General features: G+C 36.2%; 3 protein-coding genes across 4 annotated transcripts in view; all 3 read right to left on the bottom strand.

Moving 5' to 3' along the window:
* bcl2b (BCL2 apoptosis regulator b) overlaps window positions 1-22844 on the bottom strand; it is an 80372-nt gene extending 57528 nt beyond the window's left edge. The window contains exon 1 of the mRNA XM_073849686.1: window positions 21891-22844. Within this exon, the coding sequence (XP_073705787.1) occupies window positions 21891-22385 (495 nt within the window). The 5' untranslated portion in view covers window positions 22386-22844. The remainder of the gene's footprint in view (window positions 1-21890) is intronic.
* Window positions 22845-33833: 10989 nt separating this feature from the next.
* Window positions 33834-54382, bottom strand: kdsr (3-ketodihydrosphingosine reductase). The gene is made up of 10 exons (XM_073849587.1): window positions 53954-54382; window positions 53102-53191; window positions 50373-50429; window positions 48561-48626; window positions 48333-48428; window positions 45028-45219; window positions 44856-44939; window positions 44286-44369; window positions 42122-42223; window positions 33834-37836 (listed from the first exon to the last, which is right to left on the bottom strand). The coding sequence occupies exons 1-10, from the start codon at window positions 54140-54142 to the stop codon at window positions 37717-37719; spliced, it is 1080 nt and encodes a 359-aa protein (XP_073705688.1). The 5' UTR covers window positions 54143-54382; the 3' UTR covers window positions 33834-37716.
* A 3588-nt stretch (window positions 54383-57970) lies between these two features.
* Window positions 57971-86740, bottom strand: vps4b (vacuolar protein sorting 4 homolog B). Of its 2 annotated transcripts, XM_073848749.1 has the most exons (13): window positions 86656-86740; window positions 82651-82762; window positions 82434-82534; window positions 72711-72822; window positions 72057-72204; window positions 71401-71462; window positions 71159-71278; window positions 69105-69261; window positions 67885-68033; window positions 67337-67418; window positions 65804-66023; window positions 63940-64080; window positions 57971-59187 (listed from the first exon to the last, which is right to left on the bottom strand). In XM_073848749.1, the coding sequence occupies exons 1-13, from the start codon at window positions 86674-86676 to the stop codon at window positions 59086-59088; spliced, it is 1527 nt and encodes a 508-aa protein (XP_073704850.1). In that variant the 5' UTR covers window positions 86677-86740; the 3' UTR covers window positions 57971-59085. The 2 variants fall into 2 exon arrangements, with proteins under 2 accessions (XP_073704850.1, XP_073704851.1); XM_073848750.1 differs by lacking the exons at window positions 82434-82534; window positions 82651-82762; window positions 86656-86740 and adding an exon at window positions 73469-73685.
* Between the last annotated feature and the right edge of the window lie 29937 nt (window positions 86741-116677).

Below are 116677 nucleotides of genomic sequence, written 5' to 3'. Positions count from 1 at the left end.
ATACAATTAATATATATAAAATAATATTATTTTGTCATATTCATAATTCCTGAATTTATCTATAAAAACTTCGTTTTGAATTGCATTCATTATGTTTGTATAAGAAAATTCGTTAACCTAGCCTATTAAGTTGATTTAATATTCTTGATAATTTTTAAAAGAAGTTAAAAGTTAAGAAAAAAAGGAATAAGCTTGTAGTCTCTCTCTCTCTCTCTCTCTCTCTCTCTCTCTCTCTCTCTCTATATATATATATATATATATATATATATATATATATATATATATATATATATATATATATATAATTTATGGCTATTGGCTAATCTTTTTCTAAACTCTTATTACACTGTAGATCGAAATAAAATAATTCTTGATCATATTTAATCGCGTAGAATCACTAGCTATGTTTCCATCCAAAAATGCGAATTTAACTTATGCGCAAAACTGGAACATCGCATAAAACATTTGCTCATAAAGCACCGTTTCCATCCAACAAGACAAAGAGAACAAAATCGCCCCTTCCTGATAAACTTGCAGTAAATTAAAAAAAAAAAAAAAAACTAGGAGAAGTCATGAAAATAATAATTTTCAGATTTCCCCAGCGGTTAATTGACATGTGACAACACGGGCAGTACCGGTATCACCGAGGGAAAGGTTGAGGGATAGTTTTCTCTCGTTTCCACGCTTTTATGCGCTTTTAAAAGCTTGTAAATGTCCGTAAGCATTTTACTTTCACTTTCGATTTAGCGGCAGTTCGGCGTCAATTAATTGAATGGACAACAACAAAACAGTACGACAAACTCACTTAGTCTATTTTAAACATAGAATTATTAATTTATTAACAAAAACAAATAAACATCTGTTAAATAACTTCCACAAAGTTTAATGAAAAATAGGCCTACTGAAAATTGGCAAACACGGTGAAAAATAAATAAATAAGAAACGAATGTTCTTCCAATGAGCTTCCAAAATCACCTTAGATAAACGAAAATAGTCAACAGGCCTTTTTACAATCCAAAATACTTTTAAAACTAAATCTTTCGGCAACGTCTTGCCTTTCTCACCTTACTCCTAATGTGATAAATGAAATCGGACTCATGCAGCGGATGTGACTGTTGAGCAGCCGCGTTCAGTTTTTAATTGTACTGTTTGTTCTCTAACTGAACTAAATTTTATTTCTATAAAATAATCAAAACGACCGCAGGGCCGGTGCCGTGGTGGGCAAGTGACGAAACCGCTGAAGGAAACATTTCAGAATGACCAAAACAACATTTCTGATGCTGTGCAACAACATGGGTCCGCTGGTTAGTCAAGTTATCCCGTTCCAGCGTGCAAAGTCACATGACTTTTTTAATGCTCATGGATGAATTTATTCGGTAAAGTGTTTCCATCGTAGTTTATGCGCATTTTTCCTTATCGGATAAAAATTTTATCCTACTCAGTTGTGCGCATAAGTTTTTTATGCGCATTTTCGCGTTTCCATTCAGAGATTTTTATGCGCATATTCCAAAATGCGCATAAAAATAGGTGGATGGAAACACAGCTACTGACATAATTTAGAGTACTTCAAAAACGAAACTATTTAAATCTGTATAAAGGAAAGACAAAATAAATCACAACAAGAACAATCTGTATTTTTCTTGGAATCAAGAACATTTATTTTGACAAAATTACCTAATTAATGCCAAATGATGTTTGACAGTGAACGCATCTCCACCGCATATCCTATAATCGCTGGTGTCAGTCGCAAATATTAGACAGGAAGCGGGTCGGGTACAATAGTTTCTTTCTTTCTTTTTTTTTTCTTTTTTTTTGCGGTCCGAGTTGCGTTAGTTGAAAACGTCGGTCGGATTAGGGTTGTTTATACATTGACCTGCGCATCACTGATTTACATTAGTTAACAACATTTATTGTGATCTTAAAATTATATTTAAAGGACAATTAAATTTCACTCCTCAGGGGCCCTCCCCCCACTTGGGGCCCTGGTAATTTAGTCCCCCTTTTCACCCAACTACGACGCCCCTGACTACGAAATAGAAATAATGACAGATTTCTTTCACAATATGGCAGAAAAATCTTTGTTTTTGTGACGTCCATCTAGGTCAGGGGTGCCCAACCCAGTTTAGCTTCAACTAGGGCTGGGCGATAAATCGTTTTTTATCGATTAACTCGAATGTGTAGTTTACATCGATTTGTTTGAATGAAAATTGGTTTTCTCTTTAATATCCGCCGATGCTCCTCTCTGGGCTCCAGCAGTTCTGAATGGTCTCAGCCTTCCCCCCGCGCATTTACCATATTAGAAATACACTAATATATATATATTTGTATTCAGAAAGGCACGGAAAACAAATAACGCGAGCCACTAAAAACACTGTACGTGTTTTTGCAACGTAGAGTAATGTATCACAGACATATCGTATGAATCCTTTCATAAACAAAGTGCAGAGAGAGTGTAAATAAGAGATTGATTGTACAGTATAGCGAGTGTCGTTGATTATAATAGAGCTTTGTGATATTGCGATCCAAGATGAGTAACAGCTTTTATTAATTTTAAGGGAGTTTATAAATGAGGTATTGATTTAATACAGCAGTTAAATAAAGAAGAAGTTATTATTAAGTGACTTGCATTTTCTGACTATAACACTATTGCCTGATTTTGCTCTATTTCAACAAGTCACATCTGAGCCGCTGCGCATCTCCACTCAAACACAGCGGTGTTTCGTTTATGAATGAACTTGCGTTTTTTTAAACGAATCTAGTGAAATGATTAAATTTCCCATTCATAAAGACAGTCACTTGCTTTATTCCTCAATGAACTAGCCGTTCGAACGAATCAAATTAATGATATGATTCAGTAAATAAATCAGTAATTAAAAGTGTCTTGCCGTCACCTGCTGGCAGATCGTTTCAGTTATTTAAATCATTTAATATTTCTGTATCCAAAATTTAATATTTTTATATACGATATAACTGCAAGAGAAAAGCATGAATATATATATATATTCATATTTATTTGCCTTACAAACACTTACAAACATTTACTGTGTGCGGTATGATAAGAATGGGGCCTGGTGGAAAGCGATCACTGATTCAGTTGCAATATATATTGCAAAATATATGGTGCCCATATATATTGTGGAAAAGCTGGGGTTTCTTTACATGCTGAAAGTAGTAGGGGGTAAAAAAAAACTATTCTATTAAAAAATCTGAGATTTTATTTTTTGGCCATATCGCCCAGCCCTAGCTCCAACTCTGAACAAACACACCTGAACCAGCTAATTAACCTCTTAAGTAGCACTTGATAATTACAGACAGCTGTGTTGGAGCAGGGCTGGAACAAAAGTCTGCAGGTAGGTAGATCTCCAGGAACAGGGTTGAGCAGCCCTGATCTAGGTGGACCCTTAGATTGTGATGATGTGTTTCCACAGTTATTAACATCATAAATCTAGCTTTTTTATTTTATTTTCATTTTTTAATTATGTACATCTATAAGACTATACTTTTTTATTACTTTGTTTCTTATTTACATTTCACTTTTTTTGGAAAGTCAAAAATGCTATGGTTGGGTTTTATCTTTTGCTTTTGGATCAGATGTGAATGCAAAAAATATAGTTTTTATATGACGACTTACACTTCTGAGAACCCTGGAATTGAGAAAAAAGTCTATGGTTCATTGAAAAAGAACAAAATGTAGGGTGGGACTTAGTTTTGCGCACCGGTTGTTGATTGGATGGAGGCAGATCTGAATATGCAAGCTTGCAATTGATTGTAAGAAAGAGGCAGGGGTGAAACAGATTAAATGACTGGAGAAGCCTGGCATACATCACCAGAGAGAAGTTTTGACATTTTGATTAAAATTATAAGGTCAATTTTTTTTTTTACATTTACATGGATGAATTGTTCACAATATAACATTCTTTAGACAAAATCGTGAATTTTCATTTCATGCCAACTTTAAACTTATTTTAATGAGATTAAATGCTTAAATCTCGTTTCTCAGATTTCTTTCATGAGTAAAAGGTTCGGAAGAGACATAATGTCTCAACCTTCAAGCTGTGCTCAGTTTTTCACAAATACAGTCAAAAGAGATTTCAAACTGACACTTTACATCAGGAACCAACTTGGACATAAGATATTTAAAAATCAGTGAGGCCAATGACTTCTTTTGTGTTCCACAGAAAAAACAAGGTCATACAGAGTTGAAACAACAAAAAAGTGAGTTTACATTTTTGCGTGAACTATCCCTTTAAATTAAACATAATTCTCCTAGAGTTACAAAAGACAACCACCTGAGCAATTCAAGTGTAACCAAACGTTATCAATGTGATGCCAAATGCTCATTTTCCACATAACTTCCAGTTATTCTTAAATGCAGTCCATTTATGGTTCATATTTCAGTGTGTGGAAGGACATGACGTGAAGCATGTGACGTGAAAGGCAGCCCAAGGACTTCTTCCACTCTTAACTTTCATTAGTGGCTCTCCACTTCCTGCACATGGCTCTTGTTCCACTCTCATATCCCCTAAGCAAATAAATCAGAATGATAATCTTTTACAGAGGCATCTGAAATGAGAACTACAGGACGTTCTTGTCAGTAATAGTTCTGATTGTTCTATTGATAGTAAAGAGCCATAATGATGAGACGGAGTGAAACTTGAAACCACACAATGGAATAAATGGTAAGTTTCAGGAATAGATATGGGTATCCGTCAGCATGCCCATTCATCTCAACGCCAGCTGCTGACGTATGCCACCTGCATACTGATAACTTTTGGCACTAGTCATACAGTAAATGCCATGTGACTGAATACTCTAGAGCCTCAGGACAATGACATCATGACAACGCTGACAAGCTGATGCCACCACAAGAACACAGATAGTCTTAAGCCCTTCACTAGCAACTGTGCTGTCATACTGTACAAGTGGCCATTGGTGCCATGCTGGCGTGAAACTTGTTTCAGTTGCGTCAACATTTTTCCATTGATTCATACGCTCTCTGCTACTGACATATGCTGATGCATCAAATGGGTTGTGAACGTCATGTTAAGTTTAACCCTCTTATTGCATTAAAAAACTGTATCCTATCTTATTCCTCAGGGCACTGCAGTGCAACCATTTTATTCGGATCCACGTGCGACTATGAAAAAATATTTAGGAGCACCATGTGCGACTGACCCGATCAGCGTATTTGTGTTTGCGCTCAGGGGAGCTTCAAAGGTTTCTACGTGTTTTTGCAACATTAAGTAATGTGTCACGGACATATCTCACAAATCTTTTATAAACAAAGTGTAGAGGGTATAAATAAGAGATTGATTGTGCAGTGTAGAGAGCTTTGTTGGCTGTAATGGAACTTTGTGAGATTGTGTTGAACTAAAATGAGTGACAGCTTTTATTGATTTTTAGGGGAGTTTGTAAATGAGATATTGATTTAATACTAGTGTTGGGTCGAGTCCACGTAAGTCGAGTCCGAGTCGAGTCCGAGTCTTTAACCAGTCGAGTCCGAGTCAAGTCCGAGTCCAAAATGGGGCGAGTCGGACTCAAGTCCGAGTCCAAATGGGTCGAGTCCGAGTCGAGTCCGACCGAGTCCAACTAAAAACTACTGTTTGTCAGTATCTTAACCTTGTTTTAATTTGTACAACTACAATAAGGCAATGACAATTTAAATGTAACAAAAGGAAACCTCTGTTGCATATTGCCATTTTGATTTTTTTATTTCACACCATCTCATTAGTGTCCTGCTCAGCAAACTTAAAGTCATGTAACAGAAGTTATGACTGACTTGATATTATGACATATTTCAGAGTGAAACAGCTTTTAGAATGTGGGAAGGACAATGTGGGAATTATAAGGGAAGGACAGGACTGTACCTACGAGTAAAAGAATGAATCTGTGATAAAGGGAGGGGTAGGTGAAGAGATGGACAGCTAGTGACATATTTTTCTTAGATGAAAATGAGGCTGTGAGGGTTAATGACATGGAAGTCATGGAATAAAAGAATAAAATTCTGACTTTATTTTCTCAATTTCGAGATTATATCTCACAATTCTGATAAGAAAATACATTCTCCCTTTTCCTCTCAGCTAAAGTCATGAGTTTATTTTTTCCCTCAGAACTGACAAACTTGCTATTGCTGCGTTAAATTGAGTTCTAAAGTCTTAAATACAACATATAAACGACATAAAAAAATTCTGAATTATGAGATAAAATAGGTAAATGTAAAATGTTATAGGTTTAAATAGTATTTTTTTACTGACATAACTGTAACGTCTACTCCAAATTGGTCTATTGACAACGGGCCATTGAATTATTAGAAAATAATGCACACCCAAGTAAGTAAAACATTCTCAAGCTTACTGAAGGAAAATAAACAGTCTAATAATTAATTACAAGCAAAAGCATAAATAAATATAATAATCAAAATACAAATGAAATAGTTTTATAAGTTTTTCAGATTGATCTATATAGTAAAGTAGTGTACTACAAACATTTAATGAAGTAATAAATGTAAAAATAAAACTCTCTACAATCTTCACCGTATATAATAAATATAGATGATTCTTATTAAAATTGCTAAACTGCTTCAATCAAGAGCAGTGAGTGATTTTCTCTTTTTATTTTGTTGTTTGATTATGACGCAGTCTGTGGCAGGTTTACACTGCTGTCGCTTTAAGACCGGACGCACAGATCATATATTTTGACACATCTGTATTTCTAACTCAACACAAAACCGATAGCATTTACATGAATGCTCTCCAAGACGATGCATTTTGACATTACCTTTCGTGTAAGTGTGTAGCAATAGAGAAAGAGTTTAATTCAGCATTGTGCGCTGACTGAGAGGCAGGCTTTCAAGTAGCCTACCGGCAAGACTTTAAAACACATGCCAATAATACTGAATGTCACTTTCGTAATAATGCATCGAGTCAGTAAAATTTCCATCAACTGTCCCTGGACTCGGCTGGACTCGGCAATAATTCCCGAGTCCGAAAAGCTCGAGTCCGAGTCAAGTCCGAGTCAAAATGCATCCGAGTCCGTGACAAGTCCGAGTCCGCTAAAAATTGTACTCGAGACCGGACTCGAGTCCGAGTACAAGTCCGAGTACCCCAACTCTATTTAATACAACAGTTAAATAATCAATAAGTTAATATTAAGTGACTTACATTGTCTGACTATAACACTATTGCCTGATTTTACTCTATTTTGTCGTCAAAAACAAGTCACAAGTGAGTTGCTGCGCATCTCCATTCAAACACAGCGGTGTTTCATTTATGAATGAAAGTGCATTTTTAAACGAATCTAATGATTCAATGATTCAGTTCCCCATTCTTAAAGACACTTGATTTATTCCTGAATGAATCAACCATTTTAACTAATCAAATTAATTCGTTATTCAGTATTTAAATCAGTGACTTACTGCCACCTGCTGGTAGTTTTAGTTTCATTTTTAAAGTATCTTTTCAGTTATTTAAATCATTTAATATTTCTATATTCAGAATTTTATATTTAAAACATTATTTCATGTTTCACATATTATACATCTCATCATGAATTTATGAATTTTATTGCCACCTCTGAGCCTTATTAAACATAAAAATACACCTACACGGTTCTGTTTTCGATTTGCTCTGACTCCGGCCACTGCCAAATTAACCAATAGTATTTTGACACCCTGGGTTGCCAGAGATCGCAGATTCAACCCGACCTAAAAATGCTCAGCATCTATTTTAAAGCTCTATGAGCAGAGGAATTTTAAAACCTGGATATATCAACTTATAAACTTATGGTGCCTCTTAATTGCACTCGTTCTTGTTGTATCTCTTAAATCTGGCAACCCGTGTGAATGTTGAGTCTGAGGGTTTTTTATTTTTCAAAATTTTATTTTAGTATTTTATTGTAAAAAAAAAATATATATATATAAACTACAACTAGAATTTAATTAAATGCCTTTGAACTTATAACTCATGCTTAAAAAACAGTCCAAAGTTATGAAACTACATATTCTTTTTCTAACAATTCAACGTCAAAACAACTTAAATATTACTCTGGATTGTTTTCAAACTAAATGTATTCATTTGCTTGAATAAACTTTAACTTTCCACTTTCAAACTTTCTTTCCTTTATCAAATTTTTATTATTAAATTTAGTTGATTCGTTATGTCAGTTACATCTTTTGTCTATGTTATCTTTGTGTGTACATTTTCAAATTTACCAAGAAAATCCAGTTCTAAAAGTATATGTAAGACACAGGAAAGAGTCTAATTGTATTTATCAGACAAATTCATCTAACAGATGTAAAAATGACAGAAAATTCACCATAATTTCAGATGTAATCCAAAAACTAAAGTTCAAAACTGACCCGAACATGAAAGGTATAAACATTTTGTGTAAATGGATAACAACTTCGTTCGAAATGTTCTTCTAAAAATTATTTTTAAAAATCTGAAGAAATTATTGTGTATTTTGGTAGTCTTAATCCATATTCAAATGTTTTGTTTTTTTAATGATGGGTTGAAAATAACCCAATGCTTTGTCCCAACCTTCTGGGTAATTTTATTTAAGTATGAACTATGAACTATTGCTTAAAAAAATATTATATTTCTTGCTTAAAATGAACCCAAAATATGTTGGAAATTAGCATTTATTAATATGTGGCCCTGGACCACAAAACCAGTCATAAGTGTCACTTTTTTTAAAGCAATAAAAATAAATAAGTTTTCCATTCAATTGGCTTATGAATAAATGTTCACCTTTTGATTATTGCTGATGCCTCTAGTAATTATGTTTCTGATTTTTAATTGCATTTTTGATTTTGGGTTCATTTTAAGCCAGCCATATAGTAATTTTTAAACAATAGCTGAGTTAAATAAAACTATCCAGAAGGATGGGTTAAATTTTTGTGGATCAAAACAACCCAATCGCTGGGTTTGTCCATATTTTGCCCAGCGCTAGGTTGTTTTTAACCAAGCATTTTTTTGTGTGTACCGCTCCCAGGTCAAAACTGACCCGAATGCGATAGCAGTGTTAAAAAGTAAAACTGATCCTGAGACATTTCAGCCTTGACAGACTGTAGAGAACATACAATGGGCCGTGTGTGAAGATTATCAAACCACTTCTCTCTTAGTGCTCCATCACCTGTCCAGGTGTGCCCACCCCAACTGCTAGCAAATAGAGGAATATTTTGTAAAGGCCAGTCCTGAAATCCCCCTTTTAAAGACACACAAGTAAATGTCTCGCTAAATGTCAGGGATCTTTTGTAAAGTCCCATTATCAGCAGACAGCATATCTACGGCTCGTGAGTGGCCCGATGGCACGCGAACCTCCTTCTACAGCCCTGGGCTGAACCTGGATCAGCAGGCTGAAGTGTATAATTTAAGAGCCCAGCAGCTGCCAACACAACACGTCATGCAGCATTTACTGTCACGTCGCACAAATAAACACAGGTGCTGCTCACGTGGGCTACAGGCACATTACCTCCTCAGTCTGCAGGAGGCACGTCTAGCCCATTTGGCACAGAGTTCACAGAAGTGCAATGGGGAGGGGTGTCCAACATGAATTTAGAGGAGAATAGGGTAGTTAAACCCAGGATCAAAGGTTTGGGCTGTTTAAGCTGGCTGAACCTACTGTTTGACCAAACATTTTGTTTGTAGCTTGCTAAAGTGACCATTGAAAATGCCACTTTTATATGTATATATATATAAATATGTGACCCTGGACCAAAAAAACAGTCATAAGGGTCAATTTTCTGAAATTGAGATTTATACATGCTCTGAAAGCTGAATAAATAAACTGTTCATTGATGTATGGATTGTTAGGATAGGACAATTTGGGGCTGAGATACAACTATTTAAAAATCTTGAGGGTGCAAAAAAATCGAAATATTAAGATAAAATCGCCTTTAAAGTTGTCCACAGGCACATGTTCTTAGCAATGCATATTACTAATCAAAAATTAAGTTTTGATATATTTACGGTAGGAAATTTACTAAATATCTTCATTGGACATGATCTTTCCTTAATATCCTAATGATTTTTGGCATAAAAGAAGTCGATAATTTTGACCCATATATATATATACACATACATACAAACAAGCACTACTATTCAAGTCTTTTCTGCTCACCAAGGTACCATTTACTTAATCAAAAATACAGTAAAAACACTGAAATTGTGAAATATTATTGCGATTTAAAACATTTGTTTTCTACTGTAATATATTTTAAATTGTAATTTATTAGTGTGATGCAAAGCTGAATTTTCAGCATCATTACAGTCTTCAGTGTCCTACACTCTGAAAAAAAAAATGCCTTAGAAGAACCTTTTTTGTTTAAATGGTTCCATAAAGAACCTTTAACATCTGAAGAACCTTTCTGTTACACAAAAGGTTCTTTGTGGCGATTATAAAAGGTGAGAAAGAGATGGTTATTTAAAGAAACCTTTAACCAAAAATGGTTATCTATGGCATCGCTGTGAAGAACCTTTTAGAGCACCTTTATTTTTAAGAGTGCATGATCCTTCAGAAATCATTCTAATATGCTGATCTTTTGAAATTAAAACATATAGCTACTTTTTTATTGGGATCCTTCACAAATAGATTGTAATACTTTGTTGTCAGACACCGGTTAGCATTCCATTAAATCCAGAAGATTTTACAGTGCCAAAAAGTCTGCTGATTTCTTCTGGACGTAGATGAGAGCAATCACTCTGCATGGGACGACTGAAACCCACCAGGCCAATGTATAATTGAAACGGACTGAAAAATATATAGAATATGACTCAAGGTGTTATTTTCTGAATACAGGCTTATACTGTCTATGAGAACACGGTGAATTACAGGACAGAATACAGACAGTACCTTGTTGTTGAGCTCCAGACGGGGAGTTAAACAAACACACAGTGATTTGTGATGCAGCTCGATGAAAATTTTAAGTGTACGGGGCAAGAGAGCAGACTCAACAACACAAACCCACAAGCGACACCTATTTTTAAGTCGCGTGTTAAACAGGAAACAGAAGGTAGGATGATTTGAGAGCGCACGCGGCTCTCGCTTGTCCAAATGTCATCATTAAGGTTAATGAGCCTTCCGCCTCCGTCACTGTTTTTAGTGCAGGGCGGAAAATATAAACCCTGGCGGGATTTATAGTATCTAGTTGCCCACGTCAGATCGAGTAAACTTGATTCTTTTTATAGAAAACCCACAATAGACACTGTGATCTCAATCTCTCTGTTCCTACGAATAATTACAGAACAGCATGTTTACAGTGCATGATAACCTTTAATATAACATGCAGCTAGCTTGTCATATATTAGCTTACAAATAAGCAATCATTTTGTGGATTTTCACTGTGACTCTTTAAACTGTAAATATCAATTTGTTATATATTGCTTATTGCTGGAGGAAAATCTGGAGTTAGGCATATTCAAGTTTTCATAAATTGGCTTCTGAGTAAACTTAAATATATGTAGTGAACTTAAAGTGATAGTTCAGCCAAAAATGAAAATTACCCTATGATTTACTCACCCTCAAGTCATCACAGGTGTATATGACTTTCTTCTTTCAGATGAATACAATTGGGGTTATATTTAAAAATGCCCACCCAGTGAATGGGTGTTGAGATTTTGAAGTACAAAAAAGTGCATTCATCCATCATAAAAAGTGCTTCACATGGCTCCAGGGGGATAATAAAGTCTAGAGATTACGGTTTATAAAGTATTAAATATGGATATTTTTCTTACACAAACTTAGCAATTCACTTCAGAAGGCCTTTATTAACCCCTGGAGCTGAGTGGAGTACTTTTTATGATGGATGGATGCACTTTATTGGATTTTAAAATCTCAACACCCATTCACTTCCATTTTAAAGCTTGGAAGAGCCAGGACATTTTTTTAATATAACTCAGATTGTATTCATCTGAAAGAAGAAAGTCATATACATGGCCAGATAGTTTCAAGCAATGTTAACATACCAAAATTTACAGTGTAGTTAATAGATAATCTTTACTTTCTAGCCAAGTTAACGGCCACACATTCGCCTCTTAAGAATAAAGGTTATTTATTGGCATCAATGGTTCAATGAAGAACCTTAAACATCAGTGGAACCTTTCAAATGCAGAAAAGGTTCTTTACAGTGGATAAAGGTTTTTTAGATTTTTAACATGTTCTTCAAAATGGTTCTTCTATGGCATCACTGCAAAAACACCTCTTTGGAGCCTTTATTTTTAAGAGTGTTTGACCATGTCAGTCGTAATGAATATGGGCAATAGGATATGATATCACACTTTAGAACTTCTGTTTTCATGAATAATAAATCATGAATTTTGGTTTAATGTTTATAGTGTCTAAAAAACAGGTTGGCAGATGACTGATACCATGCTGAAATATAAATAATTTAATGACAGTACATTAAATGGTGCTTATTTCACTTAAAAATGAGTTTATGCTATGCTTACATCCTACGTCATCCACTGGAACACCACTCTCTCATATACACACATATGACAGTTAGCGGAAGCTAGAAATTACAGTTTATAGAGTTTTAAATATGGATATTTTTACACAAACACATTGATATGCTTCACAATGCCTGTATTACCCTTTGAGATCCATATGAAGCACTTTTTATGATGGATGGATGCACTTATTTTCCTTCAAAATCTCAACACCCATTCACTACCATTATAAAGCTTGGAAGAGCCAGGACAGTTTCTAATATAACTCTGATCATCTGAAAGAAGAAAGTCATGTACACCTAGGATGGCTTGAGGGTGAGTAAATCATGGGGTAATTTTCATTTTTGGCTGAACTATCCCAAAAAAACTATCCCATTTTTGGCTGAACTATATGTAGTTAATAGATAGTTAATCTTTACTTTCTAGCCAAGTTAGTGGTCACACATTCACTCTTCAAAGGTTCTTTATTGGCATCAATGGTTCAATGAAGAACCTTGAACTTTCATGGAACCTTTCAAATGCAGAAAAGGTTTTTTATAGTTGAAAAAGCTTCTTTAGATTTTTAACATCATCTTCAAAATGGTTCACTGAAAGGTTTTTTGGGGAACCAAAAATGGTTCTTATATGGGATCACCGCAAAAACACCTCTTTGGAGCCTTTATTTTTAAGAGCGTTTGGCATTGTCAAATGAATATGAATATGGGCAACAGGATATGATATCACACTCTAGAACTTCTATTTTCATGAATAATAAATTATGAATTTTGGGTTAATGTTCATAGTGTCTAAAAGAGGGTGGCAGGTGACTGATAAATTGCTGAAATTTAAATAATTTAATGACAGTACATTAAATGGTACGTATTTCACTCAAAAAAATAGCCTATGCTACGCCACTCTCTTGTGAACATGCATACGACCAGTTAGCGGATGCTAGAAATTATAAAGTTTTAAATAGATATTTTTCTTCCAAAAACGCATCGATTCACTTCAGAAAGCTTTATTATTAACCCAAGTGTGGAGCACTTTTTATGATAGATGGATGCACTTTTTTGTGCTCAACACCCATTTACTGCCATTATAAAGCTTGTAAGAGCCAGGACATTTTTTAATATAACTCTGATTGTATTCGTCTGAAAGAAGAAAGTAATATACATCTAGGTTAGCTTGAGGGTGAGTAATTTGCATTTTTGGGTTTTATAAATGATAAATTATGAATTTTGGGTTAATATTGTCTTCTTGTGTGATTTCTAAAGAGCAGAGTGGCAGATGACGGTACAATGCTGAAATATAAAGAATTTAATGTTAGCACATTAAATGATACTTATTTTACAAAAAAGTAGTACTCTAATATTTAATCTTTTTTTCATTTTTGAAAATGTTTTTAAGTATTAAGAATAATCCACAGAGTTGGGGAACTAAGATGTCTTTTGATTAGCCAAGTAGACAAAGTTAAAATTAAATTCTAAAATGCCCAAATAGTAATCATCCTGATGCTACATTGGATTAGGAATAATAATAAATTACAACTGATAATAGATTTAAAATGTTCCTACAACATCTTCTCTACTTTTTACACTATCTGCTCCACTTCATTTATTTTTTATTTATTTATTTTGCATTGTGCCACTAAAACTTAAGATCTGCACCTTTTCAGCACTGCGCTTTTGTATTTCCACAGCGTGAAGGTGCGGTTGTGCAAATTTATGAATGAACTGCTCGTTTTATAATCCTCCAGGTCTACTGACATTTGTTATGACATCCGCCTCGAACATTACAATGCTCATGATAACTTTTGTTAAGCATACAATAAGTAAATCAAACACAGATTTTTAAAGGGGTCATCGGATGCCCTTTTTCCACAAGTTCAAATGATTCTTTAGGGTCTTATACATATTATATATTTATATATATAATATAATTTGGTTAAAAATTCTCAATAGTAATGTAAAAAAACTGCCTTTTACCTTGTCAAAATTTAATTAAATGCCACCGAGCTCTGCTCGCGCCGCCCCTCTCTGGGATTATGAGACGTAATGTTTACGTAATGCCGCGTTTAGCTGCATTTAGTGGTGAAACTTGCCAACAAGCAGATTATTAAGAAAGGCCATTCACAAAGATGCATAAAAAAACCTTTATACTCACTTCTGCTGTGGGTGAAGCTGTATCAGGAACGATTCGCACGAACATAGACCATATGTCGATCGGGATCGGCGCTTTCCTTTTAAAAACGAAAGTAACGTTTTCCTCTGCATCTTCAGTAAATGACGACTGCTGTGTTCATTATTACAGTACATCCAACGACAGAACACCTCAATCGCTCAATCGGAGACATTTGCTGCGTCCCAATTCGCCTACTTATACTATGCATTAAAAGTATGTACTCTTTTTGTGAAGAAAAAGTACATACTTTTGAGTATGTAGCAGAATAGCAGGCAAGCTTTGGGACGTACTACTTCGTCATAACTGCTTCTTTAACGGACGCTCTGTTGCTTAGTTACCTGAATCCTGTCACTGTTTAAACTGCCCTGTCAATCATCACAGTTAATATTTATATGTATTTGTTTAATTTAATTTCCTACCGTATTAGAGAGAAATTTCTTTCACGAGTCTTTCATGCCGAGAACTCTGCTCTTGTGTTTGCATAATTATGCATTTAAACGTTAATGACCAACCCTATCATTATAAAAGTTCATAATGTTGCTGCACATGAAATATAACACGGATAACATTAAAAAAATATTTTTTATCAGGTTACACATTGATTATTTATCACTCAAACCCCTTTCTCTACCTGTCCATTGGTCACGCATATCCGCCATATTTGTAGTTTTTTAACACTTTTTATTCGTGTTTGTAGTTCTAATCGAATCCTCGTTCGCCGCGCAATGTGTTGTGGGCAATATTAGCCGTTGGAGTGTGCACTGATCCGCACTTCGAATTCTGAAGTTAAGTAGTAGACCATCCGGGAATCTTTGGAATACTTTTTCAAACATACTACGATTTGGGACATACTTATTCTGTTTTCGAATACTATTTAGGACGGATAGTATGCGAATTGGGACGCAGCAATTCTTGTCTGCACCTGAGCCACACAATGGCGATCAGAGTCGGACTGTTTCAGCTCGGTGAGGGCGGGTCTAAGGTAAGGCGCTCATGTCAATCAACTGTGTGCCATCACACCGACAAGAAGCTGAGAATGACCTGATTTTAAAAAGGGATATTACTTTTAAAAGATTAAAAAAATACTACTGGGTGGATTTTTATCATTTATCACAAACTGCCAACACACATTAATGTTTAAACAACATGTAAAAGTGAGTTTTGCATCCGATGACCCCTTTAACGATTCTCTGCCACATAAGGTCTACTGGTCAATTATCTTCTGCAAGTTAGAAATGTGAACTTTTGTATGCAGCAAAACACATTATGCTTGCATTCCTGTTTTACTCACGTGTTTGAATGGAGGTGAATGAAACACTTAATCTACTGTAACAGCTCAATGTTTAGAGGACATGACATTTCATATACACCTTTGACATGGAACAGACACAGGACTTTTACGGTCACTTATAAGCATCTCTGGTCACTTCTGCACTGAGAAATGTCAAATGCTAAATGATATTTAGGAAATGGGATCCACTGGTCGAGTGAGTGAAACAGGATCTCTTTAAAATGTCAACTGTCAATGGTAATAAAGTTTAACCGACAGCATCAATCAAACATAAAACATGCCTAGCATGAAGATGCTGCACTGAAACTAAATTTTTTTTCATCTATTTTATCATTTGTCAACAGAAAACCATGTGTGATGTCTGATTGCTTAAGTCCAAGTTATTTCAATAGCTAGCAGGGTTTCTTTTATTTGCAGTATTTCTATTGTTTGATAAGACAGGCACTTGTCAGAGTGACTCAGGCATGTTAAGCTGCTCTGAAGCGTTCTGGTCTATTTCAGAGCTGTGAATGGAAATAAATGTGTAAATAGAGGGACCCTTTCCTGATGTTCAGGTCAGCGAAGGTGTACTACTTTGATATGTGTCAGTAGTTTCCACTTTCAAAAGGTCAGGACTCGCGAGGCATGTTAAACTTTTCTTCCTTAAAGATGAAATACAGCTTTTGAATTATTGATGAATACCCTGTGGACACAGTGCTTTGAATTATGCACAGCCACATTAAGTCTTTGTTCTAACACACTAACTAGGACTATAATAATGTTGCGGTCTGCAGTAGTAGAACAGAGATGTGAATGAATGAGGGGAAGTTCTGGATGAACGTACCAAGCTAATGTTGCGTCCTGCACAAAACCACAAGTTCTCGCTCAGTTATGTTTGTCACCTTTCAGTTCGAAAGAGTTCATTATTGAAAGGTCATATTCTCAGTGGGCATTCAAAAAAAGCAGCATGTTTCTTGAGTTCCTCCTCAAAAGTGGAAAGCCTGAAACTGAATGGCATGCCAGGTTATGGCTTCTTAAAATAGATACTTACTACATTGTGAAATCAACTTATTAGTTGCATGTTTAATTGTAATTATCAACAATAAAGGGGAAGGGTGTCTTTTTTTTCATTAAATAGAAAAAAGAAAGGTTAAATACCCATATGCCCAGATGTTTTATAGTGGCCTCTAGCCACATAAAGGCCATACCACTGAAGTCAAATGTTTACACCTTGCAGAATCTGCAAAATGTTAATTATTTTACCAAAATAAGAGGGATCATACAAAACGCATGTAATTTTTTAGCACTGACCTGAATAAGATATTTCACATAAAAGACGTTTACATATACCGGTAGTCTACAAGAGAAAATAATAGTTGAATTTATCAAAATTACCCTGTTCAAAGGTTTACATACACTTGATTCTTAATACTTGTTGTTACCTGAATGATCCACAGCTGTGTTTTTTGTTGTTGTTGTTGTTCAGTGATAGTTGTTCATGAGTCCCTCGTTTGTCCTGAACAGTTAAACTGCCTGCTGTTCTTCAGAAAAATCTTTCAGGTCCCACAAATTCTTTTCAGCATTTCTGTGTATTTGAACCCTTTCCAACAATGACTGTATGATTTTGAGATCCATCTTTTCACACTGAGGACAACTGAGAGACTCGTATGCAACTATTACAGAAGGTTCAAACGCTTACTGATGCTTCAGAAGGAAAAATGATGCATTAAGAGCCTTTATTTTGTTCACAAGTTTACACCCCTGGCTCTTAATGCATAATTGTTTCCTCTCAATGAGCATTTGAACCTTCTGTAATAGTTGCATATGAGTCCCTCAGTTGTCCTCAGTGTGAAAAGATGGATCTCAAAATCATACAGTCATTGCTGGAGAGGGTTCAAATAAACAAAAAATGCTGAAAAACCAAAGAATTTGTGGGACCTGAAGGATTTTTCTGAAGAACAGCAGGCAGTTTAACTGTTACAGACAAACAAGGGACTCATGAACAACTATCACTGAACAAAAAAACACAGCTGTGGATCATTCAGGTAGCAACACAATATTAATAATCAAGTGTATGTAAACTTTTGAACTGGGTCATTTTTATAAAATGTAAAATGTATTTTATGTGAAATATCTCATTCAGGTCAGTAATAAATAAAAGAAAAACATGCATTTTGCATGAACCTTTTTTATTTTGATAAAACAAATAACATTTTGCAGATTCTGCTAGGTGTATGTACATTTTTGATCTCAACTGTATGTGCTGCGTTTAACCTATTGGGACCAGACATCCCAGAAAATATCCTTGCTTATGTCTTACGTAGCTAGAAAAGACCAACTTCAATTTGCTGCAGTATCTTTAAGTCATGTTATCATTCTCCTCCTCTGCTAATAACAATTTTGAGTTGTGTGAATTGTACACAAGACAAATTTAGAAAATAGATCAATTGCATGCCAACTAGGGATGGCGAAAACTAAAAAATTTCTTGACCGACCACCGAGCCTCATTAGCCGGTTGAAACCGGTTAACCGATTAGTTTAAAATATGGTACGCTATTTGAAATAACAGCCATTTCGAGCCGCGCCTGCAATTTCGCAACTCTGTAGCATCTCTCTGCCGCTCTGCCTCCCTCACACACACACACACACACACACACACACACACACACACACACACACACACACACTGCCACTCACGTCACTTTTTAAAAATCCCCTAGGATATTATTTTTGTTGAAATTAAACAAACGAGTAAATTACTATTTAAAAAATTGGTTGTTAGTAGTACTGGACCAGAATATTCAAATCGAATATTCGTTCGGTGGGTTGGCATTCGATTTTAAATTTTGAGATTCAATATTCCTTGTTTTTTTTCATACACCTTGCATCCCCCGCAAAACGGTTCTCATTTGCGCTTAAATATGAATGAAGAAGATCAGACTGCTGCGCCACTAACACAGAAACAGCAAAAAAAAAAAAAAAAAAAAAAAAAAGAGAGAGAGAGAAAGAGAAATTGAGTAATATTTGAGAGACACTATAAAGTACAGTCGGGCCCACTTAAATGGTTTAAGCAAAACTAGGGCTAAAGCTGACCGCAAAGCCCCAGCAAAAATAATTACCATGAATGTGTCGGGGAAAAAGTAGGGAGATATTTGAGTTATTTATTAAAAAACTAGTATTTGACACAAAGATGAAGTTGACGACCCTGATGCCATTTGCTCATTGACGCGGCTTTAATACCTAAATGCATATGCATTAGGCCTATAGCTATTGGAAGAGTTTTGTTTTCGATTTGAATTATTTAAATTATTTTTTTTACAGTTTCGGATGATATATTAGTCTTACCTTTATGAGCAAAAATGAAGTTTCACATAGCGCTGGCTGGCGCTTCCATGTTCTGCAAAGCGTGCTTATATCTATGGGTTTTAATTGAAATCGTGATGACTTGGTCGTTACTTTAAAAAACAAAAACTTAAATTTAACAAATAAAAAGTGTTCCAAATATATGTCTAAATTAACTTTATAACCTAAATAAACGAAAGTAAATGTAATCACTTTGCTATTAAAAACAGCAGCTGTGCAATGGGGAAGAGAAAGAGAAAACAGACCGGTTCCAGTCGGACTTGGGCCAGTAATTCTGATGAGCTGTCGGAGAAGGTCCGGGCGAGGTTTTAGTAATGTTTGCAACGAATGTTTCTTAAATAGCCGATTTAACATTCTTATTTAGGCTAGATTCATATTTAAATGTATTATTTATTTGATTTATTTTAGCGTTTTGTAGGCTGATTGTTCACTGACGGAAGTGCTCAAATAAACACGCACGTTTGTTAATAATGTTTGGGCCTCATTTATTTTGGGTTTCAACATAATATACATAGGCTGTGTATTTTATATAGGCTTATATACACAAACATTATATATAATGTATATATATATTTATTTATAAATAATTTAGATATGAATAATTTATTTATATATAAACACCGCGCCATTTTTTTCGTTCTTCTTTTATTTAAATAGCCTACCCTTCACGGTGCCAGTAATTACTGTGCTAATTTCTGATTTGGGAGTGATTTGTTTGTTAAAATTTTTTAGGCTACCTTATTAAAAGTGTGTTTTGTATCACTAGCGCGGTGTCCGTTCATGAAGCGTATAAGCTCTGCCTGCGTGAGGCGCGTCGCATCCAGCAATGTTCTATTACAATTTATTAATTCTGAACGTGTGGTGTGTCCATATTGCACCAAAATGCAACACTGCACTCCCTCGGGTCCACAGCAAAAATCGTTTGGATGAACTGTTCTCGACATAATAAAAATGCAAACAGAAAGACATACAGAGATTCCTGCCTTTATTAGAGAGAAGAATATGTTCAGCCCCACCCACCGAAGCTTCGAAGCTCAAAAAATGGTATTCGGACCAGCCCTAGTTGTTAGACCGTTGTGTTCTTTTGTGTTGACATGCAGATGTTTGGATAGGCCTATTGGCCCATGTGCGCCGTTGCGCGCAAAGTTTGTATATTTTAAACACTTCCGAGGATAGTGGGGGTCACGAGTCACTGGCACGGTTATTTTGGGGGTCGTGAGCTGAAAAGTTTGGGAATCCCTGGCCTAATAGACTGCAACATGATAAAACCAATGGATAAAACAGGCACCTTCAGAATGCGTAAAAGACGCACCGGCACTTTTTTTTTTTTTTAACCGACTACCGACAACTTTGACCGGTTAACGTTGATACGGTCAACCACCGGTCAAACGGTCATCGGTTAACATCCCTAATGCCAACTTTATAAGGCTTCCTGCTTGTTTTTACAAGTCTTCATTTTAAATATTACTAAAAAGGCTAATTATAAATAAATAACAAACAAAAAAAATCATATAAACCTTTTATCTTCTATTTTGTTGCATACCCAGCCATGCTGTGTTGAAGTTGGCTGGCATGATTGCAAAAGTCAAATTTTAGGAAATATTGTGTAAGACTTGATTTTTTTACCCAATAACTTAATCTTTGCATCTTCTTGGGTTATGTTACTGTCTGTTTCACCAGAAATACTCTTAAGAACACTTAAAATGAAAGCCAACCCTTCACACGCTGCAAAAAAATGCAATGCTTTTCTTACTCAGATTTTTTGTCTTGTTTCCAGCTAAAATATCTAAAAATTCTTAAATCAAGAAGGATTTTCTAGATGAGTAAAAGTTAAGTTAAAATTAAAGTTACAATTAAGTGTGTTTTTGCTTGAAACGAGCTAAATAATATGCCAATGGGGTAAGAATTTAAATTTAAAATAAGATTTTGTTGCTTACCCCATTGGCAGATTATTTTGCTTGCTCTACGCAAAAGCTCACTTAATTTTGACTTTTTTTTTTTTTTTTTTTTGAAAACAAGAAAATAATTTTACTTGTCTTGAAAATCCTCCTTGATTTAAGAATTTGTAGATATTTTGGTTAGAAAGTAAGAAAAGCTAATTTTGCTGTGCAGAACTGCTAAATTTCTGTGCTTAACTAGTTTTCATTTCAAATTCTGGTAGTGCTAATCTAGTACCTGTATTCCAGGTACACCTGAGCAGAAAACTAATGAAGTTCAGTTTGAACAATATCACACGCGTCTCATCACGAGCCGAGCCATTGCACTCAGGACAGGAATAGCCCGGAGTAAATTAAACACTTGGTTTGGTGAGTAAATATCAGCGCTCATATAACTGGTTGCTGTATAAGACTAAACATCCTCCTGTTTGCATGAATCAACAGCAGTTCCTGAAAGTTGTGCACAGGAGAACCACACCTTCAGCTCTGCAGACAGCAGCTGTCATTGACGGCTTCACGTACCAGCCTCACCGCGGAGGCGTGAGAGGGGTGTGACAAATTGCCGCCGCTTATTGGCTAGCGCATTTTAACGGACAGCGCTGTTGGCCAATCGGAGGACGCGCAACGCGCTTTAAACGCATGACGTAGGAGCAAAGGCGGAGTGAGCGACTCTGCGTATTCGGACGTGAGGTATATATTGAGTTAATTACATACCCAGCCGCCGTTCTCCTGGATCCAGCCGTGCAGCGGCCCGTTTAGGTACTCGGTCATCCATCCCGCTATGTTATCCACCTGCGCTGTCATCTCCTTATTAACGCATTCAACACAAACGGTCCCTCCGAACTCGAAAAAAGCGATGATTCTGCCCCAGTTCACGCCGTCCCTGAACAGCTCGTCTATGACTGCGGTGAAGCGCTGGTGCGCCGTGATGGACGTGAGATGCAGCTGTTTGGACATCTCCGCAAAGTCCGACTGATATAAGCGCTCCAGCTCGTCCCCGGCCTCCCGTAGCACCTTATGGAGAGCGCTGTACGGGTCGTGACGGGAGCTGGGAGAGACGCCGCTGTCCTCCTGCCTCCCCATCATCAGTCCATTAGAGACACTGTCATCGTGTCCGTTCACTTCCCAAACGTATCCCTTCTTCCAGAGCTTATGGTGGATGTACTTAACCACGATACTGCGGTTATCATACACATTCTCCTGTGCCATAGCTTCCTCGATATATCGCTAAATAACCTCAGAATCAATGCAATCTTATGAATCCAGGCGCATCTTCATCATATCAATGCAAAACAGCAACTATTCTATGAACCTTTAGATAAGTGCAAACCGTTCAAACGCTGAACTTACTGCATGTTGCCTCACTTGCAAGTTGCAGCACTCGCATGAATCCTCGGTGTGGAAAAACGCCCACTTTCTGTTCCCAGCAGAAAATTCCAGGCATGTAAGAGAGGGTTTAAGCATCTTCCTCCATCTCAGAATAAACAAACACGCCGTGTAAGCACGGGCGAGAAAGTCTCTGGTGTTTTGAGTGGGAACCGCGCACGGTAAGTCATCGTTTATCCGTGTAGAAGAGTCCAGAGCTGCGGGAGACGGAAGAGGCTGGTCGCCGAATGTTCACACGCACTTGTGAGTTTCTTCTTTGGCGGAGCGGCTAGTGTGAGGAAAGACTTTGACGCTGGCGTCCGCTGTCGAATTTAGCCTTTGCGCGAAGGGTGAATGTTTGACAGTTGTGTTTGTGTATAAGTTGAGTGTTTCGAGGCGTCTGCTCTGCGCAGTCGCTCCATATGCAGTCAGACTGCAGCCTGCCCCCTTCATAGCATAGAGGTGTTTCCTGTGCTACGTCACTCATTCACACTCGCGTGTGTGCTCCTCCTGCACAGTGAATAGCTAATAACTTGCGCATTTATTCTACTGAGACCGAGTAATTACATCGTTATCGGCTTTTGTGCATAAGCATAGTTCTTTTTTTTTTTTTTTAAAGGAACACTCCACTTTTTTTTGGAAATAGGCTCATTCTCCAACTCCCCCCGAGTTAATAAATTGAGCTTTACTGTTTTGAAATCCATTTAGCCGTTTTCCTATTTTGGCAATATCACTTTTAGCATAGCTTAGCATAGATCATTGACTCCTATGAGACCAATAGCATCACGTTCAAAAATGGCATTGCGTTTAGGGCAGTTTGCTGCCGTAATATGGCCAAAGCAGGCGGAGTAATATCACACAGCGCCTGAAATTAGTTCCCAGCTAGGTTAGTATTTGCACATGTGCTGCGTGATATTACTGCGCCCTCTTCGGCCATGTTACGGCAGCAAACTGCCTTGACTATTACGCCGGAATGGGAGTGTAGTTCCTAATCTTATCGGCCTAGAAAATCGCAGCTTTGCATTTCTGCTGGTTTTAGTACACAATATAACTACAGAAGAGTCAAGTTTTAAATAGGACAAATATGGAAACTCGTTGGTAATTTTTGAACGCGATGCTATTGGTCTAATAGGATTCAATGATCTATGCTAAGCTATGCTAAAAGTGATATCGCCTGAACAAGAGAACGGCTGAATGGATTTCAAAACGGTAAAACTCAACTTATTAACTCGGGAGGAGTTGGAGAATGAACCTATTTCCAAAAAAGTGGAGTGTTCGTTTAAATAATATCGTTATTAAAAAACATTAAAATGAATATTCTACCAAATTTGTCCGAAGTCAGAGTTGGAAACGTCTTGAAAAAAATTAATTTTTCCAAAAAAAAATGTATGTATGCAAACTGTATAATATCCAAGGTACACATTTCTAGTAATTGTGCAGTTAATTCTCATATATTTGTCAGTTCCGAAACAGAAATAATAATTTAATTAGAAGGAATATATTGACCTATTAAGATTTTGCTTACATCTATATTGTAAATATAATTTTTTGCTATTTTATTTTAAAAAATGTTAAAGTTAAATGTATAACAATTACATTTTTTACAATATTTCAAGTGTGATTTATTAGGTTAGTTGTATTTTAAATGCAATTGTTCTTTGTAAAAGGCATGAAGTTAATCATGCTGATTTCAAAGTTAAGGACTCATTAGTCTGAATATACATTGAACCAAAAACTATCATAACATCTTTGTTAATGATACTTTATTTTTGACAAAACATCCTATGTTTTGGTCGTAAAAGCACATTTTCAGTAGTGACAGTAATTCTTTGGTATCGACCACATCACATTACAAAATTTTTAACTCTCATACTAAAAATACTAAAATACAAAAAAATGCGTTTATTTACCCGAAATATGAGGATTACGTGTTTCCTTTTGTCACTACTGAAACAATGATGACATGTTTTGGTCGTGACTGTTACGGTAGTGACTGTTTTATGGGATAACACCCAAAAAACTGATGAAAAGATGTCATTACCGACACTTTACCAGATATTTTGGTTGTGAATGTTTTGGTAGTGACAATTTTATGGCTGATTTCTAATCAGCACATGGTTAGCACAGTCCTAAACAGTTGTACACTTATAAAAACGAAATGTTATGGAATAACTTTGCTTAATTATAAAATGGTGTTCGGTAGTGAAGTTCTTTAAAGTTACACACATTTACCTCAAAATGATGAGGCCTATCTACTCACACCTTGTAGCTATAAGAGAGGGGGACACAAGAATATTTCCTGATCATAAATATATGTGACCCTGGACCACAAAACCAGTCATAAGGTTAAATTTTACAAAACTGAGATGTATATAGAATATGAAAGCTCAGTAAATAAGCTTTCTATTGATGTATGGTTTGTTAGGATAGGACAATATTTGGCCGAGATACATCTATTTGAAAATCTGGAATCTGAGGGTGCAAAAATATCAAAATCCTGAGAAAATCACCTTTAAAGTTGTCCAAATTAGGTTCTTAACAATGCATATTACTAATCAAAAATTACATTTTGATACATTTACAGTAGGAATTTTACAAAAAATCTTCATGGAACATGATCTTTACTTAATTTCCTAATGATTTTTGGCATAAAAGAAAAATCAATAATTTTGACCCACGCAATGTATTTTTGGCTATTGCTACAAACATACCACCGCGACTTAAGACTGGTTTTGTGGTCCAGGGTCACATATGGGTTTAGCTAAAATCACTCTCGGCCAATAGACCAAAACATACACTGTTACGGTAGTGACATGAAAAGGGCAAGACACATTTTTTACATAAAGTTTCACAATTTACATTTTACAAAGAAAATATAAAATAAATATTTCTTGAACTTCACTTTTTAAAAGAATCAAAAAGATACTTTTAAAAGCAACAATGAAAAAAAAAATACCCAAATTATTTCAATATCATTTTCATAAGTTGAAATTTAGGGGTTAGGGTTTGGGACAGCCACCTCCCAATTTAAAGTACTCAATAAATGTTGAGTTTATATATATTAAGCTTACTGATATATTTTAAATATTATTGTGGGTTTCAATAGATAACACATGCATTATTAAACATCTAATATTTGAATACTTAAAATCTTTTACATTTTTTTGGTTGTGGGACAGCAGTTTGCAGCAATTCTGTAGAAAGGCCCAAATGTAAAAAAAAAAAAAAAAAAAAAATATATATATATATATATATATATATATATATATATATATATATTTATCATTTAATCGTTAGTTTTTTATATTCATATCTGTCCTCATATATCAATATGTAATAATATAATGAGTACAGGATTCTATACTTCTTTGTTTTAGAATCAAATAAGCAAATTTGCAACACTGATCATGTGAACGGCTTTGTACTGAGGCAGTCAGATGCTCCAGATCATTTTAAAATCATGCTGCAGAACATGATCATTGGAAATTCCTGCAGAGATCATGAGGGTTTGAGTGCTAAAGCTAAAAGGGACATAGCAAACAATCACTAAAACTTTTGGTAGGCTAAATTTTCAGTCATTATTGGGGTCATTCCTGGGATTCGGTGCCTTTTGTGTCCCCAGTAAAGATCATGATGTTATCTCCTTAGAATTTTCAACAACATCAGTTTTAAAGTTGTCTTTGACATGAATAACACCTTTTGAACTTTAAGCATATTTAAATTTTTTGTTGTTGTTGTTTTTTTATAATTCTTAACATTTTACAGCATTTTAAACCACCAAATATCTCCATTCCATGTCCACCCTGTTAAGGAGAATGGGTCATTCCCAGTATTCAGTGCCTTTTAGACAACATAACACTTAAAAAAGAAAAATGATAGGGAGATGTAAAACAACAAAATAATTTTGGTCAATCTTAGGTATATAAATATTTAAGGTGAGACACTGCAGGTGAATAGGGTAAAAAAAAATAACGAATAGTTATCATCTTACTACTCAGTTGATTGATTACTTTGATAATTGCAAACATTTTTTGTATTACAAGTTTTCTAAAATGTTAGGTTTAAATATACAAATGAGCCATTATTTAATGAAATATGTGCTAATTTGCATTTCTAGTACAAAAATCTAAACACTGGATGAAGTCAGTTTTAAAATTCTTGTTTTTTTTTACATTTTAGTCAAATGTTTTTTACAAAAGAAATTCTTCTTTTGTCATAAGAATATAAAATGTAAGTGGAGATTTATGGCTCAGTGTAGGAGAAAAAACTCATTTTGAGAAAACGTGTGTGTAATTGAAATGCATTGACACAAATAGATAAAGTGCTATAAATGAAACACTTAACAGTGTCTTTTGGGTGTTTTCTTTCCACTAGTCTGAAAAAAACACTTTATGAAACACCAAAAAGCCAAAATATCAAACTTGTGCATGAAAAAACTGTGTTTTTGCCTGCAGTGTCTCCATTTACTAAATGTGTCCACCCTGTTAGGTTTTCTGATTTAACAGGGTGGACGCTAACTAACAGAGTGGACATTTTGACCTAAAATCAGCCATTACACTAAGTCTGAGCAAAAAAAAAAAAAAAAAAGCTAAGACAGAAGGTCTGTCGAATAAAGAATTTAATGTTTTAAATGATACTTTTACAAATAAGAATTTCTATTTACTGTTTTCATATTGGACACGTTGAAGCTGACCACATTTTTTTTTTTTTAAATGAATACTTGGAAAACATATATACATTAGAGAAAACTATTACTGATAAACCAAACAATGTGAAAAAACCTTTGAAAAATCGCTCATATAAAGGAGTAGTTCATTTTTTCAGAACAAAAATGTACAGATAATGTACTCACCCCCTTGTCATCCAAGATGTTCATGTCTTTCGTTCTTCAGTTGTAAAGAAATTATGTTTTTTTAAAGGAAAACATTTCAGGATTTCTCTCCATATAATGGACTTCTATGGTGCCTCTGAGTTTGAGCTTCCAAAATGCAGTTTAAATGCAGCTTCAAAGGGCTCTAAATGATCCCAGCTGAGGAAGAAGGGTCTTAATCTTGTGAAACGGTTATTTTCTAAAAACATTTACAATTTATATACTTTTTAATCTCTACAGAGAGTACACACAGAGCTAGACAAGATGAGTATTTGAGGTTAAATAGTATATAATTTTTTTTTTTTTTTTTAAATAACCGATCGTTTCGCTAGATATGACCCTTCTTTCCTCAGCTGGGATCATTTAGAGCCCTTTGAAGCTGCATTTAAACTGCATTTTGGAAGTTCAAACTCAGAGGCACCATAGAAGTCCACTATATGGAGAGAAATCCTGAAATGTTTTCCTTTAAAAAGCATAATTTCTTTACAACTGAAGAAAGAAAGAAAGACATGAACATCTTGGATGACAAGGGGGTGAGTACATTATCTGTGCATTTTTGTTCTGAAAGTGAACTACTCCTTTAAGTGTTGTTTTCATCATTAAAATGGCAGACACAGGCTTGGCGACATGGAAACATTGTGATATTTGGTGGTTTAAAATGCTGCAAAATGTTTAGAATTGTTTAAAAAAAATATATGCTTAAAGGTCAAAAGGTGTTATGTCAAACTTTAGTTTGTTATGGTTAAAAATGTTAAGACAATAATATCATGATCTTTACTGGGGACACAAAAGGCACCGAATCCCAGGAATTGGCCCCTTTCACACATACAGTCTTTTCTTTAAATCAGTGTTAAGAGATCAGGTGTGAACAGCACCTTTTCAAAAAAAGCGGTAATTTGGTTCTGGCAAATTACCGGTATGAGAAGTTGTAACATTAGCAGAAAATTACCGGTAATGTACATAGTTTTAAAACAGAATGAGATTACCAATATAAGCTACAACGAGTTCAGAACGCAATGACGTAAGATGCAGCCACTGAGAATGTTGTTGTAAATTTGTGAATTTACTGGTTTTACTGTGTGAACTGGGCTACTGTTTCATATACATAAACAGGCAGAGTAATTTATATAAACAGTCAAACCAAAAATTATTCAGACTCCAGATAGAATTTTAGATATTTTTTACTAGTGGGTGCAGGACACTATAGTTTATTTATAAGAGAGGATCGCAAAATAAAGTAAACTGTGACATATTATACCCAAACATTCTTCCAGTGTTCCCACATCTTGGTTAACTTCAAATTTAAGGAGCTTTCAAGGACTTACCAGGTCCAATACCCTCAAATTCAAGGACTTCATGTGGGGACACATTTCAAGTGAGAGCAAGGTTACATTGTAAGATACATTGTTACAGTTTTCATGTGTCAAACATAACTATGATGTTCTTTTGCAGTCATTTTTGGCCACATGACAGAGATGCGATATTCTAATTGTCTTAAATGTATGGAACAAACGTAAATCAAACAAGCTAGTATGCACAGGCCATGTAGTTCCAGAAAACTTCTTGCACAAAACATATTCAAGCACACTTAAGGAACTGTATATATGTGTGTTCATTTTCAAAAAGCTTTCAGGGCCTTGACATTTTTTGTTCAGGTTCACAAACTTTCAAGGACCCGTGGGAACCCTGTTCTTCATGCAGTGGACTACTAGTAAAATTAATAATTAATAATTGCTTTGACCAGACCATGTTTTGTTACATACCTTTCTATCAAAGTTATCTGACATTATTCAAGATGAATTTATTCTGACACAATTGAACTCTTTGAGTTCTTGTCATATTTTATTACCATTTTCTAAACTAAAGCGAATAATTGATAATGTGAGAATTGCTGAGTGTCCAAAATAAATTTTGGTTTGACTGTAAATATATGCTCACCAAGCCTGCATTTATTTGACTCAAAGTACAGCAAAAAGTGTTACATTTAAAAATATTTTTACTATTTACCATAACTGTTTTCTATTTATATATATTTTTAAATGTAATTTATTCCTGTGATTACAAAACTGAATTTTAGCATTATTACTCCAGTCTTCAGTGTCACATGACTCTTCAGAAATCATCCTAACATTCTGATTTGCTGCTCAGAAAACGTTTATTATTATGTTGAAAACAGCTGAGAATTTTTTTTTTAGGGTTGATGAATAGAAAGTTCAAAAGAACAGCATTTACCTTAAATAGTCCATTTTGATGCTAAATAAAACGTATTAATTTCTATAATTTCTTCCCCCCCCCCCCCCAAAAAAAATAAATAAATAAATTATACTGACTCCTTTTGAATGGTATATAGTGTATAATGTTACTGAAAAAATGTACTCAACTGTTTTAAATATTGATAATAATAAATGTTTCTTGAACAGTAAATCAGCATATTAGAATGATTTATGCAGGATTATGTGACAATGAAGACTGGAATAATGATGCTGAAAATATAACTTTGATCACATGAACACATTACATTTTAAAATATATTCAAATAAAAAGCTAATCTTTTACATAGTAAAAATAGTTCACAATATTACTGCGTTTGCTGTATTTTGGATCAAATGAATGCAGGCTTGGTGAGCAGAAGAGACTTCTTCAAAAAAAAACATTAAAAATCTTACTGTCCAATAGTGCTGGGCGATATGACGATATATATCGTGGGGACGATAGAAAAGTGTCTATCGTCCTATTTCTCTTCTATCGTTTCTATCGTCTCTAACCTAATTTTATCAATTACTAAAGAAAATATTGCATTAAATAGGCTATGACAAATGTATTATAGTGTCTTGTTGCTGTGCAATGCATACTCTACCCTATAAGTGATAATCAAGAATAAAAACGAACTTTTTCACAAAGAAACTCCGTCTTGTGCGACATGCTTTAACTCGTGAGTGACTAAAGATGGAGACGCAAGAGATTGAAGATGAATGCCCGGATCGAGTCGCAACAAACTGAAACTGCTACGCAGGCAGCAGACAAGAAGTACTTTTACCGACACGTGGGGGTACGTCAGTGATTTTGTTGCATTTTGGCTTCAAGAGCTCCGACACGGAGCAGAAGACAGTCATGTGCAAACTCTGCCAAAAGAGTGTTTCCGCGCCCGACGCTGACGCCTGTTTCACGCCTGTCAAATCGTCTGCAGTGCGTATGCGTTGCGTATTTTTTTCCGCACCCATGTTAACGGATCAGATCGTTCACACTGCACGCGGTTGCTGTCCGGTAGTGCGTTCCAGAAGCGGTGCGTTTGTAGCAGTGGAGCGATCCTTTCGGGACAGAGTCTGTTTTTGCTGCGCTGCATGCGCTGAATTAAAGTGACAGCGCATTGTTCGCTGTAAAAATGAACATGGATTGACACGGAAATGTACCATAAATGCATATAAATGCAGTCTACTGTGTTTCACAGTCAACACGTGGCTTTTTGGCTAGGTTTAAAATAGTGCAGTTTTAAATAAACAAGGCAACATAATAGATGCACTTGTCCAGGTAGAAAAGTTCTTTAAAATATGGTTTTTAATAAAGATTTAATACGAAAGAAAGGCACAGAGAGCCGACTGCTTGTCTGTGGTAAGTTTTAATTTAAAATATTTGTGATAGCCCAATTTCAATATGAAAAGGAAGCTATAGCCTACCTATGCTGTGTTTAAATGTGTTGCAACTTGCTTGAGCAACTTAATATACAAATCTAGAAGTCAAGTGCATTGAATAATAGCCTACGTTGTTTATAATACGTTGAGTTTAAACGTGAATATGTCTAGTATTATTGTATTAGTGTACTGTGATAAAAGAGTATCCCAATGCTGAAAAAGCACGTTTGGATTTGAAATTAAAATAACGGATAAATGGTGTGTTTGTGGTAAACACCCGCGTATCAGGAACGGACTGCAAACGCGTTCTGTGTGGAAGCAAAACGAGTTCGTGCTGCCTCTGCACCGCATACGTAACGCACACGGACTGTATACGCACTGCAGACGGAGTATGTGTGAAACAGGCGTGATACTTTATTTTGGTTTGCAAACTTTGCACTACAAGGTTGAAAAATGTTTTGTTTATTTTTTATAATTGAGTGCTTTTCTGCTCAGAAACTTGAAATGGCTGTGCACTTTAATAAAAAAATAGTTTATTTTGATAATACTATTTAACTATGATGTGGATAAAAAATGTGAAGGCTACTGTAGCTCTACCTCCACCACATCTGTTGTCATTTCATACATTTATATTGCTGCACTAAAATGTATTTTTCTCATTTGTGACAGTTCAGTTAAATGTCACTTCAAATAACGAATAAAAATAAAGTTGCAAAAAAATTATGCAATGATATTTTTGTCAAACTTTTCAGAGAATAACTGAAAACGTACTTTATTTTGGTATATCGTGATATATATCGTTATCGTGATATAAAATAATCCATATCGTGATACATGATTTTTCCATATCACCCAGCACTACTGTCCAAAAACTTTTGACTGGTAGTGTGAATACGGGTCAAGTATTTTTTTGTTTAACAATTTTCTTTCAAATCAAATACATGAGTAATTTAATCTTTACTTGTCTGTGACTGTGAAAAGGTTGAGCTGAAATGTAAATCAGCATCTGTTCAGGCAGAGCAGAATTTGGTCCTCAGCCTCGCCTCGAAATTAGCATTGGAACTTCTTTGAACAGTGCAAGGCTTTTGATCTTTCAGCACCCTGCGCCGTCGACCCTGCTTTGAATAAAGGTGAACCAACTCGAGCCGTAGCCTATGAATTATTGCAGAACAAAATGACTACATCATACATATGACCCCTGCTGGCAGTCCCGGCTTCAGAGACAGAACATTGTGTCTGCAGCATTGTGTTGCAATGGAAGGCTTGCTTTCTCCCTCTGTCAGTCCTTACTGGGTTATTCAGGGCTAAGTTAGGCATCTGGAGCTGGCTATTTCAGACGGGCGATGGCGGTCAGTAAAGTGTTTCAAAGTAAGAATGCAAAGTAAAGGATCAGGTTTAGTATGCAATGTGTTCTACTTTCAGCAAGAGTGAACCAGTTTACCTGCAGTTCTGTCTTGTTAAAAAAAAAGTAAATCATTAGAAGTTAAATAGGAAAAAGTTTGATATTATATACAGTTGAAGTCAAAAGTTTACATACAGCCCACAAAAGAAAATAAGTTGAATTTATAAAAATGACCCTGTTCAAAAATGTACATACGCTTGATTCTTAATACTGTTTTGTTACCCAAATGATCCACAGCTGTGTTTTTTTGTTTAGTGATAGTTGTTCATGAGTTAAACCGCCAGCTGTTCTGCAGAAAAACCCTTCAGGTCCCACAAATTCTTTGGTTTTTCAGCATTTTTGTGTATTTGAACTAGGGCTGGGCGATTTGGCCTAAAATCAAAATCTCGATTAATTGAACATTTTAACTCGATTACGATTAATGAATGATTATTTTATTTATTAATAAAATTGTGTTTAATTATATTTATATAATATTTATTTTTTTGCCCTCATAGTTCACTGATGAGTTTTGTACAGTAAATATGCTCTCATATTACAAGTGAGAGATTTTTGGATGAAGGGTGCATTACTTGATTTTAAAATAATTGAAGGAAACACACACTATCTACTATCTATGATTATTTATTGAATATCAGTGTTGAACATCTGAAATTAAAGCACACATTGCTTAAAACGAAAAGTCACATTTTTCTTAAATCAGTGAAAATAAATAACTTGCACTTTTGGAAACAAAATAAACTATTTTTAATGTTTTTCATATTAAAAGTAGAAAATAAGCAGTATCTCTTCTAAATAAAATTACTCTTGTATATCCTGTAAATACTTTTTACTGTATAAATACTGTTTAAGCTCTCCATCGACATGTCTGCGGAATAACGTAACGTCACGCGGAAGTGTTTTTAAAGGGAAAGTAATCGAAATAATTGACCTGGAAAAATTTGATCGATTATAGGTTCTGAATGTCGATTTCGAATACTTTTCGATTAATCGCCCAGCCCTAATTTGAACCCTTTCCAGCAACGACTGTATGATTTTGAGATCCATCTTTTCACACTGAGGACAACTGAGGGACTCATATGCAACTATTACAGAAGGTTCAAAAGCTCACTGATGCTTTAGAAGGAAAGCCGATGCATTAAGAACCGGGGGTAAAAACTTTTGAACAAAATGAAGATGTGTACATTTTTCTTATTTGACTTAAATATCATATTATTTTCATTTAGCACTGCCCTTCAGAAGATACTTACATGTTTGCCAGAAGACAAAATAAGTAAATATTTACCCTTATCTTCTAATTCCAAAAGTTTTCACCCCCGGCTCGTAATCCATTGTTTCCATCTGAAGCATCGGTAACACATTACCCTACAATAAAAGAATCCGACACTGAATTACCTTTCAAAAGTTATTTATTTCATTATGTAAGAAAATAAGACAAAGCAACAACATCCTCTTTTTCTCCCATGGCACACAAGGTGAGATTTATGCAAGTTTGGCAACAAATGAACAAGGAAAACAGAAACTTATAAAACACATAAGCAGAACGCATCCACATTGGTCTTGGTCTTTCTTTTTTAAAAGTTACTCAAACTATATATCTTATTCTCAGAAATATCTCAACTTCAGTCAATAAAACAGTGAACGATAGCAGAAAACGATAAACGAACAAAAATGCAAGTGTCCTCTTGTGTGTGTTTTTGAATGAAGTGTGAGCACAGGCTTGATTTGCATAGCTTTAAGGAGTTCAAAACAATTTCTCTACTGTTAGCTTCTTAAACGACTAAACAAATAACTACATCTATGTGTTATGGAAGAGGGCACGACCGAATATGTAAGTCCGACACATATCGGCACCTAACTTATAGCTACTGTGTGCTGGACGACGTGCCTCGAGCCAATATCAAATGAGAACATCGTCATTCGACTCATGCATTCTCATTTTCATATTTTGGGTCTTTACGTAAAAAACTAAATCCAGAGCAAATAATGTACAAACAAGCAAAAACATTGTCTTTTTCCATACTAAAACAAATATACGTAAACCATACACAATCTATGCCATAGTTGGATGTGGAGGTATCCACCCTTATAGCTTTTATAGTGGTCTGTGTTTGGATCTCTTAAGGCTTGGAAATAGGCCTCCATGACTGTAGTGCCTGATTGCGTTGGTCAAGGGTTTCTAGCATACCTGCAAACTCTGGATAAAAGGGGGGATTTTTCTTCTAAAATGTATTGAAATTTGCAGTTGAAATCATTTAGGGAAATTCTGACCTGAATTAGACCATAACTACGTTGTTTAGGCAGAAACATCAATGGTGTACAGTAACCCTAAACTCTAAAATGACTGTAAAACACTGTTTTAAACATGTTACAGTCCAATTATTAAAGTTTTGGCAAAAATAAAATGACTAACCTCACATTACAGGCTAGTAATCACTATTAGGTCTCATATGGAGGTAAGATTTAAAAAAAGAAAAAAAAAAAAAGAAAGAAAGGTAATGAGTTTGCAGGTGCACTACCAGTCAAAAGTTTTTGACCAGTAAGATTTTTGTCTTTTAAAGAAAGGCTTACCAAGCCTGCATTTATTTAATCTAAAGTACAGCAAAAACAGTAAAATTTTTGAATATTTTTACCATTTAAAATAACCGTTTTCTATTTGAATATATTCTAAAATGTAATTTATTCCTGTGATCGAAGCTGAATTTTCAGAATCATTTTTCCAGTCTTCAGTGTCACATGATCCTTCAGAAATCATTCTAATATGCTGATTTGCTGTTTAAATGTTTTATTATTCATATTACCTAGTTATTGTATAGAAATGATAGAAATTAATTTTATTTAGCAAGGATGCTTTAAATTGATCAAAAGTGATGCCAAAGACATTTATATATAAAAAACATTATTTCAGATAAATGCTGTTCTTGTAAAAATATTCAGAGGTTTTCAACATAATAAAAGTAATAATAATAAAAAATGTTTTTTAAGCAGCAAATCGGAATATAAGAATGATTTCTGAAGGACTGAGTGACTGGAGTAATGATGCCAAAAATTCAGCTTTGAAGTCAAAGGAATAAATAACATTTTAAAATATATTTAAATAGAATACAGTTATTTTAAATAGTACAAATATTGCAACATTTTACTGTTTTCACTGTATTTTGGATCAAATAAATCTAGGCTTGGTGAGCAAAAGAGACTTCTTTAAAAAAACATAAAAAAAAAATCTTGCTGTTCAAAAACTTTTGATTGGTAGTGTATGTTCTAGGGAAAAAACACAACAGCATTAAAAAGTTGTACTGAGTAATAGTGTTACTTCAACCAAAAAAAAAAAAAAAAAAATCTGTCATTATTTATTCACACGTATGTGGTTTTAAAACTGTAGGACTTTCTTTTTTCTTTGAAACCAAAAAGAGCAAATTAGCCAAATGTTTACGCTGCTCTTTTCCATAAAATGAAAAACCACCATAAAAATAATTCATACGACTCATGCACACAATATTTCAAGTCCTGAAGCCAAAAACTCAAAACTCACAGGAAACTCTCAAAGTAACTTTCAAATCTCATGAATAGTATATTCAAGATCTTTAATTCAAGGGACTTACATTTTTGTTTCTCACACATATCAATCATGCTTCTTCAGAAGAATTCAAAATATTGCATCTCATTTCCTTTTTTGTTCTTTTTTGCAGATTTGAAGCCCTCACTCACCACTTACTCAAAGGAAAGGGGCAGCATGAACATTCCACTAAAGTTCTCCTTTTGTGTTCTACTGAAAACAGAAAGTCCTACAGGTTTGGTCAAACATGAGGGTAAGTAAACAATGACAGAAAGTTAATTTTGGTGTGAACTATCCTTTTGAATTGATCCTTTTGTGTGCGTTCAGGCATTCAAGAGATGGACTCCTCATAAACATCCGCTCATATAGCTGTAGGGTGTGATCACATGTGACCACTTGTGACAGTGAGGAAGGCAAATATTACAACAGCATGAGTAAGTGTCATTTTCTCTCTAGCTATTGTGTTGTCAGTAAGGTACGACTTGCAACAAGGACAAGGGGGCGAGTTTGGAAGGCCTAAATCAGAAAACACTGTTTATATGCCAGTTTATAATGGAACCATCCATTTGACGTTACGACAGAGCAGAGCACGAGGAAACTCACTTCACTTGTGGAAGCCATATTGCTTGTTTTGGTGTACAAATCTGATCAAGCTTCACAACATCTACAGTTTTTGAAATGCCTGCGTGAACACTCACATTTCTGTACTCGCATTAATAATACTACAGAGTACTGGGGTTGTGTACGTCAAACCATCCGACTAGGACTGATTCTAGATCAGCTCTTTTGCTCTGCTTGCACCTGATCCGTTTGGATCTCCAGCTCCACCTGCTGGCAGAGAGGTGCAGTGACTCGAGCCAGCGAGCCTTTCCCACTGCAATGGCTTCTCCTGACCCATCCTTCAGTTCAGTGAACTCTTATAAGCCCCTGAGGTCACCTAAACGCATGCGTACAAGCAGACAAATATACATACACACACGCACGCACATTTATAAGGTAAACATTTCCTTCAGAAACCCCCACACAGAGCAAAGAAGATAAGGCAGAGTGGCAGACTCAGGCTGTTTCATCCGAAAACACAGATGTCCTGTGTCCGTACCTTAAAACTATGAAATCTAAAAGCAGGAAGATACAGTGCTTGACTACGAACATCACAGACCAGTCAGAAGAACATAGGAGAGTTCTTCATCTCATTGTAACGTAAGGAAGTGAAGTTGTTGTTCTTCACCTATACAGATTTTCTTTTTTTTTCTTCTTTTTTTACCTATACGCCATATGGTAACATCTCAATATAAATAAACGCTGACTGAAATTAATTCTAGTGTTGAAATAACAGGCTAGAACAAGAACTAGTAGTGTGTGTGTGTGTGTGTGGTTTTGAGCACGATCACAAACCTTTTTGAAACAATGTACTAGAGGCAGTGAGAGCCAAAGAGTAAATCATTTAGATGCAAATAAAGTTGTTGTTTTTTTTTTAAGAGCTTGGAATATTGATGCAGCATGCACTGGAATGATTGGGCTCCCGAAAGACACATCATGAAAGATTGGACACCTATTACAGGTCTGCTGAAAACAATAATAGCAGAAATGGTGTTTTGTTATCGTAGACCTGTTGTACGCATTTGAAGATGTCTGGCGGGGCGGGGCGCTGCGTGCTGTGAGGTGTGTGTGGGAATGTAGTGGTGCTGATGGAGGTGGATGTGGTGAGAATGCTGGTGCTACTCCCTCTTGTCCGCCGCTTTGGACTGTTCTCTCTGGATCATGCAGCGGCGGACGATGCTGTCAAAGCTGCCCAGGTAGAAGAGAGCGATGGTACGGAACAGACCCATCGTCACGATCTGGACAGAGTGAGATAAGATGAACATTTTAACACACAGAAAATCACTTCATAACCCATCTATCTATGAAACTACAAATATATCTATAAATATCTATCTATCTACAGTATCTATCCATCTATACCTGTATATTCCATCTATGTACAGTCGTGGCCAAAAGTTTTGAGAATGACACAAATATTAGTTTTCACAAAGTTTGCTGCTAAACTGCTTTTAGATCTTTGTTTCAGTTGTTTCTGTGATGTACTGAAATATAATTACAAGCACTTCATACGTTTCAAAGGCTTTTATCGACAATTACATGACATTTATGCAAAGAGTCAGTATTTGCAGTGTTGGCCCTTCTTTTTCAGGACCTCTGCAATTCGACTGGGCATGCTCTCAATCAACTTCTGGGCCAAATTCTGACTGATAGCAACCCATTCTTTCATAATCACTTCTTGGAGTTTGTCAGAATTAGTGGGTTTTTGTTTGTCCACCCGCCTCTTGAGGATTGACCACAAGTTCTCAATGGGATTAAGATCTGGGGAGTTTCCAGGCCATGGACCCAAAATTTCAACGTTTTGGTCCCCGAGCCACTTAGTTATCACTTTTGCCTTATGGCACAGTGCTCCATCGTGCTGGAAAATGCATTGTTCTTCACCAAACTGTTGTTGGATTGTTGGAAGAAATTGCTGTTGGAGGGTGTTTTGGTACCATTCTTTATTCATGGCTGTGTTTTTGGGCAAAATTGTGAGTGCCTGTGAAGCCATTTTTATGCAACGCGATGATGGCTGCACGCGTTTCTTTGCAGGTCACCATGGTTAACAATGGAAGAACAATGATTTCAAGCATCACCCTCCTTTTAACATGTCAAGTCTGCCATTCAAACCCAATCAGCCTGACATAATGGTCTCCAGCCTTGTGCTCGTCAACATTCTCACCTGAGTTAACAAGACGATTACTGAAATGATCTCAGCAGGTCCTTTAATGACAGCAATGAAATGAAGTGGAAAGTTTTTTTTCGGGATTAAGTTAATTTTCATGGCAAAGAAGGACTATGCAATTCTTCTGATCACTCTTCATAACATTATTAACTATATCTGTATATTCCAACTATCTATCATCTACACCTATATATTCTATCTATCCATCTATATCTGTATATTTCACCTAACCCTGTATATTCCATCTATCATCTACACCTATATATTCTATCCACCTATCTATCTATATCTGTATATTCCAACTATCATCTATCTATACATACAGTCAAGCCCAAATTATTCATACCCCTGGCAAATTCTGACTTAAAGTTACTTTTATTCAACCAGCAAGTTATAAAAATATTCATACCCTTCTTAATAATCAATAGAAAAGTATTTATTGGCTATTACAGCAATCAAACGCTCCCTATAATTGCTGACCAGCTTTTTGCATGTCTCCACTGGTATTTTTGTCTATTCATCTTTCAGGTTGGAGGGTCTCCTTGCCATCACCCTGATCTTTAGCTCCCTCCACAGATTCTCAATTGGATTTAAGTAGGGTTGTGTACCGGTATCACCGTGGGGGTGGGGGTTTTCTCTTTTTTTCTGCTTTTAAATAGCTTATAAATGCGTGCGTATTATACTTTCACTTTTGCGGGAATTTGCAATTCGGCGTCAATTGTTTGAATGGACGACAACGAAACTACAAAAAAAAAATCACTGTAATTAAACAGAACTTTTATTAACGAAAAAAAACACAACAATGCTACAGGCTGAAAAAACTGTGGAAGTTGGAACCAAACAAATAACAACCATAGAACGTTTATTACGTAGCCTATGTTAGAATGTTTTTAAAACGAACAAGAAAATAAAACAGTAAGATAAATAAATAAATTGCACAATGTTTAAATAAGATTAAACGAATGAACAAGAAACAAATATAAAAGAAAAACTTTCAAAATGACATTAGGCTACAAAAATGACAAGTCAGCAGTCGGGGCGCGCTTGAAGGTTCGTGTATAAATTAGTTGTGTTTCCTCCAGATGCTGCCACCTTTGTCAGGCAAAGTTTGCAGATTGCCTCATTAACGTTTTCAGGTTCCCTTTTTGCATTTGGTTTGAACCCAAAATATTGCCAAACAGGCGCTTTTGCATTGCGTTTTGACACTAATTCGTCCGCCATTCTCTTTCTGTAAATTCGACTCCTCTCGTTCTCCTCACATGATAAATGAAATATGACGCATTGTAGCTATGTTCAGTTTTTAATTATAGTGCATGCTCTCATCTTAAGTAAATTATTTAGAATTATATTTTCCATTTAATTCAAATAAATATTTAATAAAAAAAAACGAATACTTAAAAAAAAAAAAAAAAATGTGGGGACGGTGCCACGGTGGAAAAGTGATGTCACCGGTGTTGCGTCTTAAAACCGGTAACACCATCAACATCGTATATCGTGGCAAGCCTAGATTTAAGTCACGACTGTTGTTGTCGTGCTGAAATGTCCACTGGTGCCCCAGGCCAAGTTTGTCTGCAGACTGCCTGATGTTGTTGTTGAGAATTTTGATGTATTGCTCCTGTTTCATGATGCTGTTTACTGTGATTAGGTTCCCTGGTCCAAAACCCAAAACATTAGGTTCCCACCACCATGTTTGACAGTGGGGATGGTGTTCTTAGGGTTGAAGGCTTCTCCTTTTTTACGCCAAATGAAGGCTACATCACTTTTGGCTTCCAACCACATCCTCTGAGATTTTTCACAGTGCGGAACGTCTTGTATTTTTTAATAATACTTTGCACTGTAGCCACTGGAACTTCTAAACATTAAGATATGGTCTTATAGCTCTTTCCTGACTTGTAAGTAGCCACAATGCACAGCTGCAGGTCCTCAGTGAGCTCCTTTGTCTTAGCCATGACTGTCCACAAACCAACAGCAGAGAGCTTCTGTTTTTCACCTGTTGAGTTGATTAAAACAGCTGTTCCCAATGAATCACGGTAATTAGGATGCTTTAGAACAGCTTGGACTATTTTGAATGGTATAGAACTTATTAGGATTTTCCCATAGACTGTGACAGTTTGCAAAGGGTATGAATAATTTTGGACATGCCACTTTTTGTTCAAATGTAAATAAAAGCAGATAAATATTTTTTTCCACAATGATGCCAACTGTACATCGTCTTATTATCTTTTGGGAGAAGCCTGTGTCATTTCCGGTCAACGTAAAACTTGCTGGTTGAATAAAAGTAACTTTAAGTCAGAATTTGCCAGGAGTATGAATAATTTCGGGCTTGACTGTATATTCCATCCATCTATCCATCTGCACCTATATATTCCATCTATCAGTCTACACCTGTATATTCTATCCATCTATCCATCCATCCATCTATATCTGTATATTTCAATTATCTTTCATTTATCTACATCTATATTCTATCCATCTACACCTGTATATTTTATCTATCGATCTTTTCTAATCACCTACTCACTTCCACTAGCTTTCTATCTTTCTACCTACCTATCCATCAATCCATCCATCTATACATCCATCCAACCCACCAATCTATCCATCTATCTCGGCTATTTTTAAAAAATATATTTTGTTCATTACTTATTAGAACTGATTACACAGAATCCAGACTGTGGGTAGTTGCCATGACATCGAACAGCTGGACTGATTTAGAAGCTACATAATTTTGTCAACAAGACAAGGAATAGGAATAGAAGTAATAAAAGCTTTAACACTGTGACTTTCTTCAAATATTTGTGGGGAAAATATGCTGAACATCACAGAATGGATTTAAAAATGATACTATACTGTTACTGGCAGGTAAAGCATAATCATGTAACAATGTTGAGTTTTGTAGATATCAGCGCACACAGATTCCTTCTCCACATGCTGATGGCATCTGATTCTGTTTTTGTTTAAAATCTGCTGTGACTACATCTTCTATTCATCAAAGGAATTCATAAAAAAGAAGCAAAAAAAAAGCCATCTGGCTGATCTTACAGGTTTATTCCTCAGATTTTAGAGAGTTTTGAGTCAGGGAAGAGCTGGGCAAAAGTCAAAAGGCTCATTAAAATCTTCAAAGGGAATATCTAAGACCGTGAGTGACTCAAATAGCCCTACGAAAGCTGAATGCAAACATGATGTTACTAAGATACAAAGGCCAAGCAGGATGATGAAAGGCACATGATGCAGAAATAATTACACAGAAAGGGAGGAGTCATCCATTTCCATCTCCTAAGGTATTGTCAGTGTTTTAAATATGATGACACTGTTGCACTAGATTCAGACTTTTCGTGTATTGTGATAATGGGCTATACCTGCTGCAGCCCCTCAGTGATGGAGGTAACAGGCGACATCCCACAGGTCAGCGCTGACAGCATGTAGCCATCGGGTCCAAATGAGCTGGTGAAATTTCCCTGCTGTGAGTGAACAGAAACAAGATATTTGAGATAACAATAGCTCTTACAGTATTACATTATATGAAATTATACATATGAAATAGTTTGACTTAATTTCAAACCCTGAATTTAAAAAAAATCAAATATGGTGTTAAGTCAGTTATTTCTATCTTTTGCTGTAGTGTGCCAGTAGGAAATATCAATTCACATTTCCAAACATTCATTTTGCCATTATTTGTAATAATCCAGTGAGATTTTTGTTTGCACAAGGAGTCTGACAACAGCCTGTGCTCCACACAGAGATCTGATCTCATCATCATCCAGTACAGAAACAGAACAAACTGAGACAGACTAAATCCAGAAAAACTGTGGCAACATCTCCAAGATGTTTTAAGAGACCTTCCTGCAAAGCTATAGAACTGTTAAAGGTCTAAGGCACTTAAATTAACTTCTATTACAGAAGTCATATGATGTTGCTAAAAAAAAGCATTATTTTGTGTATTTGTTGTAATGCAATGTGTTAATGCAGTTTGAGGTTCAAAAACATTATTTTCGCTCCTCTCTGTCCGTCCTTTCTGAAACGCTTCGATTTTTACAAAGCTCATCGTTGATGGAAACCGAGGTGTTCTCTGATTGGCCAGCTATACAGTGCATTACGATTGGCCAGATACCTCAAGTGTGTGACGGAAATGTTACACCCCTTACCATGTTGTGCTGCCGTTTCTCGGGGCGACGAGACAGAAACAATAAATCCCTATTATAAACGAGGCATTTGTTGCATCCAGTGGGGACATAACTGCTGATTGTAATAACTCATACTGTCTTTTCACGTGTTTACTGAATTCTTTAAATATGAAAACGTACTTACAGGGCATCAGTCAGAAGCGTAGACTGTCCTTGCAACACTGGAATTGCCCCACTTTATAGCCTTAACTCTGTGTGTATAGCTGGCATTGTAAGCTGCTCTCCCAGGTTCAGGAAACAGTCCTCCATGAAATGCGCAGCATACACTTGAATATTTGTGTTGTACTGTTCCAGAACAGTATTGTAACTTAACCACTGATTTCTATTTGTGTCCTCATTTGGAAGGCTAAACGAAAGGCGCAATGAAACACACTGCATCTCCACAACATGGCGGCTAAACACTACTCCAGCCGGTAAAAGTTAGGCCTTCTTTCTTTCCATATACATATGGGCAGTCTTATGCAAATCTACCCACGCCTTGACGTGAACAAGTGGGGCGTGTTTAAACGAGTTGTTTTAGGGAGGTGTGGCTAAATCTTAACTTTTATAATAAATATCTCTTTGGTTTTGAGACTTTATGCTTTGGAACTTTACAGATCTTATCTATGCACAAACAGCTTGCAATACTCCAAAGACAAAGGAAAACAAGAAACCACATCATATGACTCCTTTAACTAAATTAAATCAACATTTGGTGTAACCATCCTTTGCGTTTAAAGCAGATTTTGCCCTAGGTACACAACTGCATAGCTTTTCAGGTAGCTTTGCAGGTAGGTCTATTCAAACATCTTGGAAACATTGCCACAGTTCTTCTGGATTTAGTCTGCCTCAGTTTGTTCTGTTTCTTCATGTCATTCTAGACAGACTGGATGATGATGAGATCATATCTCTGTATGGAGCACTGGCTGTTTTCAGACTCCTTGTGCAAACAAAAACCTCACTGGATTATTACAAATAATGGCAATGTTTGGAAATGTAAACTGATACTTCCTACTGACCCACTACAGCCAAAGTTAGAAATAACTGACTTAAAGCCATTTTTTTTTTTAGATGAAAATACTAATAATGTGTTCTAATAATTTTGGCCACCACTGTAGACATTTTTAAAACTGTTTAAGTATAGTTTACCCAAAAATAAGGTATTTTGAAGACTATTGATAAGAAACTCAAATATTTCTCAGAATATCTTCTTTTGTGTTCCACATGCAGAAGAGTCTGGACCGACATGGGGGTAAGGAAATGATCAGAATTTATATTCTGGCTGAACTATCCATTTAAATGACATTCTTATGGTTAAAAAAAAGCTAGACAGGGGTCTCAAGGCACGTTCTCTACTTACCACAGCATCCTTCACCACAACTTTTGCTACCTGCTCAGGCTGACAGACTCCAGACGTTTCTGAAATTAACTTAGTCTCCAGAGGCTGCCAAAAAGAAAGTCAAAATCAGAAGAATAAAACGCACAGACAGGACAAAAAAAAAATGTTGGTTACACTTTAGTTTAGGGACCAATTGTCATTATTCACTATTAACTATGACTTTTGCCTCAATAAACTCCTAATTATCTGCTTATTAAGTTAAGTTTAGGTGTGTGCAGAATAAGGCATTAATATGTGCTTTGTAAGTACTAATAAACAGCCAATATGCTAGTAATATCTTATTTAATAACCAAATAGTTAATAGTGAGATTTGGTCCTTAAAATAAAGTGTTACCAAAATGTTTTACCTAGTATTGCTTTTTGCAGGGACAAAAAACCACCTAATATTAGCACTTCACAGAGCACGGCCTGCATTATTAGAAATCCCTCACTTTTAAATATTCTATTAATATTAATGTTCTATTCTAATATTTCAGGTATTTAATATTCAGAGACTAATTCTATTAAGGGAAAAGGCATCTATTATCTCACCTTAGTCTTATTCTCTTCTGCAAAACCTGGAGTGTCAGTGTCCGGAGGATACGCCACAGTTACATAGATATTATAGGGCTTCATCTAAGAAAGATCAGAGACTAAATTAAAATCAGTGTTTCAACAAACTGCCATGTGGCAGATACTGAGCAAGCATCATGAGTGTACACACCTCCATCTGCAAGGCCTCAGCCAGACCACGCAGAGCAAATTTGGACGGTGAGTAGGCCGTGTAGCCAAAGAGGCCGATCTGCCCCGCCTGTGACGACACAAACATGATGCGGCCCATACGCCTTTCCTTCATAGTGGTGATCACTGCCCGGGTGGGGTAAACGCTGCCCAGATAGTTCACCTCCATCATTTTCTGTCAAAAGAGAGAACACACTTCACTTCAGGAACAGATGTCTTGCCATCGTAGTGCTAGAGGATTGAAGGAGATATTTTGAGTGGGTTTATTTAAATTATTCGGCCGAAAATAGCAAAAAAAAAAAAAAAAAAAAAAAAACTCTTTTGTTGTTAAAAGCGGAAAGGCAGAATAAATTATACCGAACAATGACGTGATGCAATCAAATAGAGGCGTGCACTAATGCAGCAAACATGTCGGCAGTGTGGAATCATTTAAAACTAAAATAAAAAAAAAAGACAGCACAAGACTGTTTAGTATCACATCGCATGTGTTCCATGAGAAGAGAAAGGGGTGGTTGTAGTGTTGCTTTCGTCAACGAAAATTATGACTAAATATCGTCGTCAACGAACCTTTATCGAGTGACGAAAACGAGACGAAACTTTAAGGTTGTATCAGCGATTTCTAGCCTGAAACATAAAGTGTCAAATTCAGCTGACCTTTCATCACGATCCGCTCGCTGCCTGCCCCATAAATTGTCTGTGAAAAAAACACGTCTCTCTGGTCAGCCTAGGGTCCGAGATATGCCAAAAAAAACAATCGACGCTGTTAACTATTCCACAGATAAACAAACAGTGTTCCAACCAATCAGCGTCAGGGGTTTGGTGTTGTGGACTTTCGCTCCGCTGATGAAAGGTGAGCTGAAATTGACACTTTATGTTTTAGGCTAGAAATCGCTGATACAACCTTTAAATGCTGGTCATGTGACGATGACTATAATTAAATGTAAAATGCAATATCGTTGCCGAATAAAAACGAGGCTAAATGTGGTTTGCAAAATAAAATCTATGCTAAAATGTCTCTTTATTTTCGCTGACGAAAAAGAGACGAAACAAAATTTTATAACGTTAGATTGATGTGCGCATGCCCAGTAGCCACAGCTGTATCGCTTCTAGCCTAAACCGTGCAGACGCAGGCGACGTCACTTCCTCAAGCCCCACTCGCGGCATTACAAACAAAGTTAAGTCTGACACAGATGAAGGGACCGATGTCCAGCCAGCTGGGTTTCATCTTTGGGAGAAAGAGAGGAAACGACACACATTTTATTTTTTTGTAGTGATGGGAAAATGAAGCTTTTCGAAGCACCGAGGCTTTCCCCTCAACTGTATCGTAAAAAGGTACATTACTCAAAGCTTTTCAACACGTTGCACACTAATGACATCTTGTGGTCAAAGGTGGAAAAAGTTGCTTTTGCATCTTAGATGTCCAAGTGATTTTTGGACAGTTTCATAAAATAAATCACCTTGTACTACGAAAACCATAAAAAATAAAAATAAAAATAAAAAGTTTTTTTACTTATGCAAGGTATAAATGAATTAATCTGTAAGTAAACTTATATAAAAAAGAAAAAAAAGAGACTAAAATACAATTTTTATTTACTAAAACTAGACAAAATGTCATCAGTTTTCGTCGACTAAAACTAGAAGAAAATAGTCATGGATAATTCTGACTAAAATAAGACCAAAATGCCCAGACTTTTAGTTGACTAAAACTTGACTAGACTAAAAATGTAGTATGAACGTGACTAAAACTAATAAAAATTAAAACGACAGTTTCACACAAAGACTAGACTAAAACTAAAATTAAAACCGGCCACCAAAAACAACACTAGGTGGTTGTTGCTGGTTACTGTGATGACTGAAATCGAAATGGCCTTAAACCATTAGTACATAAACTACAGAACGTTATGTTGTCTAATACACGCAAAAATTGTATTTATTCTAGGGGTTCACAGTCTAAAGCGCAAGGAAAATCTGCATGATGAGAATTATTCATAAATCTGCTGCTGTCAGCAAAAAGTAGTACTGAGGTCTTCTTGTGGGTTTCCGCCAAAATAAAAGTCAATGTTTCATTCTATTCTATACTACTAATAGAATGGACAGTTAACGCAGTCACAGCTGCATGAATTACTTTTATTGAACACATTAAATCCGGTTTGCACTATCCAGCTTGAACTACAGTAAACAACTCGTGTCACCTACAATTCAGTTCGTGCTGCAACAATAACCATCCCAACAGTCAACATTCATAAATTTTATTGTAGTTTTACTGTTGTTCTGTAAAATAAAATAAAAAAAGTAACAAATAATGATAACAATCATTACAACAGCTCTATTAATACATGTATTATAACATTCTCCTTTGCTCAGCAAGGCTGCATTTATTTGTACATTAAAAACACATGCCTGATTTAAGGTAGTCTTTAAAAAAGGCCAAAGAATATTATTTTACTAACTTATTAATTTTAAGTTAAATTGTGCTTTGTTGGTAGGCTATGATGTCTACTAGAATGCTAAAAATGTTCAGTGTTAAATATTTTTAAATTGTTGTTTTGTAATTGATTTTTTCATTGAAAAGCAAGACAAAACTGTAAAAAGCAAATATTGGCTATTTAATTCATGCAATGGTGAAAAAACTGGCAAAATACATGGGGGAAAACATGAAAAATCATGTTAGGTAATCGTCCTTCTGCCCAGTGTGTAATTTTGTTAGGCTTCGTCCAAGAATTTTCATTTCAGTGCATCCCTACTTTGGATATTAGACAACTTCACTGACTAGTTGTTCTTTTACCATAAAAAAAAATTTATATTTTCTAACAGGATCTGCCATCCGGGACTGGATCTGATATTTCTGGCGTGGAGGCATGATCTAACAATGATGAAATAAATGTTAAAAATAAAAAGAGCACTGCAATCTGAATCTTTCATTCAAACTCAATCGTTTCCAATCTCTAGAGAACTCCCTTCCAGCTTGTCAGGATTTTAGGAAATAGTGCTTCAGCACTGTGCATGGGATGTGCACTCAAAATCAGACTGCATTGTGGGTATAAACAAGTGAACGAATGTAGGGAATTAAGTTACTCACTCAGATTTGGCCGACACCTGATATTGTGCACCATATAGGGAAAAATGGAGCCGTTTCGGACACTTAAAGGAATAATTAGCTTGTTCTGGGGTGTTCTGTTTGATTAGGGTTGGAGCAAAACTGACAGTTGAGAACCTTCATTCTAGGATGTTGCAAGGTCCAGTCCAAAAGTATCCAACCAATTGTCGATAATATGCTTTAATTCTTACCTTGAATCGGTCCACTTCGACTTCATCAAACTTCCCAGATATAGCTGTCCCGGCACAATTCACCAGCATGTCCACAGGACCCAGCTTCTCTTGAGCCTGTATAGCAAACACAAGCACACAACACTCAGGAACCGCATCACAAACCATCTGAAGAAATCTTTAATAACAGTTAACGTTTCAAAACAATGACCAGAACAAATGCTGACATACGATTCAGAATAAACATACTTGTTTTATGACACTTTCCACCTGGTTGTAGTCTTTCGACACATCAACAGAAATGCAAAGCACCACCTAGAGGTGATAATAATAATCATCAGAAACAGCATGGGCATGAGTTGATTTCAGTGCAATGACCAAAAAAAAAAAAAAAAGATTTACAAACATACAGCTGCACTCGAAATTATTCAACTCTCCCCCCAGAGACTGCAGTACCTTACAAATACAAGCTTTTTTTTTTTAATCAAAAATTGCATCTATAACAGATTACTGGCATATTAAAAGTGATAATCAATATATAATGTAATATTTTTGAGCTCTACACAGCTGTGTCATAATTATTCAACCCCTATTCAATACTGCTGATTTTAGTCACTTATTTGTATGGTGGGGAACAAAATTGTCTTAAAACACAATTAAATCTTTAGAAACTCTATTAGAAAACAGAATTTGGTTGAGCTGTTACATATACATACAGTTAGCCCATGCATGTGCTGAAGTTTGAGTAGCTAATATGACAAGAGCTCTCACAAAATCTACAGAGAAGAAATAATTGTATTACTTTAAAAAGTCTAAGACTATATGAAGGTTTTTTTTTTAAAACAATTAAAGTTCCTAGAGACACAGCTGGCAGCTTTATTACTTAAAACTATATTTTTTAAATATAGTAAAACTATGTTTTACTATATATATAGTATATAGTAAAACTATGTTTTCTGGTACTTTATTACTTCTGTTGTACCAGAAAACCTTTGAGGGCATTGAAGAAAAAGCACAATATCATTTAATATTTGATTCAAACAGCTGAGGAAAAACCTGCAATGTACAGCCAAAGACTTTCAAGATGACCCAATGAAAGAAGGAAAAACATTTCAATGCAGAGTAGAAGATGAACACTAGACAAGCATGGCTTTAATGCTGGGACATCTTGGCGAATACCACTCTTGACCATGAAAAACAGATTTGAACATGCTAAAATTAATTTGGATAGACCTGTGAAGTTCTGGAAAAATGTTTTATGGAGTGATGTGACCAAACTGGAACTTTTTGGACCTATGGATCAGCGGTATGTCTGGTGCAAAAAAAGCTTATTAGCAGAAGAACACCATCTCCACAGTCAAACATTGAGGTGGATCAGTCCTGTTAGGGGGTGTTTTACTGTTGCATGACTGTATGAAGGACATCATGGATTCTTTGAAGTATCTTTGATTCGTTAAAGGCCATGTTGACAAGAATTGTCATGCCTTTGGTGCAAAGACAGAGGCTGATGATCAACTGACTTTCCTGCAGGACAATCATCCCAAAGTATACATCCAAATCTACTTAAGCTTGGTTCAGGGATCAGTCATAGAATGCTCGAGTGGCCTGTTCAGTCTCCAGATTTAATTCTCATTGAAAATATTTGGTTGAATTTGAAGAAAGCAGTGGCAAAGTGAAAACCAAAGATTATCAGTGATCTGAATGCTTTTCAGGCGAGGAATGGACCAAGACTAGTAGAGAGCTGACAAGACGCCTGTAAGCACTTTCAAGCAGCATTTATTGGTGGTTTTACAGAATAAAATATTCTGCACCAAATTTTGACTTTTGGGGGTTGAATAATTGTGTCAATTTGATTTTTTTTTTCATTATTCATCAACTTACATTCTCAGAATTGCATTGTATTAATAAACTCTCTCTAATAGTGTACTGACGCCTTTGTTGAATTTTTTCACAAAATTTTGTGAAATGTCTTGCAGATCAAGGGGGTTAAATAATTTTGATTGCAAATGTAGATTTAAAAAAAAACATAAATGCATACATACACACAAAAGTAATACATACTTGCTTATCATTTATGGCACATTTCTCCACTTCTTTCTTGGCTTGAACCAGCTTGTGCTATAGAGAAATATGCACACCAACAAATATTTAACAACATTCATTGACAGCAATAACTGTCAAAATTCACTATCGATCAAAAGTTTGAAGTCACTATGTTTTTTTTTTCTAAAAGAAATTAATACTTTTATTTACTTTTATTAAGTATGCATTAAATTAAAAAAAGTGACATTTATAATGTTACAAAAGGTTTTTATTTCTAATAAATTGTTATTTTACTTTCTTTTTGTCCGAAAATCCTGAAACAATTATCACAGTTTCCACAAAAATATTAAGCAGCACAACTGTTTTCAACACTTTTAATAATAATAATAATAAATATAGCTGCAAGCAGCAATTACGGGGCCAAGCATTCAAAGGGCAAAATGAGGAGCTAAGGATGGCAGGAACAGCAAACCAACTGCAACAATATGTAAAAGGAAGCAATTTTAAGATGATTTTAGTCAAAATTACATAAAAATGATGTAGAACGCCTACTGATGTGACTTAATGGCTTAAAACGTTTGACCAAGAGGTGGCGCTGTTATCAGATCGATGTGGTGTGTTTAGTGTGAGGTGACAAACGTTTTCCAAAGATAAAGCCTCAGAGTCATTTTCACATCAAGCCTAAAATTTATAGAGGCGCTGTACGAAAACGGTTTCATCTATCAACATGAAATCCATAACTTTTTGTCAGCGCAGTCTGAAGATGATCTGACTCGATTTTGGTGAAAATCGGACAAACGGTCTAGGACTAGTTCGAAAAAGTAGGTTTTCAACATAAATCAAAATGGCGGACAGGGAGTTTGGCCAACTGTGGCCTAATTGGTATCTATGTTGTCGGCATGACCCAAGGAATATTTTGAGACCAGTTTCATTACAATAGGCTAATGCTATCTACAGTTATTAGCATTTTTGATCATTTTAAAACTAATGGTTAATGAATGGTTCATTACTCTTGACCAATAGGTGGCGCTGTTACCAAATTGATGTGGTGTGATCAGTGTGAGGTGCTAATGCCTCATACCAAATTTGTTGCAAATATCTCAAAGCTTTGCAGAGATACAGCTCCCGATGCGCTTTGGCATCTTTCCAGCAAATTCGTTGATGCGTTAAATGAAAACGGTTTCGAATATCGACACAAAATCCATAACTTTTTGTCAGCATGGTCTGAAGATGATCCGAGTCAAATTTGGTGAAAATCCGACTAACGGTCTAGGAGGAGTTCGAAAAAGTAGGTTTTCTACATTAATCAAAATGGCGAACAGGAAGTTAGGCCAATTTTGGCATAATTGGTATCAATGTTCTCGGCCCGACTCAAGGAATATTTTGAGATCACTTTTATTACAATGAGCCATTTTTTACAGAAGTTATTAGCATTTTTCGAAATTTCGTTATAACTTTTGACCACAAGGTGGCGCTGGCCCCAAAATTTGTATGTACATTCAGGGCATGGTGCCGAACATTTTTGTAATTATTGTCGAAACGATACGGTAATCCATTCTCAAGATACAGCATTTTAAAACTAAATTCAAAATGGCCGACACCCAAAATGGCTGACATGGGAAAATTGGATATGGTTCGACTCGGTATGCTCCTCCAAATCTAACGGGATGAGTTTCAGATTTTTGGCCAAAGCACTAAGAAGTTATGAGCAAAAATAGCCAATTTTCATATCTCCTGACCACTAGGTGGCACTGTGATGAACCACTGCAGGCAGACTCAGGTCATGCTTGTTATAACACACACCAAGTTTGGTCTCAATACGACAAACCGTTGCGGAGATATGGCCTCACTTCCATTTTTGCACGCTTTTTGTAGAATTAATTAGCGTGTTATTCGAGAACGGTTTGTCCAATCAACTTGAATTCCATAACTTTTTGCCTGCATGGTCTGAAGATGATCTGAGCCAATTTTGGTAAAAATCAAACAAACCGTCTAGGACGAGTTCGAAAAAGTAGGTTTTACAAACAATTAATTATAGAAAAAAAACTAAACCTTACGATTTTTGAAATTTGGTGTTCATTCGACTCGGCATGACCCAAGGATTCAGAGAAAATTGGAATTTTGACTTTATGGCTAACGGTTCAAAAGTAATTAGCAAAAAGAAAGTGAAACTTTGGACAAGTGGTGGCGCTAGAGAGTTTGAGTTAGAGACTCCAAACTTGCTATTGTTAAAGTTGAGATTGTCCTCTATCAGTGTGCCAAATTATACAACTTTCCCGCAAGCGGTTCTATGGGCTGCCATAGACTTCAAGAGCGGAAGAATAATAATAAGAAACAGAACGGATACACCTTCGGTGCTTGGCCCCTAATAAGTATTTCTTAAGCACCAACTCATAGTAGAATGATTTCATAAGTATAATGTGACACTGAAGACTTGGGAAATTTTGCTAAAAAAAATTCAGCTTTGCATCACAGGAATAACTGACATTAGCAAAATATACAGTTGAATCAAAAGTTTACATACACCTTGCAGAATCTGCAAAATGTTAATTATTTTAGCAAAATAAGATGGATCGTACAAAATGCATGAATGATTCACAGCTGTTTTTTAATTAAGATTCTGCAAAGTGTACGTAAAATTTTGACTTTAACTGTATTACAGCAGAAAATATTCATTTTAAAGAGATTCTTGATCTCAAACTTTTAAACACTAGTGTATGATATCCAGTGACATGCATATGACAAACCTCATCTCGTGCCACCAGAGTGATGAAGGCACCATGTTTGTAGCATTCCATTGCAATACACTTCCCGATCCCACTGCTGCCTCCAGTCACCTGACGATGGACACGGCATTCAGAACACATTTATTACAAACCAATCAAGTCATGGTGCATATCTTTTATTAAAATATGCAAATGAAATTGAGAGAGAGCGCCAACAAATTCACCAGGTGGAAGCACCAGACAAGCCAACAAATGAAAATAAGCAATTATCTACACTGCATGTGCCACTGAAAGTGCATCTGTTTGCACGTAAATGTTACAAGGTACAACAGTCAGGTCGCAGATATAAAAATTCTGTTTATATTTCCAACAGAGAAATAGATTTTTGTAAAATATCCTATGAAAACACTGCCTATTTGTAGATAGTTCAACATGTTGTTCATTTACAACTAGATAAGTCTTGATAAACTATGAACCCTAGCAAATGCAAAAGCATGCACTGCCCGCTTGAAATGGTCCACTGTCCTGGAACAGATAGTTGCATAACTAGTACAATTACACTTATTTGGCCTCCAGTAAAATATGACCTTTAACATAAATTGGATGTGCATTTACAATCTAAAATAATAACAAATCGTTTCAGCAGCTGATCAAGTCAAATGCACATCTGCATTGGAGCATAATGACTGACATGTGACATTCATTAGGTTTAAGATTCTCTAATAACAGTAATAAGCAGCAACAATGACAGTTCAATGCTATTTTCGATAGATGCACAACATGACCTACTGACAACCACCTGATAACATTCGTTTATTAGCTTAGTTGTTTCTGATGATAAAACAGATTTAAATGACAGTCACACGAACTTACCACCACATGGGCCCCGTTCAGTTTGAGAGGTTTGGGGCTTATTAACGGGGATATCATGTACAGCAGCAGCACGAAAGCCACGATGAAAGCAGCCACTACCAGGAGCATAATGAAAGGCAGAAGCAGCCACCAGGAGTTAAAAGAGAGCCAGTGTGAGAGCGCGGAGCCGAGAGCCTCCACAGAGGACATGGGTCAACCTGATGCTGCTGACGTTAGCTTACAAGCTAAATGTCCAATTCCAGGCACACCCCCGTCTCACGGACAGAAGATAACAGGCCTTCGGGCGAGCCGTTTATGCTCTTTTATTATCTAGGGATGTGTTAGAGGCTGGTGCGGTAGTTTAAATACTAAATTCAAGTCGTGAGACTGCAAAAGCTAACTCTTTCCGTTCACTACATGAACCAAAACACAGATTCGAAGCACTTTGAACGGGATGCTGGCTGCGTTTGAGCGGTGGATTTATGGGAGTTGTAGTTTTTTAAACCTTGTTAGAATGCGATTGGGGCGGGAAATGAACTACAAGTTCCAAAGTTCAACATTCTCTCCAGAGCAGGAAGACTGTCAATAACTGTCACTTTGTTAATTGATGTTAAAGAGCATTGAAATGGTGCTTTTAGACGTGCTGTAAACGTTTTAAACTGTTTTGCCATCTTAGCCACTGATTTTGATTCAAACATAAACCCTTTATCCAAAACCCCGCCCACAATGGCATGTCAGTCAACCCGCTATGAAATAATATATATTCAAAACATAAATATGTGACCCTGGACCACAAAATGGTCATAAGGGTACTTTTTCTTTTTATTGAGATGTGTACATCATCTATAAGCAGAATAAACAAGCTTTCCATTGAAGTATGGCTTGTTAAGATAGAACAATATTTGGTTGTCAAAATTTGGATACAACTATTTGAAAGTCTGGAATCTGAGGAGTGCAAAAAAATGTAAATATTGTGAAAATCGTCTTTAAAGTTGTGCAAATGAAGTTCTTAGCAATGCACGTTACTAACCAAAAATTAAATTTTGATATATTTATAGTGGGAAATTTACAAAATATCTTAATGGCACACGATCTTACCTAATGATTTTCGGCTAAAAGAAAAATCGATAAATTTTGCCCATACAATGTGTTGTTGACAAATATACTCATGCTAGTTTTGGCTGGTTTTGTGGTCCAGGATCACATATAGCTGCAAGCAGCGATTACCAGGGTTCAAGCGGCATTTAAGCACATAAGAAAAAAGACATTATTTAGCAAGCCTGTACCCACCTAAATCATTGATTACATTTTTTTGGCAAATCCAGGTAATTTACCATAAAAATATGTTTGTTTTTTATGTTTATGACTCTTATAGTGCCAGCTGTGGTCCAATCCCCTTAAAACTTTACACGCTTGTTTAGAATCACCTGTCGTTCACCAGGTTTCGTGAAGTTTTGAGTTTTTCTTTAGGCTTTATAGGATTTTGGGTAAATTTGATCAGGCCCCTATTCTAAACGATTCTATTATAGCTTCCCAAAGGGTAAATTTCAACCTTATTTTGATAATTATTGACCTAGAGAGTAAAGAAAAACAAGTTTTTTCCAGATTGAGCAAAAACCTAGGACTAGTTCGCAAAAATAGATTTTTTACATCTTCTCAGTCATTTAACAAATGATTTGAATGACAGCTGTGGCTCTAGAGTCAAAGCTATCTGGAATGAGGAGTTCTACCGTATGATATAAATATTGTGTGTGTGCGAAAAACTGCGCAATGTAAAATGGTTTACACCAGGGGTCACCAAACTTGATCCTGGAGGGCCGGTGTCCTGCAGAGTTTAGCTCCAACTTGCCTCAATACACCTGCCTGGAAGTTTTAAGTATACATATTAAGACCTTGTTTAGCTGGTTCAGGTTTGTTTGATTAGAAATAGAGCTAAACTCTGTAGAATACCGGCCCTCCAGGACCGAGTGTGGTGACCCCTGGTTTACACCCTTGAAAAATGCGATGTTGCCCCCACCAGTGGCCAATTTATTTAAAATTTCTCACAGACCTTTGGGGCTGTAAATCAAACATGCCCACCAAGTTTCGTTCTGACCGGCCTCCGTTAGCCTTGTCTAACTGGTGCTCAACCTTCATCTGCCAATGGCGACCATGTTTCTTTTTTGAGATACAAAAATGTCCTTATAGACACTTGTGGCACTTTGGACCAAGACCGTGCTCACCGATTGTCATGTTGATAGGACGAATGGTTGTGTAGGCATTTTTCCCCCTCTTATAGCACCACCAAGTGGCTAAACTCTGCGATTTTTGTCCTGTGATCGCAGACTGAGACTACATGCGGTTTTTTTTTTGAGTTTGGCAAAGATATATCATTCCATTCAGGAGTTATAGGCAGTTTACTAAACGTGGCCCTGCGCCTTTCGAATGAGTCAAAATGGCATTTTTTTTGATAATTATTGGTATATTATTGGTATTTTTGCTTATTAATACAGGCAATTACATAAAACACTTGAGCCTGCGACTGATGGTTTATGAGTTAGGAGTGTTTTCGTACTTTTGATCGCAGTAGCGCCCCCTTCAGGCCGATTAGGGCGAGCTTTGGTGACGTTGTCGGCAAAGTCCCTTTAAGGCAAGTCATGTCACTCGGCGGCCATCTTTGAAACACTACTCGGGCAGGCAAGTGCAGCTCCTATCTCTTTGAATGGGGAAACATCAAATTCTCCAAAACTGTTCACCAAGCTTACGATTAAATTTCATATTTTAAATCTTCAAAGAATACCAACAAGAACTGCCTCATACATATGGTTCCTTGTGCTCCAATAGCATTAAAAAAACGCTAATTTTACCGGCTAAATGATCCAGTGCGCATGCGCACTACTGAGCGCACGTCGTGCGTTCACACCGGACGCGACTTGCGCGGAAAAAACGCGCTATTCGCGCGTAGTTGAACGCTTGAACATTTGAGTTTACTCGCGCCATTCGCGCGGTAAAATTCGCGTCATTCGCGCGTGACATTTTCTTCACAACAGACGCGAATTCGCGTGAAGGGAGGGGCTTCTGCCACTCGTCAGCGGGAAAGTAGTTGTAAAATAGGTGAATGAGCTCAATTTGCCAGCTTTAGCTTGCTTGTAGTCTCAATATGTATGTATATGTAGGTTAAATTGAGTAAAGAGCGTTTTTTAAAACTAACCAGATTGTCCGACCTCTTCACTCACTTTATTCTTAGCAAGATCCCTTTTATTCCTGTTTCTACAAAAGTCCAAAGATGTATCGTACAGCTCCGAGGAACCACAGACAGCAACGGTGATTTTGTCCGCCATTGTTGTTTCGGATTTCTGCCTCCGTCACTACTAGAGCAAGCTCCTGATTGGTTACCGCGGCGCGGAATTCCGCCGAAGTTCAGATTTTTGAACTCGCGCGATTCGCGCGAATGGCGCGGCAATCGCTTGAACGCTCAATGCGCGCCGCGCCATTCGCGCTATTCGCGCGTTTCGCGCCGCCTCATTCGCGCGTTTCGCGCCGCAGGATGGCTATTCGCGTCTTTGCATTGACTTAACATGTAAATCACTCGCGCTTGCCGCTTCATTCGCGTCCGGTGTGAACGCACCTGTACTAGAGCGTCGATTGTTTCTATAGCAACCGGGACTTCTAACTGCAGCTGCAGTGACGCGCTGACTTTACTAATCAACGATTGGTTCTTTCACAAGAAGACGGGGCTTCGCGGCCATAATGAGCGTTGCATTTTTCCCCTTTCAAAACTATACGAGTGACATGTCTTGGGTATTCTATAGTCTTTGGTTGTCGGTGGTGTGAGTACTACCATCCCTCCAAGTTTCATGTCTCTAAGATTTATGGTTTGGTCTACACAATCAGTTTTTTTTTTTGTGGAGATTGCAAATCCTTGGCCATTCTAACAATTACAATAGGGTTTCAGCACTATGTGCTTGAATTCCTAAAAATAAAACAGACAAATTGGCATGCAAGGAGCGGTTGTGTTTATGCAATATGAAACATCCGCATAAAAGAAATAACTCGAAGTTATGTTCATTTCAACCTTTATTTACACGTGAATATTAAAATGAATGAGATAAACCACTTGTCTGGAAACTATTCAACAAGACTTATCCTTAAAATAAACCAAACATTTCTTTTCTATATTGTTATTCTAATAGTACAACGTCTTATAGGTTTATAAATGGCAAACCAAACACCCTATAAGTGCATAGGAGCTGTATACAGATTGATATATATGTTTGTAAAGTTTTAAATGAAATGTGCAAATATCATCCAATCATTCCCAAAACTTTCTGCCTATAAAAACAGTTATATAGCCATCAGTAAGCATCAGTATTTGTGCATCTATGTGTATGCAGATTGAGAGAGACAAATCAGAAAGAAGGAAAATGCGAAGAAGGCACATTGTGCGCTGAGCCTCAGCAAGTGAATTTACACCGAATGTCCAACATTGCCCCTGAACATATAATGTAACTCATATCTCAGTAAAGGAATACCATGTTTTACAGTAATATACTGAAAGTAACGATGTACATGGAATCAAAACCATATGTAGTATATGTAAAGTGTGCTTGAATTGTTAAATGCGGATCTCTAAGTGTTATATCAAATGCCAGTGCACAGATTCAAAGCATGACTTTCTCAAACTTTGGAACGACAGCTTTGAAACAAAAGCATTTTAAAACCAAGCTGTCGTTGGAGCTTAACTATCGTCCATTAGATTTATGTGACTGTAAACAAAACTGACAATAGTATTACTTCAAAATGTTTAGTCACTGCATAAAGGAACAAATTATAATTTCTAATTGTTTCATCTGTTATACATCCTTCTGACTGTGTTATTCGTAGAAAGCACTGATGATTGAGACCGCTTATTAATGATCAAAGATGCATGATGGTACTGATGGCAGCCTTGCAGGCAGAGCAGCTATTAACATGTGAGGAAGAAAAACTGAGGTGGGCTTAAAGAGATACTTTTTTTTTTTTTAGATTACATCTAGCCTTTAGCCTGAGCTGAGAGGGCTCGTTGGTCAGAGGAAGAGCGTGGGTACGAAAGGAAGAGAGGGGCGTGTGAAGGGCAAGAGAGAAGACTTTACAATCACAATCTGTTTGCTTTGGTTGCGGGAGACTGGCTCTCTTCAGCCCTCCTGTCCAAAGTCCTCAGTGAACTTTTTCAGCTTCTCCAGATCCTGCTCGTTGACGGTGGGCTTCGTGCTGGTGAGAGACCGCAGCATGTCCGACTGTGGGTATAAACAGGGTATAATGAGGAACTGACAACATAACAGTCTTTTAAAGGTGCAGTGTATAAAATTTAAGGATGATCTATTGACAGAAACACAATATAAAATATACAACTATGTTTTCAGAAGTCTATAAAGACCTTGAATAAAAATAAAATAATGTATAAATTATCCGCCCCTACTCTCTCTCTCTCCAACTTCTCTTCCTGTCACCTAACTGTACTGTCAAAAAAAATAAAAAAAATAAATAAAAATTAATAATAATAATAATTATATATTATATTCAGAATCTTGCAGTAAGTTTTAAGAGTTTGTTTTGGTCCATCTCTGCAAGACAGACATTTCAGGATAGGAGATGAACTAAAACTGAAGTCCCAAAACTTACTGCCAGATTCTGGAAAATATATTTTTGAAAGAGTGCTGTAAGAGGATGATATGCTGGTCCTTCAAGAGCCACTCTCAACTCATCTGTCTATAAAGCCTATTAAAAAACAGTCTCCATGTATTTCACAACACTTCAGAACGTTATTTTTATTAACTTGGGGTCATTTTGTAGGATTTTTTGCCCAAGCAAAGTCTGTGAGAACCTGACACAGTGCACTTCTGGAGACTGAAGGTAGGTTGCAGTTCTGATTTTTTTTGCACCCTCAGATTCCAGACCTTCAAATAGTTGTATCCAAATGTTGACAACCAAATGTTGTTCTATCCTAACAAGCCATACTTCAATGGAAAGCTTGTTTATTCAGCTTTCAGCTGATGTATACATCTCAGTTTTGTAAAATTTAACTTTATGACTGGTTTTGTGGTGCAGGGTCACATATATCACTTATAAATAATTAAATACAAAATGAATAGTAGTTATTAAGATTGATGTGGTTTGGAATTGGTCAAATGTGCTTGGAAAAAAAATATGACCACAATATCAATGTGCCTAATAACTATGCACACAGTGCATACACACACAGACACACTACTACTACTACTACTACTACTACTACTACTAATAATAATAATAATAATAATAATAATAATAATAATAATAACTTTTCTAAATGTTAATTTATCTTTTATTCATTTTGACTTTTTTTAAATAACTATTAAGACTATTAATATTTATTTTAAAATACTAAAAAAAAATTATAACTTCTTTTGTTATTCTGTTCAGTTGAACTATTCAAAGAGGCTGCATTTATTTGATCAAAATACAGTATAAAAATTGTAAATAGTATAACAATTAAAAAAACATTCTATTTAAATATATATATACACACACATACATACATACATACATACTAGTGATGCGCGGGTCGTCTCATAACCCGCGGGCCCCGCGGGTAACCCGCGGGTCGGGTTGGGGCGGGTAAAGAAACTGTCACTTTATTTGCGGGTCGGGTTGGGGCGGGTCATTAAAAACAAAATTAAATAAAAAAAATCAATATGCTGCGTGCAATTCCCTATAGCCTATATTACATATTTGGGAATATCTATTTTCATATTTTATTAAGTTCTTTAATAAGGTTATCAACACGTCACGTCACGAAAGCGCCAAGCAGCTCCCGCTGCCAGCCACAAGCGCATCAAGCGAACGCACATTCAGCTCTGCAGGCCTGGTGCTATGCATATTTAAATCTCCTGTGATGCGCATTATCCTGCATTAGCCAAAATCATGACAGTCAACCACATCCAGTCATATGTGAATGAATGTAAATATTCGCTAAAAACACACAATAAAGACAGCAATGATGTAGTCAGGACTGTGGCGCCGGCTTGCTTTGAAATGTATTTGGTGATTGCGCCCGCTGCGTCTCCTGCACCCTAGTCATTTTAAACAGTACATAATAATGAAAACAATATCTTACAAATAAAAAGAAGCAGATTTTCATGATCAGAACTTCCTTAAACCAGTGAACTTTTAAACCTTTCAGTCCAAGGATCCAGTAAACGAATGCGTTCAAATAGAAAGTTCAAAACGATATTCATAAATGAAGCATATATACCCAAATTTCTTCCGGCACCACTAACGTTACACCACTGATTATCTTGTTATTAATATGATTTGATTTATGGTTCATATTCATAATCGTACAGTATTGTTGCCAGTTTAAAGGGCGAAAAGCACTTTCGGTTTTCATTTGCATTATGCAGTATGTCTATTTAATTGTCTCGGGTGCGGGGCGGGGCGGGTTGTAAAAATAGACACAGTACTGCGGGGCGGGCTGGGGCGGGCCAAATAATTTCATAATTGCGGGACCCGCGGGTTGAAAAAAACCCCGACCCGCGCATCACTAATACATACATATATATATTAAAATTTAATTTATTCCTGTGATCAAAGCTGAATTTTCAGCATCAATACTCCAGGCATAAGTGTCACATGATCCTTCAGAAATTATTGTTTTATTCCTTCAGGACAATAGTTTTTGGGGAAACAGTGGGTATTTTTTTCGGGATTCTTTGATCAATTTTTTTTTTTGATCAAACATTTTTTACAGTCACTATCAATTTAATGCATCCTTGCTGAATGAAAGTACTAATCTCAGCTTTTGCATTCATAAAAACAATAATAGCTTGACACCGGGACACAGCATAATTGTTTTCTTATGAACAATAATCACCTACTGTATGAAAGGAGTAGTTCACTTCCAAAACAAAAATTTATAGATAATGTACTCATCCCCATGTCATCCAAGATGTTCAAGTCTTTCTTTCTTCAGTCGTAAAGAAATTATGTTTTTTTTTTTTGAGGAAAACATTTTAGGATTTATCTCCATATCTCCATTAGGACTATATAGAAATAAAATTCCAAAATTTAAATGTAGCTTCAAAGAGCTCTAAATGATCCTAGCCGAGGAAGAAGGGTCTTATCTAGAGAAACGAAGCTCTGGGTGAACTCTGTGTATATCAATTATTGACAGTTAGTATTAGGGTTGGGTCGATAAACGATGCCATCGTTCATCGCCGATTGCCAACAGACATCACCCTTGCCGCAGCAGCAACCCGCTCGCGAAAAACACACACTTAATCACACTATATAGCCAAATGAAATGCATGCTTTCAATTTCCTCATCTTTACTTATTTTATTATTATTATTATGAGGAAATAATAACAAGGAAGTTGTTAGCGATCACAAATTACAGTGAACTCCAAACGAATTACACAAACTAGTTCGTTTACATTAATAAATTAGGCATACAAAAACAGCTGAAAAAAAATCTAAATAATCTTAATTAAATTAGATTAAATAAACTCCACCAAATATGTCTTTTTCATGGTTTTACAATAACGAACAGAGCTTGGAACAAAAAACAAGAGAATATATTTTTTCTATCGAAATACGAACGTACAGTACAAAGCCTAGCATACATTATAAATAACAGTTTATCATTCAAATACATTGGGAATATGGAAACACTTGGATTTGTGCCAAATTACAGAGGTACGTGAGCCTAACGCCTGGTATTTTTAGTTTCGCTTTGTTTTGGCTTCTTAACTTTATATATTTTGTTTCATTCCTGTTCTGTTCTGAATACCGTTACATTTAAATGATTCGTTTTGGAGTCAGGTTAACTAACTTTTAGCTATGTTTATAGTGTTTATAATGTTAATACATAATATTTCGCTTGATGTGGTATTATTTCTGATATTACACTTTCTCTCTAAACATTCCGCTGCTCATTAAATGCGTTTGAAGAGAGTGGGTTAAGCAGTAAGCAATCAATGAGAGCGATTTTGAAATTAAAAAAAGCTGACTGGTCGAAAATATGTTAAGGACCAACACACATCCACCAAATACATGTATATAAACCCGCGCTTGCTCTGTCACGATGTAATGCACTTGTTAATGCCGGATCTTTAAAAATCCGGCTCAAATTAAGCACTGGTAAAAACGGTAGGCTACAATTAATTAATTCATTATGAATTAATTATTTAACAACAACCATCCCTCACCCCCACCCCCCGCCGACAATGCCATCGTCCATCGCGATGTTTCACATTGGACATCGTACGATGCCAAATTGGTCGACATCGCCCAACCCTAGTTAGTATACATCAAAAAAAAAAAAAAAAAAAAAACATTTTCTCCCCTAACTTCAAAATCATCCTACATTGCTGCAGAAGCACCAACCCAGTGTTTACAAAGTGAACATGCAAAGAAGGTCAAACGCCCTTTACAAAAAAAGGCAAAACAGTGATGTAGGACGATTTTCAAGTTTTTCAACATACCCTAACCAAACATGTCATGAACCAAACAATTACAAAACAACCGATTGTTTTGCTAGATAAGACCCTTGTTTCTTGGCTGTGATCGTTTAGAGCCTTTTGAAGCTGCATTTAAACTGCATTTTGGAAGTTTAAACTTGTGGGCACCATAGAAGTCCACTATATGAAGAGAAATCCTGAAATGTTTTCCTCAAAAAACTATTTCTTTACGACTGAAGAAAGACATGAGTAAATTGGGGTGAGGAAATTATCTGTAAATTTTTGTTCTGGACGTGAAATACTCCTTTAAGCACAATTAGTTTATACTGATGGTGTAAACCAGGGGTGCCCAATCCTATTCCTGGAGATCTACCATCCTACAAAGTTCAGCTCCAACCCTAATCAAACACACCTGAACCAGCTAATTAATCTCTTAAGTAGCACTTGATAATTACAGACAGCTGTGTTGGAGCAGGACTGGAACTAAAGTCTGCAGGTAGGTAGATCTCCAGGAACAGAGTTGGGCATATGAGAACTAAAAACATGCTCACCATGGAAACAATTGGCTCCAAAAGTTTCTCTCCAGGGACGTCCATCCATGTCATTTCTTGAGCCTGTGGATCACCCGGGGAGCAAGGGGTTAAGAGGTCATCGACTATGACATTCGGGTCATCCCTTGATGGTCCTCGTACCTAATAATCAAAAAGATAATGGTTACAATTAGAATTGGGAAGTAATTAATGTAAAACTCATTTGACAAGTTCACACTTACTGAATTTCAGTTTCTTAAAGGGCATTAAGACTTTAATGGTATTAAAGGATTAGTTCACTTCCAGATCAAAAATGTACAGAAAATGTCCTCTCCCTCTTGTCATCCAAGATGTTCATGTCTTTCTTTCTTCAGTCGGAAAGAAATTGTGTTTTTTTGAGAAAAACATTTCCGGAATTATCTCCATATAGTGGACTTCTATGGTGCCCCAGAATTTGAACTTCCAAAATACAGCTTAAATGCGGCTTCAAAGAGCTCTAAACAATCCCAGCTGATGAAGAAGGGTCTTATCTAGCAAAGCGATCTTTTTTTTTTTTTTTTTTTAAAGTTTACAATTTAAATACTTCTTAACCTCGAACACTCGTCTTGTCTTGCTCTGCCTGAACTGTTTTTCCCCGGTTCAAGACAATTAGGGTATGTCGAAAAACTCCCATCTTATTTTCTCCCTCAAAATCAATACTCATTTCAAAATCATCCTACATTGCTCCAGAAGTACCAACCCAGTGTTTGCAAAGTGAACATGCAAAGATGATGAAACACCTTTAACAAAAAAAAATGGTAAAATAGCGATGTAGGATGATTTTGAATTTGAGGGAGAAAATGAGATGGGAGTTTTTACATAGACATACCCTAACTGTCTTGAACAGCTAAAAACAGAGTTCAGGCAGAGGAAGACAAGACGAGCATTTGAGGTTTAAAAGTATATAAATTGTAATAGTAATTAAACGGAAAAAAAAAGTAACCGAACGTTTCACTAGATAAGACCCTTCTTCGTTTGAAGTTGCGTTGAAACTGCATTTTACAAGTTCAAACTCAGGGCACCATAGAAGTCCACTTTATGTAAAAAAAAAAAAAAGAAATCCTGAAATGTTTTCCTTAAAAAAAAAATATTTATTAACAACTAAGAAAGAAAAACATGAATCTTGTATGAAAAGGGGGTGAGTACATTATCTGTACATTTTTTTTTCTGGAAGTGAACTTATTTAATATAACATACGGTAAATGATGTCTCTTACTGAAATATTTAGTAGAAAATCTATGAATGATCCACATAATTTTATACATATTTTGGATTATGGGGGGTGTAATTATTTTGATTGGTAAAACACAGTGAGCGACTGGCAATGGCATCTGTTGCAATTTTCACCACAACAATTCAGAATAAGCAACTTGGAAAATAAAATACTGATACAATAGCATATTGTGCAGCTTTTGGTTGTACTTTTCAGTCAAAGGGCAACAAGAGAAGCGATGTAAGTCTTCACTGCTTTTCCTAATGATAAGAAGAGGAGAAAAGAATGGGAAGATGCCTGTGGACAAAAAAAACTTCCTGAAGACCCACATCTTTGCTCTCTCCACTTTCGCCCTGATGCCTTTGAGGCTTTTAGCTGACCACAGCTACTAAAAGAGCTTACAAACAATGTAAACATGCCGATGCTTGTCATGACGCCGCAGCTAGTGAAGGAGCTTTTCAGCTAGGATTTCACGCAATATCTAGAGGTGTTTTTTAGACTCTCTGTGGAGAAAATGAAGGCATGGCATTTGGATTTTAAAAAAAACCTAATATTTCATGGGTTTTCTACTACATATTTCAGAAAGAAACATTGTTTACATTGTTGATGTAATCCGTGTCATTGAGGACTCACCCGTTTGAAGTGAGTGGCAGACTGCACCTTCCTGACGGGCTGCATGAGGGCGTCTCTGACGATGACGCTGATGTCAGCACCAGAGTAACCGTCCGTCTTCTTGCCCAGAGTCATAAAGTCTGATTCAGCGAGACTGTTAGGTGTGCTTCCCAGATTTAGTTTGAACATGAATCCACGAGCGTGCTCTTCCGGCAGAGGAATGTAGATACGTTTCTCAAATCTAAACACAACACAGAAGATAAACAATGAATATACCATTATTCACATTAAAACAACAGTCAGACAATATAGTCAAAATTGATAAAATAGCACCAAGGGAGGCATGGAAATCATGTTATATGTGAGATTCTTTTAGTCACCACCCTTTTTTAAGTCTAGGTTAAATACTACTGCTTCAAGGAGAAGTTCACTTTCAGAACAAAAATCCCCTTGTCATCCAAGATGTTTATCTCTTTCTTTATTCAGCCGTAAAGAAATTGTTTCTTGAGGAGGATCAGGATTTCAATAGTGCCTGTGAGTTTGAATGTACTAAATGCAGTTTAAATGCAGCTTCAAAGGGCTCTAAACAATCCCAGCCAAGGAAGAAGGGTCTTATTTTGAGAAACGATTGGTAAAATGTACAATTTATATACTTCTTAACCTCAAAGGCTTGCCTTGTTTTCTATTTGAACATATTTCAAAATCTAATTTATTCCTGTGATCAAAGCTAAATTTGCAGTATCATTACTCCAGTCTTTAGTGATCCTTCAGAAATCATTCTAATATGTGACCCTGGACCACAAAACCAGTCATAAGGTTAAATTTTACAAAACTGAGGTGTATACATCATATGGAAGCTCAATAAATAAGCTTTCTATTGATGTATGGTTTGTTAGGATAGGACAATATTTGGCCGAGATACATCTATTTGAAAATCTGGAATCTGAGGGTGCAAAAAAAATCTAAATACTGAGAAAATCACCTTTAAAGTTGTCCAAATTAAGTTCTTAGCAATGCATATTACTAATCAAAAATTACATTTTGATATATTTACAGTAGGAATTTTACAAAAAATCTTCATGGAACATGATCTTTACTTAATTTCCTAATGATTTTTGGCATAAAAGAAAAATCAATAAATTTGACCCATACAGTGTATTTTTGGCTATTGCTACAAATATACCCCAGCGACTTAAGACTGGTTTTGTGGTCCAGGGTCACATATGCTGATTTGATGCTCAACAAACATTTCTGATTAGTATTAATGTTGAAAACTGTTTTTCTGAATAATCTTTTTGTGGAATCACAAAAAAAAAAAGTATTTTATTTGATCTTTCTTAATTGCATTTCACGTGATTCATAGTGATTCATACTCTCCGGCTCACACAAGAGTTGAATAACCTGTTCTAGCTGATGTCATTCAGTGATGTCATTCAATCATAATGCATCACACTAACACAGAGACTACCGAGATAAGCTTTAACTGATAGACACTGACTGTTCTCTTTCAGTTTTGCCATTGTAATTCAGTCACTCATGAAAACAAATTATTACCGTCTTCTGATGGCAGAATCCAACGTCCAGGGGATATTTGTGGCTCCCAGCACCAGGATCCCTTCATTGTCATTACCAACACCTAGAATGAATTTTTATTAGATAATGTAATTAGATATTAATAATTAGATATTAATGGTTTAGGAAAAAAAACTATAACAAATACTAACATGATGCATGTGGATTTACAATTTAAAATAATCATTTTTCAAAATCACAATATCACATAATATGATTTTTGCATTGCAGTAATGAGAATTTAGGGATGGAAATGTGCTCAGTTGTCAAGAAAATAATCTCAGCTCATTCATTAATTCCAAAAAGATTCAACCAATACAATTCTATCTAAAAATAGCATGCAATTTAGACAAAAATGAAACAGATTTTGATTTAATGATTCTACATCACTGCTGGTTTGGAATGCTTTTAAGACAAACACAGTGTAATCAATAACTCATTAATTTAGTTCGTTCGAGGTGCGTTTAATTAGGTTTGGAGCTGAAAGTCAACCAGGAGCAGGGTTTGATATCCTTGTATGAAAGGCTTACCTTGCATCTGAACCAGAAACTCTGTCTTGATTCTGCGAGCGGCTTCACTTTCATTCTCGCTCCTGGAGCCGCAGAGTGAATCGATCTCATCGATGAAGATAATAGAGGGCTTGTGCTCTCGAGCCAAAGTGAACAAATTCTTCACCAGCCTGAGGAGATGAAAGAAACCATTTAGACATCACATAGCATTTAATTAGATGACTGGAAGTGTGGCCATGAATACCTATAATTATAAGGCCAAAATGAATTAAATGCTTTTATGAGCTTTTTGGCTTTCATTTATAGGTCAGTTGGTGAGTCAAGGTTGCTTGATACAATTCTGTTCAGAGATCCCACAAAAAAGCTGCACTTAAATAGGCCGGCTCTGACTAGAAATATAAAGTCGACTACTTTCATTCTATGAAAATGAAATGACAAATTAATATTAAAATTAAAATTCTGCCATTTTCTCATCCTCAAGTGGTTCCAAACCTGTATGAATTTATTTCTTCCAATGAACACCAATTAATATTTTAAAGAATGTTGGCAACCAAACAGATGTTGGTTTCCATGGCTCCCCATTGGCTTCCACTGTATATATATAAAAAAAAAATCTATGGAAGTTAATGGCTACCAGAAACCATTTGGTTACCAACGTTCTTCAAAATATTCTTTTGTGTTCACTGGAAGAAAGAAACTGAAAATGATGATCATTTTTATTTTTTGGGCGAACTATCCCTCTAAATGGTTGCTTTCAATCACAGCATACCGCAAAAAGTGGGAAAATTTTGTTATGCAAAATGATTTGAATAGAAACCATAGCTGCCGACACATCCTCGATGCAGTTTCTGCAGTGTTGCACATCACATGGCACTTCTTTTTTTATATCCATTTTGTACGGCATTTGCTTTGTAAATAAACGGAATTATTAATGGCTAACTTCAAACTTATGATTATGAAATTCTAAATCAAAATTACTCCCCACCCCTATGCTACAGTACTGTTGTCACTGTACTATTCACCTTCCAGAATAAATTATTCAAAACATATTTTATTACACATTTCAAATGTTCACTTTCTGGTGAACACCCATGTTGCCTGCCAAAGATTTTTTGTTTGAGCACTGTGCTTATCTGCTAAAATTCAAATCTGAGGAAAAAACAAAGGCAAGAACAGTAGCAAAGTTCAACAGAAGAAACAAACAGCTAAAGGTAACGGATACAATTCCTCACAAGACTCACTTTTCACTCTCTCCAAGCCACTTGGATACCAAGTCAGAGGAGGAAATGGAAAAGAAGGTGGAATTGTTGGCTTCTGTCGCTACTGCTTTGGCCAGGTAAGATTTGCCTGTTCCAGGAGGCCCGAAGAGAAGGATGCCCCTCCAGGGAGTTCTTTTACCTGAGACGGAAACAATATGTATTATTAGTGGTCTTCTGTAAACAGTTCCTTCTTCATTGTATTGGTACAGTTGCAGTTTTGATATACCCATACTGCCACTGTTGACCACTCAATACTTTAAAGACTTCCAGAACAAAAATTTACAGATAATGTACTCACCACCTTGTCATCCAAGATGTTCATGTTTTTCTTTCTTCAGTCGATTTCAGGAATTATCATAGTGAAGTTCAAAAATGCAGTTTAAACGCAGCATCAAAGGGCTCTTTGGAAGGAAGAAGGGTCTTATCTAGCGAAACGATTGGTTATTTTCGAAACAAATTGACAATTTATATACTTTATAACATCAAATGCTTGTCTGGTCTCATCTCTGCAATGTGCATGCATAGTCTGTGTAATCCAAGTCAAAACATCTTGTTTTAAACTGTCAATTTGTTTCAATAATAATTCGTTTCGGCTGGGATCATTTAGAGCCTATTGAAGCTTGGTTTAAACTGTTTTTGAAGTTTAAACTTCGGGGCACCATAGAAGTCCACTATAGGGAGATGATTCCTGAAATCTTTTCCTCAAAAAACAATTTGTTTTCCACTAAACAAAGAAAGACATGAACATCTTGGCTGACAAGGGAGTGAGTACATCATCTGTAAATTTTTGTTCTGGAAGTGAACTAATCCTTTAAAGGGGACACTGGATGCCATTTTCCACAAGAAGTCAGTATGATTCTTTAGAGTTTTTATGAAATGTCTGCAACATACTTTAGTTAAAATCCCTCAATGGTTGTGTAAAACAACACCCTTTTTACCTTGTGAAAAACAGTAAAAACATTTCAGTGCATGTCTCTTTAAATGACACTAATCTACTGCTCACCCCGCCCCTCTCTTGTTTTTTTGTGTATTCAGTGGTGAGTTACCATCAAAAACAAAACTTAATCCACTGTGTCCTCAGTAGCTTTGATGTTAGGACAAAAAACAAAGACTCTTATGTTCACTTTTACATCCAGCTACAAAACACCTGCATTGCTTACAAAACAGAGAAAATGGCGGACAGTCCGTCAGCGGTGGATGGCATCACACTACTCAGAAAATCAAAAAGGCTTGATAATTGGGACAGTTTTTTGGGGATTAACAAAAAGAAGTGAATGGATTTTTATTAGTGGTGGGCATAGATTAATTTTTTTAATCTAGATTAATCTCACTGTAATCTTGGAATTAGTCTAGATTAATCTAGATTAAAATGGCTAATTTGAATTCTGCCGAAGGCATTCAGAATATGTGTGCTACCCAAGTAATGACTAAAAGTAAGTCTTTGAGAACGGGTTTCTCAAGCCAGGTGGCGCATTAGACCAGGCGCTCATCTCCTGTTTCCAAAATGCATCACAAAAAATTGCATTTACAACACAATTAACTATACAAACTTGTGTAACCAACTATTAGTACACTGCATGTACTTCTGCGTAAAATGGTTGCACGCGTTGCAGTTAAATACACAGACGCGCAGACTATGCACGCAGATATCCACGCCTGTGCGCATCTGTGTATTTAACTGCAACTCGCAGGGGCGTAGATATCCTACAGTGCAATTCGGCTAGGTATACATCAAGGCACCTACACTATCAAAGTGAAAGTCATCATAGCCTGCGTAGTATAGACCCAGCTTCCAACCCAAATTTGAGAATAGATTAACGGCAATATTTTTTTTTACCGCCCGATATGAGTCTCACGTTAACGCCGATAAAGGCCCACCACTAATTTTTATCATTGTACGATGGTTGTGTCCACACACTGCTAAGACACATTTATATCTAAACACCATGTAAAAGTGAATTTTGCATCCGATGAACCCTTTAAGAGAGTAATGTGAAAGCAGTATCTCATTAGTAGATACTGTTAAAGGCACTTGCCTGTGAAGAGATGTGGGAATTTGATTGGCAGAATGACAGCTTCTTTCAAAGCCTCTTTGGCCCCCTCCAATCCGGCGACGTCATTCCATTTAATGTTCGGCTTCTCCATGACAATGGCACCTGTAATAGAAGATCAGTCATTTAGTGTATCAGATTCAGAGATTTGTTGAGATTAAAACATAAAATGTGTTACCAAAAAAAAAAAAAAAAATGATTTTGTTTATTTAGAAGAGATAACTTACCTGAGAGTTGATTCTGAAATTTCTTTTTTTCTGGGTCATCTCCTTCTCCATCACTTTCATTCCTAGGATAAAAGGTGAAATATATGGGGTCAGTATTTTTTATTTTATTATATTATTTTATTACTTTTACAGTAAGGTCATTCAATTGATCAGAAGTGATGGTAAAGACATTTATAACATAAAATATTTATATATCAAATGATGTCTGTTCTTTGATATTCATCAAAAAAAATTTGTGACTAAAAATATTTTTAATATTACTAATAATCAGAAATGCTTGAGGTTGAGATTTCTAAAGGACCAAAAAACACTTAAAAAAAAAAAAAAAATCGAACCAACCCCAAATTACAGAACGTTGCTATAAATAGCATAACAGCAAAGGGGGAAGTTCACAGTCTCGGTTGCTAACACAGCTTTTTGCATAGACATGAGAACAGACACTACCAGTTAGGAATATGCAAAACCATACATTGTCAAATACAGGTTTTCATCTGAATGGTATAATTAGGGTCTATTACAGCCAGACAAATTTTTGAACATGTTATTACCAATTAAATAACTTTTGATATTTTGATTCACAAATTAAGCAAACATTTCAAGTGAATGCATGTATATGTTTGTATTTATTTAGTTATCAACAAATCCAAAACACCCACCCTTTGTCACTGGACTGCGACTCCTTCACAGGTTTCGCTGGGGGTTTCTCTTTCTTCTTTAGGTACTCTTTCAGCTTCTCAGCCCGGTCTAAATATTCAGCACATTTGGCCCGAATGCTTTGTTTGGCCTTATCACCCTGTGCTTCATCTTTATATATATATATAAAAAAAACATGGTTAAAGGTATAGTGGCGACTGAAAGCTGCCACTGTTGTGTCAAATGCTGTAATGTCTTCTTATTAACATACTGATAAATTAACATTTTAATTAAAACCCATGTAATTCTACAGCAATATGGACATTTAGCAAACTATTAGGCTACAGTTTGGATAAAAACAAATAGTTAGACAGGAATAATAGCCTTGATGTTTGTCTGTTTTCTGTTGCTAAAATTGTTCTTTATGGATAGATATAAACAAAGGTGACTGAAAGCAGCCACTGTTGTGTCTAATGTTGCATTGTATTCTCATTAACATAATGATAATTTAACATTCTTATTAAAACCCATGTAATTCTAAAGCAATATATATGAACATTTAACAAACTATTAGTTTGACAAATAGACAGGAATAGTACGCTTGATGTTTGTCTGTTTTCTGTTGCTAAAATCATTCTTTATGAATAGATATAAACAGATTTCTACTGTATACTTACATTTGACAACATGGAGGAAATATTGAACAGCATGTTGATATAGACGTAGAGCCTCTTCATAGTTTTCAGCCTTATCTTCCTGGGCTGCCTTACTGGCCAAATCTATAGCTTTCTGTGTGGTAAATATCATAACATTACTTCAGAGTACTACTACAAAGGGTTTGAGAAAAGGCAATGTAGCTATTAACCAATTAATGGCGTTTATTGTCATTACATTAACCATAGGAAAGCACAGCCTAATCCTCAAACAAACAAAACTGATCAACCTATCCACCACAGACCAACTACAATGCTTAAGAATTCACAAATGAGCTAAATGTTAATAGATGTAACATCTATAACTGTATTCAAAAGCTCAAAACAAAATGTAGAGCTAAACTTCAGAGCAGACAATGGTCAATCCCAACACTTAACTGGTTATTGTTAGCTCATCTGATCTTTCAGCGTCATAAACTGATTTAACCTTCAAAAATGGCAGTTATAATCCTACGTACAATCAAAAGTGATTACGACCGTAATGGTTTGTTAGTATACTTAGTTAGTATTTGTTAATATTATATGACAGAAGTTAAAGAAAACATTAGGGTGCTAGTAAGATATGGGCGACAATTTCTTTACATTTACTACAAAATCATTGCCTTCAAATATATGATTGTACAAAGTCGATAAAACGTACTGTTTATTTAAAGTAAACCCATACGTTTACATCCTAACTGTCGATTTTTTAAACTACGATGTTCATTTGTTTGCCAACTTACCTGTAAGTTGTTGTTGGCAGCCATAGGGGCTGAAAAAACCAAGAACGAACGGCGTGTTTCGGAAAAATAAATACACTGATATATCAACAAACTATCACGTGTTTACAAACAGACAACGAGGACTGTAACTTGGTGATTTTTCAATACTTATTTTTGAGATCGGAGAATAACAGATGAAAAACAACTTCCGCATTAAAATGTCGAATGTCACTTCCGCCTTCACGCTCACGTGTCCCAAAAATGTCACGCGTCATACGCGTAAGAGACGCCCATTTGGCGCGCCCATACGAACGCCTCCGGTTTCAGGAACAAAACAAAAAACAAAACAAAGAGTCATTCCTACGTAATCATAGCTATAGTTAACATATTCGAGATTATTGTAGGTAACAACAAAAAGGATTCTTTCAAGCTGATGCCCACCATCAGAAAGCATAACCGCATGACCGGAAGTGCAACCATTTGACTGTAATCGGTTGAATGAGTCCAAATGACAGTGTTTACAGTTACTTAAAGACAATTCATTTCTTTAGATTAGGATCTTGAGGCTAGCTGTCACAAAGCGAAAGTCTCACAGAAACTAATATCTAATCCAAATACACAAATGTTTATTTACTTTAGTCATGGTTTTGTATTAATGCGTTTCAAACACCTGATTTTTTTATACCATCCAGATATTTCTGTAATATCTCTTAGGTAAACAAGTGAACACAATAAAACCTTATTTAATGATTAATTTTTAGTTTTCCCTGGACTAACTCAGTCTCATGATCTGAATTATTATATTGGTTTAAGTCTTAAGGCAAGACACTGCAGATGAATAGGGTAACAAAAATAACTAATAGTTATCACCTTACTTACCCAGTTGATTGATTACTTTGATAATTGCAAACATTTTTTTGTATTACAAGTTTTCTAAAATGTTAGGTTTGAATATGCATATGAGCCATTATTTAATGAAATATGTGCAAATTTGCATACATTTCTAGTACAAACATCTAAACACTGGATGAAGTCAGTTTCAAAATTCTGGTTTAATTTTTTTTTTACATATTGGAGTTTTTACAGAGAGGATTTTGGGTATCTTTTTTTGTCACACCATAATTCAGGAAAAAAAAACTTAGAACAGGCAGGAAATAATATATATATTTTTGTTACCATTTTTGGGAGAATAAAATGTATAAAATCAAGCAAATCATATATGAACAAATCCCTCTGTAAAAACCTTCAGAATATAGACAGGAATAAAAATGTAAAGTTTGATGTGTGTAATGCTGCCTTCATGTGATATGGGAAAGATGATGCTTTCCACTTGTGAAGTGGAAATTACCAGTGTGTCGTATTCAGGTGCTTTTGTTGTCGTAGTGAAGAGAAACATGGCGAACTCGGAATTTGTCCTCACATGCTACTTAGGTAAAAGTTTTAAAACGGTTATAAACTCCCTAATGCATCTGCTACAGGATGCATCAAAACGCAAACGGTAAATTATAGGCTGTATCTTATTGATCATGAATAGTAGAGTTGTTTTAAAGACAATACTTACTAATGGTTATTTTAGCTAGCCTATATATACGTTTTTATATAAGCCTATATAGTATATATATTTTATATAGCCTATATAAGTTTTTTTACTTTTAACATCATGCAATGTTTACCATTCATTATGGTTTCGTTACTGTCCGCCATGTTGAAAGGTCAAAGTTTATCCCATCTCGGCAACTCGGGTATCATAAAAGTTTTCGAGCTTTCCAGTGGAAATTACAACGTGAGTGGGTGTTCATGTGCAATTTCGATGTCGGATTTTGGTATTTACCATAATTACGATAGCACATGAAGGCAGCATAAGTGCTACTGAAGTGGAGATTTATGGCTCGGTGTAGAAGGAAAAACTCATTTTGAGAAAACGGCCTTTAAAAATATGCATTGTAATTGAAATCTATTGACACAAATAGATAGAGGTGCTATAAAAGAAACACTTAAAAGTGTTTTTTGAATGTTTTCTTTCCACTAGTCAAAAAACACTATGAAAAACCAAAAAGTCCAAAAACTTAATAGGTGCAAGAAAAAACAGCGTTTTAGCCTGCAGTGTCTCCCCTTAATGTAGGCTACTAGAAGTCTGTAATCATCTAAATCATCAGGCCAGTGTGTTACTATAGTAATATAGCTACCAAAAGTCTGAAGTCATCAGTTTATAACTGAGCTATAAACAATTGTTTCCATTGTCAAACTGAAAGGTCACCAACAGGCATGAGCCATAATATTGCTTACGTTATCAGACAGTATATTGCGATCTGGCAGGGTAGTAATAAACAACATCTGCTGCTATATTTCCTTCAGAACATGTGACATACAACAAATACAGTTGCAATCGAAATTATTCAACCCCCTTGACATGCAAGACATTTTGTTTCAGATCATTTGTTTTTCTAAAAACAAATCTACAAAGGCATTAGTACACTATTAGATAAAGTATTTTAATACACATTTGAGTTATTCTGAGAACATAAATTGATAAATAATGGAATAAAACAAACAAATTGGCTCTAAACGTTCATGTTCAAAATTATTCAACCCCCAAAAGTAAAATTTGGTGCAGAATCTTTTATTATTTAAAACCACCTATAAACGCTGTTTGAAAGTTTTTAGAGGCGTTGATCACCTCTCTACTGCAATCTTGGACCATTCCTCGGCTGAAAAAGCTTTTAGATCATGGATAATCTTTGGTTTTCACTTTGCCACTGCTTTCTTCAAATTCGACCAAATATTTTCAATGAGAATTAAATCTGGAGACAGAACAGGCCACTCAAGAACATTCTGTGACTGATTCCTGATCCAAGCTTAAGTAGATTTGGATGTTTACTTTGGGATGATTGTCCTGCAGGAAAGTCCATTGATCATCATCTTCGGTCTTTGCACCAAAGGCATCACAATTCTTGGCAAAAAGGGCCTGATACTTCAAAGAATCCATGGTTTCCTTCATACGCTCATGTTTTCCACTTCATGCTACAGTAAAACAACCCCATAATTGGATCAGCCCACCTCCATGTTTGACCATGGAGATAGTGTTCTTCTGCTCATTAGTTTTCCCTTTTTTGCACCAGACATACGGCTAATCTATACGTTCAAAAAGTTCTAGTTTGGCCACATCACTCCATTAAACATTCTTCCAGAACTCCACAGGTCTATCCAAATTAATTTTAGCATATTCAAGCTGACCTTTTTGTTCTTCTTGATCAAGAATGGTTTTCGCCAAGATGCTCCAACATGAAGGCCATGCCTGTCTTATGTTCATCTCCTACTCTGGAATTAAATATTTTTCCTCCTTTGGTCTGGTCATTTCGCAAGTCTTTGGCTGTACATTGCAGGTTTTTCTCAGTTGCTCTGATAGAACATTTTATGAAATTGTGCATTTTTGGTTCAACACCCTCAAAGGTCTTCTGGTACAACACACTTTAAACTAAGGAATAAGGCTTTTAATGTCTTAGAAATCTTCACGTAGCCTTAGACTTTCTAATACAATAAAACTATTACTTCTCTATAGCTTTTGTGAAAGCTCTGTTGACTTTACCATATTTGCTACTCAACTTCAGCACATGCATGGGATAAATGTATAGATGTGTAACATCTCAAGCTGATTCAGTTTTTTTAATAGTTTATAAAGAATTTGTGTTGTGTTTTAGGATAATTTTGTTCCCTACCACAAAAATAAATGACTTAAAATGGCAATGTTGAATAGGGGTTGAATAATTCTGACATAGCCGTGTTATTAAAAAAATCCTATAACTCAAACACATTACATTATATATTGACATTGTCACTTTTAATATGCCAGTAAACTGTTGTAGATGCATTTTTTATAAAGTCCTGAAACTTTTATTTGTAAAGTACTGCAGTCTCTGGGGAGTTGAATAATTTTGATTGCAATTGTAGGTGAACACCAGGCAACATAGTAAATGAAAAATAAAACACATTTATGAAGGGAATACAAAATAGTATGTAGTGTAATGTAACAGACAATAGATTATATATGAACTGATAAAAGTATAAAAAGTATATGCGGTCCAATACCTTTATAGTCATTTTATAGAAATTTAAATAAATAATTCATTAATTCCTTAATTTTTTATGTTTTAAAGAAATCTCTTCTGTTCACCAAGCCTGCATTTATTTGATCCAAAGTATAGCAAATACAGTAAAATTCTGAAACATTTTTACTATTTAAATTAACTGTTTTCTATTTAAATATATTTTGTAATTTATTCCTGTGATTTCAAAGCTAAATTTTTAGCATCATTACTCCAGTCATACGATCCATCAGAAATCATTGTAATATTCTGATTTGCTGCTCAAATAACATTTATTATTATTATTATGTTGAAAACAGCTGAGTAGATTTTTTTTTTTTTTGATGAATAGAAAGTTTAGAAGAACAGCATTTATCTGAAATAGAAATCTTTTGTAACATTATACGTCTTTTAATTTCAATTTCAATCAATTTAAAGCATCCTTGCAAATTAAAAGTTACAGTTAATTTCTATAATTTATTATAGAAATAAATTGTATTGACTTCAAGCTTTTAAATGGTTCGTTTCAGATAAATGCTGATCTTCGGATCTTTCTATTCATCAAAGAATCATGGAAAAATGTACTCAACTGTTTTATACTTTGAAAATAATAATAATAATAAATAATACACACAAATTAGAATGATTTCTGAAGGATCACATGGCATTGAAGACTGTAGTAAAGAAATTTAACTTTGATCACATGAATAAATTACATTTTAAATAGAAAAGCAGTTATTTTAAATAGTAAAAATATTTCACAATATTACTGCTTTTTTGTATTTTGGATCAAATAAATGGAGGCTTGGTGAGCAGAATAGAATTCTTTAAAAAACCTTTAAAATCTTACTGTTCAAAAACTTTTGACTGGTAGTGTATTAAATTGAGTAAGTGAATTTAGATAATGTGGGTCCAGTGTGGAAGTGGAAGCAAAACAATCTCATGAGTAAACTATTTTACAAAGTAGTGATTTTGTAGGAATTTGTATAATGTGATTCATCTCGAAATGTGTGATTTTTTTTAAAGTAACCTAACCATTAATGGGATGTAAGCATACAAAAATGCACGACTGAGTTTGTACAAATTCATACAAATTAAGGTATAGTCACGTTGACTGTTCTTTGACATAATTTCAAGGACGTAAATGTCATCTCAATGAAAATCCACGCAAGCTAGAATTTCACATCAGAGTGAAAGAAGCACGCAGATTTGTGACTTATGTGTGAGCTGTGCTTATTAACAATACGCAATGGATGTTTTTTGCCTGAAAACATCAGCACAATTTCACTAATGTGACTGCACCTTTAGCCATCAATTCTAAAGATAGTTACAAACAGTTACAAGTGTGTTGGTTGTGTCTGCTTCACCAGGGATGGTGTTCAGTGTAAATGTGAAGTCATCAGTCTAGTGACACACCAAAGAATTTACAGTTGTGTGCCACTTCTATTGTCACACCTCTGAGAGATACAAAATGTTGCAGGGACACACATTGGCCTTGAAAATACAATCCCTTGAAAAAACCAACACACATCCCACAACCTAACCAGAGGCCATGGCTAAACACTGAGTTTCAGTATTTGTTATAATCTTATGATACTGGTAGGACTTTTTACTTTTACTTGCAAAAAGAACCAAACCTAAAAACAGCCAACACCCAGAAAAGTAAACTTCGACAACAATACCTTACAGTGAAAGAACATCTAATGTGTCACTGTCTAAAGGTAGGACAACCACTGCCTCAGACACTATTAGACATTAAAGGAGACTTATTATGCCCCTTTTTACAATATGTAATACACTGTAAGTCTAATGTGTCCCCAGAATGTGTCTTTGAAGTTTCAGCTCAAAATACCCCACAGATCATTTATTTTATCAGTTAGAAAATGCCTATTTTGAGTAGAAGCAGAAACACGCTGTTGTCGTGCATGGCCCTTTAAATGCAAATCAGCTGCTGCTCCCTGCCCCCTTTTTCAGTGACATTTAGGCCACACCCACACCGGGGGGGAAAACAATCTAAGCCTCCATTGACGTTGTATCGTGGGAAGCTGCCTTCTTGTCATTTCTGACTTATAACAAAAAACAGAACAAAACTATGTTTTTATAAGACTCCACCCAAAAAATCGAGCGTTTAGGGACACAAATAGTTGTAGATGTCAGGGTATTTCACGTTGGGCCATTCAGCTGGATCATTTCTCCAACAAAAGCAAGGTAAGGAAAAGGAGCACTGACATAAACCAATAAAATTTAGTTTCTCAATACATCTCCTCCTTTCAGGGTGATGAAATAATCCTTTGACATGATTAAAAATAATGTTTACTGTTGCTGTTAAATTTCCCTCCAGTGGGTGTAGTTCTCAGAGTAATATGACACGTTGCACTCTACTTTTTTGTCCTTAAACGCTCGTTTTTTAGGTCGACAGCTTATAAAAACATAGTTCTGTGTTTTTTAGCTTGCTTAATGTACACCTTGTCACATAGCCGCTTTAAGACATTGTTCTGCTTTTTGTTATAAGTCAGAAATGACAAGGAGGCAGCTTCCCGCAATACAAAGTCAATGGAGAGCTTTGTATTGCTGGAATACACCGTATCCCGGTGGGTTTGGTTTTCAGATTATGACGCGTGTCGCTCTGTCCCTATAGGACTGTGCCTTTACAGCTTGTACCTCAGATACTCTGTTATCTGTTTTGTTTTGATTATCATGTCTATCATAGTTTAAGCTTCTGATATAGGGTTTTCTGAGCGCACATCTAAAGCATGCGCACAGAAAGCGGCTGTCACACGGCATGTGAGTACTAAACTAAGTTCTCTTTCATGTCTTATTGCGCTTAAACGGTCAAATACACACAAGTTTATGTTAAAAACACACAAGAGTCACAAAAACAGTTGGTTATGTCTGTGAAGGTAAACAGCAGGGAAAGAAATCGCATGTTTATATTAGATCTGTGTGTCAGCAGCGTAATATACAGTAAATAAATCAACAAATCCACTGCTCTTTTGTCTCCACTGAGGCTGGGACTCTAAATAGTGTTCTGTGCTTGTCCGTGCAGCCAACGACACAATAGTTAGCATGCTTTGCTTGAACTTTTACCATGGTGTAAAAACTGGTACACAGTTGTCGCTTGCGAAAACAAAATGGCGACGCCGTGGGTGGAAACGTGTAGATTAAGGGGTGGTAATATTATAATAAGATCCCCTTACAACATCACAGGGGGAGCTTAATCTGACACACTGGTTTTCTCACAATGCTTGCAGAAAAAGTCTTACTAAAACAAAGTTACTGGGTTGTCCTTTTTCACATTTTCTAGGTCACCTAATTATAGCACTTAAACATGGAAAAGGTCAGATTTTCATATGCCACCTTTAAAATAAACGCTCAGAACTTCAGATCAAGATGTCAAAGTTTTGCTGATTAGCTTATTGTCATAAGCTCACTTGTTTAATGCCATACATATGCCCTCTTCTGACGCATAACCATCACACAAAATATTAAATGTTCATTATCTGACCATATCAGTTTTCAAAACAGATTTTGGTGAGACCTCTTTCCTACTTTCAGCATTGCCAAGAAATTGGGCTACTTTAATGCTGTTGCCTTCAGTTGATTTTCATAACTACGGGTTAAAGCGACCAACATAATATGATATTTAGCCAATAGAATGTAAATGTTACCAGGGAAACCCTGCCAAAAACCATGTCCGAAACCAATCTGAAATGTTTTGGACTAGTTTTGAGTAGCAACTGGGCAGATAATGGTGTGAAAACCTGGCAACCTTTTTGATAAAAAAAAAACATTATTAACTGGTACTTTTTACACTTTTTAAACTACAATGAATCAACAATGAAATGACTTCAGCTGAATAATAACGGTTTACTATGGACTTTCAGAGCTGCTTTACAGCAGAATTGAATTCTGTTTGCATTACTCTTACATTAACTTTTTTTAACAATTTTCCTGTTTATCCCTGTAAAGCTGCTTTAAACAATCTATAATTGTTTGAAGTGCTATACACACTACCAGTCAAACTACCAGTCAGAATATTACAATGATTTCTGATGGACCATGTGACTGGAGTAATGATGCAAAGAATTCAGCTTTGAAATCACAGAAATAAATTACATTTCAAAATATATTCAAATAAAAAACAGTTATTTTAAATTGTAAAGATCTTTCAAAATTTTACTGTTTTTACTGTACTTTAGATCAAATAAATGCAGGCTTGGTGAGCAGAAGTGACTTCTTCAAAAAACATTAAAAATCTTAATGCCCAAAATCTTTTTCTTGATTATAATATAATATAATAGTATGACAATCTCTAAGCCTACTGAATGTCAGCTTTTCTGCTTTTTATTTTTTTTATTTCCAGGAATAGTAAATTAAAGGAAATGAGTTCAGAAAAAATATCGCTAGCTGGATTCAGACTCAAACCACCCGTATGAGTGCAACAGCGACATGTGTTGGAGCACTTGCAGTACCATGAGGCCACGTCTCTAAATTTCCACTTGATTTTAAGCTACGTCAGTGTGTCCAGTGCTTTGGCAGACCACAGCATGTTTCCCTTTGGGATTTTTATTTTCTTAGCTCAATTTTCCCTGTGCATGTTTTCAGACCGTTCCACAAAAAGATGCTGCCACCATGCTTCAAAGCACTATTAGTGTTTTTACAGTGGGTTAAATTGTTGGTGTTTTTACTATTTGGCAAAACTTATATTAGTGACAGACATTAATGCCCAGCATGTGTTAATAAACTGCTCCAGACACAATTTTATGAAGACTGCACATAGACAGCATGATCTATCTGAATTTGTAAGTTAAAAAACAAAGTGTGACTCAATGCATTATGGCCCAAATTGCTGGGACATATTCATAAATACACAAAGAGACACAAAGTGAAAATTTTATAATAACCTCTTTCTTATCAAGATACTCTTGGAGCTCTTCCGCTCTGTCTAGATACTGCTTACACTTATCTCTGATCTTCTGATTGCCCTCCTTACCCTGTGGTTCACCTAAATGCATGGAAACAAAGGGTTAAAATGCCAGAAAAATGACAAGAAACTTGAACAGACCATTGCACATTGTTGTAAATAGTTCCAATATGATAATCTCATATTAATGCACTTACGTTTTACTATATGCAGAAAATATTTCACTGCATGTTGATAAGATTTAACAGCCTCCTCATAATTTCCAGCCTGGTCCTCTTGTGAAGCTTTGCTGGCTATAGCTATAGCTTTCTGTAAAATGAAACATGTGCAATTGCGGTAAAGACATCATAAGCCACTATGCAGAGATTTGAAGTGTAAATGTACTTAAAGCACCATTACATAATATGTAACAACATTTAATATTAAAATAATTAATAATGTTATAGAAAAACTGTAAAACATAGTTGTTATTTGTCAATTAATGTGAAGTGGTGGCCAAAATTATTCGAACACTAGTATTTTTCGCAGCTGAAAAATGGTTTTAAGTCAGTTATTTCTATCTTTTGCTGTAGTGTGTCCATAGAAAATATCAGTTTACATTTCCAAACATTCATTTTGCCATTAATTGAAATAATCCATTGAGATTTTTGTTTGCACAACAGCCAGTGATCCACAAAGAGATCTGATCTCTCCATCATCCAGTCTGTCTGGAATAAAATGAAGAAACAGACCTAAATAAAAAAAATAAAAAAAACTGGCAGCGAAAAAAACATGATGCTTCAAGAGGATGCTGTCAAAAATAATGCCATAATTAGATTTTCTTGATTAATTAACTTCTATTAACTAAATTAAATCAACATTTTGTGTGACCATCCTTTGCGGTTTAAAGCAGCTTTTGCCCTAGGAATGAAGTTCCAAACGTCCCAAAAAAAGAGTGGACTGCTTTGTGCTATACATTTATCTGTCTACAGTCATTGACTGCTTGTTCAGGTAAATCAGTATATGCTGATGTGCATGTTGTCTGTTGACGTCTCAACCTGTTGTCCTGTCTGCTTTTTATCTCTTTTTTACTGTAGTCCTGTTCTGTCATCTTATTCTGACATCCTAATGTCATCTTGTTCTGTCATCGTTAAGCACGGTAAAGTTAGTTTTAGATTTGATATTCGCTGCAAATTCGACTAGGCTGCTTTAGGGATCATCTGTAAATTTACCTCACAGCACAAAATGTCAAATTATTCATTCAAATGAATGTTTACAGGACTATAGCAAATGCCTACTGGGGAAACTGACTAAATATATTTTGCCAATATTACTGCCTTAGGCCGCGATCACACCGAACGCGTTTTAGCAGTTGGAGGCGCCTCTTTTGAATGGTTTTCTGTTGGCAGTCAGCGTTCTCCGCGCTGCTTATGCGCACTGGGCGCCTCGCGTTTTCGCCGCCTGCTGCGCCTCGCGTTTTTGCAGGAGCGCTCTGAGCGCCTGAAGTTGAAAAAAAATCAACTCTGAGCGGAAAAACGCCCAACGTCATTCGCGTTCTTTTCCATTGTCCAATCGAATGAATAGAGAGGCGGGCCTTCTGTTCTGGTGACGAAAGTTTACCGTTGCTTAAAAAGTCCGGAGACTGCAGAAAAGGAGGAGAAACCTTTGTTGTCTATCGTGGGTAACCCGGAGCTGTATTATTTAGGGTTTCTGCTAATATGACAGTTTACTTAACAGCAAAAAAACTAAGATTTTAGAGCGCTCGCGCTATAATCCTTTGATTTGACTGACAGGACAGCTGTTTTGGTCATTGCTTAGCAACATAAAAAAACCGCAGCACACTGCTCTTTTTTAAAAGTCACCAAAAAAAGGCAGTGCTGTGCGCCTCGCGTTTTTAGAACGAAAAGACGCGTTCGGTGTGATCGGGGCCTAAGACAATATTTCCAATATCTTCTTTCCTGAACATACAGTACACAAATATTTCCGTAAATTTTTTTAAAAGCGTAAAGTTTTTTTTACAAAGGCTGTAGGATTTTTTTAATGATAAGACTTACTTATACATATCTCCATTACTGTATGTACAGTACACACATATTTCATGCAAAATTGACAGTGTACTATACAGACAGTAAGGGAGATGTTGGAAGTATTGTCTAAGGTGAGATATTGGCTAAATATATTTAGTCAGATTGCCCACTAGGCATTTACTATAGTCCTGTAAACATTAATTTTAATGAATTATTAGACATTGTTTTGTACTGTGAGGTAAATTTGCAGATGTCCCTAAAGCAGCCTAGTCTAAACTAATGCTGATGAAGCTTATGCTTATGAAGACAGAACAAGAGACAGTAGTAAGGATGACAGAACAAGACGAACAGTAAGAACGATAAATTAAGATGACAATAAGGACAACAACATACTGATTTACCTGAACAAGTAGGCAATGACTGGCTCATAACTTGCCGATTTAGGAGAAAATCTTAAAAATAATGGGCGTGTCAATCCTAAATTTACAGAAATTCTAATTGCTTCCACTACAAATACCATTATAAATATTACAAACCATCAACTTTTAGCCATTAAAAGCATTAATAAATGGTTTCCTGTACTGTTTTTGGGACATATTCCACTAGAATTTAGTGGTTTTAACAAGCCACCAATAGAAAGTGACCAATTATCAGTAGAGATTAACAGGCACCATTACAGTTACTATTAAAACCAATATAATTTATATTTTAACCAGTAAAAACATTAAACATTTTTGTAATGGTTTGTATTTTATTTATTTATTTATTTTGTCAGGGCTAAAATGGCTGTTGCCTGCAATCTGCCTCGGAACGTAAACATTTTAGGAACATGTTGCATTTATTGGCATCTTTTTTGGTTTTGGAGGTTATCCATACTCCAATTTCTTCTTTGATTATATCCTTGTTTTCATTAACAGGTTGGGTAATAAGATGTTCTTGAGTCCAGTTCGGCGTTCTTTTACATTTGCATGTCTTACTATCATCCATGATTATTCTAGTCGGTCAATTAAAATGTTGTTTATATGCATATCTGCTAATTGTTTATGAGAAGCACACATGTAAGAGGCTGACAATTAGCTGAACATATACTTGTTTAATTATTGACACTAATTGACATTAGTGGCAACATCTTTATTTTTTAAACCTTATTTGAATATGGCAACATTATATTGCCCTCTGAATAAATCTCTGATAAATCTCCACCAATACTCTCTTCTCTCTGTTCCTTAGTAAAAGTTTGTCTCAGCAGCTCTGAAACTCAGTCTTTGCTAAAAAACTTTTACTGCTATTTAGGAGAACTCTTAGGGCAGATCTCTGTGTGGAGCACGGGCTGTTGTCAAACTTGTGCAAACAGAAATCTCACTGGATTATTACAATAAATGGCAAAATAAACTGATGTAAAATGTAAACTGATATTTCCTACTGACACACTACATCAAAAAAAAATTGAAAAAAAAAAGTGTTCTTACTAGTGTTTTGGCCACCAATGTATTTAAAGAGAAAAACAATCACAGCACACATAAAGTGACTTATAATGACTAGTAGGCTATAGTACGAATTGTTTTTCAGTGCTAATTAACTTTAACAGAGAATTCATCTGAAAATGCACATAATGAATCTATGATAATAATAAATATATAATAAATGCTGGGATTAATGATTAAAAAATCTCAAATGTACACGTGCCTGTGATAATTTATAAAAATTTAAATAGCCTAATAAACCACAACTAATTTAAATACACAATTAATTATGAACTGCCTGTACTTTATGTACATCTGAAATGTTTTCAGATGATCGTCACACTTCAGCAGCAAACTTCTGAACTGATAACATCCTACCTAGAGATATCTTTAACGTCCGGGGTTATGACCGTGTCTCGAAACCTAAACAGCTGCCTACCTAGACTGCATTTACAAGCATCATAAGAGCTTCAGGAACCACTACAAGTACATGTTAAGTTAGCCTGTGTCATCATTACGGTTCACTTTATATTTAAAGACAACTTAAATCACTCTAACTTCATTCATATACAATGACAATGTTTCGGAGTGTGGTGAATGTGAAAATGGTTTCAAACCAACTTTTAAAAACAAAATGGACACGAACATGCTAATAAATATTACGAACCGCAAAACTCTATCATGGGAATAGAGTCCTCACATGTATTCATGATTTCTAAATGGATTTATTTACCTGTAAATTTGTAGGCTCCATGTAACGCTGATTTGTTGTGAAGTCAGTCTCTGTTCAGTTTCGATACTGTTGACGTTGAATTAGCGACACTGTTGGGTTAACACCCACAAAGTTACACTCATAGACCAGGCATGACAATGAATGAGGCACAACACGACAAACAACGACCTCTACAGCCTCAAACGGAGAAAAATACCATTATAGCTATATATATATGTATGAATGTCTATTATAACTTATTTGTTTGCTAGTTCGTATTCTTTGTTTGTCTGGTGAATCCAGATCATGGTTTTATCTGTATACATTAATGATATACGAAAGACAAAAGAAAAACAATCAATAAATTCGAAAAACAGCTAAAACTAGCCAACAATCTTAGGGTGGTTTTAGATCTTCTAGCTTGGTCATATCTGGTTAGCGTACTGGTTTTAAAGAGGTTTTGGCCACTTTGGGAAACCAGCTGACCAACCAGCTTAACTACCCTGGTGAAAAAAAAAAACAGCTTAAACCAGTCTAGGGTGGTTGGCTGGGCTTAGCTGGTTTAAATTGGAAGTAGCTGGTTTTAGCTGGTCTCCCAGCCTGACCAGTTAAAACCAGACCAGCCTGGGCAGGCTGGGAAAGTGGCCAAACCCCTCTAAAACCTGGGAAGGCTGGGAAAGTAGCCAAAACCCCTCTAAAACCAGCATGCTGACCAGCTAAAACCAGCCTGGTTGACCAACCAACTCAGGCTGGTTTTAGCTGTTTTTAACATGGTAGTTCCAACCTAAACCAGCTAAGACCAGCAAATCAGTTTATTCATATAACTTAATTTTATATAATTTCTTAATTCTTTCTTTTTGGCTCAAAATGTGGCCTGGACATGCTCTTCCCTGCTGGAGAAAAAAAACAAACAGCTAAAACCAGTCTAGGCTGGTTGGCTAGTCTTAGCTGGAAGTAGCTGGTTTTAGCTGGTCTCCCAGGCTGGTTTTAGCTAGTGGTCTCCCAGCCCGACCAGCTAAGACCAGACTGACCAGCCTGGGCAGGCTGGGAAAGTGGCCAAAACCCCTCTAAAACCAGCCTGCTAACCAGCTATGACCAGCTAAAACCAGCCTGGTTGAAAAGTTAAAACCAGCCAACCAGCTTAGGCTTGTTTTAGCTATTTTTAGCAGGATAGTTCCAACCTAAACCAGCGAAGAGCAGCAAATCAGTTTATTCATATAATTTAATTTTATATAATTTCTTAATTCTTTCTTTTTTGGCTCGAAATGTGGCCTGGACATGTTCTTCCCTGCTGGAGAAAAAAAAAAGGATGGTTGGCTAGTCTTAGCTGGAAGTAGCTGGTTTTAGCTGGTCTCCCAGGCTGGTTTTAGCTGGTGGTCTCCCAGCCTGACTAGCCTGGGAAGGCTGGGAAAGTAGCCAAAACCCCTCTAAAACCAGCATTCTGACCAGCTAAAACCAGCCTGGTTGACCAACCAACTCAGGCTGGTTTTAGATGTTTTTAGCAGGTTAGTTTCAACCTAAACCAGCTAAGTCCAGCAAATCAGCTTATTCATATAACTTAATTTTATATAAATTCTTTCTTTTTTTGGCACGAAATGTGGCCTGGACATTCTTCCCTGCTGAAATAAAAACAGCTTAAACCATCCTAGGCTGGTTGGCTGGTTTTAGCTGGGGGTTTTTCAGCAGGGTTAGCAGGTTTTGTAATATTAATAATCTAACTTGTGCTTTTGTTTTTCATAGCAGACAGTGGTAGCATCCATCAGTGTAATGACTTTTGTGTTGAAGTCACATTTCCTCAGGCATTATAAACATTGTAAGTGTATGCTCAGGGTTTGTCGTTCAGGTGAGGTCATTATAGACTCGTGGGCCAAGAATGTAGGGGTTGCTGATCGCTGCAGTTATGAGCCATCGCATGGTGTGTGTGAGTTGCCTTCATGAAGTCAACAAAAAGTTCCTTTGTCTTGGTGAAGACATTGCTGTTTCTGTTTTGCAGGCTAAAAATGTGAAAAGACATTTCTATATCCATACACAACTTTCAATTTACCAAAAAAATTAATGAAATGTACTTCAAGGTGCAAGAAAAACATTCACAATCTTAAAATACATTTTGAGTACTTTCAAAATGTAGTTTTAAAAGTATATTTTGGACAATATGAATATATTTACATAGATAAAATGTGTAAAAATAACTAAAAATCTAAATATCAAAATTATATTTATGTAAACATATTTTAGCATCTACACTACCAGTCAAAAGTTTTTGAACAGTAAGATTTTTAATGTTTTTTAAAGAAGTCTGTTCTGCTTGCCAAGCCTGCATTTATTTGGTCCAAAATACAGCAAAAACTGCTTTTTTATTTTAATATATTTTCAAATGTAATTTATTCCTGTGATTTCAAAGCTGAATTTGTACCATCATTACTCCAGTCACATGATCCTTCAGAAATATTCTTATAGGCTGATTTGCTGCTTAAAAACATTTATTATTATTATTATGTTGAAAACAGCTCAGTATAATTTTTTCTTTGATGAATAGAAAGTTCGGAAGAACAGCATTTATCCAAAATAGAAATCTTTTGTAACATTATAAATTTAAAGCGTCTTTGCTCAATAAAAATTTATTTCTATAATTTCTGTCCCAAAAAGAATCCTGAAAAAAAAAAAAAAAAAAAAAAAAAGATTTCTGAAGGATCATGTGACACTGAAGACTGTAGTAATAATGCTGAAAATTTTGCTTTGGTCCCAGGAATAAATTACATTTTACAATATATTCAGACAGTAAGTGGTTATTTTAAATAGTAAAAATATTTCACAATATTACTGCTTTTGCTGTATTTTGGATCCAATCAGGAGGCTTGGTGAGCAGTAGAGACTTCTTTAAAAACATTAAAAATCTTATTGTTAAAAAAACTTTTGACTGGTAGAGTATATTAGCAATATTTTCTTTTAGTTGTGATTTTATTTAATGATCTATTTATTTTGCTGTATGGTGGTGTAAAATCTGTGAGATCCTATCAAATCAGTTTAATTTGAAGTAATGAAAAAGAAATTGTGAGGGATGGATGCACAGTCTAAATCCGGCCAATAGGTGCCACTGTTGATCAGCTAACGAAAAATAAAAATAAATCCTTTCTAGCAGAAATCTAGCAGAAGATATAACTGAAAATCACAAGCTCCTTATAATATGTTTCCCTGTATTCAGGGAGGGCTTAATTCATCAAGGACCAAAGCCAGTTTTTGCTCCTTGAAGTGTTGTTTATGGCTGTAAGGGTGGTCTGTGTCAAACTGACAGGACTGCAAGACACCTCACAAATTTCACACTGAAAGAAGAAAACCGATTCATTTTAACCCATTCGCACTATCAGAAGATATGTCATAGACATATCAGCCATAAAACTAGACCTATGCAAAATTTATTATGAACTATAATGCATATGTGAGTGGATACAGTACAGCATTGAAGTGGAACGTGTCCAAGATGACCTGAAAAACTACGCTGAGTATTTAACACATAACATATACCAGATATATGTGAACAGACACAATGGAAACAAAACATTGCACACTGAGGCATCTGGCAGTGAACCTGAGACTGTGCAGGCAGAGTGCAGAGAAATGACATTTTCTACAGTATGAACTATAGGGAAAAAAGGCCAAATGCATATACAGGTATGTGCCAAAAAATTAGAATATCGAGGGAAAGTCCATTTATTTCAATAATTTGTTTCAAAAAGTGAAACTCGTATGTTATATTAGTTCACTACACACAAAGTAAAATATTTCAAACCTTTATTTGTTTCAATTTTAATGATTATGGATTAAAGATAAAAAATAAAAAAAAGTTCAACACTGTAGGCTCCCCCTGTGTGCCAATCTAGTCAGCTAATTAACGCAAAACACCTGCACAGGTTTCCTCAGCCTTTACATTGTCTCAGTCTGGCTTAGTAGGCTTCAGAATCATGGGGAAGACTGCTGACTTGACCGTTGTGCAGAAGACCATCATTGACACCCTCCATAAGCAGGAAAAGTCTCAAAAGGTAATTGCAAAACAAGCTGGATGCTCACAGAGCGCAGTATCGAAGTATATTAACAGAGTGTTAAGAGGAAGGGAAAATGTGGCTGGAAAAGGTGCACAAGTGACAGGGATGACCGTAGCCTTGAGAGGATTGTCAAGCAAGAGCGGTTTGGAAATCTGGGGGAGCTTTATAAGGAGTGGACTGAGGCTGGTGTCAGTGCATCAAGAGCCACCACATACAGACGTGTCAGGGTCCTGCCCTGCCACCCTGTTTGTTTTGTCTTTTTTTTTTGTCCATGCTTGTCTTATGTGTTAGCTCATGGCTTTGTTATTGTTTTGTCAGTCATGTGCTTCAGCCCCTCCTCCTTGTTTCCTTTTTACCACGCCCTCCTGTTAGCCCTTGTTGAGTCTAATCATTTTCACCTGTTCCTCGTGTGTTTTCTTCTCTATTTAAAGTTCCTCTTGTCATCTTGTTTTTGCTGGTTCGTTGTCATTCTCACCCCCACTATTTCTGTCTCTGCTTCTGTGGATGTGGCTGAGTATATTTTTCCCTCTTGTCTGGTTGGTCTTTTGTCCTAGTCTTGTCCAGTCCCTGTCTAGTCCTGTGTATTCTATGTTTTTGTCTTGCTCCTCGTTTTTTGGGATTGTTTATTTATTATTTTTCTTTGTATTTTAGTATGACTATAGTCCTTATAGACTTGTTTTTTGTTTGCATTTTTGTATATTAAGTATTGTATGTTAATTTGTTAACCATTTTCCTTTCTATTTATTTATTTATCTTATTTATTATTTTTGTTTGTTCTCCATCCTTCCTTGTAATAATTCGTGTCCCTGTGGAGCCTTGTTCTGTCTTGTTTTGTGTTGTTACAGTTCCTGCCCTGTCCTGTCCTCGCCCACTGGTTCCCTTGCCTGCAATCTGGGCTACGTCAGAGTGTGAAGCCCAAGTATCTGAGCTCAGCTCTAAGGTGCTTTGCTCTGTTCTCACCACCTGCCAGGCCTTGCCACTCCCTCTGCTGCTAAAGTATTCTGCCAGTGGATGTCTGAGGCTGTTCCAGTGGTTCCCCTAGCTGTCTCTGTTTACTGTATTCCTGATCTTGTTTTACCTGTGCACCTCACTATCCTCTTGTATCAATCTGTTTGTCAATAAATCCCTTGTCATTCACTCTGCGATTGGGTCCTCCTTCCAGAACCCTGACACAGACGTCTGCATGACATGGGCTACAGCTGGAGAATTCCATGCGTCAAGCCACTCCTGAACCAAAAACAATGCCAGGGCTGGGCTAAGGAGAAAAAGTACTGGTCTGTTGTCCAAATTTTGCATTTCATTTGGAAATCAAGGTCCCAGAGTCTGGAGGAAGACCGGAAAGGCACAAGTCAAGCTGCTTAAAGTCCAGTGTGAAGTTTCCACAGTCAGTGATGGTTTGGGGAGCATGTCATCTGCTGGTGTTGGTCCATTGTCTTTGATCAAGTCCACAGTCAACGCAGCTGTCTACCAGGAAATTTTAGAGCACTTCATGCTTCCTGCTGCCGCCAAGCTTTTTGGTGATGATGATTTTATTTTCCAGCAGGATTTGGCACCTGCCCACAAAGCCAAAACTACCAGTACCTGGTTTAATAGCCATGTAATAACTGTACTTGATTGGCCGGCAAACTCGCCTGACTTAAACCCCATTGAAAATCTATGGGGTATTGTCAAAAGGAAGATGAGGGAACAGAGACCCCGAAATGCAGACGAGCTGAAGGCCAATATCACCTCAACTGTGTCAAAGGCTGATGGCCTCCATGCCACGCCGCCTTGATGCTGGAATTAGTGCAAAAGGAGGTCCAACAAAGTACTGAGGACATAATACACTACATTAACACACTTTTCAGTAGGCCAACATGTGTTTAAGATCCTTTTTTTATTGGTCACATGAAATATTCTAATTTTGTGAAATACTGGATTTTTTTTGTCTTTAATCCATAATCATCAAAATTGAAACAAATAAAGGCTTGAAATATTTCACTTTGTGTGTAGTGAACTAATATAACATACAAGTTTCACTATTTGAAACAAATTATTGAAATAAATGGATTTTGCCTCAATATTCTCATTTTTTAGCACATACCTGTAATGCCATTTTACTTTCACTTTCTTACACTTTTTAAAGGCATAGCTCACCCAAAAATGAAAATTTGATGTTTATCTGCGTACCTCCAGGGCATTCAAGATGTAGGTGACTTTGTTTCTTCAGTAGAACACAAAGATTTTTAACTCAAACCGTTGCAGTCTGTCATTCATATAATGGTAGTCAATAGTTACCAAATCTTAAAAAAGACATACACAGACAAAACCAAATTAAACCCTGTGGCTCATGACGATACATTAAGGGTCTTAAGGTGCCCTGGGAGTAAGCAGATAAACATAAAATTTTCATTTTTGGGTGAACTATGTCTTGAAGGATCTTTATTGGCATGTGTGGTTCCATTAAGAACCTTTAACATTGTTAGAATCTTTCCATTCCACAAAATGTTCTTTATAGTGGATAAAGGTACTTTAGATTATTAAAAAGTTCTTTACACTAAGAAAAAAATGGTTTTGTTAAGAAATGTTTATTGAAAGTTTGTTTGGGAAACACAAAATGGTTCTTTAATTGCATTTTGAAATTTTATTTTACTGCATTAAATTAAATTAAATCTTTTGGAAACTTTATTTTTAAAAGTGTATAAAGCTTTGAGTTAACTTATTTGACGCACTAAATATTTGGGTGGACTATCTACAGTTGAAATCAAAAGTTTACATACACCTTATGTTAATTATTTTAGCTAAATAAGAGGGATCATACAAAATGCATGTTTTTTTTTTTTTTATTTACTGACCTGAAGAAGGTTCAAACGCTCACTAATGCTTCAGAATGAAACACAATGCATTAACAGCTGGGGGATAAAAACTTTTTACATTTGAAGATCAGGGTAAATTTAACTTATTTTGTCTTCTGGGAAACATGTGAGTATCTTCTGTAGCTTCTGAAGGGCAGTACTAAATAAAAACAATATGATATTTAGCAAATTAAGAAAAATATACACATCTTCATTCTGTTCAAAAGTTTTCACCCCCGGCTCTTAATGCATCATTTTTCCTTCTGAAGCATCTGTGAGTGTTTGAACCTTCTGTAATAGTTGCATATAATCCCTCAGTTGTCCTCTGTGTGAAAATCATATGATCTCAAAATCATACAGTCATTGTTGGAAAGGGTTCAAATACACAAAAATGCTGAAAAACCAAAGAATTTGTGGGACCTGAAAGATTTTATTAAGAATCAAGTGTATGCTTTTAAACAGGTCATTTTTATTTGATTTCTTGTGGACTATATGTAAACATAAACACGTGAAATATTATTTCAGGTCAGTACTAAATAAAAAAATAACATGCATTTTGTATGATCCCTCTTATTTAGCTAAAATAATGAACATTTTGCAGATTCTGCAAGGTGTATGTAAACTTTTGACCTCAACTGTATAATTGCTAACATTTTACAATAAGGTTCACTTGCTTTCAAAATGTTAAAGTATTACATGTATTTTTCCAGTTGTGCATTCCCAGTTATTCTAAATGCTATTGTTCAATTTATGTTGTAATTACTTCTCAAACAGAGTAAATCATCTGAAGAGATGAATATGTTCCATTTTTCTTTTGTTTAGTATTAATTACGTAACACATACTCAACTTGTGGCCACCAGGATAGTGGAGAATGTAGAGATGACATTTGATCATCCCATAAATATTTACATTGTATTGCATAACCACAATCCAATGTAAAGTGATACAAATCTCATAGCAGTCACACAAATAATAATAGAGCTTGAGGAGACGGTGGAGCCTCTGCAGAGCGAATGCTCACCATCCAGGTTTTGGTTGTGTTTGAGGTCAGGAAGCATCAGCTCATCTGCATGATTTAGCATTAGAGCCGCGGGGTCCCTGTCAGAAGGTTTATCCTCCAGACAGCGTCTGTCCAGCTGTTTGATGTCCAGTGAATGCACAGACCTTTACTGGGTCAGGAGCAGAGGATGATAGTTTCAATAGCATTTACATAACTAACTCCATATTTGCTGAGAATGCCACCAAATAAAGATGACACACATAACAAAAAGTGGCTTTAGAAATCTTATTTTCTTTAAAAATGTTTTCATGATCCTCCATACTGATTTTGTTCTTGTATAATATTTGTGAGTGATATTTATGTTGGCTTGAGAAAGCCAACCTACTGATCTGCTACTTAAGCTTTTCATTATTATTCTTCTTAGACAAAATTTCTGAACGTTACTCCTGGAGCTTTCAAGCTAGAACCACCAAACTCAGCCCAGCTCTTCAGACTGATCCGACTTATAGTTTTCATTACATTAAAGAGTAAAAATCATTAAAATCGCCGTTGACTTTCACTGACAGAATGTTTTACGGTTAGAAACATGTCAGCAACTTGCTAATAATGCTAGAAACATGCTAGCAACTTGCTAATCATGCTAGAAACATGCTGGAAACATACTAGCAACTTACTAATCATGGTAGAAACATGTTAGAAACATGCTAGCAACTTGCTAATAATGCTAGAAACATGCTAGCAACTTGTTAATCATGTTAGAAACATGCTACTGTCATGCTAGTAATTTGCTAATCACGCTAGAAACAGGCTAATAACTTGCTAATCATGCTAGAAACATGTTAGTAACATGCTAATGACATGCTAATAATGCAAGTAACATGTTAAGTATGATAGAAACATGCTAGCAACATCCTAACTACTGGCCAAACATGCTAGCAACTTGCTAATGACATGCTAGTAACTTGCTCATGCTAGAAACATGCTAGAAAAATGTTAATCATTCAATCTATTTATATGAAGTTCAAAACTTTAAGCTTTTACAGCTGCTTTAAACTTTAAAAGCTAGACTTTATCAAGCCAACCTAAAGCTTTGTCTTGGCAAACTTTTTATCTAGTTTTAAATTGTTGGTTTATGTACACATAGACTGAAGTTTTGATGTTTTATCCCATTTTATATTTTCAGTTTCTCACAATATGAGTTTAAAGTGTTTAAATCAAGACAAGAACACAAGGATCATACAGTTTCAGATTTGAGAGTTTATTGCAATAAATTCTTGGATATCATAGAACATATTTTGTGAACTACTACTAAAATGGCATTCATTTTTGTTATTTTGCTACTCATATAGGCTAGTGTAAATATGGTTTATAGCAGGTGCAAACAGTGATTAACAACGGTTAATTCTGAAGGACGGGGTCGGGTGGGGTTGCTATAAACCATTAAAGTTCATTTGATAGAAGAGAATAACCACCCCGTCTTTCTTTTGTCAATCACTGTGTCACACCCCCCACCACACAACACACTACACACTACACCACACCGATCAGCTACAGCTCCGCTCGGCCCCCCTGCACGGCTGCACACCCACAGACCACCACAGCCCGGCAGGGGGGCAAATACTACCGACTTAACGAGCTCGAGAACCGGGTGCCGGTCAGCAGGTTAATCACCGTATCCGACCGCTTTTGCTTCGCCGGAGAGCAAGCAGTTTACTACGGAAAACAGGTAAGTTATCGGCGGAGACGCAGCACCACTGGACAGAGCGAAATAAGTGAAGCGAATAGTTTAGAACGCTCTTTATGACGTCTCAATCAACAGGTCTCAATACGATTAAGTCACGTGATGCCTTTTTTGAAACTTTCGTAACACATACATAACTAAAATATTTATCTATGGATATTCTCAGGAGTTCATTTTAAATAAAACGAAAAAAATAAAATAATTAAATAAAAATTTTAATACTGTACATGTGTCACATCAAAATGCCGTTTAAGTATTAATTTAATTGTTTTACCTTTGTCTCAGACAGACTTTCAATTGTAAACCCTCATACAATCCCTCAAAACAAGAATTGTTTAAAAAAGTGATAATTTACACAAAGCGAAAAACGGATTCAGTGTTTATTATGATTTACGTAACATTTCAGTGTATGTATTTTCCCATACATTGTTGTACTTGTTTACTAACAAAACAATAGTGTCCCATGTGTAACGAATAAGAAAGCAAATATTTGTAAAAGCTGTAGCCTAATTTAAAAAAAAGTTACACAAAAAGTGATTTAAAAAAATTATTTACATCATATAATAATATATGCCATCTGTAAAACTGGCTTTAGCAAGACAGAGTGGTTTGCATTTGTGACCCTGGACCACAAAACCAGTCATAAGTTGCACGGGTATATTTGCAGTAGCCAACAATATATTGTATGGGTCAAAATTATTTTTCTTCTATGCCAAAAACAGTAGAATATTAAGTAAAGATCATGTTGTATGAAGATATTTTGTAAATTTCCTTCCACAAATATATCAAAACTTTTTTAATTAGTAAAATTCATTGCTAAAAACTTTATTTGAAACTTTAAAGGCTATTTTCTAAATTTTTAGATTTTTCTGCACCCTCAGATTACAGATTTTTAAATAGTTGTGTCTAGGCCAAATATTGTCCTATCCTAATAAACAATACATCAATGGAGATATTATTTATTCAGCTTTCAGCTTATTCAGAATCTCAATTTCAATAAAAATTGCTTTTATGGCTGATTTTGTAGTCCAGGGTCACATTTTGTTCAACAGATGTTGAATAGGCTATGTCATTTCCACCACAGAACATTGCTACAGACAAGACATCTTTTGAGATGTGGTGGAAATGTCACTTTTGGAAAACAGTTTACTCGCATAACAGTTTACTCACTGACTTCAACATGCTAAAATTCATGTGGATAGACCTGTGGAGTTCTGGAAGAATGTTTTTTGGAGTGATGGGGCCAAACTGGAACTTTTTGGACGCATGGATTAGTGGTGTTTCTGGTGCAAAAAAAGGCAAAGCTTATTAGCAGAAGAACACCATCTCCATGATCAAACATTGAGTTGACCAGTCCTGTTATGGGGTTGTTTTACTGTTGCAGGAGGTGGAAATTATGACTGTATGAATGATATTATGAGTTCTTTAAAGTATCAGCCCATTTTGGCAAGAATTGTGATGCCTTTGGTGCAAAGACTGAAGCTAATGATCAACAAACTTTCCTGCAGGACAATCATCCCAAAGTAAACATCCAAATCTACTTAAGCTTGGATCAGGAATCAGTCAAAGAATGTTGTTGAGTGGCCTGTTCAGATTTAATTCTTATTGAAAGTATGGTTGAACTGGATGAAAGCAGTGGCAATGTGAAAACCATTATCAATGATCTTAAAGCTTTTTCAAGTAAGGAATGGGCAAGGATTGCAGTAGAGAGGTGACAGAAGCATTTAAAAGGGTCACTGGATGCAAAACTCACTTTTACATGTTGTTTGAACATTGGCAGTTTGTGTACATAACCACCCTACAATGATAAAATACACCCAGTGGTATTTTTTAATCTTTTAAAGTAATATCTCCTTTTTAAAATCAGGTCATTCTCAGCTTCCTGTTGGTGTGACGAAACACAGTTGATTGACATGAGCGTCTTACCTTATGAGCTGAAACAGTCCGAATACGATCGCCATTGTGTGACTCAGGTGCAGAGGAAGACTCTAATTGAGCGATTGTGTAACGTGTAGCAATAAACAAAGGGAAGCAAGTGCAGGTTATGATAGTTTATTGAGAAAGATGCAATGATGGGTAGAACAGATAATCCAGATGTGGTGAACCGGTGCTTTAGTGGTGGTGAGATCTCCCGGCTGATGACACAAGGACTGGATGGCAGAGTGCAAACGTGTCGTGAAACTCCCGTGAAGTGCGGTGACGATCCAACGACGAATACACAATCCAACAAGACACGAACCAAGACAAAGAGACATCCAGACAAACTATCGGACAGGGGAGAAGAGAATGGCGTGAGTATATGTAGCAGTCTGTAATGATGAACACCTGGTGCCGGACTGATTAGCAGCTGCACTGAATGAGCATGACGAACAACACAGACAGACACATGATTACGAGACCTGAGAACACGGCAGATGCATGAACCGTGACAGTACCCCCTCCCCTAGGAACGTCCCCTGACGTTCCCAGACTCCTGTACCTGTTGATTGAAGTCATCAATAAGGGAGTGATCCAGTATGTCCCTGGCAGGTACCCAACTTCTCTCCTCCGGACCGTAACCTTCCCAGTCCACCAAGTACTGAAATCCGCGTCCCCTCCGCCTAGAGTCCAGAATGCGATTGACCGAATAGGTTGGTTCCCCATCTACGAGTCGCGGCGGTGGGGGAACCGGGACTGGCGGATTAATGCGTGCAAAAAAAACGGGTTTAATTTTGGAAACATGGAACACGGGATGAATCCTCCTGTACACTGGAGGGAGGTTGAGGCGGACTGCCACCGGACTAATGATCTTGGTGACAGAAAACGGGCCAATAAATTTGGGAGCAAGTTTATTCGAAACGGATCGGAGAGGAATGTCCTTAGTAGAAAGCCACACTTTGGAACCGACGACGTATACGGGAGGCCTAGACCGGTGGCGATCGGCTTTGGCCTTGGTGCGCGCTCCCACCCGGACTAGAGTCTCACGGGCTCTAGTCCAGGTGCGACGGCACCTCTGGACGAAGGCGTGAGCGGAGGAGACCGCGACTTCGGATTCCAGACTGGGAAAAATTGGTGGCTGGTAACCTATACTACATTCAAATGGGGATAGGCCCGTGGATGATACTGGTAACGAATTGTGGGCGTACTCCACCATCGACAGCTGTTGGCTCCAGGAGGAAGGATTTCTGGTGACCATACATCGTAACGCTCTCTCCAAGTCTTGGTTGGCTCTCTCAGTTTGCCCATTGCTTTGAGGATGGAACCCCGAAGAGAGACTAACAGTGGCCCCCAGTAATTTACAAAACTCTCGCCAAAATTTGGACACAAACTGGGGTCCTCTGTCGGAGACCACGTCTGTCGGGAGGCCATGTAACCGGAAGACGTGGTCCACGACTGCCAACGCTGTCTTCTTGGCTGAAGGTAATTTGGGCAAGGGAATGAAATGAACCGCCTTCGAGAATCGGTCCACCACGGTCAAAACTACCGTGTTACCCTGGGAGGGTGGGAGGGCGGTAACAAAATCTAGAGCGATGTGGGACCAGGGTCTCGAAGGGATTGGCAGCGGTTGTAGGAGCCCATCAGGAGGTCTGTTAGAAGTCTTACCAATGGCACAAACTGAACAAGCCAAAACAAAACTGCGAACATCACGAGCCATAAGTGGCCACCAAAATCTTTGTTTTACCAAATGTAAGGTTCGACTTACCCCTGGATGACACGCCACATTGGAACCATGTCCCCACTGGATAACTTCGGACCGTAGACCTTCTGGCACAAACAAACGGTTAGGTGGGCAACCGGCCGGAGGCGTTACCCCAAGTAAGGCTGTCTTAACCTTCGATTCGACCTCCCAATTGAGGGCAGAGACAATAAGTGTCTCGGGAAAAATACCCTCGGGAGTGGACGGGCGATCGGAACGGTCAAAAATACGTGACAAAGAATCGGGTTTAACGTTTTTGGAACCCGGGCGGTACGAAATGGTGAAGTCAAAACGTCCGAAAAAAAGTGCCCACCTAGCCTGCCTAGAGTTCAGTCTTTTAGCTGTTCTGATATATTCCAGATTCTTATGATCGGTCCAAACTATGAAAGGTACCCCTGACCCTTCCAACCAGTGACGCCATTCTTCCAAAGCCAGCTCTCTGTTACCAATATCATAATTTGACTCAGCTTGCGACATACGATGAGAATAAAACGCGCAGGGATGCATCTTGTCGTCCGAGGATGAGCGCTGGGAAAGCACCGCACCTACCCCCACCTCTGATGCGTCGACCTCCACCACGAACTGACGTGAGGGTTCAGGGGTAATAAGAATAGGTGCCGAAACAAAGCGGCTTTTGAGTTTAGCAAACGCTGCTTCCGCAGGTCTGGCCATTGAGTGCGTGGACGGCGATGGTCTCGGTGAGGGATCGGACAGGTATGTGATGTAGAAGTGCGAAAGAAGAATCCATAAAATTACCCTCAGCTCCCGAATCCAGCAGTGCGGTGCAGTGCAGGTCGTGATGCTGCCATCCTAGTCTAACTGGGAGGAGCGTTGAGGTGGAGGTGGATGAGGACTTTGCAGCGGAGATCCCACCCGACAGTAGCCTCATACTTACTGCCGGGCTGGCCCTTTTACCGGGCAGCTAAAGGCGTAGTGGCCAGCCGCCCCGCAGTAAAGGCAAAGGCCATGAGATCTCCGCCTCTCCTTCTCCTCCCAGCTAAGTCGGGCCCGACCCACCTGCATGGGCTCGGGATCGTTGAAGGGGGCGACCGCGTTATTGCCGCTGGCTCGAGATGGAAGTCCCTCCCCAGGGGGAAGCCGAGCGGGCATCCACCGCCGCTCGGCTCGGGAGAGTCGAGAATCTACCCGCAGTGCCAGATCAATGATGCCGTTGAGATCTGCGGGTAGTTCCAGGGCGTAGATCTCCTGTTGAACGCGGTCAGCCAGCCCATGCAGGAACATATCCGCCTGCGCCGCCTCGTTCCACTGACACTCAGCCGCTAGGGTGCGAAAAGCAATAGAGTAATCAGAAACGGATCTCCCCCCCTGTCGGAGATCCGTCAATTGCCGCGCGGCCTCTCTTCCGGTGGCCGCGCGGTCAAACACCCTCCTCATTTCAGCGGACAGTGTCGAGAACGAGGCACAACATGGATCCTGGTTCTCCCACACCGCCGTGCCCCACAAGGCCACCCTCCCCGTTAACAGGGTGAGCGCGAACGCCACCTTGCTCTCCTCACTAGGAAACGTGCGCGGTTGCAGCGCGAAATGCATAGAGCACCTAGTGAGGAAAGCTCGGCAGAAGCTCGGCTCACCGCTGTACAGCTCGGGTGGGGGAAGGCGGGGCTCCGGTTGGTGTGCCGCTCCAGCTGGTTCAAAATGGGCGGCCGGAGCGATAGGAGCGGGCGGTGTGGGTGGCGCAGGGGACAGTATTACCTGCTGTAACCGCTGGGTCAGGTCAGACACTTGCGTCACCAAAGCGCCCACGCTCTTCTCCTGAGCGGACAGCCGGGAGATACAACTCACCAGTGCTTCCTCCGCCGTGTTTGGGGTGCCTCCTGCTGCTTCCATGATTGGTCCGATAGTTCTGTAACGTGTAGCAATAAACAAAGGGAAGCAAGTGCAGGTTATGATAGTTTATTGAGAAAGATGCAATGATGGGTAGAACAGATAATCCAGACGTGGTGAACCGGTGCTTTAGTGGTGGTGAGATCTCCCGGCTGATGACACAAGGACTGGATGGCAGAGTGCAAACGTGTCGTGAAACTCCCGTGAAGTGCGGTGACGATCCAACGACGAATACACAATCCAACAAGACACGAACCAAGACAAAGAGACATCCAGACAAACTATCGGACAGGGGAGAAGAGAATGGCGTGAGTATATGTAGCAGTCTGTAATGATGAACACCTGGTGCCGGACTGATTAGCAGCTGCACTGAATGAGCATGACGAACAACACAGACAGACACATGATTACGAGACCTGAGAACACGGCAGATGCATGAACCGTGACAGATTGAGGTGTTCTGTTGTTGGATGTAATAATGAACATAGCTGTAGTCCTTTACTCCGGACATCTGAACTGCTTAAGAGGCAGAGGACAACGTTACTTTCGTTTTTAAACAGAAAGCGCTGATCCCGATCTATATATGCATCTATGATTCGTGTGAATCATTCGTGATGCAGCTTCACCCACAGCAGAAGTGAGTATAAGGGTTTTTTATTCATCTTTGCAAATGGCCTTTCTTAATAATGTGCTTGTTGGCAAGTTTCACCGATAAACGCAGCTAAACGTGGCTAAAGTAAACATTACGCCTCATAATCCCACAGCAGAGAGGGGCGGGGCGAGCAGAGCTCATTTGCATTTAAATGGCCCATGCAATAAAATGAGCTGATATTTTGCAGAGCTGATTTTGACAAGGTAAAAGGGTGTGTTTTTTACACAACTATTGAGAGTTTTTAACCAAAGTATATTATAGACTTTTCATTAAGACCCTAAAAAATCATATGAACTTGTGGAAAATTGGCTTGCGATGACCACTTTAAGCACTTCCAAGCAGCATTGGTGGTTATAAAGAAAAAAAGATTGCGCACCAAGTTTGACTGTAGGTGGTTTACATTCTCAGAAGCACTCAAGTGTGTGTTAATAAACTTTCTCCAATAGTTAACTGCCATTGTTGAATTGTTTCATAAAATGAAACAGCAAAATGTCTTGCAGATGAAGAGGGTTGAATATATAGATTGCAACTGTAGATCCTGCTTCAACTACTCATCCTTGCTGCAAAACACTGTGACATTGTTATTGACTGACTGACTGATGAACAGGAAGGCACCTTCAATGTCAGTAAGGGAAGTAAGTGAATGGGTTAATTCAAGGTTCTCCAGTCCACACATTAGACTTTAAGCTCTCTTGGCCATTTAACCTTGTGATAAAAGATGTTCCAGCAACGTCATCTGGATGAGATAGCTGTCCTGTGTTGAGGGATTCTGAGCAGGACAATTTTCTGCTTTACTGCCCTCAGAGTAGCCTACTGTCTAGCTGCCAGCGATTGAAAATCTGTTGAGATTAGAAGGGAAATGTGGTGGAAATCCAGAGAGAACCGTCCATTCAGTTCATTTAAAAGTCTTTATTTTTTGTGCTTATGCATGCATTATGCTGTTGGTGTCGTGTGGCGGAGAACCAGGACACAGCTGTTTGAAGTGGAGTTTGAGTATTCCACGTATAAACAATCCGGTGAATGAAGAATGAGAATCCAGTGCATGCCTGCTGGTATTTTGAAGTGTGCTGTAGTACACACGGTGTGCTGTTTAATTTACAGGAACTCGTCCAAGAACAGACAAGCAGGGCTGACTGCTTAAAGATATTTTGTAAAATGTTGCAACCAACAGTTGCTGGTAGCCATTGACTTCCAACACATTTAAAAAGCATTTAAGTATTAAAATCTTAAATGCTTACTAAGATCTTTCTATTATCTATTGAAATCCATAATAATATTTAAAATATCAGTAAGCTTAATATATATATATATATATATATATATATATAATCATCATTTATTTGGTACCTTTAATTGGGAGGTGGCTGTTCCGATCACTAAACCCTAAATTTCAACGTATGAAAATGATATTGAAATATTTTGTGCATTTTATCCCATTGTATCCCAACCAAAACAGTGTATGTTTTAGTCCATTGACTGAGACTGATTTTACCTACACCCCTACATTTATGATCAAGAAATATTTATGTGTCCCTCTCTCTAATATCTACAAGGTGTGAGTAAATAGGCCTCATCATTTTGAGGTAAATGTGTTCAAAAGAATGAAAAATCTGTGTAACCTGTGCCATAGAATGCATTGAGAGAATATTTTTAATTGTTCTCTGATATCTACATAGAAGGTATATGGCATAGGAAAGGGCAAAAAAAAATCTCCAGAAACGTTTTTACAGGTCCATTTACAACCCTAGGATTTGTCCCTAGAATGAAATTGCCTGTTATTACCTTTTTTGGAAGCTTCATGAATATTAATGAGCTCTGCTCTGATTGGCTGTTTCACAGAGCTGCTCATTAGTGATGCGCGGGTCGTCTCATAACCCGCGGGCCCCGCGGGTAACCCGCGGGTCGGGTTGGGGCGGGTAAAGAAACTGTCACTTTATTTGCGGGGCGGGTCATTAAATACAAAATAAAATAAAATAAATCAATGTATGTTGCGTGCAATTCCCTATAGCCTATATTACATATTTGGGAATATCTATTTTCATATTTTATTAAGTTCTTTAATAAGGTTATCAACACGTCACGTCACGAAAGCGCCAAGCAGCTCCCGCTGCCACCCACAAGCGCATCAAGCGAACGCTCATTCGGCTCTGCAGGCCTGGTGCTATGCGTATTTAAATCTCCTCTGATGCGCATTATCATGCATTAGCCAAAATCATGACAGTCAACCACATCCAGTTATATGTGAATGAATGTAAATATTCGCTAAAAACACACAATAAAGACAGCACTGCCACTGATGCAGTCAGGACTGTGGCGCCGGCTTGCTTTGAAATGTATTTGGTGATTGCGCCCGCTGCGTCTCCTGCACCCTAGTCATTTTAAACAGTACATAATAATGAAAACAATATCTTACAAATAAAAAGAAGCAGATTTTCATGATCAGAACTTCCTTAAACCAGTGAGTGAACCTTTAAACCTTTCAGTCCAAGGATCCAGTAAACGAATGCGTTCAAATAGAAAGATCAAAACGATATTCATAAACGAAGCATATATACCCACATTTCTTCCGGCACCACTAACGTTACACCACTGATTATCTTGTTATTAATATGATTTGATTTATGGTTCATATTCATAATCGTACAGTATTGTTGGCAGTTTAAAGGGCGAAAAGCACTTTCGGTTTTCATTTGCATTACAATGCATATGTCTATTTAATTGTCGCGGGTGCGGGGCGGGGCGGGTTGTAAAAATAGACACAGTACTGCGGGGCGGGCTGGGGCGGGCCAAATAATTTCATAATTGCGGGACCCGCGGGTTGAAAAAAAACCCGACCCGCGCATCACTACTGCTCATCTCTATAGCTGGCACATTGACAAAATATTTATTTAAAGGAACCGTATGTAGCATTGTGGCCAAAACTGGTACTGCAATCACTTTCAAAATACTGTAGAACGGTGTATCCCCTTCCGCTCCCCCCCTGACTCGAGGTTGCCAGCTAAGCTGCAGGAGTAGGCTGCTACAAGGAGTTTCCAATGGCAAGTGACGAGTCCTACACAGAAATTTGTTTTTCTTCTGTTAATTATGTTTATGCTTCACAAGAGATGTTTTGCGAAGTAATTCTGTATTGCAAAAATTTACAGATGCCGATTAGCCAAATTTTTCGTAAAGATGTACTTCAATACCACATTTCAGTCGGAACATAGGTTGTTTTCATACCCTGCTAGTGGTGCGATATAAAGCTTTTTATGAACGCATTTAGCACGGCCGACCGTGGGAAATCCACTGTGTACGGAAGTAAAGTTAGCCAAACATAGATGAATCTTACCTGTCCAGGAGAAAATTACCAACGAAAGCGTCTATCTTCAAATTCTTCTCCGTTTACAGCCGTCTCCATCTTTCAAAGGCATCTCCTATACCAATCCTTGTTTTATTTCGGACTTTGTCACGACGTATTTCGGATTCATAACGAGGTCTTTTACATTTCGTAACGTTATACATGTTTAATCCGACACGTTCGTATAGCTGCAGCTGTAACTAGAGCAGAGCTGGCAACCCGGATCACGAAACTCTACTGACTTCGTGATTGGTAGATAGCTGGATGGTGGAGCCTCAGACCAAAACACAAAATGACAACAATAACATCAGTTGAGGGCTGCAACTCTCACTTTTAAATGACAATATCCTGGCCAGACCACTGTTGTCAGTGATATAAGTATTTGAAATGAACATGATTTCTTAATGTCTAGTGACATGTCAGGGCCATTTTATGATTAACTGACATAAATCTTACATACGGTTCCTTTAATTAGGAGCTCTAGCCGCTTTTAATATGTGGTTTGTTGAATCTGCCGTTTTGAATCGCCGACATTTTAGTCTCATTACATTACTGTGATCCATGTGCTCTGTGTAACGTTATAATGCAGAGGCCAGAGAGAGTGCTTAAGTTACTTACCACACAAGTTCAGCTACCTGTCAGTGATACTTGGGATCTGTAAATCATTCGCCATCATCCGTGCAGTTATTTCTCCATCATTCACCATCATCAGCGCAGTCATCTCTCTGTTTATGTGGTCAGTGAAATCCTATGTATTGCAATGTAACAGGCTAGCGCTAGCATTAAGCTAACCGTGTCCCTTCAGTGGCTTGCCTTGTTTTACTGATGTGCTGACATTACCGATGATTGGGCGATGCAAATGTTGGAGGCGTAACTATTAACGATCCTGGGACTGTTGCGTAACAGTCGGTGTTATGTTGGAATTGACCTATTTTTCGGTGGTCTTTTGCAAACACTAGATTTATATAAGAAGGAGGAAACGATGGTGTTTGAGACTCATGGTATGTCATGTCCATGTACTGAACTGTTATTATTTAACTATGCCAAGATAAACACAGTTGTCCATTCTATGGCACCTTTAAATAATGTCAGTTCTGAACACCTTTTTTCTATAATTAAAACACTTTTTTGGGAGTTATTCCATAACATTTCGTTTTTATTTGTGTACAAAAAGAAGTTTATTCAAGTGTACTATTAGTATACTTCTTTTAGACTTTAAAATAGGAATTTATACTTTCAGTATACTTTTTATGTACTTTTCAAAAAAATGTGCTTTATATACTTCTCAGAAATATACTTAAAATTACATTAAGTACTTTAATTTACATTAAGTACATTATACTTAACGTATACTTCTAAGTCTAAGTACATTTTAGCTACACTTGTGCTCTGAGAATCCATGTTTTCATTGTTATACACTAGGGGCGCCATTGCACTGTTTCTTCTGTACAGAATTTCCGAAACACAAGTGATATGTGAAAAACCAAAGATATGTAAAACTTTGTAACGTTATGGAATAAAATGTCGACCCATAAAGAGGCAATAATGACTGTCAAGCTTTGGGTTCCATCTACATTTTGATTATCATGAATAGTCTTTTATTTTAGCTTTTTGTTCAAAATGTTGTTTATTTATTTATTATTTGTGAAACCCACATTCAAGTGTTTATAAAAAAGATTGCATGAAGCTAGAATACAATGTTTTTGTTTACAAGCAGATACTGTTCTTTCTTTTGATGTTTAGTATGTTCAGATATTCATATAACAAAATCTATACAAATTAATACCTAAATAGGGACATAGTAGACCTAGTATATTTAAAGTATGATGTAAAGTTCAGTATAAAACTACTAAACTAGCAGTTTACTGAGACTATACTTCAAAGTGTACTAAAAATGCTTTAAAAAGTATTTAATCAATATACCTTTAAGTTCACTTTTTAGTATATTTGCAGTACAAACTGAAAACATAGATGTAAACTAGTTGTGTACTCAAAGTTTACTGCTGTTATACTTAAAGTATACTTAAAAGTATACTTTTATATACTAGAAAGAGGGCAATTTAGTCCCAAGGAGTATTGGAACAGTACACTTAATAAAAAAACACATAATCCTTTAAATAAACAACATTTATGCAAATATATAGTAGTGTTTTATTATGTGAGTTAAAATGTGATGTGATTGTTGCCAAAACATTACTGTCACAACACAAAATGTGCTGTCACAACCAAAACATGGGATGTTTTGTCAAAAATAAAGTATACTGATTTATCAACTAAGATGTTATGATACTGTTTGGTTCAGTGTTTATTCAGAATAATGAATCCTTAACTTTGAAATCATTATGATCATCTTTTTGCCTTTTCAAAATACAACAAATCTCATAAATCACACTTGAAATATAATTAAAATTGTAATTGTTATTGATTTACCTTTGACAATTTTAATAAAATAGCAAAAAATATATTTACCAGGTAGGCTAAATGTAATCAAACATCTTAATAGGTCAATATAACCCTTCTTATTAAATTATATATTACTGTGTTTTGGCAGTGACAAATTTGAGGAGAGGACAAATATTCCAAAGGTTCCTGAAAATACAATATGAGAATTAACTGCACAATTACTAGAAATGTGGAGAAAAAAGAGTAACAGTAGCACCAGTCTCCCTTACATGAATGGCAAATGACTAAATCTCACTGATCTGACGTCTAGACATCAGCACACATGCTCCAAGGCATTTCCGCAGGAGACGGTTAATCTGATTCAAAATAATAATTGAAAATTTCAACCTAATTTACATAAGAATTCAAACTCATCTGAGCTGAACTGCTTCATTTGAAATAAATCATGCACAAAACACCTACGACAGCCCGTATGGCGTTTGTCAAGTAGCACTGAATAATTCTCCAATCATGAGGAAATAGATTACTGATGTCGGAGGATCACTTGGCTAATACCGTTGCTGTCACTTCGCAATTCGGATGCTGGTCAGGATTGAGGGCACGAAGAACCGAGCCAAAACAGACAGCCACTTGAGGAAAACTTCCTGCAGATAAACAACAAGCCCTGTCAAACAGTATTTCACATGCTGTAGTATGTGACACTCAAGCCTGAACTATTTTTAAAACATCTGAAGATTTTGCAGACACACCAATTGGGTAGAGCTTGTTTAGGACATGTCTAGCAAAATGAAACGCTATACGCTTTAGCTTTACACTATACACTCTTAAAAATAAAGGTGCTTCACGATGCTATAGAAGAACCTTTTTTTGTCTAAATGGATCCATAAAGAACTTTTAACATCTGAAGAAGCTTTCTGTTTCACAAAAGGTTCTTTGTGGTGAAAAAGCGTTCTTCAGATAGTGGAACCAAGTCATTGTTTTGCGAGTCACAAGTAAGTCTTGAGTCTTTGCTTTCAAGTCTCGAGTCAAGTCCAAGTCGAGTTGCAAGTCCTCAACTTTAAGCTTCATTAGTGCTGTTTGCCCAAATTAGTGGCTCTGTATTAATTACTACAGTAAATTTAAAGTCAATAATAGTCTATAGTAGGTATAATTATAAAAGATAGGCTATAATAATTAGTGGTGTTTCATTGAGGAATTAAAGGGATAGTTCACCCCCAAAAAATTTGATGTTTATCTGCTTACCCCCAGGGCATCCAAGATGTAGGTGACTTTGTTTCTTCAGCAGAACACAAACCAAGATTTTTAACAAAAACCGATGCAGTCTGTCAGTCAAAAAACATGCACAGACAAATCCAAATGACACCCTGCGGCTCGTGACGATACATTAATGTCCTAAGACACGAAACCATGTGTTTTTGCGAGAAACTGAACAGTATTTATAGCATTTTTTTTACCTTTGATACACCGCCACGTCCAACTGTCCTGAGCATGAGCAAACCAAAAATCTTGGTTTGTGTTCTGCTGAGGAAACAAAGTCACCTACATCTTGGATGCCCTGGCGTAAGCAGATAAACATCAAATTTTCATTTTTGGATGAACTATCCCTTTAGGCTGAAATATATTTGGACATATTCTGAATGCAAAACTAAATGTAAACGATTTTGAAAAGTTTAATAGATTCACACTTTACTTCATCGCTGCCTAAGATATATAAAGTTCTGTCATATCACCCAGCCCTAATGTTTTAAACACATTTGACTAGCTAGTTGATAGATAAAAAAAAAAAAAAAACTAGGGATTTAGTTTGGGATTTAGTCAAAGGTTCTTTAAAGAACTATCTCTTTCTTACCTTTTTACAGAGTTGTGGACTCGAGTCCCAAATTTAATGACTTGTGACTTGACTTAACATAATCAAAGAAGACTTGCGACTCGACTTAGACTCTGAAAGCAATAACTCAGGACTTGGCTTGGACTTGAACCCTGTGACTTGGACAAGTCTTTATGGCCTACCAAAACAGAAATCTGATCAATATAGGGTTACTGAAGCGTATGAGCACACTGGATTGATTAGTGCAGCTTTTGGCACTGAGCCACAGAGGGACGCGCTAAGTGAGCGCTTGTATTGTTTTTATCCACATGATGTTTAGGATATTTAATGGTTTAGACATTTAAGTTACACATAATCACTATAAACTACTTATAATAATAAGAGCTGATGTATATTAAAACAGCAGTATAGCCAAAGATTTTTAACTAAAACCGGTGCAGTCTGCCAGCCAAATAATGTGAGTGGATGGGCACCAGACCTTTAAAAGTAAAAAAAAAAAACATGCACAGACAAATCCAAATTACACCCTGCGGCTCGTGACGATACATTGATGTCCTAAGACACGAAACAATCGTTTTTTTTTTTTTTTTGCAAAAAACTGAACAGTATTTATATCATTTTTTTTTTACCTTTGATACACAGCCACGTGACAGGGGCGGACTGGCCATCTGGCAATTCTGGCAAATACCAGAAGGGCCGGACCATTTTTTAAAATGTGGGCCGGTCATTTTTTTTTTTTTTTTTTTGTAATATGCATTGTTTTTACATGCAGGCGGCTCTTATCTCTTGCAAGATGTGAATATGATGATGATGATGATAATTATAGTAATAATAATAATAATAAATGTTAAGCATTTGGCCCAATCGGCGACGACCGGCTGGTTTCGAGATGGGCCGACCCAATCAGAGGTTACGCGGACATAATCAAAATCTGGCAAGAATGTCAAACAGTAAGTGCAACACAAGCTAATTGTCAATGATAGACCGAAAAAAAAGGAAAGGCGGTGCCGAAAAGCTCTGAGAAAGCAAAAAAAGGGCTCTAAAATCAGACGCTGATATTTTGTGTTCTCTGAGCTGTAATAAGGTTTCCTGTGAAAGTTGGCTTGCTTTTGTGTTCAAAATGTAATAAAGGTCTCTCTCAGTGACCTCTCAGAGCACAGAGTCACAGTCTGGGTTTTCCTCTGCTTGTGCTGCAGTGGAGGAGAGTTTCCAAAACACTGTCAGCGCACCGCAAGCTTCCTTTTAGGGATATTAAACACAACAAAGAGTTCTCCGCCTTGTGTTAACACAGTTTGAGCGATGTGGCGTGGATTATTATTGCAGACAAGGTGACTTTCGTTTTGCTGCACTCAAAATGATGAAAAAGTGCACTTTAGCTATACATTTAAGTGCAAAGAGTTTTAATGTTTTTTTTTTTTAAAGTCACTAAACCTGCATTTATTTGATCCAAAGTACAGCAAAAACAGTACAATTTTGAAATATTCATACTATTAAAAATATTTTTATCTTTAAAAAATACTTATGGAAAAAAGCATTCCATTTATTAAAATGATATACTTAAGTGCAGTATGATTTTTGATGTTTTTTTTTTTTATTAAGTCTCTTCTGCTTACTAAGCCAGCATTTATTTGATCCAAAATACAGCAAAAACAGTCAAATTGTGAATTTTTTTTTACTTTTTAAACTAACAGTTTTTTATTTGAATATATTGTAAAATGTAATTTATTCCCGTGATTTCAAAGCTGAATTTTCAGCGTCATTACTCCAGTCACATGCTCCTGCAGAAACCATTCTAATGATTTGCTGCTCAAAAACAATTATTGTTATTATTAGATGTTAAAAACAGCATTCTATACCATTCAAAAACTTGGAGTCAGTATAATTTTTTTAAAGAAATTATAGAAATGAATACTTTTATTTACCAAGGATGCTTTAAATAGATGATAAAGACATTTATAATGTTAAAAAAAGATTACTATTTCAGATAAATGCTGTTCTTCTGAACTTTCTATTCATCGTAGAAACCTTAAAAAAAATCTACTCAGCTGTTTTTAACATAAAAATAATAATAACTAGATAAAAAAGTTTGTCGAGACAAACTTTGAAGTTGGCTTGATTGAATTTAGCTTTAATATGTATTCAAACAGAATACAGTTATTTTAAATAGTAAAAATAGTACAGATGTTTACTGTTTTTGCTGTACTTTGGATCAAATAAATGCAAGCTTGGTAAGCAGAAGAGACTTGTTTAAAAACATTAAAAATCTTTTAAAAAGAAGGTAGTGTACAGCTTTTTATGTCACATTTTTTTTAAATGCATCTTTTGAATATAGTTTAAAATAGTTCTATATATATGCGTGTGTGTGTGTGTGTGTGTGTGTGTGTGTGTGTGTGTGTGTGTATATATATATATATATATATATATTGTTTATAATATAATTTTTTTTATTTTTCAAAATTGGTATTGTTACTTGGTATCGGCTATTGATACAATTTTTTTTAGAGATTTTAAAAGTAAAAGCAAATTAAAGTGAAACGAAGAATAAATAATGAAGGTTTTACACTGTTTCTAGATCACTAATCAAATGTAAGCAAATGTGTTACATTGAGCATGTGGACTCCTTTGAACAAAAATAGATTTCCTTTGTTCTTCGGATCATCCTTGAATCATGCACGGATCATCATACATGGATCACCAGGTTTTGCACAAACGAGTGGAGTCTCATGCCAGTTTAAATGATGCTGCCATTAAAGTAAAAGATAGGCATAAATGAAATGCATGAAGTATGAAATAATAGTATGATAGATTTTATAAAAATATACTAATACATATTATATCTGTATATATTTTTTTATTTGTTTTGAAAAACTATTAATTTGGCTTGTATATAAGCATAACTAGGGCAAGAATGGATGTATTGTTCTTGGTTAAAAGCCAGTGCAAGTCTACATCACTAGTACGATTGCTTTAGTGAAATACAACACACTGACAACTCCAGTCATCGTATGTACAAAAGACGCTGACGGCACTTTAAAGGTCATCCATCTCACTATAAGGAGGAGGAGACGGTGTGCAGAGAGTTAGTAGAGAGAGTTTAATAGTGTATGTGGCGTTTCCCTTCACTGCTTTACAGTCTAATGCCAGATTACTGCACAACAGCTCATCTGATCTGCTGGAAAAAGAGGGATGTGTGAGGAACAGTCATAAGTAGCAGTCCTTTATGATTTCCACTCTGAGAAACACCATTTTAAACCAGATTTTGCTCAGGTAGGTTTGCTTTTCCTCTACTTTTTTCTTTCATCCTGTCTATCCATTAATGAAAATTGATTTTAGACATTGATGCATTGCAAAAATGAATGCAAACTTAATAAATCATTTGAACATTACATTTTAAATGTAAAAAACATCAAACATTTTAAATAAAAAAATGTACTAAATTGATTAAGAAATATATCTGCTTTAGACAGCATTTGTTATGGTAGGCAGCTTGTTGTCATAAAAATATTGATTAACATGAAATGTAAGTTTAAAGTTTTTGTGTATTTGCTCAACTTATTTGTACATTAATCCTAGTTTATTTTTAATGTTTGCTGTGTAAATTAGCCAGTTGCAATATATTTACTTGAAGTGTCAACTATTTCCTCAACTATTTTAGCTGTAAAAGATAATTATAGACACGACTATAGACATGTTTATAAGCTCATCGATTACCAATCAATTAAAAAAAACAAATTACAAAGTAAAAAATGCATTCCTAATTTTTTGTTTTATTTAAAAGCTGTTTTAAAATGCCTTATTATTGGTAATGCTAAGGTACACTACCAGTCAAAAGATTTTATAAAGAAGTCTCTTCTGCTTACCAAGCCTGCTTTTATTTAATAAATACAGCAATATCAGTAATATTTTGAAATATATTTACTATTTAAAATACCTGCTTTCTATTTGAATATATTTAAAAATGTAATTTATTCCTGTGATTTCAAAGCTGAATTTTCAGCATCATTACTGCAGTCTCAGTGTCACATGATCCTTCAGAAATCATTATTATATGCTGATTTGATGCTCAAGAAACATTTTTCATTATTATTATCAATATTTAAAACAGTTGGGTACATTTTGTCAGGATTCTTTGATGAATAGCAAGGTCCAAATTCAGCATTTATCTGAAATAAAAGCTTTTTTAATATTATACACTACACCATTCGAAAGCTTGAAGTCAGTGTACATTTTTTAAAGAAATTATAGAAATTAATACTTTTATTTAGCAAGGATGCTTTACATCGATCAAAAGTTATAATAAAGACATTTATAACATTATAAATGATTTCTATTTCAGATCAATTCTGTTCTTCTGTACTTTCTATTCATCAAAGAAACCAGAATAAAATTCTACTCAGCTGTTTTCAACATAATAATAATAAATATTAGAATGATTTCTAAAGGATCCTGTGACTGAATTAATGATACTAAATATTCAGCTTTGAAATCACAGGAATAAACTACATTTTAAAGACATTTAAAGATAACCAGAGAAACAAACGTGCTCTTCCAGAATTTATTTCCATTATAAACGTGTGTAAGAACAGGAACTAAAGTCTTCATTCAATTAGATCACTAAGCAGGAATAAGCACCACATATCAAACATCTCATACCATGAATAAATATGTTTATTCAGTTTGGTTTGGGTATGTTTACTCTAATTTTAACTGAAAAGTATACAAGAGACGTAGTTGTTACTGTTCAGAATATACACTGGCTGAAACTGGCACAACAATGGAACAGTAGTGTTCAATCCAAACACATTTAACGCATTCAGTTTGTAGTGCTTCGTGTTCAAATGGCTAGGAAATGGAATGCCTTTATACTGAAGAGCATAAGACAGGATTGGGACATGACCCATCACTGCAAAAAAAGACGTATCTTACTTAGTATTTTTATCTTGTTTGTAGTTAAAATATCTAAAACATTCTTAAATTAAAATGCATTTTAAGATAATGCTCTTCTTTTAGTTTCTTCCCCCAGAAACAAGTAAAATTATCTGCCAGTGGGGTAAGTAAAATATTCTTAAAACAAGAGTATTTTACTTACCCTACTGGCAGATCATTTTACTTATTTTAAGCAAACTGCAATTAATTAAGTTTTTTTCCTAAACCAGACTAAATATCTTATGTCGTGTTGCTTATCTAGTAAATGCATCTTAATTTAAGAATTTGTAGATATTTTAACTAGAAACAAGATACAAATGCTAAGTAAAACAACAACAACTTTTTTTTTTTTGCAGTGAGGGTCTCTATTAACAAACACATAGAACGGAGCCTTAACATGTGTACAGTCCTCAGCTCTAAAAAAAAACACACATATCTAAAACTAGATATAACTAAACATGTATTAATTATATTTATATGAATAATTTATTATATTATTTATTATTTATTTATATAAATAATTATATAATATATGCAAAAAATAACAAATATGCAATCCGATTAAAATACAGTAAAACAATAATAAACAAAATTATAAAATACAGTAAATATTACTAAATTATTTTTAGTTTAATTTAATTTGAATTTCAAATAACCATATTCCATTTTCATTTATTTTAAGATGTAATTTATTCCTGTGATCAAAGCTGAATTTTCAGCACTCCAGTCTAAATATGCTGATTTGCTACTTAGTTATTATTAATTATTATTGGTGCTCAATTATTAATAATGTTAAAAAGTGTGTAAACCGTCATTTAAAATGTTTTTGAACAAGTTTTTAATGTTTTTTGAAGCTTCTTCTGCTCACCAAGCCTGCATTTATTTGATCCAAAGTACAGCAAAAACAGTAAAATTCTGGAATATTTTTACTATTTAAAATAACTGTTTTCTATATTGAATATATTTTAAAATGTAATTTATTCCTGTGATCAAAGCTGAATATTTAGCATAATTACACTAGTCAAATCATTCAAATCATTGTAATATTCTGATTTGCTGCTCAGAAAACATTTTTATTATTATGTTAAAAACTGCAAGCAGAATCTTTTTAAGGTTTTTTGATGAATAGAATAGATTATAAATGTCTTTATCATCACTTTTAATCAACTTGCTAAATAAAAGTATTATTTTCTATAACTTCTTTCTCAAAATAAATAAATAAATAAATAAATTATACTGACTGCAAGCTTTTGAATGATAATGTTACAAAAGCTTTTTATTTCAGATAAATGCTAATCTTTAGATCTTCATCAAAGAATTCTGAAAAAATGTACTCGACTGTTTTAAATATTGATAATAATGATAATAATAATAATAATAATAATAAATGTTTCTTGAACAGCAAATCAGCATATTAGAATGATTTCTGAAAGATCATGTGACAATAAAGACTGGAGTAATGATGCTGAAAATTCAGATTTGATCACAGTAATAACTTACATTTTAAAATATATTCAAAAACAAAACAGTTATTTTAAATAGTAAAAATATTTTAGAATTTTACTGTTTTTGCTGTACTTTAACTCAAATAAATGCAGGTATAATGAGCAGAAAACATAAAAAAATCTTACTGTTCAAAAACGTTTAAATGGTAGTGTATAAATCTCTGATGAATAGAAAGTTTAAAGTAACAACATTTATTGGAAATACAAATCTTTTCAACATCATAAATGTCTTCACAATCACTTTTGAATAATTTG

Source organism: Garra rufa, chromosome 10 (genome assembly GCF_049309525.1).
Source record: "Garra rufa chromosome 10, GarRuf1.0, whole genome shotgun sequence".
Classification (NCBI taxonomy): Eukaryota; Metazoa; Chordata; class Actinopteri; order Cypriniformes; family Cyprinidae; genus Garra; species Garra rufa.
The sequence above is the reverse complement of the archived record's forward strand: the minus strand, read 5'-3'. Positions and strand labels throughout refer to the sequence as shown.

What these genes read in the sequence shown, in the direction of transcription:
- kdsr (XM_073849587.1), bottom strand. Translation starts at nt 54,142, where the DNA reads ATGTCCTCTGTGGAGGCTCTCGGCTCCGCGCTCTCACACTGGCTCTCT. An exon ending in TGAACGGGGCCCATGTGGTG is followed by an intron (nt 53,192 to 53,953) that starts GTAAGTTCGTGT and finishes GTCCATCGTCAG; the next exon opens with GTGACTGGAGGCAGCAGTGG. An exon ending in CAGAAGAGAATAAGACTAAG is followed by an intron (nt 44,370 to 44,855) that starts GTGAGATAATAG and finishes TCTTTTTGGCAG; the next exon opens with CCTCTGGAGACTAAGTTAAT.
- vps4b (XM_073848749.1), bottom strand. Translation starts at nt 86,676, where the DNA reads ATGGAGCCTACAAATTTACAG. An exon ending in ATTCCCACATCTCTTCACAG is followed by an intron (nt 69,262 to 71,158) that starts GCAAGTGCCTTT and finishes TTTCCGTCTCAG; the next exon opens with GTAAAAGAACTCCCTGGAGG. An exon ending in GATTCTGCCATCAGAAGACG is followed by an intron (nt 66,024 to 67,336) that starts GTAATAATTTGT and finishes TGTTGTGTTTAG; the next exon opens with ATTTGAGAAACGTATCTACA.